The sequence below is a fragment of the Artemia franciscana genome, chromosome 18 (assembly GCF_032884065.1).
Source record: "Artemia franciscana chromosome 18, ASM3288406v1, whole genome shotgun sequence".
In the NCBI taxonomy this organism is placed as follows: domain Eukaryota; kingdom Metazoa; phylum Arthropoda; class Branchiopoda; order Anostraca; family Artemiidae; genus Artemia; species Artemia franciscana.
Genome location: NC_088880.1, coordinates 36,893,023 through 37,037,201, shown reverse-complemented (window position 1 = coordinate 37,037,201; position 144,179 = coordinate 36,893,023). Strand labels below are relative to the sequence as shown.

General features: G+C 34.3%; 1 protein-coding gene across 1 annotated transcript; it reads right to left on the bottom strand.

Moving 5' to 3' along the window:
* Window positions 1-65,332: 65,332 nt before the first annotated feature.
* Window positions 65,333-141,253, bottom strand: LOC136038968 (uncharacterized). The gene is made up of 7 exons (XM_065722487.1): window positions 140,653-141,253; window positions 104,158-104,314; window positions 92,231-92,427; window positions 84,866-85,170; window positions 78,327-78,944; window positions 72,942-73,091; window positions 65,333-65,571 (listed from the first exon to the last, which is right to left on the bottom strand). Exons 1-7 carry the CDS (start codon window positions 140,861-140,863, stop codon window positions 65,389-65,391), a joined length of 1,821 nt encoding a protein of 606 aa, XP_065578559.1. The 5' UTR covers window positions 140,864-141,253; the 3' UTR covers window positions 65,333-65,388.
* Between the last annotated feature and the right edge of the window lie 2,926 nt (window positions 141,254-144,179).

Sequence of the window (144,179 nt, the reverse complement as noted above, 5' to 3'; positions counted from 1 at the left end):
CATCTACAAACTTGTAACGATCGTCGTGATGGTTAAGCAGGGAATTAATTACAGCCAGGAAAATTATTCCAGCTAATTTCGTGCCTTGTGGGGCCCCGCAAGAAGTATCTGACCATGATGAATCTGAATCGTTTTCGTGGAGTGCAAAGACTTTTTGTTTTCGGCCAGTTAAGAAGTCAAGTACAAGGCCAAGGGTGCATCGTTTGGCCCCCATTTCCTGGAGACTCATGCCTGCAGTCCGGTGGCGGATTAGGTCAAAGGCCTTTCGGAAATCCACTGCGCAAATGTCGACGAAACAGCTACCTTTTTCAAGCCTTTGGAGGACGCAGTCAAACATCCGTACTAGGTAGATTGTAGTACTACACATTAGGAAAGAAGATTTAGACATTGGAGTGGAATACACGATTGAAGCAATGAAATATGTTACAATTGGAAATGGAAAGAAAAGTGTTATCATTATTGATTTTAGAGGGGAAATATTTGATCTATTTGCACCTAAGCGTTTTGACTCTAAAGTAACTGATCTTGAAAATAAAAATAAAAAAATATATAAAGATATGATTTTAAAGGTTATAGAAAGACAAAGGAAGTATTAGAAGGATTTAGATATTGATATCGAACTATCCACTAAATTTTAAATCATATGAAATTATTACATTTTACCAGCAATACAGGAAAAATGGAATGTAATTAAAGTCTGATTTCACTCTTAATTCATCAAATTCTTATTTCAACAAACCTGTTTTTAACTTTAGGCTAATCACGGGAAATTGTAAAAATGTTGGAAATTTTCGTTTAAAATGGTGTGAATTCAATTGGAAATGGGCTAGATTGATGGGGTGACCTAGGTGGGGTCCAAAACCCGTTGTAAAAAAGTATGAGAATGACATCAAACTGAGGTCTGTTTTAATTTTGAACGTCGAGATGGAAAAGGTTAAGAATGTTTAATATTTGATGTTAAAATGATATAAAATGGAGAAACAATTTTGTAAATTGATGGTGTCGTCTAGGTGATCCAGAATCGACAATTGCTATACTAGAAACATCAACAACATCACGTATATTGTAATGCTTCGGAATTATTGGCCTTTTCTTGTTTCTTTTTTTCGCGTCTTTTAGTATGATTTTGCTTTCTACTTTTAAAGCTTACACACTTTTCTTTTAGGTCAAAAGCATTGGGCTATCTCAAACACTAGTTATAACCAAGGAAATTACTCTCTACTTTAATTATTGTTTGTCGAGTTAAATTTGTTATATACTCTATTATATACGTTTTTTTTATAGTTTACGTATATTCTGTTTTAATATTATCTGTGAAGGGTGCTGGATATATATATATATTTATATTTATATATATATATATATATATATATATATATATATATATATATATATATATATATATATATATATATATATATATATATATATATATATATATATATATATATATATATATATATATATATATATATATATATATATATATATATATATATATATGATGAAAAGAGAAATCACCAATGCAACAGCACAAACACAAAAAAAAAAAAAAAAGAGACAGAAGGAGAAAAGGAAGACTTTTTTCCTAAATTAGTGGTTAATATAGACCAGCACTTGAATGAGGCCTTAACCCTACTCATCCATACAATCACATAGGTCAAACAGCATAGCCATACACAATCAACCATAAAGAATAATCCATGGACAGGCAGTCATGTCGTCAATAAGTATAAGTCGTCATTTACCAAACAATTGAAAAAACAATATAGACAAATAATTCAGAGGCAACACCCAACACAAGGGCTCATCAGGAGAATACACTGGCCTATATAGGGTTTCGCCACTTTAAATTCTCTACCCAGCACAGTGTTTTGGCTACCACAGAATATCCATGGCATCCCCGTGTCAGGTATCACCCCCAAAATGCATGCCTATGAAAGAAAAAAAACAGCAAATGTAAAACAACCAAGTAAAACCAAAACAAGCTTATCCTGTTAATATATCCCTCTTTTTAGCAACAATAGGTAAACTAAATATTATAAATATTACCAAATCGCAAATATGAACATATTGCAAAAAACCTGAATGAACTGAACAATTATAGAATTTATCTTTACCATGTGGAAAATTTCTTTAAGTATTTCTAAATAATTCTTTTGATATTTATTTAAAAGTTCGTTATAATGAAAACTAAATTTTTTAAATTGCCAAGTTAATTTATTTGCAGAAACACCTCTTGATATCAATTTTTGGCTTAAGATTTTACATCTATTTTTAAAATCAATATAATTACTACAAATCCTTGCATAACAAAGTAACTGTGAGAAAAACGCTGAATATGTGGTATTTGAGTCTATATTACTTTCAGGGAATGGGAAACTAATCACTTCAAAATCAAAATCATCCGTTTTATTATACATTTTAAAACTTAATTTATTATTATCACAAATATTAATATTTAATTCAAGAAATGATCTCCATGACTAGCGCCATGACTAGGCTCAAGAATAAGCTCTGATGGATATATATTTTTAGAAATATCAATGAAATCCTTACAATTTAAGACCAAAATATCATCTAAATATCTTTTATTATTTGACAAAGCATGTTTTAAATTAATTGGATTATTCTTATCCATCATATATTTATATTCTAGTTGACTTAAAAGCAAGTCAGCTATAAATGGGCTGGCATTCCCCCCCATGGGAATTCCCACAATTTGCTTGTACAAATCACCCCCAAATCTTATATAAGTATTGTATAAAACAAATTCCAATAACTCAAAAATCATATCCAAGCTGTAACATCTCAAGTTAACTGTAGTATTAAAGCAATTTGTCCATATAACTTTTTTATTATAAGTGTCTATTTTAGAACCTTTTACTAGATAAGAGGAAAGATTTCTTGATAACAGTTTTTAAATTATCTAACACTACATTAAGTGATAAATTAGTATACATTGTCGCAAAATCGAAAGACTTAATTCTTTTAGCTGAAACCATTGTTAAAGAATCTATCACCTGCAGTGAATTATTAACACTCCAATATGGATTAAAATTCGAAAATTTTTTAATACCAGAACAATAAGTTTTAAGTTTATTTACAATTTCCTTTAAAATTAAAGAGAGGTCAGTAGCAGCAACGGGTTGGACATTTAGCTGCTCCAGCAATAAACCGTGGTTTAGGGGGATTATTATGAAATTTTACAGTCCAATATAGGAAAGGGAACTTTTTATCATTGTCATTTATTTTAATATTAAAATTTTTAAAAAGTATTTCTTCAGTCTTTTCAATTAAATTCTCGTCCTCTATATTTACCTTTTCGTAAACATTAGTTGTGCATAACTCTCTTTTTAAGATATCACAATACAGCTTCTGACAAATTATGGCAAAATTATTATTAGCTTTATCCACTGGCACAATTACAAATTCATTCGTTAGATTAGCAATTGCTTGTTTAATCTTCGCATTATAAAATAATGATTTAGTGTTACTATAGTTAGAATATATTTTATTTCTTATTCTACTAATAATTAAGTTCTTCCAACATTGAAAACTCTCTTTATTTTTATTCTCTTTCTTACACCACTTATCAATAAATAAATCAAAATCATTTTCCAAACCATCAAGAACACTCGATGGTTTCAGATGATGAGAAAGACAGAAATTAGCCCCTTTATTCATTATAATTTGAAGATCATCTTGCTTTATTATTGACAAGTCCCCAGTTATAACATGTTTGTAAGTAGGATTTACAAATGGGCCAAGTTGCTTACAATTACAAACAGGTTTCCAATTTATATCACTATCTAGTCTTTTTAGTATTAAATTATAATTAAAAATAATTTGCCCAATAGTTTTTGAAAATTTATAAGTTAAAACTGGACTATCATTTTAATTCAAATTACTAGGAAGGGCCTGTTTCACATGCCGCTGATTTAAAATTTCTGGTAAATTAATATCTTCAATCTGCTTACAAGTAAAATTAATAGGTAAATATAATCTGTTATCCTTATTACTAATCTTATCGAACTTTTTTTTTTTGAAATAAATTTTGTTTTAGTTAGAATGCAAATTGTATCACATATTACTTTAAAATTATAATCAAGAGCTGTATTATTCTTAACAATCCAGAAAAGTTTGATTAAATTCCTCTTGGATAAATTATTCAGACATTTTATTACAGAAATCATACCCCTAGATTCAAGTAGCTGGCATAGATCTATAGAAAGCATATGCACATCTAATTTATTTTTTCTATTATTTTTCCTATGTCCTCTCGATCGTTTTTTACGTTTAGTAGGACAAGTAAAACAAGGATGGTCCATAAAACCATCAATACATTTAACAACAACATGAGACATGTCAGCATATTTTGCTACACGATCATTTAGCCCAAAAGGATAAGCTGTACCAAGAGTATGGATCCAGAAATCCTCCTTCTTACGTAGTCTATTATTCTTCTCTTCTTTATTTAAATTTTCTAATTCTAAATTTTCTAAAATTGTGACAGTTATATCTGATATGGAACATTTACCATTATTACAATGTTGAACTAGATAGTTATTAGTTTTTTCATTATTAACTGTTGTCTTATGTCCAGAAAATCTTTTATATATATTATTAGTTGTTTCCCCCACATATTGTAGGCAGCATTTATTACATTCTAATAGGTAAATTACATTGGTTGTTCTACAATTAACATTACCACGTAACTTGCATGCAAAATTTTTATTATACAATGTACTCTTAACAGAAGTCCGTGGGACAAAATGATCTTGGCAAAGAAAACAACGACTTTTACCCTTACTAACTTTCAAAAAATCGTTCCGAGTTCCGAGGCTAATATTTGTGTTTTGTTGCATAAAAAGTTATTGAAAATAAATCCAAAACAAACCAACATCCAAATCAAAATCCAACAATCAAAGTCCAAAAAACATGCCAAGGTCAATAGGTCAATAAATACATAAACACAAACACATTAAAAAAAAAAGGAGACAGACGGAGAAAAGGAAGACTGTTTTCCTAAATTAGTGATTAATATAGATCAGCACTTGAATGAGGTCTTAACCCTACCCATCCATACAATCACATAGGTCAAACAGCATAGCCATACACAACCAACCATAAAGAATAATCCATGGACAGGCAGTCATGTCCTCAATAGGTATAAGTCGTCATTTACCAAACAATAAAAACAGTAAAGACAAAAAATTCAGAGGCAACAACCCAACACAAGGGCTCATCAGGAGAATACACTTGCCTATTGGGTTTTGGCACATTAAATTCTCTACCAAGTCAAGTGTTGATACCCATTCATACATATATATATATAGATATATATATGTATATATATATATATATATATATATATATATATATATATATATATATATATATATATATATATATATATACCAAAAGCTCAATGTAGCACCAAGATAACACGTACATTCAAGGTTCCAATAGGCACATCTGCAATATCTAAGGAACGGCTAAGTTTATTGAGTTGAAACTTCCAGGGTATGTTGAGTGGATTTTCAACTAAATTAAAGGAATATCATAGAAATTATCTCTTGAAAATCTGAAGAAAAAACTTGCAAAATTAAATCTTGCAAAAATGGATAATAGCCTAGTTGTACCTCATATTCTCTCTCTTTGTACGGTTTGGCAGTTTTATTGTGAACCTCAGAAACTATCTGTTCGTAAAGTATATTTTTGTTACGCTAAATTCTTTCTCAGTTACCCTCCTTGGACTATAAATAGTTAATGAACAAAATCCGCCTAGTTTTGCCTAAATGTGTTATTGATAAAAGGCTATATGATTTTCGTTCTTCTATGTCGATAGTATCTCATTCTTGATCAGCATTATTTATTTGATTGTCTGTTGGTGTTAATTTGTATTTGTTTATAGTTTTTTTCTCTCATTATTCCATCTTAAGGGCATTTTACCCTCTTTTTGCAAAAGATGGGTTATAAGTAAATTAAATTGAATTAGTAGTAGTAGTAGTCGCAATTGCAAGTATTGACAGTCGTAAAAAGTCGTAGCCGTAGTCCCGACTAGTTGCAGTCGCAAGTCACAGTCAAAAGTAGTTGAAGTCACAAGTATTCACGGTCGCAGTAGCAAGTAGTCACCGTCACAAGTATACACAGTCGCAGTTACAAGGAGTCGCAGTCTTAGGTAGTTGCATTCGCAAGTATTTGCAGTCTTAGGTGCAAGAAGTCACAGTTGCAGAGTCGCAGTCATAAGTAGAATAAGTGCCAAATAGACTCGAGTTCTACTTGGAATTTTACGTGGCATAATTTTATTTCAAGGTACGGAGAGGTTCTTCATAGCAAGAATAAAAGGAATTTCTGGATGAGAAATTAATACATTTTGCAGACAGATTGGCAGACTTTTCTTGGTAAAGCCTTTCACACTGGGTTAGAGATTGATCTTATCTCTCCAGTCCATGTTCTTAATTTTTTGGATAGTTTGCTTAACGTAACGTAACTTTACAAATTAGCGTAACGCAGTGTGAAGGCCTCATAATTGCACAATTATCACTTATGTTGAAATACAGATAAAAATAAGAAGGATTCATGTTACCTATAACATAAAATGTTATAGAAAAATACTATTTATACAGTCACGAACCGCAGAAAATAGCAAACCAAAAAATTGCACAGGGAGCATAAACCTTATAAAATATGAACAATTCTTAGTTTTTACTAATTGGTGCAAATAAACAATTTAGAGAATAAACAAAATAAACTAAATGAAACAAATCACACAAGGAACACACAATAAACAAAACTTAAATAAACAAAATGGAACAAATCTTCAAGGATAGTTCACAGTAACAAGAAAATAGTCAAGACGTTTATATTACGTTTAGAGCTGTAGAATCGCAAATAAAGATATTTTTGTTTTAGTATCAGATTAAATTCCTCTCACAAAGATGTGTTTCCAATAAATATTGTATAGTAGCCTTTTAAACCTAGGCAACAACATCAGACTGGAAGATTTGAAAGCAGATATTACATTATTAGTCTCTTAGAAATCATTCAAATGTATGCAATCACTTTATTTTGAGGTGAAGTCTGAAATAAAGACACGAATCTGCGGGAGTTCTGATTCCTCTAAAACAGAGAAATTCATAGATGCTCTTTCAGCCAGAAAGCTTTCATAATTCAAAATCAATTTGAACTAATTTTGATTTATTTTCGGGCAAAAATCAATCTAAAGTATATAACATCCTTAGGTGGTACTTGGACACGTTTTGAGCAGGGCTCAGCAAAGTTTCATTCAAATATCAATTTTTGTATACACAGCAGAAGGTAGAAAAGATGAAGATATTAAAATTAATTTCAATTAAAAGGAACAAAAAATAAAAATTCAAGCATACTGAGCTTCCTACAAACTACGAAAATACAATCCTAAAAAGGGCTGATCCCAGACTCGCCTCCAACCCACCCAAACCATCTGTCCTGTCCCCTTGTACAACTAGCCATGGCTTGACGCCCGCAACTACTTGATTTTGATTGAATTGATTTTGAATCACATTAAGCAGTTGCAGGCATCAAGCCATGGCTAATTGTAGAAAAAGCCAAGAGAGACAGTCCGAGTGAGTGAGAGGCAAATCTTGGATAGGCCTCTGGATAGGATTGTGTAAAAATAATGTCATTTCCCATGAGGCCTTCCAATGAAGGTTTAGCTATCTTGAAAATTAACCGGTTAGCATTAGATATTTTTAAAAGAAAACTTTGTCCATGCAAAGATCTTTAATTTGGTTGACTGTAAGGCAAAAAATGGAACACCTGGGGACCTGCCAACTCTATCATCATTTTAACTCTATTCTTATGTTCACTTATGTGCTCATACTGCAACTTTTCGATTCATAATTGTTCAGGAGTTATTCAGGGAATAGTTTTTAATGATTTAACATTAATCGTTGAAAGTCGTTTAGAATGCAACTTGATAGTCCTAATTAAAAATATCCATATTGTTTTTTTTTATTTTGGAATAAGTTGGTATTCAAGGGTTCTTGAACTGTTGTATTATAAATCTGAGGCTAATATTACATATTAGACGTCCTATATTAAATAATATTTAGCAAATAGTGTTCGATGTCTCAAAAAATTGGGTTTAAGGATTTCTGATATACATATATATATATATATATATATATATATATATATATATATATATATATATATATATATATATATATATATATATATATATATATATATATATATATATATATATATATATATATATATATATATATATATATATATATATATATATATATATATACATATATATATATACATATATATATATATATATATATATTATATATATATATATATATATATATGCATATATATATATATATATATATATATATATATATATATATATATATATATATATATGTATATATATATATATATATATATATATATATATATATATATATATGTATATATATATATATATATATATATATATATATATATATATATATATATATATATACTCTTGGTTCTTAGAGTTTAGTACATGAGCCGTTGATTTGCTAGTACTAGGCTCTAACCCTGGCTCCGATCGTGTGGAGCTCGGGCCTTCGTCTCTGGTGAATGTCAACTTGCTTTACTCGCGACCAAAAATCTCCCTGTGCGGGCTTTTGTCTCCTTTGTCATGTGTGGTAGGTCGGGCTCTCTACAAAAGAATTTTTTCGGGGTGTATTAAATTTTCTGTACGCATCAAAAATTTGTTTTCTATTCAGTTTTTAAAATTTTTTACCAGTCGTACAAATATTTCAGGGGGGGGTCAAACGTTATAACTCTCCTGGATACGGCCTTCAGAATCAGCAACAAAAATATGAATTCCTGAAATTTTATAACGTAAATCCTTTTTGAAATGTAGGAAAAATTTTAAATTTAATAGGATTTACAGTTTAGTATAAAGCACTGCCAAACCTTTCCCAAAATGGGGATATTCTGGCAACCTTTAAAATCCTATTTTTATTTAAATTTGCACAAGAAAAGCTTATGTTGTGAAAGATGGAGTCTGAAAACCCCCTGGATATAGTCTTAAGACGTAAAGTTGTACCTGATTCACTAAAATGCAGTTACATCTGCATTCTATGGCATTTAACTTTTATCAAGTGACATATAGCAATCGCAGTTTCTGTCGGTGTGGCTGTCTGTTTTTCGGTCCTTGTTTTGCTAGTTTTGGCTTCCAGATAAGCTAGGACGATAAAATTTGGCACGCGTATCAGGTGCCAGACCAAGTTAAATTAGAAATAGTCGTTTCCCCGATTCGACCATATGGGGGGGGGTCTGAAAACGGTTATTTGGGAAAAATATACAAAATGAGGTATTTTGTATATTGTCTATGCATATATAGGTATTTTGTATATTGTATACAAAATGAGGTATTTTGTATGTCCCGGAACAGTTATTTGGGAAAAATATACAAAATGAGTTATTTTTAATTACGAAAGGAAGATCGGATCTCAATGAAATTTGATATTTCGAAAGATATCGTGTCTCAAAGCTCTTATTTTAAATCCTGACCGGATATGGTGATTTTGGGGGAGTTGGAGGGGTAAACCTGAAATCTTGGAATTCGCTTAGAGTAGAGAGAACGGGATGAAACATGGTGGGAAAAATAAGCGTGATTGGAATAACTGGGGTAGATCTGCTCTCTTTGGGGGAATTGGGGGGGGGGGGTTGTAATTCGGAAAAAAAGGAAAAAATGAGGTCTTTACACTTACGACCGAGTGATCGGATCTTAATGAAATTTGATATTTAGAAGTACCTCGTAACCAAGACCTCTTTTTTAAAATTCTGACAGGATTCAGTGTCATTGGGGGGAGTTTGAGGGTCGGAACGGGAAATCCTGGAAAACGCTTAGATAAGAGAGACCAGGATAAAACTTCGTGGAAAGAATAAGCACAAGTCATTGATACGTGATTGACATAACCAGACCGTATCAAATCTCTTTGGGGGACTGGGGGGACATAATTGAGTAATTCTGAAAATTAAAAAAAGTGAGGTATTTTTAAGTTACGAATAGGTAATTGGATCTTAATTAAATTTGATATTTAGAAGGAACTTGTGTCTTAGAGCTTTTAAACCCTGACAAGATCCGGTGACGTTGGGGGGAGCTGGAGGAGGAAACCGGAAATTTTGGAAAATGCTTAGAGTTTTGAGATGATGATGATACTTGGTGAAAAGAATAAGCAAAAGTTCTACATACCTGATTGAAATACCTAGACTGGACTTGCTCTCTTTGGGGTAGTTGGGGGGGGGGGTTAATTCGAAAAAATTAGAAAAATGAGGTATTTTCAACTTACGAACGGGTGGTTAGGTATTAATGAAGTGTGATGTTTAGAAAAATCTCACGCTTTAGAAATATTATTTTCAATCCCGACCAGATCTGGTGATATTGGGGGGAGATGGAGGGGAGACCCAGAGATATTGAATAACGCTTAGAGTGTAGAGATCGGGATGAAGCTTGGTGGGAAGAATAAACACATGTCCTAAATACTCTATTGAAATAAGTTTAATGGATATGCTCTGTTTTGGGGTGTTGGGTGGCGGCTAATTCGGAAAAACTAGAAAAAATGATGCATTTTTAACTTACGGACGGGTGATTTGATCTTAATGAAATTTGTTATTTAGTGGAATCTTGTGTGTCAGAGCTCATATTTTAAATCTCAACCAGGTCGGATAAGATTTGGGAGGGGATTCAGAGGGGGAATTGTAAATCTCTGAAAACGCTGAGAGTGGGGAGATCGGGATGAAACTAGGTGGGAAGAATATGAACAAGTCCTAGATACGTAATTGACACAACCGGACTGGATCCACTCTCTTTGGGGGATTTAGAAGGAGGAGATTGGTTAATTAGAAAAAATTAGAAAAAATGAGGTATTTTTCACTTACGGACTGGTCATCGGATCTTAATGAAATTTGTTAGTTAGAAGGACCTCTTGTCTTGGAGCTTTTATTATGAATCCCAACCGGATCCGCTCGCATCGGGGGGAGTTGAAGGGGGAAACTGGAAATCTTGGACAACGCTTATAGAGGAGAGATCGGGTTGAAACTTGGTGGGAATAATAAGCACAAGTCCTAGACACGTAATTGAAATAACTGTACCAGATCTGCTCTATTTGGGGGAGTTCTATTCTAGTACTTTGGCGACTTCGGTGAATCTGGACACGTTAGGACGATGAAAACTGCTAGGCTTGTCTGGGATCTGCCCATATTGGATTTATAACAGTTATTTCTCTGATTCTGAATATCTGGGGGAGTGTAGAGGGAGGGGAAATCATGAAAATGGAGGTATGTTTATCCTGAAAATGGGGGATCAGATCTTAATGAAATTTCATATATAGAAAGGGTTCATGTCTCAGATGCTTCATTTTCAATTCGGGACGGTAGGGGGGTGGAAAGGGGAAACTGAAATCATTAAAATCGAAGTCTTGGAAAACTCTTAGAGTGGAGAGATGGGGATGAAACTTGATGGGAAGAATAAGCACAAGTTCTTGAAACATGATTTACATAACTGGACCGGATTCGCTCTCTTTGGGGGAGTTGAGGGGATTTCTAGTACTTTGGCAAGTTCCAGAATAAGTACAAGCTATAGATTCGAGATTGATATAAGTAGACCGGATCCAATCTCTTTGGGGGAATTGGAGGGATTTCTAGGGCTATCGCGAGTTTGGTTCTTCTTGACGTGCTAGGGCGATGAAAGCAATAACTCCAGTACCTAGTCTAATTTTAGGCTTCAACCAAGTCACAAATGCCGTATGACCTCTTGGCTATTGTTTTATACTCCAAGCTACGGATGTATCATCGAATGATCAAAGACTAGTATTAGGATGACGAGCAAATATTAGATATGATGGTGGTATTTTATAGATTGGCCAAGTGACAGAATTTAAAATAAGTTTTTATATATATATATATATATATATATATATATATATATATATATATATATATATATATATATATATATATATATACATATATATTTATCTATATATATATGTATATTTATATATATATATATATATATATATATATATATATATATATATATATATATATATATATATATATACATTTATATTTATCTATATATATATATATATATATATGTATATTCAGACGTTTATTACGATCTCTTCTTAACACAATCGAAGCCAATGGCTACTAGTATTGCTATCGGCGCAGCTCCATTTAAAGAGAGGGCCATCAGCCCTCCCAAATGGCCTATTACAAGGGGCCCTTACTTCCATTTGAAGACGCCTGGGTTTTCAACCTTTATTTGGACTTAGGCCCTCCGCTGAAGAAATTTTGGAAGATTAATTTCGCCTTTCTCGGCTCTGTTTGCTTGCTACAGTGTGTGGGTCAGAAATTCGACTGTCGTTTGGCTTCGCTCAAACCTCCATATAAATATAAAAGTGTTCCGAAGCAACATTTAATGTACAGATCGCAATGAAAGCTTACTTCAAGAAAACAAAAATGTTAACCCTACACAAATTTTCTGGTTTTAAAAGTTGAAATCTTTTGTAAAGTTTTTATTTTGTTTTTGACATAATTTTCCGGGGTTATTTAGACATATTTTTAGTGGATTTATTTATTTTCTATTTTCAAAAAGTTTATTATATTCTGCAATATTACTTGGCATTGTACAAAATTTGCAGTACATTTTATTTGTGAATACTTTGCAATACAGTATAAACAATTTCTTATGAGATGAAGCTTTGAAGTTCAATTAATTATATGATGTAGCTTGAGAATAAAAAAAATGTTTTCAATGCTCGCTGCTAAATTTTCAAACTATAAAAATGCTAGTTTTACTATAAAGTATTCTCCTGTTATTCTCCTGTTTATTCTCCTGTTATTCTCCTGTTTATTCTCCTGTTGTTTCTGTATTAGTGCATTATTATGTGGTTACTTTATTCAATACGTTTTGTTGATGTAAAATAATGTATACTATATTTGGACAATATTTGTATGACACTATTTTTGCGATGACTCGCGCGATGTAAAACTTTGTTTAAGATACGTTTTCATGGGAAAGGGGGGTGTACTACTGAATATTAAGTCTAAATGTAAAAAATGAAGAGGGGGAGGGATTGATATACCACTAAATGTTATGTCTTACATTAATGTCAAAAAAGTAAAAAAATTTCTTTTTACTCTTTGTGGAACCCGGCAAAGTATGAGTTCTCAATCTACTACAAGTCATAACCCAGCCACTTTGTCTGGTATTGTGATTTTTTTTCTTAACTTTTCCTCAAAAGAATGCACAAATGGTCTTATTGGAATTCACTCCTCATTACTACTACTACTACTGAGGCCAACACAGCTACGCACGCTCCTCCTCCAACCTAATCTATTTAAAGCCTCCCTCTTTACACCCTCCCAAGAAGTTCCATTTTCTTTAAATCTTTATTTATGACGTCCTCCCAACCCAGACAAGGACGACCTGCTTTCCGTGTAGCCCAAGACGGCTGGCCAAAAAGGACAATTTTCGGTAATCTGACATCCTTCATCCGTAGAACGTGGCCTAGCCATCTCAACCTTTCTTTCATTATAGCCCTAGAAAGCGGGATTGAACCAAATTTTTCGTACAACCTACTGTTTGAAATACGGTCAGTCAGCCGGGTACCCAGAACAATCCGTAGGCAATTTCTCTGGAAAACATCTAGTAAATTTTCATCTGCTTTTCGGAGCGCCCATGCTTCAAAACCATATTTGACCACTGTCATCACTGTAGCTTCCAATATTCTATTCTTGGTTTGCAGACTTATCTTTCTATTCTTCCAAACTTTTTTTAACTGTGAAAAAACACCCTGAGCCTTAGCTATTCTACTTTTGACATCTTCACAGCACCCACCATCTTTACTAATAATACTACCAAGATAACTGAAGCTCCCAACCTGATCAATCTTTTCGTTACCTAATGTCACCTGTTCATCTTCACTTATTCCTAGCCTTAGTGACTTCGTCTTCTTAACATTAATTTTCAAGCCTATTTTAGCACCCTGAACTCGCAAAACCTCTAAAACTTTATTTATTCTGCTCACACTTTCATCTAATATGCTTAAATCATCAGCATAAGTCCAGGAGCGTTTTTTCTCCCCATTTAATTCCGCGGTGCCTTTCCTGTGCTCCTTAAGACGAAGTCCATCAAAATGATCCATATAAAAGGGGATAGAACACAACCCTGCTTAACTCCTGACTTAATACAAAACCAGTTGCTAACCTCATTTCCTACCTTAACTGCAGTAGTATTATTCTCGTACATAGAACAAATTACTTTTATGTATTTTTCTGGTATACCATATAACGACAAGACCTTTGTTAAAGCTCTTCTATCAACAGAATCGAAATTTGCTCATAATCGATAAAACTGAGGACCAAAGGTGTTTGACAATGAAGGGACTTCTCAATTATTAACCTAAGAGTGAAAACTTGGTCGACACATCCTCTACCTTTTCTAAAACCGCATTGTTCTTCCCTTAAAACTTTGTCTACAGCATCTCTCAGTCTAAAAAGTATCATATTACTCAGTGATTTGCTACCTGCAGAGACCAGACTAATGCCTCGACAATTACGACATTCACTCTTGTCACCTTTATTATACAGTGGTTTAATTATGGTTTTTCTAAAATAATTGGGTACTTCCCCTTTTTCAAAAATCATGTTCATAATCTTCAGTAGCTTATTCCTAACCTCAGAGCCACCATATTTAAGAAACTCATTAATCATACTATCAGCACCTGGAGCCTTATTATTTTTTAATTCCTTTAGTACTGTCGTTAATTCTTCCTCACTACACAAATCTTCCTTCACATCCAAGGTATCACAAATTTTTTCATTTTCATCTATATCTTTTCCTGCAAGTGTATCTCGGTTTAGCATATTCTCAAAATGTTCTTCATGCACTATTTCTTGTGCTTTATCTCCTTTGGATATTCAGGTCGAGCTTTCGAGATTTGGTGGTAAAAGAAGATAAGCTCCTTAGAAAAAAGCGAGTGGATGTACTAAGAGAAGACAGATGCCACATGAAACATAGTCTTTAATGTTGCAGTTAGTCTTTAACGGTGCTAGAGCCTGTCCTACTTGCCCTGTTCTGTATGCTCTGGGGTGATATTAAGTTTCAGTGGGGAGCCCCAGCGTAAGGCTTGAAGGTATATTCAGTGGCACGCTTTATACAGGATGTACTGAGAGGGCCGATTCAGATGGAAAATACTCCCCGCATTTTAACGCAGAAGCAATTAAATGGTTGAGTTGTGTGCTTTAAGAAAGATTAGATCATAAATGAATTCCCCGGAGTGAAGTTCTTCTACTCTCTTTACGGCTTTATTTGTAAAGATGAATTGGGTAAGATTCCTCTGGAGACACAATTGCCAGATACGTAACAATTGCCTAGAAGCTACGTAAGGAAATGGGTGGATATATAAATAAAATTGTCTTTAAATGACATGTTTTGTCTTCAAAAGATGTATATTGTCTTTTTTTAATATTAAATAAAAAAAAACTAATTTTTTTAGCTGAAAGTAAGGAGCGACATTAAAACTTAAAACGAACAGAAATTACTCCGTATATGAAATGGGTTGTCCCCTCCACAATCCCTCGCTCTTTACGCTAAAGCTTTTAATTGTTTTAAAAAGTAGAATTGTGGCAATAAGTCAAACTTTAGCGTAAAGAGCAAGGGATTGTGGAGGGGACAACCCATTTCATATACGGAGTAATTTCTGTTCGTTTTAAGTTTTAATGTCGCTCCTTACTTTCAGCTAAAAAAATTGGTTTTTTTTATTTAATTTCTGAACGTTTTTGAATTAATGCATGTTTGGTTTTGGCTCTCCGCACATAAATTATTAAAATGAAATTTGCATATTAATTCCTTTTTTGGCTAAATGGCTTTCTCTTAGTTTTGATCAGACGATTTTTAGAAATAAGGGGTGAGGAAGGAGGCCTAGTTGCCCTGTAATTTTTCGGTTACTTAAAAAGGCAACTAGAACTTTAAATTTTAACGAACGTTTTTATTAGTAAAAAATATGCGTAACTTAAGAATTAACTTACGTAACAAACTTTCATAACCTTATATTTTCATTATGTATACGAGGGGGTTTGTACCCTCGTTAATACCTCGCTCTTTACACTAAATCGTAAGTTTTGTCCCAATTCTTTAAGAATGACCCCTGAATCAGAAAGGCCGTAGAATAAATAGTTGAAATTACTAAAAATACTTTAGCATAAAGAGCAAGGTATTTATCTCCTCCTAAATACCTCGCTCTTTATGCTAAAGTATTTTTAGAACCCCTCATATGCGTAATAATCTCTCTTCGTTTTAAGTTTCAATGCTACTTCTTCCTTTCATTTGAAAAAACGTTTTCATGTTTATTTGTCATTGTTTTCTTATAGTAATGCTAGAGGATCCTGCGCCCTTTTCATTGAATTTTTCTTCCCCCATGACAGATTCCTCAAAGGAAAGATCCTCTAACATAGCCCCTCTCCTCAGCCCCACCCCCAAACAAAATAAAATCCCCCTGAAAACGTCTGTACACTTCCCAATAACCATTATTATATGTAAACACTGGTCAAAGTTTGTAACTTGCAGCCCCTCCCCCAGGGATTGTGGGGGAGTAAGTCATCCCCAAAGACATAGTTATTATGGTTTTCAACTATGCTGAACAAAATGGCTATCTCAAAATTTTGATCCGTTGACTTTGGAAAAAAATGAGCGTGGGAGGGGGCCTAGATGCCCTCCAATTTTTTTGGTCACTTAAAAAGGGCACTAGAACTTTTCATTTCCGTTAGAATGAGCCCTCTTGCGACATTCTAGGACCACTTGGTCGATACGATGACCCCTGGGAAAAAAAACAAACAAATAAACACGCACCCGTGATTTGTCTTCTGGCAAAAAATACAAAATTCCACATTTTTGTAGATAGGAGCTTGAAACTTCTACAGTAGGGTTCTCTGATACGCTGAATCTGATGATGTCATTTTCGTTAAGATCCTACGACTTTTAGGGGGTGTTTCCCCCTATTTTCCTAAATAAGGCAAATTTTCTCAGGCTCGTAACTTTTGATGGGTAAGACTAAACTTGATGAAACTTATATATTTTAAATCAGCATTAAAATGCGATTCTTTTAATGTAGCTATTGATATCAAAATTCATTTTTTTAGACTTTTGGTTACTATTGAGCCGGGTCGCTCCTTACTACAGTTCGTTACCACGAACTGTTTGAAATGTTTTATCAGCTAATTATAAAACTCTTTTTTTGTTTCTTCCTTGCTTTTCTCTTCATCTGGATTAATTTTTACTAGCCCAGTAGCTTCTTTTTCAACCTTTGTTTTTTCTTTAATGTTCTCATTTTTTTTTTTTTTTTTGGTTTGATATATTTCTTGCTGTGATAGATTTTCAATATATTTTTCCTCTTAATAGTTAGTTCTTATATAATAGATATTTCTAGGTTTTGTTTTATCTCGGCAGAAGATGTTTCCTCCATTATCACTGTGATATACCACTTGCTCTGGGTCTTTTGTCGTATCGTTGGTTATCATTTTTGTTGCAGTTACTAGGAATTGTTGTATATCCGCAGAGGAATTTTCTTCCGGCACCATTTTGATTTTTGGTTTGATGTCATCTTTTTTTTGGTTTTAGATATATGTTGCTCTGATAATTTTTTCAATATATTTTACTCATAAGGATTAGTTCTTCTATAGTAAGAAATTTTTTTTTGATTTTTTGTACCTCTGCTGAAGATATTTCCTCCGCTACAACTTTCTCTGGGGTGACTGTCGTATCAAATATTGATTCTTTTTCAATGCCTATCTTATTCAATACACTTTCTGCATTATAAACTTCTTACGAAAGTAAAACAGTTCAAAATAGGAATGATACCTTTTTATTGATAGTGAAATATAAAATTATTTAACTGGATATTTCGAACACATATACAGTGTTCATCATCAGCAGTAAAAAGTTTTACTGCTGATGATGAACACTGTATATGTGTTCGAAATATCCAGTTAAATAATTTTATATTTCACTGTCAATAAAAAGGTATCATTCCTATTTTGAACTGTTTTACTTTCGTCATGGAAAGGCAGTGTGGTCTTCGAAGTTATATAAACTTCTTGTTTAGTTTCTTAAAAACATGTTGATTGTTTCTTCTATAGTAGGTATTTCTAGGATTTGTTATGCCTCTGCAGAAGATATTTCTTTTTATACCTCATTGAAAACAATTTCAGCATCATAAGACTCATGTTTCGTTTCTTTTTTGCTTTTCTCTTCATCAAGATTATTGTTTACTAGCTCAATAGCTTCTTTTTTCAACCTTTGTTTTTTCTTTGATGTTCTTATTCTTTTTGGTTTGAGATATATCTTGCTTTGATAGCTTTTTCAATCTTTTTTTCCTCATAAAGATTAGTTCTATAGTAGGTATTTCTAAGATTTTGTTTTACCTCTGCAGAAGATGTTTTCCCCGCTACCTCTTTTTCTTGGATTTCTGTCGTAATAACTCTGGATTCTTCTTCAATGCCTACCTAATTCAATACAATTTCAGCATTATAAAATTCTTGTTTTGTTTCTTTCTTGCTTTTCTCTTCATCTGGATCAATTCTTACTAACCCAGCAGCTTCCTTATTAAGCTTTGTTATTTCTTTGATGTTTTCATTCTTTTTGGTTTTAGATCTATCTTGCTCTGATAGCTTTTTCAATCTATTTTTCCTCATGAGGATTAATTCTTGTATAGTAGGTATTTCTAGTATTCGCTGCACCTTTACAGAAGATATTTCCTCAATTACGACTTTTTCTGGAGGTTTCTGTCGTATCAACTCTAGATTCTATTTCAATATTTCAAAAATATTCTATTTCAACCTTATTCAATGCAATTTCAGCATTACAAAACTCATATTTCGTTTCTTTCTTGTTTTTCCCTTCATCTGGATTAATTTTTACCAGCCAAATATCTTAAGAACAAACTTCAGAAATCTTTCGAAAGAAAGGGTGCCATTCAATTTAGAAATGACGTGTCGAAGCATGATCGCGAAAAAATACAAAGATTGTATGAAGAACTGCATAAGAGAAGACTGAATGGGGCAGTCGTCATAGTAATCAGAGGAAATAAGATTGTGTCAAAAACTGCCAGACCTTTGCGACGCGTCAGCCACCGTCGCCGGAGAATGTCATGGAATCATAAATGTATCTCGTACCCCTTTAAGACTTTTAAATAGTTCTATAAGTAGTGTTTCCATTTTTTTATAGTACTAGTGAAGTTGGCTCTACGAATTATACAGAAACTGAATCGTGTGTTAGTCCTAGATCGGATATCAGAAATTATGAACCCATATCGGATACCATTTCTTTTAAATCATGTGATTCTGGATCAAGCGAAGCTAATGACGACAAAACTATTATTGAAAGACTTATGGTACTATATAGCAATGTAGACTGTATTACCACAAAGATGAATGAAATTATGTCGGTGATGTCAACGAGGCATGAAGTAAGTGTTTATGTCTTCACTGAGGTGAAACCTAAACATACTGCATTTGCTCTTACTGATACACAAATCCAAGTGCCGGGATTTGAGCTACTCACCAATTTGTCAAAGCCAAATGGCAGAGGGATAGCAGTGTACGTAAGATCTCCACTCCAGGTAAGAGCTCTTACAGTAAATTCAGATTACGAACCATGGGTTGAGCAAATATGGATAAAGATTCTGCAGTGAAGTCTCGCTGTAGTCATAGGCTGTTTTTATAGAAGTCCCAGCTCCCCTTGTCAGACAGGTTCCCTTCTACCAATTGCATATTCTATCAATAATGTCATGAAGCAATATTTTAAGAACGTTCTTATTGTTGGAGATTTTAATTTACCAGAACTACAGCAGATTGATGGGTTCGCTGTTGCAGAAGGGGTTGAAAATTCAATTGCCCACTTCTGGAGTGCCTTCATGAGCATTCGCTATACCAAGCAACTGATTTTCCAACCAGGTATAGAAGTGGGCAGAACCCAACACTAATAGACCTTTTGTTTAGTAATGACCATGAGACGCTCATTAGTGTCGACTCGGAACCACCATTTGGAGTGAGATACCTTGTTGCAATCACTTGTAGGCTTAGGTTATACCCACAAAAGGATAATTGGATTAAGCATGTGTGCACAAATTACAACCAGGTCAGACAAGAGTTGGCACACCAGGATTGGTCATTCATTGATGATAAGAATGGGGAGGAGCCCTGACTTGAAATGAAAAAACTTGTAATTAAAGCAACAGAAAAACATTCAGTAATTTCCTTGAAAAGAAGACCCAAAACCCTACCATTTATCACTCGTGATGTCAAGCAAGCTCTACGTAAAAAGAAGAAGTATTGGAGCAAATATAAAAGTAACCCCTCCCATGGAAACTATGAGAAATTTAAACAAACCCAGAATAAAGTTAGGTATCTCACGAGAAAGCTTACGACAGAATATGTAGAGGATCGGCAGTGGATTCAAAATATAATCCTAAGAGATTTTGGAGGTATGCTTCAGTTCGGAATCTGGGGAGACACTCAGTTACGGAACTACTTTTGAACGGCAATATAGTTAGTACCCCGAAAGATATAGCAGCTGAATTGAGTAGACAATTTAAGTCAGTGTTCACGCCTCCAGACGATGCCCTCTTACCAGAGGCACCTGAATATTCTATTAAGGAGCCGTTGCAAAAAATAACTGTGGTTGCCTCTGGTGTGGAGAGTCGTGTGAAGCTGCTTAATCCTAACAAATCAGTTAACCCTGATGAAGTTCACCCACGAGCATTGAAAGAAGCTCATGCGGAAATAGCTTTTCCCCTTACGAACATGTTTCAGAAGTCTCTTGATACTAAGCAGATTCCTCAAGACTGGCGGAATTCTAACGTTACACCTGTACACAAAGGGAGTAGCCGCAACAGTGTTTCCAATTATCGATCAATTAGTCTTACATCTGTCGCTGGTAAAACCTTAGAAGGAATCGTGAATACTCACATTGTCCAACACCTGACCACCAATGAGCTGCTCAATGATAGTCAGCATGGCTTTAGACATGGACGCTCGGTTGAAACTAATTTGATGGATGCGCATGATTATGTTACTGAGCATCTGAATCAAGCAATCCCTGCCAATTTGGTTCGATTGGATTTTACAAAAGCCTTCAATAAAGTATGTCACCGTTGACTAAGGACCAAGTATTTCCAATTGGAATACATAATGAAATCGTAGAGTGGGTGCTCCAGTTTCTTTCTGGGAGATAGCGGAGAGTGAAAATATTTGGAAAAAATGGACAGGTATTCTTTTCAGAAGAGGTGGAAGTATAAATTGGAGTGCCCCAGGGAACCTTTTTGGGAACAACTTTATTCAACATTTATATTAATGATGCACCAACCACAGTCAAAAATAAAGTATGTCTTTATGCTGATGACTCCAAACTCATTGGACCTGTCGATACACCCGATAAGAGAGCGTGTACGCAGAATGGCCTGTGGGTACATTCCCCTTGGGCAACTTTGTTGAGGCTTGAATTCAATCTAAATAAATGTCGAACAATCCACTTTGGGAAGAAACATGAGAAATGCACTTATCTTATGTTAGGGATGGATGGATCAAGACAGACTATTATCTCGTCTGAAGTGGAGAGAGACTTGGGGGTCATATTCGGTAAATAATTAAAATTCACTATACACACACAGACAGCTGTAGCCAAAGCACTCCAAACCCTTGGCATTATAAAAAGAACAAACACTAGTAGGTCACCTTTGGTGATGACTAAATTATATAAGCCTTAATTTGCCATGTAAATATAACAAGCCTAATTTGGAGTTTGGCATGTGTGTTGATAGCCCCCTCGACATAGGTGACCAGCAAAAGTTAGAAACAGTTCAGGGACGGGCTACGAAAGTAATTGAGGGATACAGATACTTAAACTACTCATCCCGTCTGAAGAAACTGAAACTCCCTCCTCTTGTCTATAAACGTAAGAGGGGTGATATTATTATGACGCATAAGCTCCTGAATTATAAATTTCCATTAAATAAGCTATTTCAACTTGACCAGTGTGCCAGAACTAGGGGGCATAGTGGGAAACTATATCAAGAGAGAGCTGCCACTAGACTATGCAATAACTTGTTCACTTTCAGAATAGTGATTTTGTGGAATTCTCTCACCGAAGAAGCGGTCACTACCCCAGGTACTGCTGCCTTTAAAAGAGCCGTTGATGGAGAATGGTAATCGAAGTCGTGGTGAACTGAGTGGGATGCCGTTGAGACGTCCAACCATCGTCATTGCTAACTAGTGATTCTGCAGGATTTAATTCTTAGTTCGCTGGACAGTGCGATTTAAGTTAATTTAAGGTAGTAGTTATTTCTAGGATTTATTGTACCTCTGCAGAGGATTTATCCTTCGCTTTCTCTTTCTCTGGGGTTTCTGTCGTATCAACTCTATATTTTTCTTCAATACCTACCTTATTTAATACAATTTCAGCATTATAAAACTCTTGTTTAGTTTCTTCTTTGCTTTTCTCTTCAGCTGGGCTATCCCAATAGCTTCTTTTTCAGCCTTTGTTTTTTCTTTTATGTCATCATTCCTTTTTATTTGAGATATAACTTACTCTGATAGCTTTTTCAATATATTTTTCCTGTTAATGAAAGTTCGTCTACAATAGATATTTCTAGGATTAGTTGTACCTTTCATCCACTACCACTTTCTTTGGGGTTTCTGTCGTGTCAACTTTAGATTTTTCTTCAATACCTACCTTATTCAAAACATATTTTAGCATTATTAAACTCCTTCCTTGCTTCCTTGCTTCTCTCTTACACTGGATTAATTTTTACTAACACAATAGCTTCTTTGTCAAACTTTTATTTTTTTCTGTTATTTTCTCATTCTTTTTGGTTTGAGATATATCTTGCTCTGACAGCTATTTCAATTTTTTTCATCTTAAGGATTATTTTTTCTGTAGTAGGTATTTCTAGGATTTGTTCTACCTCTGCAGAAGATGTTTTCTCCGCTATCACTGTTTCTAGGGTTCCTGTTGAATCAACTCCAGATTCTTTTTCAAATCCTACCTTATTCAATATAATTTAAGCATTATAAAACTCTAGTTAAGTTTCTTCGTTGCTTTGCTCTTCATCTGGATTAGTTTTTACTTTTCCAATAGCTTCTTTTTCAACCTTTGTTATTGCTTTGATGTTCTCATTCTTTTTAATTTGAGATACATCTTGCTTTGCTAGCCTTTTCAGTGTATTTTTCCACATATGGATTAGGGCTTCTATAGTAGGTATTTTTAGGATTTGTTGCACCTCTGCAGAAGATGATTCCTCCGCTATCACTTTCTTTGGGGTTTCTGCCTTATGAGTATAGGCAGATATATGAGGATAGTAGGATAAAAGATATATTTCCACTTATATCTTGCTCTAATGGCTTTTTCACTCTATTTTTCCTAACAATGATTAGTTCTTCTGTAGTTGGTATTTCTAGGATTTGTTTTACTTCTGTAGAAGATATTTCCTCTGCTACCACTTTCTCTGGAGTTTATGTCATATCAACTCTAGATTCTTCTTCAATATCTACCTCATTCAATACAATTTCAGCATTATAAACTTCTTGTTTAGTTTCTTCCCTGATTTTCTCTTTATCTGGATTTATTTTAATATCCTAGTAGCTTCTTTTTCAACCATTGTTGTTTTTTTTTCTTTGATGTTACCTTTTTTTTGGTTTGAGCTATATGTTGCTCTGATAGTTTTTTCAATATATTTTCTTCAAATAGCTTAGTTCTTCTATAAGATATTTTTTAACAATATCATTAGGACTGATATTGAAAGTTAAAAGATAAACCAAATAGAAATGAAATTTTTTTCTTTGCAATTTAATAATTTTACACAGTAGTTGCTTCCTTTTTCAATTGTATAGCACATCATTATAAGTTTTCAACACCATTGGAATGAAAATCTCGGCCACAGTGGCCGTAGAGCCAATTTCAGGTTCTTAGTATATCTTATTATTTTCATAATATCAAACATTGCTAAGTTATCAAATATAAGTTTAACTACATCTTCTAGGTTGAAATCAGTTGGTCTGCATTGATCACTGGATGTTGCATTACGCACCATAATTTAGGCCTTACTACGGCTTTTGCAAAATTAACGACTTTCCTTTGGAAGTTTTTCAAGATCAGTATGCAGTCTTAACCTAAATCCAACTACGCCAGCCCCTTCGAATGACACCCACACCCACCAAAACACATACAAAAACACCAGCCATCCACAGCCATTTCTTCTTTCTGTTTTGTTTTTTCGCTTCTGCTACCAATTTATCTGCGGTTTCTGTCGTATTAATTCTAGATTCATCTTCAATACCTACCTTATTCAATAGAATTTCAGCATTATAAAACTCTTGTTTTGTTTCTTCCTTGCTTTTCTTTTCATCTGGATTAATTTTTAGTAGCCCAATAGCTTCTTTTTCAACCTTTATTATTTCTTCGATTATCTCATAATTTTGGGTTCGAGATATATCGTTCTTTGAAAGCTTTTTCTATCTATTTTTACTCATAAGGATTGCTTCCTCTATAGTAGATATTTCTAGGATTTGTTTTACCTCTGCAGAAGATATTTCCTCCGCTATCATTGTCTCTAGGGTTCCTGTCGTATCAACTCTAAATTCTTCTTCAATACCTACCTTATTCAATACAATTTCAGCATTATAAAACTCTTGTTTTGTTTCTTCCTTGCTTTTCTTTTCATCAGGATTAATTTTTAGTTGCCCAATAGCTTCTTTTTCAACCTTTGTTATTTCTCCGATTATCTCATATTTTTGGTTTGAGATATATCGTGCTCTGATACCTTTTTCGATCTATTTTTACTCATAAGGATTTCTTCTTCTATATTAGGTATTTCTAGGATTTGTTTTACCTCTGCAGATGTTTCCTCCGCTATCACTGTCTCGAGGGATTCTGTCGTATCAACTCTAGATTCTTCTTCAATACCTACCTTATTCAATACAATTTCAGCATTATAAAACTCTTGTTTTGTTTCTTCCTTGCTTTTCTGTTCATTTGGATTAATTTTTAGAAGCTTAATAGCTTCTTTTTCAGCCTTTGTTTTTTCTTTGATGTTCTCTGTTATTTTGGTTTGAGATATATGATAGCTCTGATAGCCTTTTCACTATTAATTCCCTCATGAGGGCTAGTTCTTCTAAAATAGGTATATCAGCAATATCCTTCGAACTGATGTTGATACTTAAAAAGTAATTAAAAGAGACTCGGAAACTACTTTCTTTGTAATTTAGTATCATTACAAAAGAAGTATTTCCATGTTCAAATAAATAGGATATGAGCATCATAATTTTGAACATCTTAGGAAGTAAAGGAGCGAGAAAAGAATTATTTCGTTCTACACAAATTATAAAATTCATTTTGCAAACTATCTTTTCAACTCGATATCTTATTATTCTCAGAACATCCCACAGTGCTAAGTTATCAAATGTGAGTTTAGCAATCTCTGCCAAGTTAGCATCGGCTGTCCTGCATCGATCGCTAGATGTTGCATAAGGCATGAACAAATATTGCATGACCAAAATTTCAACCTTACTACGGCCTTTTGCAATATTAAAGACTTCTCTTTTGAATTCTTCCAAGCTCATTATGCAGTGAGAGTGTATGACGAAGTTAACGAACTCTTACTACTTACAAATACAACGTAGAGACAATAGGGATTTTTTTTTTCAAGACAGTGGAAATTTCCACTGTCTTGGAAAAAAAAAATTTCCGTATTGTCTCTACGTTGTATTTGTTTGTTATGGAAAGGCAGTGTGGTCTTCGTCGCTATTTTCTTACTACTTGTCGTAATAATTGAAGTATATGACGAAATAAGCGAAACTATGTTTAAAATTTTAAGGTATTTTTCTAGTTTTAAATACAAAAATATTTCAATTATTGCTCAGAGATCATAAAATGTTTTTGCAGTTTACAGAATAATTTAAGCGATCCTGAACGGAGAACTATAATAAAGTCAAAGCATCTTGTTGAAAGATAAACGTGTATAAATATCGCATTTACTTATTACGTAATATAAAAGTACATCCGACAATTATGACATCATCATTAATCAAGCTTTTACATGAAAATACAGAGAATTATTCTTTTTTTCTTGCATTTTCATTTCGTGTTTGTAAAAAAAGAATCAAGTTCCTCCAGAGACAGGATGGCACATAGGGTGCCGCGTCGAAATTTCAGTTATTTTGTCCTTTTTTACAGAGACAAGTTGCAGAGCTGCTTTCCAAGGTGGGGAGGCAGCGAGAATTGAGCCTCGAATTGCGAAGCCTAGCAGCAATCCAATACGGTGCCATCTCTGGTTCTTATGAATATTTGGGGAAAAGATAAATATACAACCGAAAATAATAGAAAACCATAACATGAAAGATGTAACCATGGCTGATGCGTTGGGTCAACATTTCTGATTCTTTTATTTTCGGAGACCCATAAAATAGGTATAGCAAGATAAAGTCAGTTTCTTCATGACCCCTTGAAGATCAAATAATTTCAGTCTAATCTTTTTTTTATTTCAAGGTTAATTATATATTTGTGTCCATTTTACAATACAGCAAAAGAGCTGATAAATACAGAGTAAACAAAGAAAAAGAAAATACCCATAAGCACAAAAACAAGAATATAACAATGCAACTAGAAATGAACATTACAAACTGTGTAAACACTGCCATAGACTTAAGGTTCATGTTTCCTCTGTGAATTTTTGGTATATTATTTTATCCGGTTCTGACTGGTGTATTGTCATCTCCAGCGAAAACCTCGTGTTGTTTCGACGTAGCCGATGCATAGTAACCGATATATGACGGTATCAATATACAGCTGAGATAAAACTTATCCAACTTTCTAATTTCATGTTTTTACATTTGCCTCGTATTTTTTTCTAAGATTCAGTACTATGAAAATTATTAAAAAATAGTGCAACCATGGGAAGCTTTTATAAGATTTTAAGCATGATTTTAAGATTTTAAGAAACTCCATCTAGTTGAAGAACTGGTAAAGTCCATATATTCAATGTGTCGAAGTTTTTAGTCAGCAGATACGAAATAACGTCTTCAAACTTTTTACTTGTGGGTTATTAACATGAATTATGGTATTGTGTGCTATGTACTTAGTGTATCTAATCAGCTTAGGTTTTTTTTTAATCTTATTTCCTTGCATTAGCTCCTCAAGCGGCACACGGGTGTCAGTGTGTGAGTAGCCTGTATTAAGTGGGCCACTGAGTAGATGTCCTTCCAAACTGGTATGAGTCTCGTCTTAAGGACTCTTTTGTCACGTTCGTAAATTTATATAATATGTTTCAGTACTGAACCAGTTTTCAAGGTTACAACATATAAACTAATCGGATTATCTTTTCACATTGTTCATGATCTGAGCTAGCTACTGCTTTGAATTAAATGTGCTGTTACGAAGTAACTTGCAATTACTGAAATAAGTTTTGCAAATTGGGACTGAAATTTTTTGGAGGATTATTTACAAATTGTGGGCCCTCTTTGGAAAGTGCACTGCTCACTGATACGAAGGAAAGTCTTTTAGGCCGACTTTATACAGGTTGGATTTGAATCCACTTGGATGCAATAGGGAGGCTCGGCCCTCACATAAAGATAAGTCTTTTTGCTCTGTTTATCGATTTCTAAAAATAAGATACTGTTAAAGATGCAGCGTTTCAAGCAGTTTGATGTTGCGCTAGCTAAATTCAAGAACTACCCCCTATGGCCTGTGAGAATTTTGCAAATAGGAAAGGATTCGTACGGAAAGCCCACTTATCTGGTCTTTTGTTACGGTAGTCATGATGAATTTAGGCTAATAGAAGCGAATCTTCAAGAATATAACCCTAAAACGATAGATTCATCCACACCTGCTGTCAAAAAAGCAATTGTGGAACTTGATAATACCCCCGAAGCTTATAAAACTCTTTCTAAGACTTTTTTAGCCCTGAAAGCAAGTGATAAATTAGGGTCTAACTCAATTTCTTCAAGTATTGCCCCAATTTATGACTTATTAGTTGCAACTGAAGCCCAACTAGAGAAGACAAGAAGTGATCTGCTGGATAATATAACAAAGAAAGTGACTGAAAAGTTTAAAGACCCAAGGTCACTGAAAGAGGCTACTGAACTGATAGTCAGCCAGGTTTTTGACTCAGTAACACTCGAGTTTAATCCAAAGTTTGTAAAAATTGAGCAGACTCTAAGTAGTCTGAGAAATCAAATTGAAAATTTGGAGCAGAGGATTAGTAGAATAGAAAACAAGCTTGATGATTATGATCAAGAATCCTTACTCGATAGTCTTGTTTTTCATGGGGTAAAGCAGTTACCTGGTGTAGACACTCGTACGACAATATCTCGCATTATAAATAGCAAAATGTCTGTGACAGACCTCTCCTCTTCTGATTTGATTAATGTATACCGTCTCCGATTGAATAATCCGACTACACAGCATGAAGAAAGGTCTATTAGAGTTGTTCCGATCGTTGTTAAATTTTCTCGCAAAGATGTGGCCCGTAGAGTGTTTAAAGCAAAAGCTAAACTTGCTTCAACTGGTGTTTTTGTATCGGAGTCTCTAACTAATCGTCGCCGGGACATTTTGAACGCAGCAAAAGACAAGTATGGTCAATGAAATGTTTGGTCAGATCAGGGTCAAATTTTGGCAAAGCCTAGTGCAGGGTCAACAGTCATGAAAAGCCGTTCTATTACTGACTGTATTTAGTTACTTAGTTTCATATGTTATGATTAGTGTTTTTTTACATTTGTTTATTTTGTTGTAAGGTTTTTGCTTATATTTTCTTTTTTTCCGTTTAATGTGTATTTTTTCTTTCTTGCTTTTTTTCCATTTAGAAAGATTTGTTTTGGTATGAGATTTCATTTACTCTCGCTGCGTCTATACTGGATGATTTAATGAGCCGACCTTTTCTCCTTGAACAGGTTTTGTCGGCACAAATACCAAATGATATTGAACCTTGTATGAAACAAGTTAAATTTAAACAGTTGAGAAACAGTGTTTATGTTCAATGTTCGCAGTTAAACCCCGTGGAATCTGATTTACTGAGTTTATGTGCCTGGAATTGCCACCTAACAACGTGTTATGAGGATGTGTTGCAATTTCTCTCGGATTCTCAAGGTAAAGTTAGTTTTATTGGTATTTGCGAAAGTTTTTTGAGTCAGGAACACTCTGTCTCATTGTATTCTTTTCCAGATTATAATTTGGAGATTAAAAACTGGACGACACTTTATAGAGGGGGAATTGCGTGTTTGATTTCTAAGTCGTTGACATACCATGTTAGAAATGATATTGATGTTTGGATAGAGGGTAAATTCGAACGTTTTAGCCTGGAATTAGATATGGGAGGTAGTAAATTTTTGATTAGTGTTGTGTATAAGTCACCAAGTGCTAGCTGGGAAGAATATGAACGTGGGTTTGATCAGCTTGCTTGTGAGGTGTCTCGGACAGGTTTAGATTTTATTTGTATGGGTGATTTCAACTTTGATCTGCTTACATTGAATGGAGTGAATTTTGATTTTCTTCATTTGATGGTTGCTCATGATCTTTTCCCCCTAGTAAATATTCCAACACCTGTTACGAGTCATTCAGCCACTCTTATTGATAATATTTTTGTTGGTTCTAAGTATCTGGACCGTAGTTATGTCGATGTGGTTCTATACCCTTGTTCGGACCATTTCCCAGTTGTTGGAGCGGTACCTTGTGGTCGAATAAAAAGAAATAAAATAAAAAAAGTAATGACTAAGTCATTGAAAAAGGTGAATTTACAGAGGTTTGGTGAAGAGTTGAGTACCATTGATTTTAGTGAGATTATGGATATGAAAGATAACGCTTCTGGTGCATTTGATCGTATGATGGGGGTCGTACAGCCAATTTATGATAAGGCTTGCCCAGTGAAATTCTTGAGACCCCGTAAGCCTGAACCCAGGAAGCCCTGAATAACTATTGAAATTCTTAAAGTGTCAGATTTGAGAAATCAAGCGTATGTGGAATATTTAAATAGTGGATTTTCCATTAAACTGGAAAAATTCAAAATAATACGCAACAAAGTAAACTCGATGAGAAGAAAGGCTAAAAAAGAATACTTTGCCAACCAATTGAGTTTAAATAAGGATAATACTAAAAGAATTTGGAAAGTTATTAATGACCTATTGGGAGGGGAGAAAGAAGCTCCACCTAATTCGCTACTGATTCAAGGTGAATTTGTTAATGATGAAATAAGCATCACGACTATATTTGCTGAGTTTTTTTCAAGTGTTGGGCAAAACATACAGGCGCAAGGGTTGGTGAACTTTAATAATGATTTAATGAAAGATGAATTTGTGGATGATAGAGGAATCGGAAATGAAATTGAATTTCAGCCTTGTACTGGAGATGAAATTCTGAAGGTTGTGAAAACAATCAAATCGAATTCAGCAGGGACAGATGGCATTAATCTGAAAAATTTTAAGTCAGTGATGTGGTTATTTAATGCCATGTCTAGTCCATATCATCAATCTTTCCCTCCAAACCAGTATATTCCCTGATGCACTAAAAAGGGCAAAAGTAATCCCCCTTCACAAAGGTGGCTCTAAGCTAGAAATTGAAAATTATAGACCCATATCAATCCTACCCTTGTTTTCGAAAATATTTGAAAAAATTGTGCATAAAAGGCTTTATGATCACCTTATGAAAACGGGGATGTTAAGTGAAAACCAGTTTGGCTTTAGAAAAGGTCACTCGACGTCGGATGCCGTGCATTTCCTTTGTGATACTGTAAATAAATGCTTTGAACGTGGTGAAATCCCTTTGACCGTTTTCATCGATTTTAGAAAAGCATTCGATACAGTGGATTTTAATATACTACTCAAACTTCTACAATCACTTGGAGTTCGTGGTAACTATTTAAAGTGGTTTAATAGTTTTTTAAGTGGTAGATCTATTCAAGTTGTATAAAATGATGTGTTTTCTTCTCCTTTTCAAGTGAGGTGTGGTGTACCCCAGGGGTCTGTTTTGGGACCACTTCTATACCTTGTGTATATTCATTCAATGAGTTTCTACTTGCCTGAGTGTTGTATTACGACTTTTGCGGATGATACAGCTTTAACTATGTCTAGTCAATCTGTCGATGATTTTTTGTTGAAAGTTAATAGGGTATTAAAGGCATTTTTTGTATTTACAAATTTGAGCCTTTTGTCAGTAGACGTTAATAAAACTAATTTTATGATTTATAGGAGAGTTGGTAAGCCTCCATGTGTTGATAAAAAGATATTTTTAACGGCAGGCCTCTGTCACAAGTGCATGAAGTGCGTTATTTGGGGTTCCAGCTTGATTGTAATCTATCTTGGAAGAACCATAGTGATCTTGTTGCAGCTAAAGTTGCTAGAGGTTTGGGAATTTTGCGTCGATTAAAGCATGTTTTACCATTACCAGTTCTTTTATTATTATACCACACCATTGTTGCGCCTTATATTTCTTATGGTTGTGTCCTTTGGTCTAGTAATTTCTATGCAAATTTTAAAAGAGTGCAGATCCTACAAAATAAAACAGTACGTCTTCCTGGTAATTATGTAGAAAATATGAATGATACCGCGTCATGTTTTAAAAAATTACGATTGCTTATCATTGGCCAGATTCGAGATTATCAAGCTGCTGTTTTTGCGTCTCGATGTTGCAATGATGTATGTCCTCCAGTTTTTACCAATTTTTTTCGAGTAAATCGTTCACTCCATGGGTATAAGACTAGAGAGGCAGATAATTTTATTGTTGAGTACCGAGACACCACACGTGCAGCTTTCGGAATTAGGTACTTAGCTCCGGCTATTTGGAATGATATCCCAGCTGGCATTAGGGAGGCGGAACATTAAAAAAAGTAAATTAAAAAAAAAATTTATTGGGAGTGGGGAGATAATTCTTTTTTTTTTTTTTTTCTTCTTTTTTTTAATTATTGTTAGCCTTTATTTATGTATATTCTGGTATTAAGGAGTAATTGAGTGAGAGTGTTTTGTCCTTCTTTAGTTTCCGTTTTTTTAGTTTCTGTTTTTTTTTTTTTTTCTTATTAAATTAGGTTGAGAATCAGAGGATTGCAGCCGTCCAACATCAGGCTCTTTGAGCCTTCCCCAGGGCGGTTGTGTGTATTTATAGTTTTTGTAATTTAGTAGTTAATAAAGAGAGTTCACATTTATTATGCGAAACAATATAGAGTAACTACTTATAGAATATGTTTAAAGTCATAGATTGTGTTACTGTGAAGTCTGAAGAGCAAATAGTTGTTGCCATAAGATATACAGTCAGAGGCAGTCACATTATCAACCACAAGTAGTCACAATTGTAAGCAATAGTTGTGGTATCGCATTATAAGTATTTAGAGCAATGTCCCCCAAATATCAAAGTAAATATATTTACCTGCTCGTAAATATAATGGATAGGTCTTTTTGATATTTTAAGCGCACACAATATCCTTATATTGAGTTAAATATCCCCATAGACGTTCCAAAATGAAAATAAAACATGAAAAAATGATACTACAAGCTACGAGGTAACAATTGTTTTCTTAATAAATTTCCTTCTCAACAGCCCCAATTCAAAGCTTAATCCTTCATTTAGGTTAATTTAAATAATTGAGAAACTTGCCTTTCTATAAATAGTTTCTTTCTATGTCCCTTGTTGCCACGATCACTACATCTTTCTAAGTGTTATAAATTTGAAGATTAGAAGTAACTATGTGTCTTAGACATCAAGGCACAATTTTAGTAGTGTGTCATTAGCCCTTTCCTGCACGACTTATGAAATCTTAAGAAAATTCCACTTTTTTGCGGTTCCTATGTCTTTGGGCTTAGAAACTGATAAATACTGAACTCAAAATAAATATTCCATCTATGGAATTAGGTATAAGATGGTCTCTGGTAGAGACCATATTCTTTTTTCTTCACTTTCAATTTTGACTCGTTGGAATTGTCGCTGTCGCACGTGTTTATCTTTGTTCTTTACTTTATTTTATCATTACTTCAGAAATTTTCAGATTTCAGAAAATTTCAGAAATTTCGTCAACACCCTTTGTCTTTGCTGGTCGAATTTGTTTTGCAACATTTGTAGATCTAGACTATTAATTTGTCCTCTAGGCATTACTAAACTGCGTAAAACACTTTTATAAATAGAATCATTCTACTTGGTAAATTACATTTAGCTAAGCTCCTTTTTTAATGTTGCCAACGTCATATATACTAGAAAGGCTAGGATCACTTTTTTCGGGTGGAGGGGGGGGGATGGATGAAGTAATTTATTCTCTTGAAACTTGTTCATACATAGGACGTCACTCATTCTATCTTTTTTCCAAAATTCAAAATCTTGATGAATTTTCACCGAATTTTCCTCAGAGAATAGATCCCTAGCTTAAAGTTATAAACAGGTATATGCAACGTTTTCCAGTTTGAAATCGTTGTACCACCCAGTGGTGTATTTGGTCCTGAAAAGTTATATAGTCAGGTATAAATAATTAAATTAGATGTTCATGTTAGCGTTTGATTTAAAGAAGTTGATTCGCTTTATTTTTCATGATATTACGATACTTAATGCACACATACCCATCAATTAATATAAATGAGGTGTGCTAAGTCATTGTGTTTTGGGAAGAAGAACAGATGCCTAAAAGAATAAATTTTAGTATTCAAGTATTGAAACTTTCTTTGATCCTTCACACTACTATAGAAAGGTGTATAAGAGGGGGTGGGGAAGGAATTTCCCCTCATTTAGACTAAGCCATAATGTGGATTGATATTTATCTTCTTATTCCTGAAAAGGGTCCTTGAAATATATTTTAAACTGCATTTGCTTCATCCTTTGTAAAATTATATACAACGATGTTTAAGTTTACATCAACTATTATGGTTATTTTGAAGTTTTTCTGGCGGGGGAGGGAGAGTGAAAAAACAATTCTAAGAGTCCCAATTTTTGTCTAGCACATAAAAACGCAATAAAAATGCAATGCCTTGTTGCTATCTAATAGAAGAAAAACTTATTTTAAATTTCTGCTCCAAAGGGCTCAACTTTCAAACTCATACTAACAAAATAGAACCAAAGTTTTAAATTCAGAATATGACACTGGTTTTTCTTTTCTAATCAGCTGAAACAGTAATGACTTCGTCAAGTTGGGCTATTAAAAAAAAGAAAATAAATAGTTTCAAACAGTTCGTGGTAACGAACTGTAGTAAGGGGCGATGTAAACGAAACTCTAAAAAACGGAATTTCGATACTAAAAGATATATCAAAAGAATCGAATTTTTATGCTGATTTTAAATATATAAGTTTCATCAAATTTAGTCTTTGTCATCAAAAGTTACGAGCCTGAGAAAATTTGCCTTATTTTGGAAAATAGGGGGTAACTCCCTCTAAAAGTCACAGGATCTTAACGAAAATCATACCAGCGCATTCAGCGTATCAGAGAACCCTATAGAAAAAATTTCAAGGTCCAATCTACAAAAATGTGGAATTTCGTATTTTTTGCCAGAAGACAAATCACGGGTGAGTGTTTATTCGTTTTTTTTTTCCCAGGGGTCATCGTATCGACCAAGTGGTCCTAGAGTGTTGCAATAGGGCTCATTCTAAAGTTCTAGTGCCCTTTTTAAGTGACCAAAAAAATTGGAGGGCACCTAGGCCCCCTCCCACGCTCATTTTTTCCCAAAGTCAACGGATCAAAATTTTGAGATTACCATTTTGTTCCACATAGTCGAAAACCATAATAACTATGTCTTTGGGGATGACTTACCCCCCACAGTCCCTGGGGGAGGGGCTGCAAGTTACAAACTTTGACCAATGTTTACATACAGTAATGGTTACTGGGAAGTGTACCGACGTTATGAGGGGGATTGTTTTGGTTTGGGTGTGGGGTTCAGGGAAGAGGGCTATATGGGAGGATCTTTGAATATTTCATGGGGGAAGAGAAATTCAATGAAAAGGGCTCAGGATTTTTTAGCATCACTATTTAAAAAAAAACAATAAAAATATAAACATGAAAAAGTTTTTCAATTGAAAGTAAGGAGAAGCATTAAAACTTAAAACGAACAGAGATTATTACGCATATGAGGGGTTCTAAAAATACTTTAGCATAAAGAGCGAGGTATTTAGGAGGAGATAAACACTTCGCTCTTTATGATAAAAAAAATTTAAGTAATTTCAACTATTTGTTCTACGGCCTTTCTGATTCAGGGATCATTCTTAAAGAATTGGGACAAAACAAGTTTAGTGTGAAGAGCGAGGTATTAACGAGGGGACCAACCCCCTCATATATATAATCAAAAATATAAGAATATAAAAGTTTGTTACGTAAGTTAATTCTGAAGTTACGTATATTTTTTACTAATAAAAACGTTCGTTAAAAATTAAGAGATCTAGTTGCCTTTTTAAGTAACCGAAAAATTGGAGGGCAACTAGGCCTCCTTCCCCACCCCTTATTTCTCAAAATCGTCTGGTCAAAACTAAGACAAAGCCATTTAGCCAAAAAAGAACTAATATGCAAATTTCATTCTAATAATTTATGTACGGAGAGCCAAAATCAGACGTGCATTAATTCAAAAACTTTCAGAAATTAAATACAAAAACAAGTTTTTTGAAATGAAAGTAAGGAGTGACATTAAAACTTAAAACGAACAGAAATTACTCCGTATATGAAAGGGGCTTTTCCTCCTCGACACCCCGCTCCTTGCGCTAAAGTTTGATTCTTTCTCGCAACTCTACTTTTTAAAACAATAAAAAACTTTAGCGTAAAGAGGTGGGTGTCGAGGAGGAAAAGCCTCTTTCATATACGGAGTAATTTCTGCTCGTTTTAAGTTTTAATGTCGCTCCTTACTTTCATTTCAAAAAACTTGTTTTTTTTTTTATTTAATTCAGGTTAGATCGTGATCTAAAAGCGTTGATCATTAACAGCTGTATCCAGGAGTTTTATGAGTGGTAGGTTTTTCAGGAGAGGGGGGTTGAAAAATACCATTAATAAACGTGTTAACACGTGGCCTTATGCATGTTTTTATACTTTTAAGATTAGACAATAATTTTGGGAGGAGGAGAAGCATCAAATCCCCTAATTTCTCCCCTGAATAAGGTCTCAACCATGATTCCATATTTCAGACAAGAATCCAACTCTTAGTGGATCTGATTCTACTTTTGTTCTCAAATAATATTTTAAAGAACTAAGATCGATCTTGATGCATATTAAATAAAAAAAAAATTATTTCAACTGAACGCAAGGAGAAGCCTTGTAACTTAAGATGAACAGAAATTACTGTGTAAATTAAGAGAGTTGTTCCCTCCTCATCACATCACTTTTTCGCTAAAGTTTATTGGTATTTAATTCTTACATCACCAGGTCGCCTTTTCTATGATGAAATAAATAAGAGTTCCAAATAGGGACAGGTCCTTTTACTAGAAAATGAAACGAAAATATAAAGAAAGGCTCTTAATATATCGATTACTCAGTCAGTCATCATCATCAGTAGTGTTACTAATGTATCAAAATTAAAACAAACTTTATTGATACTAAACAAAATAATCAGTGTTAACAAAATACTTAGAATATCTGTTTTATATTTTTGTTTTTCTGTCTAATAAAAGGACATGTCCTTATGTGGAAATCTTTTTTTGTTTCGTCGAAGTTTTTTAGTTTTTTTTCAAAAATGCTTCTTATTGTTCCAAATAAGCGACCCTTTTGTTTCAGGATTCGCTCTTAAGGAATGGGGTAAATTCAAACTTTATCGTAAAGAGAAAGGTTGTGAGGAGGAGGATACCCACTTTATATACGTAATAGTTTCTGTTTAAGTTTGAATTTCGCTCATTGCTTTCAGTTAAAAAACTTGTTTATTTAAATTTGATTTCTGATCGTTTTTTAAACAATGCCAGGAATTCTGACCCCAGCTCCACTGAGAAATCCCCCTTTCCATGAAAATACCCTCTAGACCATACAATTTTGATGAAGATTTACCCCAGACAATTACCCTTAACAGCTCTACGCGTAAAATAAAGACGAAACAGAAAAAGTAAGACTTGAAAAGTAATTCTATATAGGAATTTAGGCAAATTCCACAGTTAAAAATCTATTCCAACAGGTTCACCATCTGGAAACCTCTCTCCAACAGATAAATTCTCCCGTGGATACCCCTTCAGCATAAAATTCATCCTTCCACCCAAAACTGTATTCATTCTTCTTAATGACAAATACTATGCGCAAAAAAGGGCTTGTTTTATAACTTAAAGACGTTTCCCTGGGGCTGTGGGGGTCATGTTATATCCAAAGACATAGTTATTGGGCCTCTAAACTGTGATGAACTAAATGACTATGTAAAATTTTCATCGGACGACTCTTAGTAAAATTGGGAGGGGAAGGGGACCTAGTTATCCTCCAATCTTCATAGTTACAAAAATGGGGAAATAGAAATCTTGTTTTCTGTTCGAATAAACCCTCTTCGTATTCCTGGACCACTGGGTCGATAAGATCCCCTTATGGGGAAGACAAAGAAACAAACAGATTAACACGCACCTGTGATCTTTCTACCGGCAAAAATTATAAAATTCAACAGGGGTTAAAACCTCCCAAATAAGGTTCTCTGATTGGCTGAATTTGATGGTGTGACTTTCGTTAAGATTTTTTTAATTTTAAGGGGGTGTTCCCACTTTTTTGGAAATTTTGCAAATTTTCTTGGGCAAGTAGCCTTTGATGTCTGACACTAAACCTTAATGAAAATTATATATTTCAAATCAGCTTTATGAGTCAATTATTTTTATATATCAATCAGTACCAAAATTCCACTTTTAAAGTTTCGGTTGCTGCTGAGCCGTGTTGCTCCTTACTTACAGCTCTTTACCACAAGGTGTTTGATTAAATAGATACATTTTTAACTTAACGTCAGTAGCGACATTAAAATTTAAAAAAAGACAAATAGTTCCGTTTATAAAAAAAAGTCATTTCGTTCTTCAACACTCAACTCTTAATGCTAAAGTTTTCTATTACTTTGACAAGTAAAACTTTGACAAAGAATCAAACTCTAGCGCAAGGAGGGGGTTGTTGAGATGGGGCGAGCAGCCTTCATATACAGAATAGCATCTGGTTCTTTTACATAGACAAAACTGTTTGTATAAGTTTTCGATAAAAATTTTAATTACTTTTTGTTCAAATTCAATGTCATAGCTCTTCATTTTCTTCTGACTAAAATTAAGGGATTACTATGTTTGAACCAGTTATCTTTTGATCTCCAGTACATTTCAACAACAAATACTATGCGTAAAAAGTAGAAGAGTGAGTCGTCTGGATACAGCCGTGGCTATAGCAACTACTTTTTTCTTCCTCGCTAGTTTAATATTATGAAGAAGGTTTAACGGTGATTCCCAAAGAGAATGAGTAGCTCTTTACAGTGTACTATGGTTTACCTTGCAGCTATAGCCACTACTCTTTTCTTCCTTACTGGTTTAATGAGATAATGAGATATGAGATAAACATTTATTAAAAAAGAAATTAAACACTATTTGCCATCGCCTGCCAAGAAAGGCAATAAGCTTGGAAGGACAAGCGAGTTTATCACCCTCAGCTAATTGAAACTACATTCATTTCACGCTAATAAACACAAAAGAATGATCAGAGCCTCACATAGTCTCTGAATGGAAGTATATTAAGAATATTTTATTTTGCAATGGATACCCCATAAAATTACTTGAAACCGGTGCTGTCGCTTGAAGTACTTTTACTTGAAGTACTACTTAAGTAAAATTTTCCTTTACTTGTACTTGTACTTAAGTAAAAACTCTAGGGTGTACTTATTACTTGATACTTAAGTAAGATTACGAAATACTTATTACTTAAGATACTTTTAATGTACTTGTTTTTCAAATACTTTACCTTTGACACGAAAATTTTGTGTGTGTATGCTTTGGCAATGTACAAGAAATCATCACCTTTAGATTCAGAGCAAACTCAGACATAGCTTTTGTGTCTCTGTGCTTTGGCAATGTACAAGAAAATATCACCCTTTAGATTTAGAGTAAACTCAGATGTACCTCCATGCCCTATTTTTGAATATGAAATAAGGTATTTTTTTTACGAAAAAAAATTATAGTTTGATTAACACTTGGTTTAATTTTTGTTTAAAAGTTATATAACAAAGAAAATTGAAATTATTTCACGGTTCACTAGCCAACAGTGAGCTAAAATCCCTTGTTTTATGATAAATGTTGCATACTGTAGTCCATTTGGGCTTATCTTTCTGACATTAGTGTTTACGTTTAGTCATCTCGTCAACTGAACCAGATTTCTGACGTTTCATCATCTTCAGGACCATATTATTGGTAAAACTACTGAAGCTATGAATCTTTGCCCATTTAAATGTTGTCTGCAATAAAAAAGTCAAGGGAATTCTAACTGGATCCAATGCAGTGGTATTCTGTCAAATTCGTTCCAGAAAATTCAGGTACTCAGACGAACCTGACTTCAGATTTGTCACGCCATTCATAAGTTATAGGCCCTACTAAGCTAAAGGAAAACTCAACTTTCTTAAGACTTGAAATCCTCTCCCCCTCGCCCTATTTGAGATAGGGTTTGTGATACAAGAACTTGATATGAGCCCTAATCTTAGGCATCTTTGGTCTATTTTTCATTTGGATCCATTATTCCATTTGCAAGTTATACTAAATTAAACAGAAAACTTAAGTTTTTCAGGAATTAGAACCTACTCCCCCTTGTTAAATGAGAGATTGGGTCTTTATCTCAAAACTTGATATGTGTCATGGTCTTAGGGCTCTTTGGCTCAATTTTCATTCAGATCCATTACTCCAGTCGCGAGTTACTCTGAATTAAACGAAAAACTGTTTTAGCAGGTAAAGCCCTCTCCCCCTGTTTTATTTTAGCTACGGTTTTCATCTTTCAACTTGATGTGTCTCATGATCCTTGGCACCAAATCCGGCCATTAGAATTTTCATCCAAATCCAACCAGCGTTTCTCCCCCTATACGTGATTACACAGACGGACGGACAGACAGAAAGACGGACGGACGGATTTTGCAACATCTTAGGTAGCAATGTTGGCTAATTGGATCCAAAAAAGGAAAACAATGGCATATCATCATCCAGGTATTATCACCTATTTGGATACTGGAAAATATCCATCAAGATAGGTTTTTGAGATCTGTCTGTCGGTCTGCCCGTCTGTACAATCGAGTATAGCAGGAGAACCGCCAGTCAGATTTGTATTGAAATTGAACTATTTGGATTAAAGTTGAGCTTAATTAGGGCGATGGGGCTTTAAGTGTTAAAACAAATTTGAGTTTTTCATTTAATTCACTGTAACTTGCATATGGAGATGAATTTCGAAAAAAATTGAATAAAAATCCCTAAGAGTATGGTATACATTTAGTTCTGGGATGAAGACCCAAGCTTAATTAAAAGTTGAGTTTTTTTTTTAATTCAGTGTAGCTTGCGAGGGATTGATGGATATCATTGAAGCTTTTGGTTTAATTTAGTATAACTTGCGAATGGAGCAACGGATCCAAATGAAAGCTAGACTAAAGATGTCTAGGATCAGGGCTCATATCGAGCTCTGATATCACAAGTCCTATCTAAAATAGGGCGAGAGGAGGGGGTTTCAAGTTTTAAAAAGTCGAGTTTTCCTTCAGTTTACTAGGGCATATAACTAATTCCACCCATGGCTTGCCCAAAGCCTGGAAATTACCCTTTTCCAAAATAAGTCATACTGAAGCCAACCTTCAACCAAATATTCCATTCCCAGAGAAAATTTACTTTGTATGGCACTTGATATTTACCAAGTGACATACAGTGATAGCAAATTCTATAGGTCTGTCGATCTGTCAGTCCCGGTCTTGCTAGTTTAGGCACTTCCAGATAAGCTAGGACGATGAAATTTGGCAGGCGTATCAGGGACCACACCAAATTAAATTTGAAATAGTTTTTCCCCGATTCGACCATCTGAGGAGAGAGTGGGAGGACCGTTAATTTTGAAAAATTAGTTCGGGTCTTAATTAAATTTGATATTTAGAAGGATATCATGTCTCAGAGCTCTTACTTTAAACCCCAATCACCTCTGGTGACATTGGGGGAGAGTAGGAGGGGCAAACCGGAAATCTTGGTAAAACCCTTAAAGTGGAGAGATTGGGATGAAACTTGGTGGGTAGAATAAGCAAATGTCGTAGATATGTGATTGACGAAACCGGACTGGATCCACTCTCTTTGGGATAGTTAGGGGGGTTCAGTGCTTTGGCGAGTTCGGTACTTCTGGACGTGCTAGGACAATGAAAATTGGAAGGCGTGTCAGGGACATGCACAAATTGACTAGATAAAGTTGATTTCCCCGATTCAACCATCTGGGGGAGACTGAAGGGAGAGGAAAAATGAGGTATTTTTAACTTGTGAGTGGTGATCGGATCTTAATGAATTTTGATATTTAATTTTTGATATTTTAGCTCTTATTTGGAATTCTGACCAGCATTAAGCCTCTGATTTTTCTTTCAAATTAATCTATTGGTTCTTATGATTTTGCTAGAGCTCATGCCATGTGAGCTCTTAGCTTTTGTTTTATTCTTTTTTTCTCAGAGGATTTTTGTCTTAGTCTCATGGTTTTTGCCGCTTCATGGTGTGAAAACTGCTGCTAGAAATAGATGGGTTGCAAATTCTGCCGTATTGTCTCCTAGTATATTTAAATGTGTGCTTGCATTGTGCCTGCGCCCCCTCAAAAGTTCTGTTTCTTACGGTAATATTGGTTTTCTTCTGTTGCATATGGAGACGACGGTCTTCTTGTTGCCCGGACTCGCCGTGGATTGCTTTCCTATTTTACTATATTAACCAATGAACTATCTAAGACTGGACTGACAGTTAATGCGTCTAAATACGAGTTTATTTGTTTAAATAGCCCTTATTCGGTCGTTCTATTCGTTGCAAGGACTGCAATTCTGCTATGTTCTTCTTTAGTTAGTTGGCTTGGTCTGTGTTTCGGTCCAACACTTTCCACTACCTTTTCATCCCTAGTGAATCAAGCCGTTTTGTAAGAAAAATCCCCATACTCTACGCGCGGCTTATTTCAGATATTGCAAATTCCTCCTCCGGCTTCCTAGATGGCACCAAAACAGAAAAATAATTCCTCGATTTGGTTTAATAGATATGCCTTCTCTGATTCGGTCTTCCAGTGATGATTTATGTAAAAAGACTATCTACTTTATTCACGTTTACGACCCTCTGCAGCCTTTTTTCCATGTGGATACCGGTTAATTAGGCCATGTTGTCTTTTGTTAGTTTGAATTTTTTTCTTGCTGTTTATCGTTATTGTTTTTGTTTATTTATAATACTCCGTACTTTGTGTTTTTTTATACTTTTACGGATAATAAAGTTCATTCATTGATTCATTCATTCATTCTGCAGTTTGACCAGCAGTATGGAATGCGTCTGAATCAGCGGGCTTGCTGCAGGCCTGTGATTTTATAATATATGTTTGTAGGTAGTTTTACCGACCAAAGGATATGGATGCCATACATTTTCATAGCGTGTCTGAAATTTAACTTGAAAACTTGAGGCAGTTTCCTTGTAAAGGTGTCAAGGACGAGACATGTCACCAATTGATTTTTGAGCTTTGATTTCTCTTGTTAAAAAAGTCTGCAACTGACTCACTTGGCTCCTTACTTTTAGATTCGAGTTTTTTGTTGCTAAGGTTTTTACTTATTGAATCAGAGAATGAACTACTTTATTACCTTTTATCTGTTTTAAAGCCAATCCAAAGTTTATTTTTCTATTTTCAATATTTTTTCCACCATTCCGACATATTTCAGAGTAACCCTGTATTTTTTCAAACGTGCCAGATTTGACTGAACACTAATCAACAGAAGTTCAATTCTATGTGCACTGTATTAATCCTGTCATGTGATCTGTCTGATCCAATCAGAAATTTTTTGACTGCACTTAATTGTTTTGATAGCCTTTTTCTTTCAAGCCGTTGTGATGAAAATTGGTTAAGATTATTTTCTTGGACTTCATAGGGTGTGTACCAGCCAAACAAGGGAAACGATTAAAAACGATAAAACGGAATTCTGGTTCTTGGTTAAGATTTCCAGGAGAGGAATGACAAGGGACATTTTATAGGTAAGGGAAGGGGCTAAGAAGCCTTCAGAATGGCTTTAAAAAAAGGTAGCATGCGCTTTATATCAGATATATATATATATATATATATATATATATATATATATATATATATATATATATACATATATATATATATATATATATATATATATATATATATATATATATATATATATATATATATATATATATATATATATATATATTTCTGATATAAAGCCCATGCTACCTTTTCATATCAAGTACTTGCCAAAATTGTACTTAAGTATTACTTCAAGTACTACTTCAAGTATTTATTCTATTTAAATATATATATATATATATATATATATATATATATATATATATATATATATATATATATATATATATATATATATATATATATGGCAAAATTGTACTTAAGTATTACTTCAAGTAATACTTCAAGTATTTATGTAAATATATATATATATAAATATATATATATATATATATATATTTACATAGAATAAATACTTGAAGTAGTACTTGAAGTAATACTTAAGTACAATTTTGGCAAGTACTTGATATTTGATACTTAAGTAAGAATTTGGAAAGTACTTATTACTTGATATTTAAGTAGAAAAACAATGAGTACTTAATACTTGATACTTAAGTAAGAATTTGGAGTACTTGTTGCAGCACTGCTTGAAACCACTATAGACTAAAGACGAAAAAAGTAAAAAAGAATGCATCAACTCCGCAAATCCCATCATATATCATCCTATTGATGGATGAAAAGAAACTTTTCACTGTTCTACTTTAATTTCAAAAATTGAGTGACAAACTGAAAAAAAAATCCTTAGAAAACATAAACTTAATGTCCCCTTTAAATATTCACATGCAATACAGAGCTGTTTCAAAAATGGAAAAGATAAAACTTCCCGCATTCTGGGTAGTGGTATTTATAGAATTCCCTGTTCTTTTGGCCGTTTTTATATTAGAATAACCAAGCAGCAATTATAGGAGAGGCTATTAGAACATAGGTCCTAAATAGACAAGGCCATGGGGCTATGTCAAAGGCCTGAGATTATTGACTCAGCATGGGCTCAACATTTGTACGACAATCCACAACATTTAATTTTATTTGACAACATATCCATTATTGCCCCCGCTAAAGGTTTCATTCAAATTTTCAGGAAGGCATTTGAGATTAAACAAAAAAGCACAAACACCAAATGGTAGCTCTCAATATAGACACTGGAGAAATATCTCTAAGTCCTATTTATGATGAAATTATTGATTCTGATCGTTTTCGCATGCATCCAAAAAATTTTATTGTGCAGTCAAATTGAATCTCTGATAACAATCTACCTGGAAAGAAATTACCCTTTAAGAGCGTTTAACGTTAGATGAAATTGTTAAATGTGATTTAGACTTGTGTTTTTATTCAGTTACCCTTTCACCGTTCCTAAAAAAGCCTATGCAAGGCAATTATGTGCTGGCTCCGTGCTATGCAAGGCAAGTATGTGTTTGCCCTGACCGAGTTCAAACTAAGCAAATCCATGGTTCTCTTTCAACTACTGTATTAACTGAAAATGCAGGGCAAGTAGGAAACAAGCAATAACACGTTTGAGAACGCCTAACAAAACCTAAAACAGATAAACCACACTTACTTAAGACTTATGCTATATCCTTTTTTCGCAGTATAGATACAAATAGTTAGAAGACAAAAGGCTTAAGACCGAAAGAGCCAAAAGAGCGAAAGGGCAGAAAATTTAACTTTTTGCACCTTTCCGAAAAACTAAATTATTCTAGCCAGCTACCTTTTCTGTAGTTAATTGACGTGCGCCAAACTGGCTAAAACGTGATAAGGATTTTAGAATGGCAATTAATTGGATATTTGAAAAAGAATATTTTTAAGATCTAATCAATAATAGTTTATATTCATTTAGTTGCACTTATTACAATACTCCCCCCCCCCATACGGAAAAGACGTCCCCGTCTTTTTACTCTAAGTATCTGTATTATTATACATTTTTTTCTTTCCATGGTTAGTCGTTCTTTTCAGTCCCTTGATCACATGGGTTAATAAATCTCTTAGGTTGTAAATACCTCGCAGAGAATTTGGTTTTTTTGGTTTGATTAGAGATTGCTGAAATGATTAGCAGTTAACCCACAAGTTCATACTATGGATTTATTAGCACCAGTGTCTGCCCAACACTATTTGATTTGTTCTGCGCGTATTGGTCTTATGAAATTCGCATGCTCCTCCGATCGAAATGTCTTTATGGGACACCACCGATGGCGTTTGGTTTTATTTAAATAGCCCTTACAAGACAAATCCACACTTACTGTCGTCTGTGGAAAAAAAAAATCTCAATTTTCAATGTCTAGTGTAAAATGCAGGGTATCCTAAACGATCTTAGTACGAAAGAACGAATTCCCAAGAAATTATAAAGAAGGAAATTTCAACTTTATTAAAACAAAATTTAAGTGATTTTAGTCTCTTATTCCGATTTACATCTTTTTTTTCTAATTTTCATCAATATGAGACACCACAGGAATATAGAGGGCATCCTGAATTTAGGAATGAACAAGAAAAAGTTATTACAGTAAGGAGGTTTCTTAAATTTTACATTAACATTTAAAGAAATAGATTGTTACATTTGTCCTTTTTTTTAATAACACCGACTTTACTACTAGAAAATACTGAGGAAGATCAAATAAGGAGTGCGTGACCCATATTGCCTTTTTCCCGCAATTTAAGAGAATGGGAATGCCCCGCAGGTACCAATATGGCTCCACTGAATACGTTCACGCTCTTTTCTGCGATTAAAAAAAAACAAGTTTTTTTTAACTGAAAGTAAGGAGCGACATTAAAACTTAAAACGAACAGAAATTACTCCTTACATGAAAGGGGCTGTTCCCTCCTCAACACCCCACTATTTACAATAAAGTTCCCCCCTGCCAAGGAAATTCTCTTCCCCCCTGCCAAGTTCCCCCAAATAATCTTCTTCCCTCAGTCCTCTCATCCCCCTGAAAACGTGTATACACTTTCCAATAACCGTTACTATATTTATACACTGGTCAAAGTTTGTAACTTGCAGCCCTTCCCATAGGGACTGAAGGGGGAATAAGTCGTCCCCAAATAGATAGCTAATAGGTTTTTAGCTATGCTGAATAAAATGGTTGTCTCAGAATTTTGATTCGGTGACTTTGGGAAAAATTGAGCGTAGGAGGGGGCCTAGTTGCCCTCCAATTTTTTGATCATTTAAGAAGGACACTAGGACGTTTAATTTTTGTTAGGATGAGTCCGTTCGTGACATTCTAGGGCCACTGGGTCGATACAATCATCCCTGGGGAAAAAAACAGCAAATAAACATGCATCCGTGATCTGTCTTGTGGCTTGAAACTTCTAATGTAGGGTTCTCTAATACACTGAATCTGATCATGGGATTTTCGTTAAGATTCTATTACTTTTAAGGGGTGTTTCCTCTTGTTTTCTAAAATAAAGCAAATTTTCTCAGGCTCATAACTTTTGATGGGTAGAACTAAACTTGATGAAACATATATATTTAAAATCAGCATTAAAATGCAATACTTTTGATGTAACTATAGGTATCAAAATTCCGTTTTTTGAAGTTCCGGTTACTATTGCTCCTTCCTACAGTTCGTTACCCCGAACTGTTTGATGCATTACCTTGGTTAATCTAGCTCTTCTAGTGTATGTTGATAGCTTAGCTTAATATTCTTTGTTTCCTTTTTCGTCAATATTGCTGTCCTTTTTCAATTATCCTTCCTTGGAGCATGCCAGATTGTAGCGATGCTGCATCCCTCTTATGCATTTGTACAGCTTTGATAAGTAAGCGTCTTACATTTCTACGATATGAAAAATAGCATGGTTTATACATGATAAAAAGAACTAAAAATTAATAGGTTTATACATATAGCTTTCAGAAATCAATATACCGTACTCTTACGTATACAGTCCTATATAACACATCACATGAAGCAATAGCCATAAGATAAAGATTATTCGATACATTAAACTTTATTGGATATATTAAAACATTATTTTACTTTAGCTTTTATAACATATTTTAGCTTTTATTTTACATATAAACTTTTACATATTATTTATGGTATCATCAACCAACCTATCCAATTCCACACTATCTTTAGTTTCTGATTCACCCATTTCATTTTGATGTATATTTTTGATAAACGACTCCCCTCCAAATGTTTTTTCCATACCCGCTCCATAATCATTTCTTCAACAATTCTATCTAGTTACAGGTAACTTTCTTTATTGCTTTTTCCTTCTATTCTACTAAAATTGCAACAACAGTTACACTTCAAATGGTGGTTAGCTGTATCTCTCCTTTCTTTATTTGTTATTCCTAGTGATCTAAACTGATCATGCTTAGCGTTAACAGATGCTCTAGTTGTCCCTAGGTCTAGCCAAATGCTCATTTTTTGTAAGAGCCTCTGGGTCCATGTTACAGTACTCGCAAAGCCTTTCAATCAAATTCTTTTTACTTGGACTCGAAACTAAAATTTCATACTATATTGCTTTTCTATACAATATATACATTTTCCTTTAGTAACTGAAATGCTCTGTCACTTAAACGAAGTGCCAACGCCATTGTGGCTGCTGCCTGTATCCATTTAAATATAAATTCTTGCACTAAAAATATTTCTTCCACTAATTGCTCATACGTTGGTAATAAGATTCTAAGATATTTCGTTATTTACTCAGTAATTTTACTGAGGTATAAAAATATACCTCAGTAATTTTTGAACTAGTACTACTGTTTTTCTTAAGAAAAAAATGTTTTTCTTACATTGAAATCATACTTTATTTAGCGGTTTCATGTGTTTTTTGTCACGTGTTTCTCGTCTCTCTTTTTTAAGAACACAAAAAAAGATCTATGCATCACATGTGCGAAAGGTGAACGGTTCTTTGTGCATTAAATAAAAAAAGCAACAATTTTTTCCAACTGAAAGTAAGGAGCGACATTAAAACTTGAAACAAACAGAAATCTATTCCGTATATGAAAGGGGTTGTCCCCTCCTCAACGTCTCGCTCTTTACGCAAAAGTTTGAATCTTTCTCAAAACTCTACTGTTAAAAACAATAAAAACTTTAGCTTAAAGAGCGAGGCGTTGAGGAGGGGACAACCCCTTTCATATACAAAATAATTTCTGTTCTTTATAAATTTTAATGTAGTTCCTTACTTTCAGCTGTAAAAAATTTTGTTATTTTATTCAATTTCTGAACGTTTTGAATTAATACATGTTTTATTGGTAACACACCACACATGAATAATTAAAATAAAATTTGCATGTTATTTTTTTTGGTTAAACAGCTTTCTCATAGTTCTGATTGAACTATTTTGATAAAAAAAAGTGGAGGAGGAGGCCTAGTTGCCCTCCACTTTTTGGTTGCTTAAAAAGTCCATTAGAACTTTTTATTTTTTACGAACATTTTTACTATTCGAGTTAACTTTCATAACGAACTTCCATATTTGTATGTTTTTTACGTATATGAGGGGATTTGCCCCCTTGTAAATGCGTTGGTCTTTAAACCAAAGCTTGAATTTTATCCCAATTCTTTAAGAATAACCCTGAATCACGAATGCCGTAGAATAAATAGTTAAAGTTATTAAAAACACTTTGGCGTAAAGAGCAAATACTGCGGAGGAGACGAACAACCTTTTACACTTAATAATTTCTGTTCATTTTAGTTTTAATGCTGCTCCTTACTTCCAGGTGATTTTGTTTTATTTATTTATTTTCTTATTGTTTTTTTAATAATGCTAGAAAATCCTAGAGAGTTCATGGGAACTCTCTTCCCTCATGACAAATTCTTCCATTGAACTATTCTCCCGCGTAAGCCCCTTCCCCAAACCAGGTCCTCCCTCCCCTAAACGAGGAACGTTCCCCCTGAAAACGCCTGTTCACTTCCCAAAAACCTTTTCTATATATAAGCAATAGTCAAAGTTTTAACTTGCAGCCCAATCCCCGGGGACGTTGGGGGATTAAGTCGTCCCAAATGACACAATTATTAGGTTTTTTTCACTAGTTCGTGGTAACAAACTGTAGTAAGGAACGACCCGGCTCAATAGTAACCAAAGCTCTAAAAAAAGTAATTTTGATACCAATAGTTACATCAAAAGAATTGCATTTTTATTCTGATTTTACATATATACGCACCAGCAAATTTAGTCTTACCCATTAAAAGTTACAAGCCTGAGAAAATTTGCCTTATTTTAGAAAATAGGGTGAAACACCCTCTAAAATTTATTGAATCATATTATCAGATTCAGCATATCAGAAAGCCCTACTGTAGAAGTTTCAAGCTTCTATCTATAAAATATGGAATTTTGTAATTTTTTTTTCCAGAAGACAGAACACGGATGCGTGTTTATTTTTACTTTATTTTTTTCCAGGGGTGATCGTATCGACCCAGCAGTCCTAAAATGTCGCATGAGGCCTCATTCTGACGAAAATTGAAATTTCTATGGCTCTTTTTAAGTGAGAAAAATTTGAGGGCATCTAGGCACCCTCCGACGCTCATTTTCCCATAGTCACCGGATCAAAATTTTGAAATAGCCATTTCATTCAACATAGTCAATGCGTCATTTATGTCCCATTTCCTGATTTCAATCTGTGGCAAACAGCCAGAAATAAACTCACTGATTTCCTCAAGTGATCCCCTAGGTGGGTTTAGGGGTTTAAAGTTATGAAAAATCAGGTTCTACTGTTTTGCTTCTTTTTCTAACCACTCTGCGCCTCTCTGCGATTCGTCTCTCTTTTCTCTTATTTTCTGGATGTCCTCCGTGTTTTCGATTACGACGCCTCATTTTGCTTTATTTGGGAGGATATAATTTGCAGTTCTTCCACTATCGACGTGAACTTAGAAAGACCCCCAAGCTGGTTTTATATATTTTACAGACACTTTAAAATATCCAGATTTGTTTCCTGTTGAATAGGCATTTTCGCTATTTAAACTTACTCGAAATTTACTTTTCTCAGATAGGGACAGGTCAACGCAAGCAGTGGCAATCACTTATGGTCAGTGGCCCGATGGGACTTCCCTGGCTTATTTCCCACCGTGCTCCGGCATTCAACAAATCTGGTCTAGAATTTCACAATCATTCGCAAACAGAAAAAGTCGCTCTGCAATTTTCAAGCCTTCCTTATTGCGTATAAATTTCACTTATTGCGAAACTTCTATAATCGCTGACACTTACTGTATTCCAAATGTAATTTATTCCAAAGTTAAATCCTACTTAAAAATTATATCGATGCTCACAGGTGAAATACCAAACAGTAACTATGTTAAAGAAACTTGTTTAACGGTTGTGAATCCCGACACAAACAGTAATTTCTAATTTAATTTTATAGCTTCTGAGTATGACCTGAAAACAAAACGTACTATCATTCACTAAAGATTCGATCTATCCTCTTTGACAACCTGGATGCTATTACGTCATTTTATTTATTGAAATTGTAAGAGCAAAAGTAGTAATAGTAGTATCCTCATAAGTTTCCGCTTAATACCCCCAATTGTTCTTCAAATATTTCTGAAGAATCTTATTGGTAACCATATACACTATGTCTTTTGACTTATTTCAAAACAACGGTTAGTTTTAAAGCTTAATGGGTGAATTGCATAATTGTGGGGGATTTTGTGCATAATTGTAGGAATTTTTGCATAATATTGGGACCATTCTACTATGCTGAACAAAATAGCTCTCTCGATGTTCTGACTGGACGCATTTGGGAAATGAATGGGCTTCAGAGAACGGCTGCTTGCCCTCCAATCGCTTGTTACTCTTAAAAAGGGCATCAAAACATTTAATTATGGATTGAATTAGCTCCTTCAAAATTTTATGCAATGATATTTCTAGCTTGTATATAGTGGTGCTGCCTATTTATTTAATTGTTTTATTCGACGCAAGAGAAATCCATAAGGTTTTTCGCTATAATATTACTTTTATGCCCTTCCGAAAACCTGCATGCATACAGTTTTTTCCTTTAATTGAAACTCCTAAACATTCTCTAAGGGTTCCATCTTGATAACTTTAGCGTCATTAGTTAGATTAACTGTAGTAGTAGCATTGAAAGTATGCATATAGCGCCTTCTGGCTACTTCAAACTCCCCCACAACTTTCACTTAAAGGTCTAAATTAATAATGTAAGTTGATAATGTTGGGAGGTTGACATCCCCAAAGATATAATTACTGAACCTTTTAGTAATACTGAACAGAATAGTTCCCTTAAAATTTAGATCGGATCTATTTTGAGGAATGAACGGATTTTGGGGAGAGGCTAGTTGTCCTCTCACTTTTGACTCTTAGACTCACTTTTGACTATGTCTTCCGACATCCAATCGAATGAGCCCCAGCCGATCCAAAGTTTATATGACCATCCGTTCGACAAGAACCTTATAAGCCCGGGGAAAAACTTACAACCCTTGCACATGGGCTCTGGGAGATTGTGTCCACCTCGAAGCCATTGTTATATTTTGAACAAAATGGCTATCTCACAATTTTGATTGGATATGTTTGGAGAAAGCATGTTGTCATGGAGGGGGGGCTAGTTGCCCTATACCAATTTTGACTCAAAAGAGAACTAGAACTATACATTTCCAATCTAATGAGCTTCCTCTAAAGTTCGAAAAACCCCACCTTCCTTAAAAAGCTAATATGTCCCTGGGGCATAACTTAGTGAACCACAAAGGTCCTGCCATATTATCTTTGAGCTGCCTTTGAACAAATGGCTATCTAAAAATTTCATCTAAAAATAGGAATTATGGTTGAAAATTCCAGCTTTGTATTGTATGAAATGATTGTACAAAAACTCCCTACATTAGGAATTGCACTGAAGAGGAATGTAAGGTTGAGCGGCCCAATTTTTCCTCCAAATTGTAAAAAAAGAAATTTTTTAAGGGATTTAGTCTTTAAACAATTTAGTCTTTAGTCTTCAATCCGCGTAGAACTTTGCCTGCGATGAGCAAAATATTTCCATAATTCGGGGTAGTGCCACTACCAATTACTCAGATTTATTGACCATTTTGAATGAAATTCTGAGAGAACTAAGGAGTGTCCAGGGGTGGAAAACAAAGATATGAAATAAAGACAAATTAGAATCTAATTACGCTTCAGCATTGAAAAAAGCCTTATATATTTAATTGTGTATGACCAATTCCATATATTACCGATTCTTTTTTAAATTAAATAAAAAAACAAGTTTTTTAAACTGAAAGTAAGGAGTGACATTAAAATTTAAAACGAATAGAAATTACTCCATATATGAAAGGGGCTGTTCCCTCCTCAACGTCTCACTCTTTCCGCTAAAGTTTGACTTTTTTTTCTCAACTCTACTTTTTAAACAGTAAAAAATTTTAGCGTGAAGTTTTTACGATTCTTTTGATGTAACTACTGGTATCCATTTTTTTAGAGTTTCGGTTACTATTGAGCCGGGTCGCTCCTCATTACAGTTCGTTACAACGAACTGTTTGATATAATGAAGTCAAAGGGAATATCTAAAGTAAAAATGGGATATACGTTACTGCTCAACAAAACGACACAAAGACAGATTACTATTTAACCAAATATTTAAGCACACTCAGTATCACTTCCAAAATAATTTGGCTTTAACAGATGCCGTTGCTTCGACTTGCAGCTACTTATTCTGAAGAGTAAAAACTCTTCCGTCTTTCAGATGTTTTTCGCCCAAAAGCCCAAATGCTGAATAAAAAGTCGTTTGCCTTGTTAAAAAAAAAGACTATCACTTATACTGAAGTCAAAATGACAAAAAAAAAACCATTGAGCCATAAAACCAGATCTTGCGACACAAGCAAAAACCTTCTAGGTTGTTTCACAATCGAAGGGGTAGTGACAAGAAATTAGGTCTTCAAAGATCTTCAAAACCCTAAACACCACCTCCACCTAACCCATACAAATACAGCATTTTACCTCTTCAATGCTCATATACATATAGCATTTCACAAATTTATTCGCAGTCAGATATAACCTTGAAAAACGATTAATGGATTAACGATAAAAAAATCAGTGGGAGGGGGGATGAAAATAACTTTAATATTTATGATCAAAACTCACTCCTTTGTCTGCTTAATTTTCATATTCCTGGATTTAAAATATAATTTCTTAGTTAAAACGCCATTTATTTCTAGGAGAGAGCTAAAAGAAAAAGGAAAGGGGAAAACACTTGACTGTTTATCTCTATAATTTAGTTTTCACACTAGCCTGGAATCCCCATCGTCTTTTGCGCAAGTACTTTCATTTATTTGTTTGCTTTAATTTTTTGCTTTTGGTGCTTTGTTGTTAGAAATACTTTAAAGGCCATGACGCTCTAAAATTAATTCGAACATGATGAAAATTAATTCACAAATTGTCAAATAAGCTAGCAACATTTATTTAAGGTTGACTCATAACTTTGACTCATTAATTCAAAAGGAAATATGAAAAGTATCTGAGAGATGAATCCAATAATTATAATTTAACTGATTTTGACTTCTCATGTCTTCTATATTTGACAAAAAAAGATGGCGTAGATCTTTATTCTGTTTGTTTCTTTCAAGTATAGTATTTTAAACTCGGGTGAATCAACAGGTTATTTTTACATGAAGATTTGCATAATTATTAAATATCATACGGGTATTCTTCATCATTTATCTAAGAGGAAGTTAGAGAAAATAGTTCGTCTTTTTCCAGTCTTCAATCAGTCACTGACAAAGTTCAAAGCTAAATAATCTGGATAACATAAGACAGGTAAATGAAGCCTGCAGGAATAAGATCCGAGCTTAAAATATCCCCTTGGAAGCTGAATTTAAGTTCATGTCTCCACTCCTTCAATAGCCTAATCACAAGCTTAAAAAATTGCGGAGATAATTTCTCACATTTTTCAGTTTTGGGAAACAATAAACCTTTCCGTAAATTCGGTTTAAGTGTGATTTTCTTTTACTTTAGGTTTTGGACGTAATGGATAATAAACAAGCGATAATGATCAATTATAGTACAGATTAAAGGGATTGTTCCTTTTAATTTAAAATTCTATATTTTCACAAGCAAGTGAAACTTGAGGTGTTATCGAAATTCAACCGAATAGAGGTTACAGCTTTTACAGAAGTATAGTCCCGCGACCATGGATCTTTAAATTTGATATAAAAAAAATCTCTCAGTTTATTCCATTCTGTCAGTCAGGTAACATCCTTCGAAAAAAAGTGGTGGTGATCGATTTTTTTACTAAGAGTGATCTTTATCAGAAAATTATCGTAGTCCCTTGTCTATCTTAGTATGATGAAATCCATTCCCTTAGTATCCGGCTGAGAGGTTTCCCAAGTATTTTTAATAGTATTGCAATTTTTTTGTCTATTATTTTCTAGTATTCAGAAAGCCAAAATGGAAACAAAAATGTAGATTCATCCAGCATTTGCAATCTAGTACTAAATGGTTAGTACAAAACGGCAACGCTGGACATTTTAGTTATTGATGCCAATTATCATAAGAAGGATTCAATTTGCTTAATGTTATTAGAATATTTTGCTAACCAGCAACCAGGGGAAAAACCTCTTCTGATGTTATTCTTAATAAAAAATATTTAATGTTGTTTCACTCCCTTTGTCTCCCTCTTCAAACTTTTAAGTATTATTTTTCAATAGCGTATGGGTTTTATTCTGGCTATACTGCATTTATATCTCATGGCTGAATGCCGAAGACCGGTCCGACATTTTCAATTTACAAAATGTTGGTGCAAAAATCCCTGTTTTCCATAAAAAGCTAAATGATTATCATAATTCCAAGAAAAAAAAAATCAAAAAGTGCTCCAGTGATAAAGACATTAATCGATTCGAAAAATTACTAATTAGGAAGAAATCAAAGTTTTTCAGGAAATGATTAATAGAAAACTAAAAAACTTATATTCTGTGAGTAAAAAGTTGCGTAGTAAGACACCAGACCAACTTAATTTCCATTTACCTGAACCACCCGAAGTTTTTGCCAATAACCTTTACAGAATCCTGGCTTCCATTGTAGAAAGCCATCCGTTATTACAACGCAGCCACAGGTTAAATGGGTAAAAAATAGTAAGTTCAGGGACTATTTTTTTAAGAGAAATAGGGACCCTTAGGAACCTTCTTGACACGAAAGCGAGATCTATAGGGACACGATCCAGCTGTTGTTTACCGTATGAACGACAAAATCAATACCATTCTTGATATTTAAACCGATCTTTTCAAATTATGAAACTAGGACATCAACAATTGCCTGCAACGTCATCATCTTCTGGAAAAATACGGATAATATTCAGGTAGTATCCCATTGCTTAGCTTTCCATGTGGATCTTCTCATACTTCTTTTTCTTTATTCTTGATGTTTGATTTGGCTTTGTTTCTTGTAGACTTCATCGGAAGTGCAGTTTCAAACAGTTCGTAATATACATCAAAAGAATTAGATTTTCATGCTGATTTTAAATATATAAGTTTCATCAAATTTAGTCTTTGTCATCGAAAGTTACGAGCCTGAAAATATTTGCCTTATTTTAGAAAATAAGGGAAAACACCCCCTAAAAGTTACAGAATCTTAACAAAAATCACACCATCACATTCGACGTATCAGAGAACCCTATAGCAATATTTTCAAGCTCCTATCTACAAAAATGTGAAATTTCGTATTTTTTGCCAGAAGACAAATCACCGGTGCGTGTTTATTTGTTTGTTTGTTTGTTTTTTGTTTTGTTTTTTCCCAGGGGTCATCGTAACGACCTAGAGGTCCTAAAATGTCGCAAGAGGGCTCATTCTAACGGAAATGAAAAGTTCTAATTCCCTTTTTAATTGACCAAAAAAATTGGAGGGAACCTAGGCCCCCTCCCACGCTCATTTTTTATCCAAAGTCAAGAGATCAAAATTTCGAGATAGCCATTTTGTTCCGCATAGTCAAAAACCATAACACTATGTCTTTGGGAATGACTTACTCCCCCTCAGTCCCTGGGGGAGGGGCTGCAAGTTACAAACTTCGACCAGTGTTTTTCTCATCATCTGAAACCATCGAGTGTTCTTGATGGCTTGGAAAATGATTTTGATTTATTTATTGATAAGTGGTGTAAGAAAGAGAATAAAAATAAAGAGAGTTTTCAAAGTTGGAAGAATTTAATTATTAGTAGAGTAAGAAATAAAATATATTCTAACTTAAAAAATAGTAACACTAAATCATTATTTTATAATGCGAAGATTAAACAAGCAATTGCTAATCTAAAGAATGAATTTGTAATTGTGCCAGTGGATAAAGCTAATAATAATTTTGCCATAATTTGTCAGAAGCTGTATTGTGATATCTTAAAAAGGGAGTTATGCACAACTAATGTTTATGAAAAGGTAAATATAGAGGATGAGAATTTAATTGAAAAGACTGAAGAAATACTTTTTAAAAATTTTAATATTAAAATAAATGACAATGATAAAAAGTTCCCTTTCCTATATTGGACTGTAAAATTTCATAAGAATCCCCCTAAACCACGGTTTATTGCTGGAGCAGCTAAATGTCCAACCCGCATTGCTGCTACTGACCTCTCTTTAATTTTAAAGGAAATTGTAAATAAACTTAAAACCTATTGTTCTGGTATTAAAAAATTTTCGAATTTTAATCCATATTGGAGTGTTAATAATTCACTGCAGGTGATAGATTCTTTAACAATGGTTTCAGCTAAAAGAATTGAGTCTTTCGATTTTGCGACAATGTATACTAATTTATCACTTAATTTAGTGTTTGATAATTTAAAAACTGTTATAAAGAAATCTTTCCTCTTATCTAGTAAAAGGTTCTTAAAAATAGACAGTTATAATAAAAAAGCCATATGGACAAACTGCTTTAATACTACAGTTAACTTGAGATGTTACAGCTTGGATAAGATTTTTGAGTTATTGGAATTTGTTTTATACAATACTTGTATAAGATTTGGGGGTGATTTGTACAAGCAAATTATGGGAATTCCCATGGGGGGGAATGCCAGCCCATTTATAGCTGACTTGTTTTTAAGTCAACTAGAATATAAATATATGATGGATGGGAATAATCCAATTAATTTAAAACATGCTTTGTCAAATAATAGAAGATATTTAGATGATATTTTGGTCTTAAATTGTAAGGATTTCATTGATATTTCTAAAAATATATATCCATCAGAGCTTATTCTTGAGCCTAGTCATGGCGCTGGTCATGAAGATCATTTCTTAGATTTAAATATTAATATTTGTGATAATAATAAATTAAGTTTTAAAATGTATAATAAAACGGATGATTTTGATTTTGAAGTGATTAGTTTCCCATTCCCTGAAAGTAATATACACTCAAATATCACATATTCAGCGTTTTTCTCACAGTTACTTCGTTATGCAAGGATTTGTAGTAATTATATTGATTTTAAAAATAGATGTAAAATCTTAAGCCAAAAATTGATATCAAGAGGTTTTTCTGCAAATAAATTAACTTGGCAATTTAAAAAATTTAGTTTTCATTATAACGAACTTTTAAATAAATATCAAAAGAATTATCTAGAAATACTTAAAGAAATTTTTAACTAATTTCGGAGGTTCGAGAAATGTTGTCACAGCGCTATTTATTTTGAATTGTGTTCTAATTGAGTGGATTTTTTTTTAAAATTAGCCACATGGTAAAGATGAATTCTATAATTGTTTAGTTCATTCAGTTTTTTTCCAATGTGTTAATATTTGTGATTTGGTAAAATTTATAATATTTAGTTTACCTATTGTTGCTAAAGGGAGGGATATGTTAACAAGATAAGCTTGTTTTGGTTTTACTTGGTTGTTTTACATTTGCTGTTTTTTTTTTCTCATAGGCATGTATTTTGGGGGTGATACCTGACGCGGGGATGCCATGGATATTCTGTGGTAGCCACAACACTGTGCTGGGTAGAGAATTTAGAGTGGCGAAACCCTATATAGGCCAGTGTATTCTCCTGATGAGCCCTTATGTTGGGTGTTGCCTCTGAATTATTTGTCTATATTATTTTTTCTATTGTTCGGTAAATGACGACTTATACTTATTGACGACATGACTGCCTGTCCATGGATTATTCTTTATGGTTGATTGTGTGTGGCTATACTGTTTGACCTATGTGATTGTATGGATGAGTAGGGTTAAGGCCTCATTCAAGTGCTGGTCTATATTAATCACTAATTTAGGAAAACAGTCTTCCTTTTCTCCTTCTGTCTCTTTTTTTTTTTTTTTTTTTTTTTTTTTTTTTTTTTTTTTTTTTTTTTTTTTGTGTTTGTGCTGTAGCATTGGTGATTTCTCTTTTCATGATATAATAATGGTTATTGAGAAGTGTACAGTCGTTTTCAGGGGATTTATTTTTTTGGTTTTGGGGGTGGGGTTGAGGGGAGGGGGCTATGTGGGAGGAGTTTTCCTTGGAGAAATATGTCATGGCTTTGGGGCAGAAATTCAATGAAAAGGGCGCAGGATTTTCAACAATTACTATAGAAAAAATAATGAAAAAATAAACATGGAAAAGTTTTTTCAATTGAAAGTAAAGAGTAGCATTGAAACTTAAAACGAACAGAGATTATTACGCATATGAGGGGTTCTAAAAATACTTTAGTATAAAGAGCGAGTTATTTAGGAGGAGATATATACCTCGCTCTTAATGCTATAGTATTTTTAGTAATTTCAACTATTTATTCTACGGCCTTTCTGATTCAGGGGTCATTCTTAAAGAATTGGGACAAAACTTACGATTTAGTGTAAAGAATCCGAGGTATTAACGAGGTTACAAACCCCCTCATATACATAATGAAAATTAAAGAATATAAAAGTTTGTTACGTAAGTTAATTCTTAATTTACGTATATTTTTTACTAATAAAAAAATTCGTTAAAAATTAAAATTTATAGTTGCCTTTTTATGTTACCGAAAAATTGCATGGCAACTAGGCCTCCCTCCCCATCCCTTAGTTCTCAAAATCGTCTGATCAAAACTAAGAGAAAGCCATTTAGCCAAAAAAAGAATTAATATGCAAATTTCATTCTAATAATTTATGTTTGGAGAGCCAAAATCAAATATGTATTAATTCAAAAACGTTCAGAAATTACATAAGAAATACTAGTTTTTTAACTGAAAGTAAGGAGCGACATTAAAACTTAAAACAAACAGAAATTACTCCGTATATGAAATGGGTTCTCCCCTCTGCAATCCCTCGCTCTTTACGCTAAAGTTTGACTCTTTGCCACAATTCTGCTTTTTAAAACAATTAAAAGCTTTAGCGTAAAGAGCGAGGGATTGCGGAGGGGACAACCCATTTCATATACGGAGTAATTTCTGTTCGTTTTAAGTTTTAATGTTGCTCCTTACTTTCAGTTAAAAAAACTAGTTTTTTTATGTAATTTATATATATATGCCATACTAAATATCATATTTTTCGCAGAGGATGAACAGCTTTCCATTTTTTTATGGTGGGGTTGTTTCTATAACTTACTGTTTTTTATATCAATAATTTTACATCATTTTAATTTCAACAGATGTATTAGAACATCAACCCTCAGCAGATTTTAGATTAAATTTACGACCATTTCCACAACCTACTTACAGCGTATAATCATCGAGTTTCCCTTTAAATTGCTAGGAAATCTTGGTTTGGACGTTTATCGGAGTAAAATATTTTGAGCCCCCCCCCCCGATAGAAAGAATCCGGGATCCGCCCCTGTCTCACGGGTACCAACTGGGGATCAAATACTGGTTGATACAATTTTTTGCTATTATTTCCCTATTAGAGATTGAAAGTATAATCGGGAAGCTAGTAATTCATTATTTCCTATTTCCTCCCTGTTCCAAATGAGTACCCCGAAGGCACTCTCCGATATCTTTTCTTCTTTACAGCTACAATAAACAGTCTCGATAAAGAGTTTCCCAAGATCATATATTTTTTTTAGTATTTTTACGGTATTTCAAACCTTCCACAGAAACTTAATGATGCCTTGGAATAAGACACAAAACTAAACCTTTTTAAACCTACAATTGTGCCAATATATTTCCCTAAATTCTCATCTATTTTTCTTATAATCAGATTTTTGGTTCCTCACTAAAACTGCTTGATGTCACAATATTTGCTCATTTAAAATAAGATATCCATACTGACAATATTATCCACAGGGCCAAGTACCTATCTCCATCCTTAAGCTCCCGAATAAGCTTTTGTGTCTCCCCTCGAGATTCTTTAAGGATTTATACTTCCTGTGTCCGTCCGCATCTTCAATATTCTTCTCTGGTTTGGCACCATTTCATTTCAAAGGAATCTGATAAATTACATCTATTCAAAGAGGAGCCTTACGGATAATTTTCAAATAAGATAAAGTTCCATTCTTTTCTTTAAATCACATTTAACGTAGGAAGAGTAAAAAGCATTGGAGTTAATTTGTGCCTCTGATAAAAAAAAATACAATGCAAAACTTTTGCACAGATAACAATTCCCTCAAAAAAGCCTCCTTATCCAAAATTGACCCACCCTAGACCTTCTCTCAGCCTGTTCTTAGCTTATCTCTCATTCACCGCTTTACTTCAGGATAGGAAAAAATCCGGTTATATCAAACAGCATATTAACAAAACATCCAAACAATTTACTGCTTGGAATTCATAAATACTCGCTTTTTACTTCCTTTTTTCGATTTAATTGAGCATTTTTAAATTTAGTAGTATTATGTTGTTTAAATTGTCATCACAGGCTATAGGCTGTAAATGTATACCTAAGTTTTTTAAACTTTTTATTAAACTTTTTTTTACAGCTTTGCTAAAACAACGTCCTTTAGCATTTTTATATGTGTAATTATCTTCAAACGTTTTGATGTTATTCTATCTTTTGATTTCAGGCCAAAATACAAATTCGGGCTAGCTTGGCGTGTGATAGTCAATTAAAAAAATGATAATCTTATTTTCATTGTTCATCCCGCTTTCTGTTCTTTTTCAGATAAAATTCCTGTTTCCATAATTACATTTGCTTAGATTTGCCTATAATATATTTTTAAATAACAAGTTACAGTCTCGTTGCTAAGCTAGATTCTTTTACTATAAGTGGGCTTTCAAGTTAAATTATATTTTTGTCTTCCTGATCCGGGTCATTGAAAGATAATATCATACGAAAAAGTCAATGAATATGAAGTCTAATCTATTGGATTGGTTCGTGCCATTCTGAGGTCCACCCCAACAGAAGTTTTCCTTTTATGAAAAATAGTGACTTTGGAGTTAGTTCATTTATATACTTAAAACTCTATGTTTGTCTGTTAATATCGCGAGTTTTATCGGATTTGAGATTGAAAAATATAAGTTTGTTATTTTCTACAACTGTGTGAGATTTTTCCCCGAACTCTGACAAGGTAGGAAAAGTTTTCGATAAGTACCGTCATTACAATTTCGACAGGGGTGGGGGGTCCGTTTACCCTCCAAAGGGATAGCTAGAGATATTTCGGTGACCCAGGTTGTTTCACTCGTTTCCGAGAGTCGCCGTTTGACAGTTCGATCACATTACTATAACCTGGAAAAGCGTATATCGTAACATGGTATTGACCTACTTTATATTGGCTTATATTCGGCCAATATTTATATTGGCCACGAGGCTCTCCATTACTATATTTGGCACGAAAGCGGCTTTCCACGCCAATAAGTGCTGTAGCATCATCTCCGCGCCTATATCTGGTGGCAGCCATGGTTTCCATTACAATACTTGTCTAGATGACATTTGAATTTATTAAAAATTTCTTTGTTTACAATAAAAAATTTCCGTATTTGAAAGTTAGAACTGCAACTTCAGTTACAGTATTATGCTTCCACTTAATGATTACCTATAAATGCGCAAAGTCAATCTTGGGTCTTAACAAAATTACTTATTTCTTTTAGCAAAAAAAATTATTTCTGCAAGTATATTATTTTCCTGACTGAGACAAAAGGCAAATATGCACCTAATATTATACTAGTAATTTTTAATTTATTTTTAATGGATTATTTTGTGATTTCCATCCATCAGACATGGAGGCATTTAAATAAAATAATATTACTTAACTCAAGGATAAAAGGTACAAAATCCTTTGGGACTTCCTCGTTATTTCCTCCTCGTCCACACTTTCTCTATGTAAGCTCTTGGATGCGTTTACTTTTAATTCAAGCCGTAATTGCAACAAAATTTTTCCAAGTATTTTTAAAATAATCTGTCCTCTGCTAACGTTTCTCTTAAATAAAACCCCTCCTAGATTGAGGTTGATTCCCAAAGTTACAAGTAGGTATACCTGTCACAACAATGCTAGTAACCTCTCAATAGTGCGTGGCCCAAAGTGCTAATGCTTTAGAAATAACATAACACGGTTAGGTTAGGTTACGTTAAGATACCTAACACGGCATCAGCTGAAGCTCTTTTTAATAAAGTAAGGGAAAAAAGATGTAACTACCAGCCGAGTATGTCTAATTCAATTTCAGCTTTCAATCAAGTTACCAAAAAATTGAAACCCCTGTTTAGACCTAAGACACCCAATACGCCCCAAATTATCCAAAAAGTATAAAATGTTTTCCCAATTATGACACCTACCTTATATTCTAGATCATAATGAACTAATGGTATCACATTGGGTGTCAGTGAGTCTCTTCTTCTCTACTTACAACATGCTCCCATCATCACTGCTCTCCGTTTCTATCTTTTTCAATAGACGCTGTTCAACTTGTTTGGAATTTGAACTCTTTTCAAAATCAAATAAAAAAAACTAATTTTTTTAGCTGAAAGTAAGGAGCGACATTAAAACTTAAAACGAACAGAAATTACTCCGTATATAATATGGGTTGTCCCCTCCGCAATCCCTCGCTCTTTACGCTAAAGCTTTTAATTGTTTTAAAAAGTAGAATTGTGGCAAAGAGTCAAACTTTAGCGTAAAGAGCCCTATTCTCTTAAATAAGGCAAATTTTTTCAGGCTCGTAACTTTCGATGGGTTAGACTAAACTTGATGAAACTTATATATTCAAAATCAGCATTAAAATGCGATTCGTTTGATGTAGCTATTGATATCAAAATTCAATTTTTTAGAGTTTTGGTTACTATTGAGCCGGGTCGCTCCTTACTACAGTTCGTTACCACGAACTGTTTCATACAATGAGATTCTTTTCCACGACTGAATAAACACAAAATTAATGTCAAGTGAACAGTCCAGTTTTACTGGTACACTAAATATATATCCAAGGGCACTTACAGATCAATGAGTTCTCCACTAAGCAACAGGTATAGTACATGTGGTCTTACTAAACTGATTTCCTCTCTCGGGGATCGCCTTAAGTGTTTTATATTTCATCGCACTTAGATTCAGTGTCTAATTAAATAAAAAATAAGTTTTTTTCAACAGAAAGGAGTAACATTAAATCTAAAACAATCAAAGGCTCTTCGGGCTAATGTTTTTTGCACTTTTAAAAAAGCTGCCTATTCTAATAAAATCGCCCTTGTATTTCAGGAGTCATTCCTAAAAAATTGACACAGACATTCAAACTTTAGAATACAGATCAAGGTATAGACGAGGGAGATAGCTCTTTAATATACGGAACGATTTCTATTCGTTTCAGATTTTAATGTTGCTCATTATTTTCATTAAAAGATGTTTTTTGATTTAAAATCTGAGGGTTTTTCAAATATTGCCAGTAAACCTGGCTCACCCTCTACTAAAAATCCTTCCCCTTACGGGAATTCCTCGGTGGAAAGTTCCTCCATTTTAAATTACCCCCACCCTGCAATATTCCTTCTGGATGATTACATCCACACAGAAAACTCCCCCCACCCACCATATAATTTCTTGCAGAAGATTCAGTCTGAAAAATTTTCCTTAACCTGCTTTTGAAGACATTATTTTCTGGAAATCCAAACACGCTGAAAATTTTTCCCAAGCTATTCCCCAATGACAGCTCCACCTATAAAATTGATTAAGCAATAAGAAAGTAAGACAAATAGGTGGAAAGTTTCTTTATTTCCGGTTTTCTTTATTCCACCTTTTTCTTTATTTCCTGACTCTTGCTGTAGTTCGTTTGTTTGTTCTTATATTTTATTTTATTTTCGTTTGAGATAGATGAAACAACACACAAACTATTAGGTCTTTCATGCTCAGTGGAGTCATTTTGGACGTTAAGATGGGGCAGCAGGTTAATAATAATTATTCACTAGAAATTTAGAAGTGTCTACAAACAGGGATACCTATACTGATCTTAGTGCTCTATAAATATGGTAATATGGTAGTATAATTTGGTAATGAATGTACTAATATGGTAACGTAAGTGAAATAGGCGAAATCCATTACTCTATAAGGATAGAAGTCAATAATAGCCTATACCAAAGAAAAAAGTGAGATAATTCTTAAATACTGACGAAGACCACACCGCACAAAAATAACAAGTAGAGCAACAGAGAATTTTCTTCTTAAGAAGTGAAAATCCAGGCTTTAAGTGAATATTTCGACTTTTTGTCCAAGAGAACAAATGAAAATATAAATGAAACTTGCATTAGAATACGACCATTAAAACTAAAAAACATTAAAGCAGTCCTAGCATCCTGAAAACAACCCTTGGATATAGGGTCGAAACATTCACTTAAAGTTTAGATTTCTACTGTGTTAAGGAATAGAATAGTTCTACTTTATTGACATGCTGATTATCACGACATAAGTTCCCTATTGTTCCGCTTGTTAGTTGTTATTTAAGAGACAGATCTCTATAGTAAACTGTTACTCCGACTTTTCTGTGTATTTGAATCCAAAAATTGCCGAGCTTCTACTTTGAGGTTATGATCCACTGAAGGACCATCCCGGGGACTGAAGGCTATTTTTCGAAGCACTCTATAAAATACCTTCATTAGGCTACTCGACTATGTAAGATTTACTAATATTAAAAATTATTAAGTTATTTGTCAGTTATTTAGTAAGTTAACAAATTAAATTCTAATTTTGAAATTAATTAATGAGTTGGCTGTTTTACAAGCAGTTTTTAGTTTATTGTAATTCGAATCTATAATTTAATTTATCATTCTCTCATTTATTAATTAAAAAACGTGCCGATAGTTGCTTGATTTATTAGATTATAATTATTTGTCCATATTATATGTTAATTTAGTTTGCTTAATTTTAAAGTCAAAACAATACGTGGCAAAGGAAAATTTGTATTGAAAAAAATACATCTCCTAGTCTTATAAATATTGCTTAAAGCTCTGTTGCAGGCATGCCAATAATATATTGGAATAAATCTGATTGTTGCTCTTTGCGAAGTCTCGGGGATGTTCCCAAAATAGATGCTATAGTGGTTTGACAGTATGTCAATATGGTACCAGTGAGTTGGCCAACAGTCCACCCTTTTGATGACACAGCTTCAATGACGGATTTTAACTGCAAAAAGAAAACAAAAATAGCATCAAAAGATAAGCTACGTAAAGAAAGATGTTAGATCTACAAGAAAATGTGAAACAAAATTTTGACTAGTCTGAAAAAAGAGGGAGGAAGCATCTAAGAAACAGGGAGGTTAAATCAAACACAAAACGTTTGTTGACGTCCTTTTTCGGTTTTCTCCAAGAGAAAACCGAAAAAGGTTTTGGTATTTATCTACGATTAGATAAAAATATCTATAGTTTTGTGTTGTTTTTCTGTAAATAGTAATATTGAGTTCATCTAAGTTACAAATAACTAGCACATCTAGGAATAAGATTTTATTTACAATTTCAATTTTTAAGGTAAACTGTAAATTCCTATCATATGTATTAAGGTGATCTAAAAAACCCTAAGTTCATTTTCCCCATAATTCCAGAGTGAAATTACGTCATCCATGTAACGTCCCCAAAAGATATGTTTCAAAAAATGCGAATTTAATGCCCAGTTTTCGACATATTCTACATAAATATTCGCAAGTAGCCCGGAGAGAGGCACACCCATGGGTAAGCCATTTATTTGTTGGTAGAAAGAATTACGGAATTGGAAATACATTGAGTACTTGTTACAAAGTTTAACCAAGGTCATTAAAACGTCGTAATCAAATCCTGTTGCTGAAACTTCTATTAAGTCATAATTTTCATTTATTTTATTTTCTAATAATTTCTCGGATTCTTCTACATGAATAGTTGTACATAGACGCAATGTCAAAGTTAAATCAAACAAAAAACTTTTGTTGACGTCCTTTTTCAGTTTTCTCCAAGAGATGAGGTACTCTTGACAAATTTTGCGAGTGGGGAGACTCTTCTCGTTTCCTCCCATGCGAAAGCCAATAGTCTGGATGATGACACCTAGAGTGTCAGACAGTATCAAGATATCACACATTGGTCTGAAAGATTTAGGTAGTCAAGAGGGAATGGAACACACTCGTAGGCTCAGCTTATATAGATAATTTTAGTCATTAAAGAAAAAGCATTCTAAAAAATTCCAAAAATGGATTTAGAGCTACAGTTAAGGCCTACTAAAGCCCTACTCAATAACAGACTGCTCAATATATAGACATTTTTTAAATAGTTTAAAATAATAAGCGCTCTTAATCTTGTTTCACGGTTCCTCAAAATTCCCTGAAAAATAAAACTTACCCTATTCTTTTCCTAAGACAGTGTATTTTTGGTATTTTGACAAACTGGATGGACTTTTACCCTTTTGATTCAGTTTAATAGAAAAGCAGAAGCTGTTATAGTATTGGCATCAAAGTTTCATTACCCTCAGTTTTTCCTGCAATATTTCTATGGTATATTATTGACAACGAGCATAACATATCAAGCTTTTTGATTTAGTTTAAAAAAAACATAAACATTCTGTGAAAGCTTCTACTTTACACCCATTTCTAGCCCTAAGATATCCACTTAGATTGAAAACCTAGTCCATTTAGAAATCCTGGAATCACTTAAACTACCTTCTTTTAGTTAAACATTATCAATAATTATCATTATCATTATCAATAAATATCAATTAATAAACATTATCAATTATCAATAATTATCATTATCTTTTAGTTAAACATTATCAATAGCAGTAGTAGAAGCAGTTGCAGAAGTAGTATGAATATTAGTAACCTTTGGAGAGTCAGCTTAATACCTTTAGCCGCTGCTTGTATATTGCTAATGTACTTCTTTGAGATCCTACATGAATATAATGTGTATTGATTAAGTTCATCACCACCCTCACTATTCCCTGAAATTTTAAATAATACCCTTAACATTGAAAATAGTAATCATAGTAAGAGAAATAACTGTCGGAACAAAAGTAATAGTAATAGTGATAGCAGTAATGATACTAGTAGTTAGCAGTGATAGTATTCATGTTGTAATTTTTTGGTCTAATTCAACATCCCCTTTTCATGGCCTGAAAGTATAAACCTAATATGTTTAGCCGTTTCTGAGATATTGCTAATGTGTTCTTTTGATACCTTGCATGCAGTAATATGTTTTGATTTATCTTTAGCATTTGTTTTGATTTGATTTAGCAAACATCCCCGTCAATACGATAGTGGTAAGCACCAGATAGTGCCTTTTGGCTAATTCGGTATCTCTCACAACAAATCCTGGAAGTTTCATATCATACTCCAAGTCATTCCTGAGATACTGCTATACGCCCTTTTGACAAACTAAATAGACACAGTTTGGTTAGATTCAGTTCAATATTCCTTGTAAAATTTCAGCTTCTTAACCTTAGCCTTAGCTGTAGTAGTAATCACAGCAATAGCATTAGGATGAATGAATAAATGTTTTTTACTACCCATCTATAAACGAAAACAAGAAAATGGAGTACAATAAGAGGAAGGAAGACTAAACGAGCATGTAATATGGATATACACAAATTACTAATAATGCCAAATTTAAAATAGTACGCCCTTCCACGGTGAGAGGACTGTTTACTTAGTTACTGAAAAGGTTCATCCCCGACCCGTACCGGTCGCATCACACCAAAACGGTTAACGATGTACGTATTCTTGAACCAGCGAGGGGCCTGAAGCAAAAACTTCGCATAAGGGAAAATGTCCCAAAATAGGGTCCAATATATAATATGCAAGAGAACCACACTATTATAAATTCAAAAAAGGGCTTTTCGTTCCAGATTAAACTGCGATGTAACCACACTAGCATAAGCAATTCTAAGTTTTCGTTCAGCATTTCGAAGCAAAAGCTTTCGTGTATTCTTAATTGAAGACTTAATCGGGAGACCTAAATATGTTAGTACCGTGGTGGGTTTCACCTCACTATCACCAAGACAGACACTACCGGGCACATAACTACCATGTAAATTAAAGAAAAGGACTTGGGACTTTGCAACGTTCATACTTAGTCCTATTTGTATATATCCGTCAGATAGGTTATAAAAACTTGGTTGAAGACTAGCTATTGACCGGCATAGATTTAACCGATCAGCCACAAAAAAAAAGCAGTGATGTATCCATCCCCTTTGAAATGTGACTAATAGGTAGAGCAATCTACACAGGAAGAGACGCGTTGTTGTAGATAATCGGCGATGTGATGGCTCCTTGCTTTATTCCGAGGAATACAGAGAGCTCACTATCCGAAAGTACATTTCCCGACTTCAAACGAACTTAAGGGTCTTGAAGTTTCAATTTAATACCATGAGCTGTTTCTATAATAATGCCATAATGTCTTTTTGATCACCTGATTTACTTCAGCTTCCCCCTCAACACTTTTTAAGATTTTCCCCTTAATATTCTTAATATAAGTATTAGCTGCAGTAAAAGTAGTAGTTAGAGTAGTAGCAGTAGTAGTAGTAGCAGCAGTGGTGGTATTGGCAGTTGTCTGCACATATTGGCTTTTTGTCAATTGATCTTCCCCTTATGTATTCCCTGAAAGTTTCACCTTAATATCCCAAGCCATTCCTGAAACACACCATTTTGACAACTTGTAAACAAATAGTGTGTTTTGATTTTGTCCAGCTTTCTCCTTAATGTTCTCGATTTTCACTTTCATAGCCTTAGCCTTAATAATATCAATATTATAATCGTGCTTGTAGTATTTTAGTTATGCATTAGTAGTAGTAGTAACAGCAGTAGTAGTATGAGTAGCAGTATTATCAGTTGTAGCAGTAGTACTATTAGCAGTAGTAGTATGCACACATTTCCTTTTTGTCAGTTGAGCATTCCCTTCATCATACCCTGAAAGTTTCAGCTTGATACACTAAGCCGGTCTGTAGATACTGCTGATACGCTCTTTTAACAAGCTTTTTGGAAATTGTTGTTTTGATTTAATTCAACTTTCGCCTTAATATTTCTCCAGATTTTCACCTCAGGATCCTCAGGCCTATTAATAGCTGCTAAAAAGCAGTAGTTGTAATAGCAGTAGTATTGGTTGTAGCAGTAGTATTGGCATTAGTTGTAGCAGCTGTAGCAGTATAAGTGGAAGTAGTAGTAACATTAGTAATAGTAAGCACTCCGTGTAGACTTGAAAAAATGTGTTCGTTCCTATTCCACACTGGTTGTAGGATCATTGCTTTCCCTGAAGAAAAAATAATTTTAATGTTTTAAAGAATATAAAATTGTAACTTCGAATGTTCCAACGTTAAAAACAACTTTCGTATTGGCTTGAGTGTTAAAAGTAGACCCTCTAGTAGTGTCTAGGGTGAATTTAAAACTGTAAGTTAGGAAGGATGACTACATTCCAAGAAATTTTGACGTTGGTAGACTCCAGGAACAGGATTTGAAAGGGAGTATCCAAGAAAAAATGAATACTAGATAAAAGAGCTTAAAATTTGACGATGTAGAAGATAAAAGAAGACGAAAAGCTTTATTCAAAACAATACAATACAAAATACATTGCAAAATGGAAATACAATACACTTATTCCCCCTCGAAAGGCTCCATGGCCAAATGATAGATGGAATAATGTTAGGAAAAATAGTTTGTGATGTTATTAATTGCGTCCTCTCTTTCATAGAGTAGAAGATTGGCTTATACAAGAATTCGCTGAATGATAAATCATGTGAAAACAAGAGGAATCTAAAGAAAATAGAGAAAACATAAAATACGACTTAATGAGGTTCGATATGCAGAATATATATAAAACTATCGAAGGTCTAGAAGACTCAGCAAAACAGTATAATAGAAAAAGTGTTGTGCTGGTATATTGATAAATTGAAAGGGAACAGTCAGTCTGGACTTGTCTTAATTAAGGATAGGAATGGAGACACAATTAGTGATAAGGAGGGAGAGAAAGAAAAATAAGTATAACAGTGTGAAAATGTGCTACACTTTGATGTATTGACAGGAAAAGATGTAAAAAGAGAACAATTTTGTGAATCTCTATGAGAGAATGAAAGACTGAAAAAGTACGAATGAAGATTGAGTTTGTGAGGAAAAATTATTTACGGCAATAAAAGGATCAAAAAATAGCAAGAACCCAGGTGTTGAAACCATCCAGGTATGAGTCTTTTTTTATACGGTGTTTATGATGTTAGAAATAAGTAGATTATGAATATATGTATATGCTTAGAATATTGACTGTGACAGTGATTACAATGGTCAGGTATGACTCTGAAGTGCTCCAGAAAATGAAGGAGGATTTGCTAGATGTTTTCCCGAGATCTCGCCCGCAGATTGTGTTCAAGGAGGCACACTCGTGCCTCTATAAATAGGCACGAGTGCCTCTATTTTCTTTTTTTCCTAGACGCCTACAGGTCACATCCGACATCGGATCTGGGTATACGAAGACTCATTCGATGTGGAATTCTCCGAGTAAGTGCCCTTGAAAGTTTCGTAGGAAAATCTTAACCCCCCGAAAGTTTCGACCCCCTAACCCCACCCCCCCTTTTAACGTTGTCCGATCGGGCTGAAATTCACAAGTTAAGGTCCCCTACGGCCCAGGAGCTTATCCGCGAAATTTCAGTTCGATCCGATAACTCCTTCCCTGTTTTCCAGAAACCACGCATTAGCTACTTAATTAACGTCTCCATAAGAGCCCATGTTAATTTGAAATTTTTAAAATTTATTGAGAAGTTATATTTACACACATGCAAGTGATTAGCTCAGTCGGTAGAGCGTGGGACTTTTAATCCTCTGGTCAAGGGTTCAAGTCCCTTACGGGCGGTTTTTTTTTCACAACATCAAAAAAATTTTGATAACACCTGGACAGCTTATCATTTGAGAAATAACAGAATATTAGCTTCTTATGAGCAAAAGAAACATTTCGGTCATTCTATCTATTTTTTTTTCTATTTTATACAATGATTTAAAAGCGGGGGGGTTGAGGGGCGGCAGCCACCCAACTTCCTCTCCTAATTCCTCTACGAGGAGTACAGGAATTATTAAATTACATCCATCATGGATTGTAGAAAAACGTACAGAAATAATATGAAAAAAACTTCGTTTTCTTAAAGAGTTAAAGAGGCTGCGTCCCAAAGTCGAACCTTAAAACGTACAGGAATTAGAAGAGGCAGTTGGGGGGCTGCCGCCCCCCAAACCCCCCGCTTTTAAAGACCCTTTAGTACAGGTTTTTTGTTTTTTTGCTAACCCCCCGCTCTTGGCTTCGGAAAGGCCCTCTTTTAATTAACAAAAAATTGAAATGAATGAATAATGGAATAACTTCGAAAAATGTTAAACACAAGAGGACAGGAGAACCATTGCGCCGAAACTAGTAATTAGTAACAATGAAGTCCCCCCACAAAAAAAAACCTGTACAAAAGAGTCTTTAAAAGCGGGGGGTTTGGGGGGCGGCAGCCCCCCAACTGCCTCTTCTAATTCCTGTACGTTTTAAGGTTCGACTTTGGGACGCAGCCTCTTTAACTCTTTAAGAAAACGAAGTTTTTTTCATATTATCGTTAAAATAGGTCGTCCCAAAATGAGGTGGGAGGATGTCGCAAGGAAAGATTTTAGAGAAATAATAAAACTTCCTGGTAGGATGTAAGGAGAGAGGCTTCATATAGACTTGGACGGGGGAGGAGAGTGCATAACTTGCTGCTGCAGAGAGTTGTTGGTACAGTCGAAGTACCTATTATGAGTCAAGGAGAATACATTATCACAAGCTATGGATTTAGCCAAACTTACCAGGGACTATACAAAAAGTAGATCATGACCAAATGGCTCGAGAAGAGCTAATAAGAAAGACGTCACGGTAATCAAAAATTCAATGGAAAGATTGAAGAGTGGAGCTTTCAATAATTTGAAGTGGCGAAACTCTACGACGGGTAATGATTAATTGTTAAATATTTTTCAGAGGATTTGTCGAATTATAAATCTATATACTTGTATGTCTGATAAAATTATCAGTTTTATAAGAAAATTTATCTGATGACACTTCCTTGACTCTTACTAAAATGAATAGAACTAAGAATTAAAATAAAGAATACTGTCTAAATCATTAAAAATACGCTCATTGGATAGGGTAAATATTGGATAGGGTAAATGTCAACACACTCACCGTCTGTCACGCATAAAATAATTTATATTTTTATATTTCTTTTTTTGAAAGTGAGAGTCCCATGGTAAAGGGGAAATATTAAATTCAAATATTTTGAATGAGAAGCACCAAAAAAACTTGGAATAATTGAGGATTTCATAGGGATAAGTACCAAGGCCTCTCCCCTGTATAAGTGTCCCGCTACTGAACATCATACATGCTCATTGAATGCCAAATAAACACTAAATGTAGAGCAACTAACTAAATCTCACTAGGTTGCTTTGATGGCTATAGAACCACTGCGGAGCTTTCAAAAGTATAAGATTTTCAAGGAAGAAAATGAACTGACCGTCTCATTTCGTTTCATACTTGAGAATAAATCATGGATGTGCTATTTACCTGTTTTAAAGAGGGATCTCTCTTGGTAAAGTAAATAAGGTACGGAGCACCAGCTTTGGATGAAGCTACCCATTGAACAAGTGCCTTTAATTGAGGATCACCTTTTTGACTAGCTCCACAGCCCCAATTTCCAGTCGCAATTGGCTTCATCTTAAAAGAAAAAATGTTAGATATTCTAACTTGAATAACTCCGAATGTCTTGAGATAGCATACAAATCTATCCGACTAGATTTTGTCTTGAATAGACGTACACTAAAATTAAACATTTCATGTATCATTCATAAACTGGATTCAAATTTTTGATATTAATTTATTTTAATACATAATGGTTATACAGAAAAGATGGTTTTTGAAATTCGACGGTTCTTTCAATTGCAAATCATATAAGGGATAATTTGATAGCATTAATAGTTTGGGGGCACTCAGCTGTTCTTTAAATGCCTTTATAGCCTTGGCCTGACTTTATTTTAAATCAACCCACATTTAACGCGACCCCATTCAATACAGCCCCTGTTTAACTCCAACCTCAAACCTGTTTAACTCATGCAGCTAAGCCCTATTTAAGCTCTAACCCATGCAACTCAGTTTCGTTCAGTTTTACCCCACTTTAACTCAAACTTGGACCTGGTTCCATCAGTGTACCCAATACTTTTTGCTGACGATAGCAACTTTTTCATCATCAGTCCTAATTTACCGTCCGTCGTCGCCTCTACTCAACCCTTCTGAATAGAGTACAGGAGTTATGTCTAGTTAAATGCATGACCATTATCATCAAGAAAAGTCAGGTTGTATTATTTCAAACCCCTTACAAAAAAATGAAGCTGAGCAAGCACTTGGCCTAAAATATTCTACCAATCTCCTCCCACAGGTCGAAGTTGCCAAGTTTCTTGGTGTCCACATAGACTCCTCCCTATCATTTTCAACACATGTGTCCTACATCAGAGCCATAATTTTGCGACAGGTATGAGTATATTGATTAATCATGCGAATTATTTTCTTCCTCCCGATATCCTTGTCACCCTTTATTACTCTTTTATTTACCCATAAATCTCATACTGTGGATCTGTTTGGGGCAACACTTTTCCATCAGTTACCAATAAATTAAAATCTGCCCAAAACCGTGCCATCAAAGCAGTTTTTCGGCTGCCCCGACTATATCCCACCCAGGACTTGTACTCCGATTTTGGTATTATCCCTTTTGAACAAATCATCAAAAAATTAAACCTATACCTTGCATACTCCGCTTACCATAAAAATCTTCCTCCTCAATTATTATCTTATTTTAATATTAATAATTCTGAAGGCCTCTGTCTCCGTTCATCCAACCGTTCCTTCATTGTCCCCAAGTGTGTCTCTAGTTCAGCCCAGCGATCCCCCATTTATAATTCTATACTTCAATGGAATATAATACCCTCCAGTGTCGAGCTATCCACAAGTTTTTGCACGCTGTATAACAATGTACTAAAATTTTGATATTATAACTCTCTAAATTCTTATTCAATTTGCTTTAATTACCCATGTTTTCTCTTTTCTTTTTTTTTCTCTTATTCATTTTCAATTTTTTGTGGTTATGGTCCTCAACAAGTTCGCTTCCAGGATCCTTATTGTTATTGGTGTTATATTTTTTTTTTTTTTGAATAATAAATTGAATAACCGAATAGAATAATTGTTTTTGCACAGACATATTGTTTTAGGTAAGTCAATAAACTAATAATTTGAAGTTTTTAAACTAGAATTATTATAGTTGATGTTTAAACAATGTTAGATTTAGATTTGAATTTTATCAATTAAAATATACATAAATTTCTTTTCAGTTCTGATTTGGTAAAAAGAATGTAGGTTTGTATTCTTTATAGTTTAATCATCCAATAATTATTTTCTTATCATGTTTAGTGCCTTTGTCTTTTGCTAGTGCAATAGGGATCATTACACTTTCTAAGAAGGCTTAAGAAGAATTGGTTTCAAACAGTTCGTGGCAACGAACTGTAGTAAGGAGCGACCCGGCTCAATAGTAACCAAAACTCTAAAAAATGGAATTTTGATACCAATACCTACATCAAAAGAATCGCATTTTAATGCTGATTTTGAATATATAAGTTTCATCAAGATTAGTCTTACCTATCAAATGCTACGAGCCTGAGAAAATTTGCGTTATTTTAGAAAATAGGGGGAAACGCCCCCTAGAAGTCATAGAATCTTGACGAAAATCACACCATCAGATTCAGCGTATCAGAGAACCCTACTGTAGAAGTTTCAAGCTCCTATCTACAAAAATGTGGAATTTTGTATTTTTTGCCAGAAGGCAGATCACGGATGCGTGTTTATTTGTTTTTTTTGTTTTCTTGTTTTTTTGTGTTTTTTTTTCCAGGGGTGATCGCATCGACCCAGTTGTCCTATAATGTTGCAAGAGGGCTCATTCTAACGGAAATGAAAAGTTCTAGTGCCCTTATTAAGTGACCGAAAAAATTGGAGGGCACCTAGGCCCCCTCCCACGCTAATTATTTTCCCAAAGTCAACGGATCAAAATTCTGAGATAGCCATTTCATTCAGCGTAGTCGAAGAACCTTATAACTATGTCTTTGGGGACGACTTACTCACCCACAGTCCCCGTGGGAGGGGCCACAAGTTACAAACTTTGACCAGTGCTTACATATAGCAATGGTTATTGGGAAGTGTACAGGCGTTTTCAGGAGGATTTTTTTGGTTGGGGGAGGGGTTGAGAAGAGGAGGATATGCTGGGGGAACTTTCCATCGATAATTTGTCATGGGGGAAGAAAATCTCCATGAAGGGAGCGCAGGATTTACTAGCATTATTTAAAAAAAAAAAAAACAATGAAAAAATTAATATGAAAAAGTTCTTTCAGCTGGAAGTAAGGAGCAGCATTAAAACTTAAAACAAACAGAAATTATTACCCATTTGAGGGGCTCACCTCCTCCTAATACCTCGCTCTTTACGCTAAAGTATTTTTAGTAATTTCAACTATTTATTCTACGGCTTTTGTGTTTCTGGGGTCATTCTTAATGAATTGGGACAAAATTTAAGCTTTAGTGTAAAGAGCGAGGATCTGACAAGGGGGCGAGCCCCCTCATATATGTAATAAAAATATGAGAATACAAAAGTTCTTTACGTAAGCTAATTTATAAGTTACGTAAATCTTTTACTAATAAAAATATTCGTAAAAAATAAAAAATTCTAGTTGCCTTTTTAATTAACCAAAAAATCGGAGGGCAACTAGGCTTCCTCCCCCGCTCTTTTTTTCTCAAAATCATTTGATCAAAATTATGAGAAAGCCATTTAGCCAAAAAAAAAATGCAAATTTTGTTTTAATTATTCCTCTGCGGAGAGCCAAAATCAAAACATGCATTGATTCAAAAACGTTCAGAAATTAAATGAAAAAAAACAAGTTTTTTTAACTGAAAGTAAGGAGCGACATTAAAACTTAAAACGACCAGAAATTACTTCGTATATGAAAGAGGCTGCTTCTTCATCAACGCCCCGCTCTTTACGCTAAAGTTTTTTACTGTTGTAAAAAGAAGAATTGAGAGAAAGAGTCAAACTTTAGCGTAAAGAGCGGGGCGTTGATGAGGAAGCAGCCTCTTTCATATACGAAGTAATTTCTGGTCGTTTTAAGTTTTAATGTCGCTCCTTGCTTTCAGTTAAAAAAAACTTTTTTTTATTTAATTTTACTAAGAATTACTAAGAATTGGCCAATTTCAGCCTGATTTTGGCCAAAAATATGAGGTCCCAGCTTCTTTATAAACGTTGTATACATGTAACCAGGACGTTCGATATTCGTGAATGTCGTAATTCACCTGTAAATGTCCGAAATACCTTTTTTCCCTTTGGATTTAGTCAAAAATTCCCAGTCACCTTTTTCAATTTAGTGCAAGGTTTGATGATACACAGGCTAGGTTACGTTTTGTTAAATTAGCTGAGATTTTTAACCCAACCGGATTTAACCTAATCTAAATTAACAAAATCTGACTTAACCTAAATTTAACTTTTACCTTCACAGCTTGCATAAGACTGAAAAAGTTGACTCGCACTTCAACTAAAACCAAGCATAGAAAAAGGAATTTTGGACATTCACCAATGAATGTCAATATTAACCAGATTTCTGACATTCACGGTGACATATATCTTTTATACACAAAATTAAGGTTGCACATACACAAATGACCCATCAATAACTACTTTATAATTATTTTACAACGCAGAAAGTCAGTCCTAGCAGATTTGTTGTTCGAAATGATTATCTATGAGGTAATCCCCAGCAAAACCGTTAAAGTTGGTATCTCTATAGGATGATAGTTCGATTACTAGTCTTCAGATTGGATTAATCAAGTTACTATTGCCCATGGATGAATATAAATAAAAAAATACAATTGGGAAAATAATTAAAGTCTTAGACTATATAGAATCTCAACATAAATAGTTCAGAAAGGGCAATATGGCCTTTTAGCTAGGTTCTAACTAAGAAAGAAACAAAAAAGACTAGAAACTAAGACAGAGATTAAAAAAGATTAAAAGAGATTATTAAAGATTAAAAAACTAAGACAGAAGCAAAAAAGACTGAGACGAAATTAATGTTCCTCTATAAAATAGAAATTTAGAATTTTAAAATTTCTAGCCAGTTTTTGCCTTAGTCTGGTCTTCGTGTGGAATTTCAGTTAGAAAATTAGTGTGTAGAGGTCAAATATATTGAGACAAAATAAAGAGGATGCATAGTTGTAATTAAGTATTAAAAAAATTGCATGTTGTGGTCTTAATTTAGTCTTGAGGCTGAGTCTCAATGAAGACAAGACAATAAAATTGAAAAAGAACAAGATAAATTTGAAGTTTTTTCGACAATTGACAAGTAAGTATTTAAAGGTAATTTAGGCCTTGCGACCTCTGAACTGAGTCACAGTAAAAAAGAAATACTATTTAGGATCTAACAAGATTGTATACAAAACAAGGCTTTTTGAAAGACAGTAAATATGGACCTGAAAAATCCTACCCGTTTCGGGCGGTAAAAAAAATTTACCAGCCCTAAAAAAAAAACAAAAAAAACAGCAGCATCTATGCCCAAGGTTGCCACTTGTAGCGCGAAAGTGCTATTTTGGCATTATTTTTTTGTGTGAAGCCCTGTGGCACATGCTCAGGGTTGAAAAAATGGGCTAAGCTGACACGAGAGTGCTCTAATTATCACCGTCTTAGCACTATTATGTCAAAGTTAGACTATATCACCAAAAATCACTGTGTAGCACACAAATTTGGACAATTGTAACACTTTAGGAACTGATTGTGGTGGCAACCCTGTTTATGTCCCTGTTTATTGTTAGTATTCAGGTAAGAAAAGTGTCATAGTTCATAGCAACATACAGTTAGACCTATGGACTTGCCTTTTGGTGGTCATCAGTAAGAAGGGGTAGTGATAAATATCGGCACAAGTGGTTGTTATTATTTGAGTTGTCCTCTTCATCAGCTGAATATTCTGATATCGAGCTTGTTGGACTACGACTTATCGAGTCATTAGATGAGCCATTCTTTAATATACCTTTTCGCTGCCCTGTTGTTGGAATGCTTAAGCTATTTGTAGAGCTTCTGAGAGATTCCGGGTTCCGCAGAATTCCTTCAATCAGATTTTCTGCAAAAGTAAAGCTGAAGCCTTCAACTACGTCTGCTGATAGAGACGGACATTTTTCGTTTTCAAAGTTCTTGTTTATGTCAAAGCCCGTGTCTTTTAAAGTATTTTCTTGAGAGATTATAATACGGGGGACTCGTTTTGTCGTGTTCAAGCTCTTCAAAACTTTGGAATTAAGACGCAGAATCTGTGTGGCTTCTAATGCAACTGGTACGCTATTTGACCGGTCTCTTTGCTTTGGCCTTGATCCACTTCGCTGCTTTGCCCTCTTAACGGAAACTGAGCCCCGTCTCATACGAGGAGGAGTGACAACTTTGGGAGAGCGTGGAGAAAACACCACTCCTTCAGGAGCTATGAAATCATCTGTGCCACCAATCTAAGGGGTAATTAAAATCGTGCAATTTAATCAATACTATTAACTAATCAATACTGTTAACTTCAAACATGCATAGTATACTACAAAAAAAAATAACAAAACCATAAAATTATTAAAGGCCTGACTCAGTGGAAGAGAAATCCCTTCCAAGCTGTGGATTAATCCTGCAGAAATCAGAAAGGTTGGGATAGTTTGCCTTGATTGAGCCAGAGTCAATACAGTTCTTAATATGTAGACTACAGAACTAAATATGTTGGCTAGAGAGCTAGAATATGTAGGCTAGAGAACTAAAGTTGGCCAGAGACCACCCCCATACCCATGAGCCTCAATTCCAACTTCTTAGCAAGAAGAATACTACATCTCACTTAGACCAGAATCACATACATATATTTCTGATTTAATGGCCCAAATGATCCTTTGTTCAATATAAGGAGTGTATTGAATCGTACAAATCGTGCAATTCGTCCCTACGAATATACTTCAAACATACTAAACATACCTTAAAAGTTTCTGTTAAAATAACCCCTGAATAGTATATTGATCATAACAAAAACATGTGGAATAACATTATGCAAAACCCTTATGTTTTTTTTTTATGTTTTTTAGCTAAATGATAAATAAAAGGAGAAATGAAAGAGTCTAGCAAAAATTAAATTTGTGGTGTGCTTACAAGCCTACTTTCTTTTTCATTTTCTCTTATAAAATAGTGAACACAAGCTTATAGAACAGGCGTAAAAGTACAATTTCTAAGGAAAGAAATAACTAAACTGAAAAAGAAATAGACAAAAGAAAGGGAAAGAAAAGACAGAGAAAGGGGTAATTAAAACATGGGTATTAAACTCCCATAAGCAAATTATTTTTTCATATTAATTCAATAGGGGAAAAAGTAAAACAAAAAAAAGATAGAAATATGTGGACAAAAGATGTTGCATATTTTGAATTATGTAATATTTTAAAAAGTGGAATCTCATCAGGATTAGGTGACTGTTAGCGTGATCTAATATATCCAACTCGACAAAAATTAAAACCTTATTAAATCTGAAGATACAATGCAACATAAGTTAGAAGCAGCTATACGAGACTGGACATCCAATTTATTGGTAGTCAAAAGAAAACTGTTCATCAATGGATGTTTTATTTTTAGGTTCCTTATGGTATATCTTTATGAGTGATTTTGGTCTAAGTTTAATAAAACTAATTTTTACTAAATGAATATTAAGATGATAGTTGCCTCCCAAGCTAAGCAAGATTTCAGCAAGGTTGTAACATGGTATTATAAAAACTGCATAAAAACTTTCTTAAACTCGAAAAGACGCGTTCCATAGCTGCATTTGACTAGTGTCGTCATTATAGCTTCTAATATTCTAATCTTGGTTTGCTAACTTATCTTCCTGTTCCTCCACACAAGTATTAGTCAACATATCCTTGAAGTGTTGACTAAATTCCTATAATTGTTCCTGAGACAATCTAAGATATATTTTTGTGAAAACCTTGGACGGACATAGTGTCTTTTGATTTAGCCCAGTATGCCCCCCCCCCATATACCCTAAAAGTTTAAACTTGATACCCTTAGCCATTCCTGAAATATTGAAGATAAGCTCTTTTGACAATCTGTATACATTTGGTTACGTTGGATGAAGTTTTGCAGACCCTTCAATCTTCCCGAGAAGCTTCAAATTAACACTTGGTTCTCTAGCAATATATTACAGTAGTAATAGAAGAAGTAGTAGAATCCACAATCAGAAAAAATTCCATTAGTATTCAAATGTTTTGCAGTCGCAAGTAAGGACAGTTGCAGATAGTCGCATTTCGAAGTAGTCACAGTCACAACTTTTTCAGCCTCAGGTATTTGTTGTTGCAAGTAGAAGCAGCTCCTGTACCATATAGTTACAGCCACAGGTAGTAGTAGTTTCCACAAGTTTTCTTTAATAGAAGTAACAAAAGTTTTGGCATTCTTTATCACAAATATTTTCAGTTGCAAGTGCTCACAGTTACAAGTAGTCAGAATCGTAACTAGTCGTAGCGGCAGCAGTGGCGAAAGCAGGAATCAGTGGTAGTAGTAGAAGTCGCAATAGCAGCAGTCGTGGTAGTAGTAACCATTTAAAGGGGCACTAGTAATAGTTGATATAGTAGTAGTATTAGTAGTGATAGAAACTATAGTAGTATAAGTCGAACTAGAAGTAGCTGTAAGTGTAAAATTAGTCGTAGACGTATTAAAAATGATTGTAGCAGGAGAGGTCGTAGTAGTAGTAGTAGTAGTAGTAACAGTAGTAGAAGTAGTCGTTGAAGGATTTTCTAGTAGTAGTGGTTTTTTTAGTAGTAGTTTTAGCAGTAATAATAGTAGTCGTAGTGGTTGCAGTCTTAGCAGTAGTAGTTGTAGTAGTAACAGTTGTACTAGCCATAGTCGTATGATCATTAGTTACAGTAGTCGTAGCCGTTGCATCAGTCATCGCAATAGCTCTAGTAGCAGTACTAGTGCTCATGGTGCAAGTACTTTTGGTCGAAGCACTAGCAATCAGAGTAGTCGGAATATTGATAGTCGAAGCATTCGTAGTCATACTAGCAATAGCCATAGTAATTGTGGCAGTAGTAGCCGTATTAATAGTAGTAGTAGAAGCCGTAAAAGTAGTATCAATTGTTGGAATATTAGTGGTAGTAGTAGTCGTAGTTGTCTTAGTGATATTAGTCGTGCTAGTAGTAGCAGTCGTTGTAATTATAGTAGTTATCATGGCTGCATAAGTCCTAGTAGCGGTAGTTATAGCCAAAGAAGTAGTAGTCTGCATGTAGTATCTTTTGGTGATTCTAACATCCATCTCAACATTGCAAGTTTCAACTTTTTCAAACATATAAGCTAAAACAAAAGTTCGAACATTAAAGTACCCTATACCGTCTTTAAGACTAACTGCATGCACATAATGCACTGTATGCACAAAACAACTACCTGCATGCACATGTTGCTTTTTGATCTAGTTCAATATCACCAGAAACTTTCACCCTAAACCCCTTTGCATGTTGGAGATAATAATCAAACTTCCCTTTTTTCCCCATAAGAAAATTTAAATGCAAAAGACGAGTAATTTTCATAACTTAATGCTTTTTTTCCAAGCGCTGCGAGGGAAAGAGGGTCCATGTTATCCGTGCGGGCATAGTTTTTGGACCTTTCAACTATCTATATATATAAAAATAAGTTGTCTGTCTGTGTGTCTGTCTGTGGATCAGGTGACGTCATGTGCCTGTGTTGACTGACATCATGAAATTAGTTGTCGTCATTTTTGCTTTGACGGTGACGTCATTCAAGATATTTAAGACATATATGTTCACGTAGAAATCTATTAATGTTTAAGTTTAAAATGACTGATGAACTTACAATGGCAAAAGCCGATGAAGATGCTCAAAGAGTCTATGCCAAAAAACTTGCTGCTGATAGAGAAAGTCAGAAAAGAAAGCGTGCCGAGGAATCAAAAGAACAGCAAGGAAACAGGCTTGAGGCTAAAGAACGCAAAACCGCGCAGTTAGGTGAAGATCCACCTGGACAGCGAGAGTCAAAACATATCAAAACTGAAAATGATAGCGATGATGATTGGGTTCGGGATTTCGACTTGGATAAGGTCATCAATGCCTACCAGATTTTAGTTAAAAAACAAAGGTTCGGCGATATGTATTTCATAGTGAAGCTGAAAAATAAAGAAGAAAAAGAAAACTGAAAAAAGAAAAAATGTAAAAAACTAAAAAATACTAAAAAGAAAAAAACACTCAAAGAGAAATTACAGACCGGGACACAAATGACGACCGGGACAGAGGGAATATAAATAACGACCGGGACACTCAAAGAGAAATTACAGACTGGGATACCGGGACACAAATAATGACCGGGACACAGGGAATATAAATGACGACCAGGACACAGGTATTTAAGAATATCGTTCAAAGACAAATTTTTAATTGTAAGAAGACCGTTGAAAGAGAAATTTCCAATTGTAAAATGACTGAAGAACCTACAATGGCAACACCCGAGGAAGCTGCTCAAAACGAATGTATTCAAGCCGAAGTAGCTGAGCTGGTAAAGCATTATGTTTCAGGTTCTAGGTCCGAGAGGCTCCAGGTTTGAACCTTGGCTTTAGCATTAATACAAAAGAAGAATAAAAATAAAAAAGGTAAAAACTACAAAAAAACTAAAAAGAAAATATATATATATATATATTTATATATCTATCTATATATATAAAAATAAGTTGTCTGTCTGTGGATCTGTCAGGTGACGTCATGTTTCTGTGTCGACTGACGTCATGTTTTCGACTGATGAAATTACAGACCGGGACATCGGGACACAAATGACGACCGGGACACCAACACATAGGGAATATAAATGACGACCGGGACACAAGGAATGTTCGATTAGCGATCACCATCAACAAAGCACCGGGATACAAATGACGACTGGGACACAGGGAGTATAAATGACGACCAGGACATAAGTAAAAAAAATTAAAAACTAAAAAAAAGGTAAAAACTACAAAAAACTAAAAATAAAAAAAAACTAAAAACTAATAAAAAACTAAAAAAGCTAAAAAGCTAAAAAAACTAAAAAAGAAAATAAAATGAAAAAGAAAAAAAAAGAAAAATAAAGGAGAAAAACAAAACTAAAAAAAAGAAAAAAAAACTAAAAAAGGTAAAAAACTAAAACCTAAAAAAAGACCAATTCAAAAACGAATGTATATACAGACCGGGACACAAATGACGACCGGGACACCGGGACATGACGACCGGGACACAGGGACACAACTACAACAGGGACGCCGGGGGGCTCAGGGGGATATATAAATGACGATGGCGACACAGGGAATCGTCGATTAGCAATCACCATCAACAAAGCTCAAGGGCAATCATTAGAATCATAAGGTATAGATCTGAATACGGATTGTTTTCCCATGGACCATTATATGTTGCATGTTCAAGAGTCGTTAAACCTGACATTCTATTTATATGCACAGACAATGGGACAGCAAAGAATGTTGTACATTCGCAAGTTTTACGTAGTTAAAAACATATATATATATATATATATATATATATATATATATATATATATATATATATATATATATATATATATATATATATATATATATATATATATATATATATATATATATATAGCTGTGTCCTAGCTGGTGGGGGCGAAGCGCCCCCACCCCAACAGCTAGTTTTGAATAAAATGGATATCTCAAAAATTTGTCGGGTATCTTCGTGGAGATGGCTATGTAAAAGGGGAGTGACAGGGGGGCTGGTAGCCATCCAATCATTTTAACTATTTTAAAGGTGACCAGAACTCCCAATCAAATGAGCCCATCCGGAGTTTTGGCGGTAGCTCCTTCCATGCAAAGTGGCATAGCGGAAAAAGATTAATACATTGAAGATACATTGAAGCTTCATCACTCTTTACCTAGGTGTTGCTGTTGCGCTACCTATTGTAAATCCTATGTGTTAAAAATAGGCAGATTGTATGACTTACATCCCTTTTCCCAAGGGGGTTAAACAAACCAAGGGGAAAAGGCTTGGGGGTTGTGGGTGACTAGGACTATGTTGAATAAAATGGTGATTTCAAATTTTTGATTAGATGTCTTTGGTTGGAGCGCCAATCATTTTTGACTCTTGCAATGGGACTGCAGTTTTCAATCTTTGACTTTACCAGGGCCCTCCGAAGTTTAAAACGATAATTCCTACCAAACTAAGTGGGGTAGTAAAAAAAAAAATATATATTGAAGCCATATCGCTGCTTACTTAGACACGGCTATTTTGCTATCTATAATCCTCAAAATCAATGTAACTTACATTGTATGATCATTCAGTGACAATTGACTGAATGATCAGTATTCACTGATGAATACTGAATAATATTGATCAAAGTAATAGTATCTTACTTGAATTAAATCATCAGTATCCTTGTGGCAATCAATAACATAAGTATTGTCACACAAAGCTTCTTCGTCCAAGCTGTGGCACTTCGGTAGACTTTTGAAGTCTGATTCACTTTTCATACATATATCTTTCTGGTGAGGTTTTTCAGGAATAGATCCGAGTTCATCTGCCACCCTTAAATAACTATCACTAAAAGTCCTCTTTAACAGTCTGTTTGCAAATTGTGCAACAATATCGCTCCGTATTGGATCTTTTTCTGAGGATTCGTCAAACAAGTCAGGGCCATTGTCATATTTTTCTTCCAAATCTAAAATAGATTTAGTTTAGTTATGAGTTTTAAGAATTACTTAAGTTTAATTAAGTTAGCACTTAATTCTAACTAAACTAACTAATTGAATTAATAAATTTATAATAAATAGATTAAACTAATTGAAGTTGTATCAAAATGAAATTAAATTTAAAATGTATCAAGTTTTAGTTTCATACTCATCATAGAAAAGAACAAAAATTTGATCTTAGAGTGAATTATCTTGTTCCGGTAAAAATAAGTTCTTGAAACTTTCTGCAATTCAGTACAATTTTTCCCACTCTTTTGAAAAGTATATGTAGAGACCCTGTGCAGTCCCAAGCTACTGATCCTGGTTCACGCCCCCCCCCATTAGTTCCTAACACTAATTGTCAGTATACCCTCATTTGACAACAAAACTAACAAGTTTTACATACCCTTTCACCTGCGCCTTTGAACTTACCATGACAATTGTTAATCAGAAGAACTATAACTGCCACTTAAGTTCTATATTAAATGCCTAGTTTGTAGATATAAATTGTAAATAAGTTCTTTAGACCCTAACTCTGATTGTAACGTAATCTGCAATGGGTGTGTTTATCAAATCACTACTGTCGAACTATTACTTTTAAAAGGAACAGTTTTCTTAAATGAAGAGGCTGTTCTCAAACAGTACAATTGGGTTGGAGAAGATTGTAGCTTAATTACCTTTCTTATTTTTGAAAGTAAAATTTTTCAGTCAATGTCGAATAAAATTAGGCCCCACAGCTTTCCAGGACCATTTTGTTCCTTACAAAGAAGCCGAAGAAAAAAGTTTTGAGCATTTGTTTCTTCGCTGGGGTCAATTAATCCGAGGACTTGAGAAGTTTCAAGCTGATGGAGGAAAAGTTCTTTTACCCCCAAGGGTAGTCCGTAACCAGGAATATTCAGTCCTCTGCACCAAACTCCGCGTGGGCCAAAGACATAAGTTCTTAAGTTTCAAACCGGTCCAAAAAAAATAGACTCCCCCAAATGTTTCTTAGCAAAAGAAAACTTATTTATTTTAGACAGCGAAAGGATAACATGTTCTACACGAAAAATGATCATATCCAATTCAATTATTTTTCACTAGGAATGAAGCTGTCACTAGACACTAGTACATCTAGTGTCACTAGTATCACTAGTACAGTATCACTAGTATCACTAGTACACTAAGCTTGAAGTTGTCAATTTCTCTCGATGTCAATTACCCCTCATCTGTTTTAACATCTGAAGGAAAATACTATGTTTGTAACTTAGTTTCATTGTAATCTAAGTTCCTTCTAATAAATGCAGCAATGACGAGAAGTTAGGAACACCTCCTCCTATAAATGCCAGATAATTTGCTGTTAAAAATCCAAAATACGATAATTAGTTCTCACTTATGATGAGCTTTTGGTGAAATTTCACATATTCAAGTTGATAGTATAATTAAAAGCAGTCAAGTCTTCTTCTGCCATTCCCAAAAAAAGGTGAGAACGTGTCTGGATCCTAGCTTATTTCAAGTGTGGTTAATAGCTCTTTGTTTCCAGTAATATCGATTGAACTCTGATCCCTCGCTGTGATAGATGAAGCGACAACTAGCCACTTCTTACTGTCTTCCATGGATATTTGGCCATTCTAACACCCTAAAAGGGTACAAATGTACTTCCTCTTACTTCCAGTTCAGTTTTTTAATGTCTGTAGACCCGCTATTGAAAGAACTTGGTGTGATGAATCTATGGATCTTGGTACTTATTCATACTATAGATTGATTCGGTTCAGACCTCCAAAAATCATTACTAGAGCCTTGTCTATTCTTGAATAATTGACTGAACTACATAATCATAAACAATAGTGTTTTTGAAGAGTTGATCAGATAACACACAAGTGCACTAAAAGTAATCTAAGATTCCGTGCCTACACACACCTCAGCGATGACACTTTGAACCTTATTTTTATTTAATTTTCTCATTCAAAAGAGATTTCAATTGAAAATTAAGGTTTATAAAAGCCCCTACAATAGTGGAAACTAAATCTAATCCCCTAATGGAAAGTTGCGCTACCGTATGTATCCAAGAATATTAACTTGTTACGTCCCACTCTCCTATTTATTGGGGGAGCTGGCATTTTATCCCCAGAAAATTCCCCCAGGGAAAATCCTCCACTAGTGAAAAATTACCCTCCCCCAAAAAAGATATTCCCCCGCAAAACTTCCACCCAAAGATTCTCCCCAGTGAAAAATTATCACTCTGCATAATTCCCCCCATGGAAAATTCCCTTACACGGAAAAATGAGCAGCTACATAGAAAGTGCAAAATGGATGCTTCATAATTCAGTCAGATGTCTTAAGATGCTAAAAGGATCCGATATTGAAAACTGTTTTAGGACAGGGGCTGGTTGGTTTTCAACCACTTTCCACTGATAAAAAATAGACTGAAATTCTCAATTTTCGATCGAATGAACATCCTCCAATATTACTTCGACCGTGAGGGGGAGGTTGGGATGAGGGAATTTATATTAGTCTTTATCCTTATTTAACTTTATTTTTATTAGACTAATTTATAGTTTATCTTTATTTAACTAATTTTCATGCTTGAAATAATTTGATTCATAATACAGTGTGGCATTATAAAGGAGGGGGTAGGTCTGTGTGCAGGAGGGAGGGGGAGAAGATGTCTAGAGTAGTACGTTTTAATGGCCTGATTTTCTAAGCCTCATTGAGCCTTCAGAAGAAAAATGAATGAGTTTTTGGACCTCTTGACTAATCCATATTGGTTCCCACTTATATTTTTGGTCTACGCTTCTATTATTGATAATGGGGGGAAGGGGTGTCAGCTTCCTAATAGTGACCAAGTTGATTCAGGTTATATCTCATGAAATTGGGTAGATTGAGGCATAATTTTGCATTTGCTATTATGAAGGAGTGAGGGTGGGACTTTTCTGAGTGGGAAGGGGTGGGTACCTAAAACTACCATGGAGGAATTTTTTTTCTATTATTCTTCAAAATTAATTTCTGTTCGTTTTTGATTGTCAAACTTTTTTACTGCTGAAATAATGACTATTTCTCCCGTTTTTTGTGTTTCTGTTACAAGAAATAAAATATTATACTACAAATTGAAAGTTTCAACCTAATACCATCATCCATTTGTTATATATTGCTGATATTCCCTTTTCACAACAATTAAGGACAAAGTGTGCTTTGATTTTGCTTGACATCCCTCACATCATATCCTTAAAGCTTCATCTTAATGCTCTAAGCGTTTTTGGAGATTCAAATATACCCTCTTTTCTTAGTAAAAAAAACTTATACGTTAATAATTAGCAGCTTGCATAGCTTAGAGCCCTTGCTTCGTCAACTTGTGAAGGGGGTTGCCAGCCCTAGAGGCATAATTATTTGACTTTTGGACAATTTTCCATAAAATAGGTATCTCAAAATTTTTATTGGATGTATTTTGGGGAAAAGTTGCCTGGGGGAGGGTTTCCTCCGATCATTTTTGAATCTCAGAGAGGACACTGGGACTTTCAATTTTCGATTGAATGAGCCCCTTCCAAAGGTTATACAACCATCCTTCCCATAAGAACCTTATATCTTAACAGTGGGCAACCTCCAACAGGCACACTATTGGGTCACCCTCTAGGTGAGTGTCGGGTTACCCTCCAGTCACTTTTCATTATTAGGAAGTGCAGTAGAACTTTTAATTTGAAATTAAATAAGCCCCTTCATAGCTTACATGACCATCCCTTCCATATGAAGTGGATATGAGAAGAAATAACAAAATAAATAAATAATAACAAATTGAAGCCTTATGCTTGCATACCGTGGGCAACGCTGTAGCATTGCCCCTGACATAAGCAGGTGGGCAAAATTTTCGATTTCCCCTTCTAATGAACATCTAAAAGTGTTCGTGTGGGATGTGGGAGACATTATCCGAGGAGATGTCCCATGGGGTAGTTTTTTGGAAGGGGGAAGACGCCTAGCACCATTTGAAGGACAGCTGGTTTTAAATTTTTGCATGGCTAAATTTATACGGAAAATCCTTTTCTTTTGCTGGTAAAGGCTTCAGCGATGACCAAACAATATAGATTATTTTTTCCAAGTCAATTGATCAATCATAGTCAGACCAGTGAAGCCACTAAGGTAATAATTAACTAAACAGTAGTTTTCAAAATCCGGTAAAAAAATTTTAGTTACTTCCCCCCCATACACTGGTGAGATTGACAGCAATTAGACAAATTTTTATTTGGCTATATTCCTAGATAACAAAATACCCGTCAAGTAAATACAAAACCGTACGGTTTTTTAAGTTGGTGACATATTTATATGACTGTGGATCCTAAGGGTTGCTTTTTGTCGTGAAACTTCAAAGGTCGGGTTTTTAGTACTATTTTCACTTGATTTTTTTTTAATCTAGTTATATCCTCCGGTTGATTGTTTGTTTTGACGACTTCGTGAAAATTTTGTCCCTACTTTTCAGGTTTCATTCATATTTCACTGTCCAAGTTTTTTCCGAGTGTCCACTTATGTGTTTAAGTATACTTGTGACATCCAAGCGAAAGTTCTTGTTAGACATTTTGTTTTTCTTGTTTTGTCTTATTATTAATCCGTTTCCCCTTTTTTTTGAATGACAAAGTAAAAAAAATAATAATATATATTCTTTATAATCCTTTAGCATCAGGCTATCAGAGCCAGGTAAAAAAAAAATGTTTAACTCTTTCATTACATTTTTCTTCGTTTCCATTATTTCAGATTATGAAGATAAAAAACCCCTTGCATTTTAATTGACGAAGCTCTAGACCTCCTAGAAGATGAAGAATTTGCATGTGAAGATATTCAGGCTACTGTCCTGTCTCCCGATTACAATCAAGCACATAGTGAAGATGAAATAAAGGACGATTGTAAATGACGTCCTGGGAACTGTTGAAGTAAATTTCAGACCAGGTTCCCTGGAATAAGAACAATTTGAAGACATTGAAAGCATAATCCACTTAGAAGAAGAGGGTGCGTCAACTTCGAGAGTCGATCCACAGAAGAGGCAGTTCAAAGCCATGAACCCAAAACAGAGGAACCAAAGGGAACCTTTCTTGGCAAAACTTTGGTGAGGGAGCAGGTCAGGGGCTAGAGAAAGTACCATGGTTCTTGCTTTCCTTCGAGACGATAAGCTCTTTAACCTCATTTCTTGTGAAATGGTCAAATATGTGACGTTTAAGGGAAACATTGACTTCACTGCATCAACTAAGAAAATCTGTGACGTGGAAAAACTGATTTTTTCAGGCTTCCCAAAGACCGTATTGGTTTTGTATTTCCACAGATGTTATTGGTCAGTCGATGAAGATCTTGGAAGTAACCTGGTCAAGCAAGCAAAATCCAGAAATTAATTCAAGAAGATAAAAGAAAACATCCACTACTTGGACAACAATGCGGTTCGTCAATTCAGAGATCAGTAGGATTTCAAAGTGAGGCCCCTCTTCGACAAAATCAACACAGGCCTTAATGTACTTTGGAATTTTCGCTCAGTATCTGTCCATCAACGAAATCATTGTGTGGCATAACGGGAAATATTGCCTGATGTGGTTTATCCAAAGAAAGCCCATTTGATTCGGATATAGACTACGGGCTGTTTGTACTTAGAATGGCCATTGCCTTCAGGTTCATCTTTAGTCGAGGGAAAATTCTAGTACTCCATCTCAGGCTGCTAAATGAGGCCTAGGGTTTCGAGTCGTAAAATAACTTCTGGAGGTTTTTGAAGATGGCAACAGCCATGTGCTATATTTTGATCATTTCTCTAGGAGTCACAAGCTTTTGTTCGATTTGAAAGGAGCTAGATTTTGAGTGATTGGGATGGCTAGAGAAAACTGAGAGGCAAGGCGCCACTTTCTTCCAGCAAGGATTTTGAGACTGAAAAACTAGGAGCGTATGATTTTCGGTTTGCTGCAGCCAACGATATATTGGTCGTAAACCTGCAGGATAACAACGTTGACTCTATTGCATCCAACCATCTCAGCCTAATTCCACTAGGATCGGTTGAACAAAACGTGAAGAGACAGATAGGAAATATTGCAGTACAGCAACCACATCCCCTCTGGAAATACAAATGCTATATGGGGGAGTTTATTAACATGATTATGTTACTTTTCGGCAAGTATTAACATAACATACTGAATTTTCGGCAAGTATGCTGTGTCTATTAGAGGAAAGAACTAATATTGGGCTCTGTTCGTGTGCCTGTTAGACGTGGCTGTTGTCTATGCTTGCACACTATTCAACATGGTGGTTGAGAATGAAAAGAAAAAGAGTTATGTAGATTTCAGACAGGAGATCATATGATACCATCTAAAAACCAATTACGAAAGAGCGGAACCAAGGCATTCAGGGTTAGAAGGAAGACCAGTTTCTGCGTTATCCTTCAACACCCGAAATCATAGAATAGGACCCTTCCTAATGAAGAAGAAAAGCAGCGACAATACCAAGGTAAAAACTGTATGAAAAACCCTGAACTACAGTGATAAATTTGACGTCACCCTATTCACTGGCTGTTTTGCGTTTTACCTAACTATGTTTTGATTGGTTTGGATTTTGAATTACATTGAATTGAATCTTTTTCATTAAAAACCTATTTTATGAGATCGAGTTTACTTGATATCACAAGAGCCCACTGTCCTATAAATAGGACAGCCCGTATCTTGGAAACCAAAAACAGGAAATATCCACAATTGTATTTTTCGCTTACTTATGTGATAAAAAAAACTGGTAAAAAGGACAAATAGAATCTCCGAAATTTGTCCTCGGACCATGAAGCGTTACGGAAAGATAGAAATACCATTTTTAGTGGATATTTAGCAGATAATTGCGGGCTAAAAATAAAAACAAAAAATCTGAAAAAGGGAAAAAGCAGAAAAAGTGCGTAACTAAGTTCAGGGGGTGATAAAAGCTTTGATTTTTATGTCATTTGCATTTTCAAAACACCTCTGCTATGGCTCTCTCAACTTTAGGATCTTGTTCAGGTTTTAATAAAGATTTATTCTAAGTATTGATCCAATAAATAAATTTTAAAAAAAGAATGAAAATTAACCAAAATTTCACCTGAAGTAAAGTCTGAGCTAAAGCTATATCTGGAGGCATTATCTTTGTCAAGCGATGATCCTGCTCTTGAATTCCAGCTTTTTTCTCGAAAATTTTTCAGCCATTTCCTCTCCCTCTCCAGACCTTCGTCAGAAAAGAAATCATGGTCATTTTCCTCACTCTTTAAGACAAATCCTCTTGAGGATTCTCGGACAAGCCTTAAATTAAAAAGCTAAATACAAACTTGACTATCTAAATATTATCACAGCTACTACTAGCAACATTACTACTGCTCGTGATATTAGCATTACTACCATAAGACTTAAGATATTAAGCTGAAACTTTCAAGGAATATTAGGGAGGATGTTCAACTAAATAATAAACACTATGAGAATACATCTAGTTAAAAGGTCATATTAACAATATCTCAAGAACGGTTTGGAGTGTTAAGTTGAAACATGTTGATTAAGTTGATGCATGTTGTTGATACATGTTTTGATGCATGTTGTTAAGTTGCTAAATGTTGAGGCGGATGTTGAATCAACCAATGGACATTATGTACATGCTACTACAACTACAACCGCCTTTAGTCTACTAATAAAACTATGAGTATTATAACGATAATTTTCAGGAAACATTGTAGGGGCGGTTAAACTAAATCAAACACACTCAATGCATGCAGGTGGTCAAAAGGGCTTGCCATTAATATCTCAGGATGGGCTTGCAGCAAAAATTTCAAACTTTCAGGGAATGTTGCAGAGAATACTGAGCCAGGGTCGGATCCAAAATTTTTTTTGTACTACTACTACTGTAATTAGTACTACTGCTACTAAGGGTAGGGTTACTAAGGTTAAAATCTTAGGGATGTTCGAGGGATATGTTGAATTGACTCAAAACACACTTTGTGCATAAAGGTTGTCATATGGGGATATCGACAATACTCAAGGAACGGCTTGGGATATTACGTTTTTGGGGTATATTGAGGGGGATGCTAAACTAGCCAAAAGGGAATATTGCATGTTACTTCTACTACTAATACTAAATCTTAAAACTATCCTCTATTGTGTTGTAGCTACCGCTGCAACCATTGGCATTTTGAGGAGATTAGTAAGAGCTAAGGGTATGGAATCGATTACTTAGTGAAATAAGAAGGGGGTATTGAACGAATCAAAAAGTCACTATATGCATGTAGCTTATCAAATGGTCGTATCAAAAAGGTCTTACAACCTTTATAGGGTATTAAGTTGGAAATATCGGGGCATGCTTAGGGGAACATTGGACTAGTCAAAAGGCAATGTATGAATACTGCTATTTATACTGCTATTAATACTACTAATACTATGACTAAGACTAATAATACTACTATCATTACTACTTTCAAGACTCCTACTGATAAATCTGCTATTATGACTCCTACTATTGATAGCTTTCAGGGAATGGGGGAGCCGTATTGTAATTAAACCAAATACACTATGTGCAAGCTGGTTGTCAAAATGGTGTATCAGTAATATTTTGGAAACGGCTTAGAGTATTATGTTGAAAGTTTCAGAGCTTTTTTGAGGTGGATATTAAACAAATTCAAAACACATTAGATAAATACGGGTTGAAAGAAAGGTGAATTCGGGATTTTCCAGCATCGCTTCTCAAAACTGTTCAAAAGCTCTCAGGTTGCCAAAACGGCCTGCCCCTCGGGGTGATTGTCCCCTTGGATACGGCTCTGCCTCTGCATTACCCAAGAGATCAAAACAATACCCATTGTTGTTCCTGATATATTGCTTATGCTCTTTTTTGACTAGTTGTATAAAAGAGTGACCTTTGATTCAGTTCAACATCCCCCCTACCAATCCCTGAAAAATACAGCTTAATACCTTTCCTTACTCCTGAACTATTGCAAATAAGCCGTTATGACAACCTGTGTGCATCTAATTCCCTTGAACTAAATAACTTGAGCAATTCTTTAGATATTGCACATATTACAATCATCCCGGACAATCATCCAAGTTTGTAATCATGTTATGACGTGTAAACAAATAAGTGCGACTCGTTTTTTTTCCTTAGTAAAATGTATAAAATAGTATCCATGTTAATGATGTAGTGAGGAAAAGATATCAGTTTACATTCGTGTTTTTGCTGTTGTTTTTTCTCAGGGGGAGGGGTTGCTTTATCTTAATATATTGTTATTTGAGCTATTGAATACTGTATTATGTAGTCTTGTCCAGCTTATAATAAATCTATCTACCTATTCCCTCTTGACAGCCTAGCTGCGAATAGAGCGTTTTGATTTAGTTCAACTTCTCCCCAGAATGCCCTTAAAGATACAACTTATTACCTTTGCCTATTTCCGAGGTATTTCATATAAGCCTTTATAATATATCCCTTTATTAATACACCTCTCCTCCCTGGACATATCTCAGAAACGTGTGAGGCTATTACGCAAAATCTTTTGGGGTGTGTTCAAGGGGTGGTAAACTAATTAAATGATGCTATATGCATCCAGATTGTCAAAGAGGGGCATCTGCAGGTATTGAATTTAAAGTTTTGGGGCTTGTTGAGTAGCATGCCCAGATTATTAAAAGGGCATTTCTGCATTATCTTAAGAATAGCTTAGGGTATAGGGTTGACATTTTCAGGGAACACTGGAGGGGCTATTCAACGAAATCAAAGAAACTATAGGCATCTCTATTTTCAAAACGACGTGTCTGCAATATCGCTGACACAGCTAAGGATACTAACTAGAAAATTTCAGCTATATTGAAATAAATCAAAGAACCATGTGTGCATCCAGGTTGGCAGTAGGGCATACTTGCAACATCTTGTGAAATACTAAAGGTGTTAAATTGAAACTTAGAGAATTATGTAGGGGCGTAGAGCATCATCAAAAGACACCATACCCTTCCAGACTGTTAAAAGAGCATGTCTGCAACATTCCATGAACGGATGAGGTCCTTAAGCTGATATTACGTGGAATCAGCTCCTTTAAAATATCTGGTGTGCAAAAGCACAGGATATCTGGCCCCCAACCCCCCATTACACTTCCTGGCTTAAGGGCCAAGAAACGAAGATCAGCACCGCCGGTAGGGTCTGTAAAGTATAATACCGTGTTCTTTACCTTTACCTTAGAATATCAATGATATTACTGGCTATGATAGAGCAGCACTGCCTAAGATGTTTCTTATATGCCCTTTTAATGGTTGCATGCCTATAGTTCTTTCGTTGAATTGAAACTCCTCCTAAATGTTTCACCTTAATGCTCTTAAGTGTCTGCAGTCACAGCAACCGCAGAAGTAGTATCAAAAGTTTACACATAGTGTCTTCTGGCTAAGTCAAAATCTGTCACAACTTACCCTGAAAGGTCTAACTTAATAATATAAGCCGTTATTCATCCTATTGGCAATCTACATGATCATGGTTCATTTCGATTTAGTTCTGCATCCACCTAAATATTCCTTGAAAGCTTCAGCTTAATACTCTTAGCTTGTGTAGTAGCAATCATTGTAGTAGCAGCAGTGGCATTAGTAGCATTGTGCACATAGCACCTTTTTTCAACATCCCCTTCCATACACGATGCAATTTTTAACTCAACACCATCAACCGGTCTTGAAGAATTGCTGATACATCCTCCAGACAACCTATGTGAGCATAGTGTGGTTAATTTATTTCTATAGAGTTAAGATATTGCCCCAAAATTTTCGCCTTAATACCTTTAGATTTATTACTAGTATTCTTTAGTAGCAGTAGTAGTAGTAGCAACAATACTAACAGTAGAAGGAGTAGTAGTTGTAGGATTAGAAGTATTAGTACTATGATGCAAATATTGTCTTTTGGTTAGTTCAACATCCCCCACAACAAGCTTTGTAAATTTTAATTTCACATATGAAACTGTTCCTAAGATATTGCTGATATGCCCTTTTGACAACCTGCATAAGGATGGAGGGTTGCCATCCGTACACCAGAAATTTTCAAAAATATTCTCTGAATATTTCACCTTCATACCCTTAGGCATAGTCGTAATAGTAGTCACAGTAGTAGTATAAGTACTCAACTTAAAACAATTAACCATTGCTATGATATTATGGATTTGCTCTTTTTCAACCTGTATAGTCGTATACCTTATGAAATTTTCATCTTAATGCCCTTAACCTTGCAAGTAGTTGTGACAGAAGTAGTAATTGGTGCAACAGTTTTAGTAGTAAGTAGAACTAGTAAATATTGCAGTATCAGTAGTATTAGTAGTAACGTACACATATTGCCTTTTAGTCAATTGATCATCACCTTTAAGTATTCTCTGAGAGTTCAGACTTTATAGACAAACCAATCCTTAAGATACGGTATTTTGATAATCCAAATGCACATAGTCTCTTTTGTTAGTTCGAATTGGCCATCAATATCCTCTCAAATTTTACCTTCATAGACTTAGCCTTAATAGAACTATTATAACAGCAGTTTCGGTGGTAGTAAAATTAGTTACAGTGGAAGTGTTGTATTAGCAGTAGTAGTAGCAGTGGTAGCAGTAGCACTATTAGCGGTAGTAGCATGTGCATATTGCCTTTTGGGTAGTCGAAAATCGCTTTCATGATGACCCGCAAGTTTTACCTTGACACGTTAATCCGTTCCAAAAACATTCGTCTGGCTTTTCACACCCTTTTGACGTCCTTTTCACCTTAATACTCTGAAATTTACAAGTTATTGAAATTGAAGTAGTAATTGAGCAGTTTAGCAGCAGTAGTAGCACAAGGAGAAGTAGCAGTAGTAAAAGTATTAGTGGTGAAAAGCATATATTACCCTTTTGTCAATTGATCTTCCCCTTTGAGTATTCTCTGAAAGACTCAACTTAATACCCAACCAATTCTTGAAATATGCCCTTTTGACAATCTACATGCACATAGTGTGTTTTGATTTAGTTCAAATTCCCCCTCAATATTCTGTCAAATGTTCACCTTCATACGCGTAGCCTTAATTGTAATAGTATCATAGTAGTACTGGCAGTAGTAGGAACAATATTAGCAGTAATAGTGTATAATTATTAGTAGAAACACTACTAGCATTAGTATTGGTACTAGTAGTAAACAGTCACATTTTGCCCTTTGGTCGACTGAACATCTCACTCATGATGTTCCTGAAGTTTCCTCTTCGTATGATAAGCTGTTCCAAAAATATTGCTGATACACCCGTATCAGCAATCTGTATATACATGGTATGTTTCGATTTATTTCAAATTTCCCCTCAACGTTTCTTCAGATATTGTTTTCAATATCCTGTGCCTTAGTAGTACTCGCTATAGAAGTATTAGTTTTAGTGATATTATTGGTATTAGTAATGGTGCTTTTGGTAGCAGTCGAAGAAGCAGTAGTTGTAGTAGTAGTAGCGTGCAAATATTGCCTTTTTGGTCAATTGATCATCTCCTTTAATATTTCCTGAAAATTCCAAATTAATATACTCAGTCACTGCTGAGAGACACCCTTTCGACAATCCATATACACATCAAATTTTATGATGTAGTTCAAAGTCCCCTCAAAATTCCCTGAAAGACTCATCTAATGCCCTTCGTATTTTGGGAAAGTTAAAATCAAACATGCATACCTTGTCTCAATGACATATACTACATGTAAACAACGAACAAATTGCACGTCTTGCAGCCCTTGCCCTGTGGCTTCGGGGAGAAGGGGTGACATCCCCAAACACGTAATTACTGAGCTTTTCAACAATTTTGATCCAACTAATGTCTCAAAACTTTGTCTGGATGTTTGCTATGGAATATGATGGGAGGGGGAAGGGGCTTTTCTCTCAAATCACTTATATTCTTAAAACGGATACTATAACTTTCAGTTTAAAATCAAATGAGATCCATCTGAATTTAATACAAACACTCATTCCATAAGAACCTTATATAGCCCTAGGGCATAACTTAAAGCTCTTGCCCCAGGGCTATGGGGGGATGTTTCAACTTTGGATGTGGAAATTCTCTCAAATCACTTTGACCTTAAAAAGGACACTATAAAACTTCTTATTTAAAATCAAATGATATCAATCTAAATTTAATACGGCCACCCATTCCATAAGAACCTTATATAACCCAGGGCATAATTTAAATCGCTTGCCCTAGGGCTCTGGCGGGATGTTTCAACCTTGGAGGCATTGTTATATCTTCTTGGATCCTTTTAAACAAAATTGTCATTGCACAATTTCAATAATATACATTTGGTGAAAAGAGAGGTTGTTGGGGGAGGGATTATATGCCTTATATTATTATTATTATACCTATTATTATACCTTTTATGCCCCCGGGGCATAACTTACAACCCTTACACTAAGAGCTGTAGGGGCGGGACTGTCTTCCTCAAAGACATAATTACCGAACCCTTCGACTACAATGAACAAATTTAGTATCTCCAAATTTTAATTGGAAGTTTTTGGGTAAATGATGAGTGTGGGTGGGGGCTGGTTGCTCCATACTTTTGCCTCAAAAAAGGGAACTAGAACTTCCCATTTTCAACCAAATGGCCGCCGTTTAAAGTTTATACCACCATTCCTTCAATAAATACCTTAAATTCCCCCAAGTTATAACTAACAACATATGCCCCAAGGCTCTGGGGTTTGTTTCAACCCCAAAAGCCTTGTTGTATGATGTTTGGACTATTTTGAATAAAATGGTTATCTAACATTTTCTATTAGATGCATTTCGGGACAATACTACGTCTTCATGGGAGGGGGTAGCTGCCCTTGGATCACTTTGACCTTTAAAGATGGCAATAGAGCTACCAATTACCGATTCAATGAGCCCTTTTTGAAGTTTATATGACCACACCTTCTATAAATATCTATATGCCCCCAGGGCATAACTTACACCCTTGCCCTGAGAGATTTATCATCCTCAAACACATAGTCTCCGCAACTTTCAACCATATTGAACAAAACAGCTATCTTAAAGTTATGATTGGAAGTGTTTTAGGAAATAATGGGTGTGGTGGGGGGGATTTGTCCTCCGATCACTTTCGACTGATAGCAAAGGCACTAGTCTTCTCAATTTCCAGTCGATGGAGCCCTTTTTGAAGTTTCTACGACATCGCTTTCTATAATAGCCTTATATGTCCCCAGGACATAACTTACAACCTTCGCCCTGAGGGCTTTGGGGGGTTGTCATCCTCAAATGCATAATCTCTCGACAACTAAACTACTTTGAACAAAATGGCTATCTCAAAATTTCGATTGGATGTGTTTGGGAAAGGGCTGGTGCAGGAGGGAAGTTAGTTTCCATTCAATTACTTTTGACTATTAAAAAGGATACTAGCCATTTTAATTTCCAATCGAACGAGCCCTTTTTGAAGTTTCTACGACAAAGCTTTCTATAAAAACCATATATGTCCCCAGGGAATAGCTTACAACCCTTGCCCTGAGGGCTGGGGTTGATTTGTAATCCTCAAAGACATAATTCAATTTCAATCAAATGAACCCTTTTTGAAGTTTCTACAGCAATTCCTTTGATACGAAGTGCCTTGGTCTAAGAGTAAATAAGAATAATACATTATTTCAACACCGTTCTTTACTTAGGCAGTGCTATTGCACTGCCTATGAAAAGGATAAAATATCCCAAGGGAACAAATTATCTTGATGAGAATTACACCTTCAAATTCAGCACACCAGAGAACCCTGTAGAGGTTTCAAGCTCTTATCAACAGAAATGTAAAATTTTCCTTCTCAAACAGTTCGTGGTAACGAACTATAGTAAGGAGCAACCCGGCTCAATAGTTAACGAAACTCTAAAAAACTGAATTTTGATACCAATAGATACATCAAAAGAATCGGATTCTTATGCTAATTTTAAATGTATAAGCTTAATTAAATTTAATCTTACTCATCAAAAGTTACGAGCCTGAGAAAATTTGCCTTGTTTCGGAAAATAGGGGAAAACACCCCCCTAAAAGTCATACGATCTTAACGAAAATCAAATCATCGCAAACCAACTGTAGAAGTTTCAAGCTCTTATCTACAAAAATGTGGAACTTGGTATTTTTTGCCAGAAGACCGATCACGGGTGCGTGTTTATTTGTTTGTTTGTTGTTTTTTTTTCCCAGGGGTGATCGTATCGACCAAGTGGTCCTAGAATATCATGATAGGGCTCATTCTAGTGCTCTAGAATGGTGCTCTAAAATGCTTAGTGCTCTAAAAAGTTCTAGTGCTCTTTTTAAGTGACTAAAAAAATGGAGGGCACCTAGGCCCCCTCCCACGCTCATTTTTTCCCAAAGTCAACGGATCAAAATTTTTAGATAGCCATTTTGTTCATCATAGTCGAAAAACATAATAACTATGTCTATGGGGCTGACTTACTCCCCACAGTCCCCAGGGGAGGGGCTGCAAGTTACAAACTTTGACCAGCGTTTACATACAGTAATGATTGTTTGGAAGTGTACAGACCTTTTCAGGATGATTTTTTGGTTGGGGGGAGTTGAGGGGAAGGGGCTAAATGGGAGGATCTTCCCTTGGAGGAGTTTGTCATGGGAGAAGAGAAATTCCATGAAGGGGGCGCAGGATTTTCTAGCATTATTTAAAAAAAACAATGAAAAAAATAAATATGAAAAAGTTTTTTCAACTGAAAGTAAGGACCAGCATTAAAACTTAAAACGAACAGAGATTATTACGCATATGGGGGAGTCCATATCTTCCTAAATAGCTCGCTCTTTACGCTAAAGTATTTTTAGTAATTTCAACTATTTATTCTACAGCCTTTGTGATTCAAGGGTCAATCTTAAAGAATCTGGACAAAATTAAAGCTTTAACATAAAGAGTGAGGTACTAACGAGGGGGAAAACCCCTTCATATACATAATAAAAAAGTACGAATATAGAAGTTCGTTACGTAAGTTAATTTGTAAGTTATGTATATTTTTTACTAATAAATACGTTCATTAAAAATTAAAAATTCTTGTTGCCTTTTTAAGTAACCGAAAAATTGGAGGGGAACTAGGCTTCCTCTCCCACCCTTTTCCTCAAAATCGTCTGATCAAAACTAAGAGAAAGCCATTTAGCAAAAAAAAATTAATACGCAAATTTCGTTTAGTTATTCATTTGCGGAGAGCCAAAATATAAAATGTATTAATTCAAAAACGTTCAGAAATTAAATAAAAAACAATTTTTTTTTAACTGAAAGTAAGGAGCAACATTAAAACTTAAAACGAACGTCCCGCTCTTTACGCTAAAGTTATTTACTGTTTAATAAAGTAGAATTGAGAGAAAGAGTAAAACTTTAGCGTAAAGAGCGGGACATTGAGGGAGGAGCAGCCCCTTTCATACACGGAGTAATTTCTGTTCGTTTTAAGTTTTAGTGTCGCTCCTTATTTTCAGTTTAAAAAAAACTTGTTTTTTTTAATTTAATTTTTTCAAAAAGATCACAGATCCGTGTTTATACTGTCGTTTTTTCTAAAATTATTGTATCGAACCTAGGGTCCTAAAAAATCGAGAGATAACTCATTGAAAAAAAGAAATTGAAATTTTTAGCGCCTTTTTTAAGAAGCGCCGAACATCATTCTGCAGAAAAATGGTTTTTCCGGTTATTTCGTGGCACCAAACTACAATTTCGAGGCAAAAAGGGCAAAGTCCCTACCGACCAAAAATTTTAGAAAGTCAATCAATTTAAATTATTGAGAAATATATATTGAGCTCCCCCGGATTGAGAGGTAGTAATTTCGCTGTGTACTTATTTCTGGAAATTCACTCTGTTTGTAGAAGATCCATAATTAATTCAAGCATTTGTAACCCCCCGAAAACATCCAAGATATCCCCGATATCCCTTAAAGTAAGCTGATTTACTGGATTTTTGACAAATGGATGGAATATTATACATATAATTTCGTAACAGCTATTATGGAGGATGGCCGGTAGTTTACTGCGTAGCTGGGGGCCTGATGCCTCAAAAAGTACGTTTCCATATCCATTTTTTTAATTTTTGCGAAGATTCAGGTAAATATAGAATGGGGTTTGTAGGGGATGGGTGATGAATAAATTATACTTTTAACTCCCTTCATTTCGACTAAAACTTAATATAGATGACGCGGGATGATCCAATCCTAATGAAATATACCTAAGTATGATGAAATATAATACTTTAGAAACAAATTTGGGCTATATATTTGCACACTAGGGGGGGGGTAAAGGATATCGGGTCTGCATGCCTCTTGTGTTATGGACAATTATTTTGTATATTATGAAATAAGAATTGTTTTCTAACGGTTCGAATGCTTTACCCCAACGCTAATCTGAGAGAAACTAATGAAAAAACCGGTTCTATAATGCATCAATGAATGAACAACTTGAGGGATAGGGGCTATATCATGCAAGTACCGTTTTTCCAAGATAAAAGATTAGATTCTTTGCTTACCGGTACAAAAGCTGGAGAGATGCAGGGGTATCTTTAATGTTGTCAGGGGGTTTTCCCAGACGTGCCGAGTCAAGTATTACCAGAAAATTTTCTTATTGACGTTTAATTGGAAATATTGGGTTTTATTTCTATTTTTTATACATAAAACAGTTGTGTACCAGCAGACTATAAGTAAGGTGCGACTGGTGCGTACGGTTTGAAATTTTTGAAATTTTGAAAAAAAATTTGAAAAGTTTGAATTTTTTTATAGAGATGTATGTTAAAAGGAATTGAGTATTATGGCAATTTTAAAAACTTAAAATTCGTCGTTTCAAGTCACTCAGCACAAGTTACAAGCTCGAGAAATCTTATTCCATTAACGAAAAAAGGGGCTAGACTTCGCTACCTATGAATTTTCTTTCATTCGTGCATTGACCTTGGTTTCAAATTAATTCTAGCTAATCTTGTACCACTGAATTTTTTTCATTAATTTGATCGCTTTAGGTATTTGTTGTTACATAAAAGAAATTAAGTGCCAGAGAAATTTTCTATTCCGAGGCTGTCTACAACGCTACCTATGAATATACAGGCACTTATATATACAGTTTATCGTAGGCATTGACGTTATTTGAAAACAACCAGCAAAAAGGAGTTTTTTAAAATAAAGTAAAGGACGACATTCAAAGAGAAATTGAACAAAAATGGTTTTGTATATAAGGTGTAATACCACCTCCTAAACGCCTATTCTTCCCGCTAAAATCTGTAATGATTTTAAAATACTTCTTGCTCCAATTCAACGACCTTTGTACTAATTAGTCGTTTTTAAAGAAGCTAGACAAAGGTCAAATGTTAGGGCAAAGAGTAGAGGTTTTTATGAGGGGGTGTGCCCCCTTATATACGAAGTATTCACTCTTTGTTTTTATGTCGTTCACTAATTTCATTTTTTAAAAAGTTTTTCTCATTTAAACCATCTTGAATCGTCTCAATGATGTTAAATCTATATTACATACAACTAAGCTTTTTTTGAGAATTGTGAAATCAATAAATTTATTTTAAATCTTTATGCGATTTCTCGTGGTCATGATATGATGCTCCTGAACTTCAGTTAAAATCCAGTTGGTAACCACTTTTATACTTTTATAGGGTTTTTTTTTACCAGAAGTTCGATGATCGCAGGCTAAAGCACTATTTAAGAGTAATTGTTTTGCTTTGGGTATTAGGGCCTATTTGAAGTGTAACATTCCAACGGAAATTCTTCATTAACAAAATGAAAGAATCCTGCCCTCCCCCTTAAACACCCACATTTTCCCGGACACTCCATGTCGCACCTGCAATACCCTGAACTACTTTCAATTTTTCCTCTCTAAAGGTGACCTGACAAAAACGGCAATGCTGCATCCGAAGCCCAAAGCCTATGTTAGGCCTATAACTTGTATGTGCTTGTTTGTTTTGTTTTTATTTTTTGTGCTGCATCTGTTTTTTCATTGATGGGCATTAAATACATTTGTTTAATAGAGACGGACGACATATCTGCTCCCTCTTCGCTCTCAGTGCCCCTGAATGTAGAAACCGTCTTCGACTTGCTTAAACTGATTTACCTTTGTTGAATATCATCATTGCCATCAGGACTATCCAAGACCAGGTCAACCGCATAGCCAGACTCAGTTTCAGAATGTGTACGTTCTTTCCGCAGAACTTTACTCAAACGATCAAAAAATAATTGACGTGAGATATCGTTTGAGGTATCCAAAACATCTGAAAACGAGATAGTGGATATAAGACAAAACAACAACGGTAGCAAATAAAGTTACCTACACATTATGTAGTTTACTCTAATAAAAAGAAAGGTAAAGAAAGTAAAGGTAAAGAAAGAAAAAGAAAGGCTTATTGGCATCAGATTTATACATATATATTTATATATATATATATATACATATATATATATATATATATATATATATATATATATATATATATATATATATATATATATATACATATATATATATATATATATATATATATATATATATATATATATATATATATATATATATATATATATATATATTTATATATATATGGGGTCTCTGCTCCGTCATAAGCTCCATTCTCCGTCCCTACTCCTGACAGGGAAATCCTTGCTTGCGTGGCCTAATAGTGGCATCAGGGTGGACCTCTCACTAGTCTTCCTAGCCAAAATTATTATCACCAACACTACAGCAGGGTGACCTTGAGGAGTGACACCCCTCGAGGAAATCATAAACTAATAAGCAACATAGCATTTCCACTGGATTATGATCAATGGACTATTCTCCTGGTTTTTGGCTGTTTTGGTGAGATTTTTTGGCTCAAAATCCTTTTCCTTGCTAAGTTATCTATTACGGGTTGTCTCATCGTAGTAGCATAATATTTGTAGGTATGAATATATAATGAGCTGAAGAGAATAGGCTTGAAAATGTCTGTACAGGATTTCAACTCTTGTTGATAAAGGAGCATCGACAAATGTTGAAAACTATGTTTTCCCCAAGATTGGCCCAGGATTACACAAGGCCTCCATTCAACTGGAAGTCCTTCTTGCAGTCTCGTTTAAAGTGAGCTTAAGTGTTTCGTGTAGACTTGAGAAGATGTGTTAGTCCCCGTCCTGCACTGATTCTGGGACCACTGCTTTTCCTGAGGCCAAAATAATTTCAATAGCTTAAAGAATATGAAAATTGCAATTTGGAATGTTACAACGCTAAAAAAAAAAACTATCGTATCGACATTTGGACTGACGAATTTAGACACTTCTAACTGGACTTGGTAGGAGTTTCAGAAACTCATATCCCAGGGGACAGAAAACATAAGAAATTAGGTGATATAGAATGTATTTACTCAGGCAGGAAGGGTGGTTTGAATAAACATGGTGGGGTATCAGTCATAATAGTATATGACCTTTTATAGTATGTAGAAATATGACTTTTTTATTAGGAGATTTAATGCCCAGATCGGCAGAAATAGAGATAGATGGTATCTCAGCGTAAGTTAATTTTGCTGTTGGAAAAGAAAACAATAATGTCTACAGATTGCTGCAGTTTATAGGTATAAAAATCTAGTTATAACCCATACAGTATTTGGTCATAAAAAAGCCCATAAGTTAATATGACATTCAAATACTGGTGGAACAGCCAACCTTTTTGATTATTTTGCTGTAAACTGAATACCAACAGGATAGGATCGATACAATAAACTAGGTTTTATAGGGCTTCTTTGAAAGGTCCGCGTTCTTGTTTTATCCTCAGTAAGTTGACGGATTTTTGCTGTATTTTCCATTAGGATTAGGATGATTGGTTGGATAGTCAAATTTAGCTAACCAAAAATCCAGTGAAAGTGTAGGATTTTGTGCTGGATTTTTAAAAGAAAAGAAATAATTTGAAAAACTTGTGACTTATAGTTTAATTTTATATTAAAATACTGCAGGAAAGTACTTGAAAATTACCAGTTACATCGTTTTCAAATCTTAGATGATTTTAATGAAAAATCAAAAAAATTTGAAAAGAGAGAAAGAATTTTTGAAAGGAAAAATCCATCAATTTGGCAAAGTAAATAACAGTTATCTATTTATTACTCATACAAAGTGTACTTAATGCCCTATTCTGACTTACACACAAAAACAAATTTTTTACTTCATTAAATACAGATAGCTTGTGTTTAATTTAATATCAGAAAAGCTTACAGTCTATCTTTTTCTCCCTCTTCTTATGTCTGTAGTCTATAGCCAAAAATTCGGTAGGTCTGTGGGTTTCGGGCACTTTGCAATTGGTTCTCAATAACAGTTGGCACTTAAAGACAACTAATAACAAAACTAGCATTAAGGAAGAGCCTTGACGCAATCAAGTGGATAAATTTACAATTTATTTACTACTTGGCCAGGTTAAACATGAAAACACTACTTAATATGGGTTTTAACGTTAATTCCAATTATGCGAATCGGTATGTTTGCCATTATTTGCAGAAGAAGCAGCAAATTCTGGCGAAATAGCTTTCAGAGAGCTCCCACGTAGCTCAGTCATCATTAAATCAACCACCATTATTCGACCACCAAACAGATCAACCACCCTAAAGTCAACTACCACATATCTCCACTACCATAAATTAAACCACCAACCACCAAAACGAACCACCCAGATCTGAACTACCAATTTATTCAACTACCTCAAATTCAACAACCCTATAGTTCAAACACCACACAACTCAACCCAGTAATAAACAGCCATGTAATTCTGATCCGTTTCAATTTTTTGTCTCGTGAAAAAAATTTTAATATATTATCTAAAAAAAGGAGTAGAAAACAAAACATTGGAATTGGTGCCATTATTGAAGAGCGGGACGCAGCTTAAAAAGAGAAAGACTCGACTTTAGAGGGCAAAATGTGATTGGGCAGTTCGTATTTATTTTTCTGCAAGTTTTTCATAAGATCCTTCACAAAAGTAAATATTTTTTTGGTCCAAATTTATTTAATCTTTGACCCGTATACAAGCAGCGGGAGACGCAAAGACACTGCTAGAAAAGGTTGATAAGGTTCCTAAAGTTGAAAATATTCTTCTTGTTGGGGAATTTGAAAAAGTTAATGAAAAATATGTCTTTGCGGATATTTTTAGATCCAAAACTTCTTTTTACCCTTTCATATGCACAGTAACTTTAAAGTACATGTACTTTTCTGTTTTCTTCCTGAGGGTGCTTATGAAGGTGTCTTGGGAGCCATTGAGGAAGTAAACTATTTTTAAGGTTTTCTGATCATGCTGTTGAGCAATCTGTGATACCAACAAACACTGAACAGCAATGTCACTCTTTGGTCTATCAAAGAGCCTCCAAGTACCAGGATGAGCGAAGATGAACCTACCATTAAGGACATTGTAGAAACCCTCCAGTGCATTCGTTGTTTTTACCACATAACTCAATGTGCTTTCAATGTGGTTCCAGAAGACTGGCACAAACCTTGGCAATGGAAACCCCCCGGCCTGGCTATGGAATGCCACGTACAGAGGTATTACTGAAGAAACTTAAGTGAGAATAGTATTTATTTCGTACTTGATCGAGAGGATTGGGTAAATTTATAACAAACCATATAACTGGCTTTCGTATGAAGTGAACATACATTTGATGCCTTTTTTTATGTTCTTTACGAATATAATATTGGCTTTTACTACAAATTCAAATTTAAGCACTTTTTAAGCTCTTAAAAAGGAGGAATTTTCAATTAAAGTACGAGTTATTCGTCGTTTCCGACAAAATAATACTAAGTTTTCTCCGCGCCGTTTTCGACAAAATTAAATATAAAAAAACTAATTTTTTTAGCTGAAAGTAAGGAGCGACATTAAAACTTAAAACGAACAGAAATTACTCCGTATATGAAATGGGTTGTCCTCTCCGCATTCCCTCGCTCTTTACGTTAAAGTTTTTAATTGTTTTAAAAAGTAGAATTGTGGCAAAGAGTCAAACTTTAGCGTAAAGAGCGAGGGATTGCGGAGGGGACAACCCATTTCATATACGGAGTAATTTCTGTTCGTTTTAAGTTTTAATGTCGCTCCTTACTTTCAGCTAAAAAAATTAGTTTTTTTATTTAATTTCTGAACGTTTTTGAATTAATGCATGTTTGGTTTTGGCTCTCCGTACATACATTATTAAAATGAAATTTGTGTATTAATTCTTTTTTTGGCTAAATGGCTTTCTCTTGGTTTTGATCAGACGATTTTGAGAAATAAGGGGTGGAGAAGGAGGCCTAGTTGCCCTCCAATTTTTCGGTTACTTAAAAAGGCAACTAGAGCTTTTAATTTTTAACGAACGTTTTTATTAGTAAAAAATATACGTAACTTAAGAATTAACTTACGTAACAAACTTTCATAATCTTATATTTTTATTATGTATACGAGGGGGTTTGTACCCTCGTTAATATCTCGCTTTTTACACTAAATCGTAAGTTTTGTCCCAATTCTTTAAGAATGACCCCTGAATCAGAAAGGCCGTCGAATAAATAGTTGAAATTACTAAAAATACTTTAGCATAAAGAGCGAGGTATATATCTCCTCCTAAATACCTCGCTCTTTATGCTAAAGTATTTTTAGAATCCTTCATATGCGTATTAATCTCTGTTCGTTTTAAGTTTAAATGCTACTCCTTCCTTTCATTTGAAAAAACGGTTTCATGTTTATTTTTCATTGTTTTCTTATAGTAATGCTAGAAAATCCTGCGCACTTTTCATTGAATTTTTCTTCCCCCATGACAGATTCATCCAAGGAAAGATCCTCCAACATTTCCCCCTCCCCTCAGCCCCACCCCCAAACAAAATAAAATCCCCCTGAAAACGTCTGTAGACTTCCCAATAACCATTACTATATGTAAGCACTGGTGAAAGTTTGTAACTTGCAGCCCCTTCCCCAGGAATTGTGGGGGAGTAAGTCATCCCCAAAGACATAGTTATTATGGTTTTCGACTATGTTGAACAAAATGGCTATCTAAAAATTTTGATCCGTTCACTTTGGGAAAAAATGAGCGTGGGAGGGGGCCTAGATGCCCTCCATTTTTTTTGGTCACTTAAAAAGGACACTAGAAGTTTTCATTTCCGTTAGAATGAGCCCTCTTGCGACATTCTAGGACCACTTGGTCGATACGATGACCCCTGGAAAAAAAAAAATAAATAAATAAACACGCACCCGTGATTTGTCTTCTGGCAAAAAATATAAAATTCCACATTTTGGTAGATAGGAGCTTGAAACTTCTACAGTAGGGTTCTCTAACACGCTGAATCTGATGGTGTCATTTTCCTTAAGATTCTACGACTTTTAGGGGGTGTTTCCCCCTATTTTCTCAAATAATACAAATTTTCTCAGGCTCGTAACTTTTGATGGGTAAGATTAAACTTGATGAAACTGATATATTTAAAATCAGCATTAAAACGCGATTCTTTTGATGTAGCTATTGATATCAAAAACTAATTTTTTAGAGTTTTGGTTACTATTGAGCCGGGTCGCTCCTTACTACAGTTCGTTACCATGAACTGTTTGATAATCCTACATTTTCCCAGACTAAAATTATTTATAATAAGGTTATTTTAGGCTAGGTTAGGTTAAAAAGTACTTAAATCTGAATTTAAGGTAGAAGCGGTTATTATATTCGTAAAAAGCATAAAAATCGAGTGGTATATTCACTTTATACGAAAGCCAGTTATATGATTTGTTATAAATTTACCGAGAGTTGTACTTAAATTAAAATCTAGTTGTGATGAATTAAAATCTACTGTGATGAAAATATTGAGAGTCATCGCTAACTGGAGAAAAAGCCCAGACAGGTTGTCTCAGTGAGAGCCAAAGCTGGCACAATTTTTTTCAGAATCCTATAAAAATGAGGTCATTTCACTTGCTGATAGATAGTCTATCATCCAATCTAGGGCAGAACAAAGGTAGGTAGGTAGACAGGATTCACTGTTTTTGTAACTTAATTCAATATACTTTCAGTGTGGTTCCATAAAAATGGTAAAAGTCTTAGCAATTCAAATCCCCCAGCTTGGCAATGAAATGCCACACATGTAAGTATCATTTAAGCACCTCAAGAAAAAATTGTAATTATCACCTTGAGGGAAACGACCACATAGTATATTAAACAATTTTTCTATATCTTGTAATGGAACTTTTGAGATAGATACTTTTGATGAGGATCCATTAAAAATGGGGTCAGACCTTATTCTTTGAGGTCAAGGGATTGAACTTTTCTTCAATCACTTTTTTTCAGACAAACTGTGAAACAAGCAGGCAACATCCGATGACGTAGAACTTAAAAACTCGACAAAAAAATCATTTATAGTAGCTTTTTCAAAATCTGTCAGAAATCTAGTGTAATTGGCTGTTGGCCCAAGTCTTTAAACTTCTAGACGGGATCTTGAAACCTTTACAATAGGGTTGTCTGATGTACTGAATTTGATGGTTCAATTTTCATTCGAGATCACATGTCTTCTTGGTTGTGGTTTGTCCCTTTACCAAAATCAAGTAAATTTTTTCAGGTTTGTAGTTACTGATAGTTAATTTTTAACTTAGCAAGTTTTATATATATAGAATCATCGTAAAAAGTTGATTGTTGTATATATCATAAGCAGCACAATAGCCTAAGCAAAGAACGATGTTGGCACAACGTATTATTTTTTTTTTGGGGGGGGAGTGTTTTAGATCACGTCACTTGGTATAGAAGGAGTTGTCGCAGAAACTTTGAAAATGGCTCATTTATTTTTAAATATAAAAGACTGGTGCCCTTTTCAATAGTTAAAAGTGATTGGAGGGCAACCAACCCCCTCCACCGAACATCATTTTCCCCAAACACATCCAATCAAAATTTTGAGATAGACATTTGGTTCAACCTAGTAAAAAGTACCAGAAATTATGTCTTTGAGGAATACCACCACCGCCTCAGCCCTCAGGGCTAGGGTTGTAAGTTCCTCCCTGGGGACAAATAAAGTTTTTGTAGAAAGGGTCGTTGAATAAGCTTTGAATAGAGCTCATTAGATTGTTAATCAGGAGTTGTAGTGCCCTGTTAAAGACCCCCCGCCCAAGCCGAAACACACGTATACGTCGTATTTTGCTGTAATACATCCAATTGAGATTTTCAAATAGCCATTCTATTAAAAATAGTCCAAAATCACATAACTAGGCCTTCAAAGTTGAAAGGAACCCCCAGAGCCTATGGGTAAGGGTTGTAAGTTTCACATCTGGGGGAACATTTAAGGTTTCTACGGAAGGTAGGTTATATAAACTTTAGAAGAGTTTCATTTGGTTGAAAATTAGAAGATCTAGTTCCCATTTAAGAGCCAAAAGTGATGGAGGGCAACTAGCCCCCCCCCCAACTATGCTTCATTTGACCAAAGGCACCTAATTGAAACTGTGACATAGATATTTTGTTCGAATAATAGAGAAAAAGGCCTCTAGAGTTGGTATCATCCCTCAGAGCCCTTGAGCGAGGGTTGTAAATTATACCCTGGGGATTATAGGTTTTTATGGCATGGCTGGCCGTATTAATTTCAAATGAGGCTCATTTGATCTTAAATTGGAAGTTATAGTGGCCTTTTAAAGAGTCAAAAGTGAAAAGTTTGAGGGGCGACCAGCCTCCCCCTCCACGCCCATCATTTCCGCGAACACGTCCAGTCAAAATTTTGAGATAGGAATTTTGTTCAGCTTCATTGAAAGATTCAGAAATTATATCTTTGTGGATGACAATCACCTCACAGTCCTCAAGGCAGAGGTTGTAAGTTATGGCCTGGGGGTATATAAGTTTTTATAGAAAGGGTGGTCGCATATACTTCTGAGGGGTCTCATTGGATTGGTAATAGGAAGCTTGAGTGCTCTTTTTAAGAGTCAAAGTGACCGGACAGCTGCTATCCCCCTTCCCCCAAACGTCATGTTTTCCCGAAATGCATCCAATAAAAATTTAGAAATAGCTATTTCATTCAGAATAGTACAAAGATCATATAACAGGGCTTTTGTGGTTACTATAAACCACCAGAGCATAGGGCAATGTTTGCAAGTTACACCCCAGGGCATTTGAGGTTTTTATGGAAAGGATGGTTGTTTAAACCTTAGATGAGGCTCATTTGCTTGAAAATTGGAAGCTCTAGTTCAATTTTAAGTCAAAAGTTATGGAGGACAACTAGTCCCCCCCCCTAACTACCCTCTTTTCATAAAATACATCTGATTGAAATTGTGAAATATCTGTTTTAAAACAAAATAGTCCAAAGAACGTATAATAATGCCTCCAGGTTTGTCAAAACCTCCCCAAAGCCCTGGGGAAAGGGCTGTAAGTTATGCCCTAGGGGCATATAAGGTTTTTATGGAATGAGTTGTCGAATAAACTTCAGATGGGCCTCACTTGATTTGAAGCTTGAAGTTATATTACCCTTTATAAAAGTCAGAACTGATTTGAGAGCAACCAGCCCCCTCCCTACCCTCCACGCTCATCATTTCCAAAAAAACAAATATCCAAACAAAGTTTTTAGACATCTATTATTAAAGCATTTTGAAATTTTCAGTAATTATGTGTTAGAGATGTCAACCACCCTCCCCATAAAGGCCTCAGGGCAAAGGCTGTAGGCTAGACAATTTGATCGCATTTTATATGCCTTTATAAATTAAATGTATATTTAATATATATGAAATGTTACTGAGAAAAGGTATGCATGTTTGACAACTACTTTCCCGAAATATGAAGGGCATTAAGGTAAGTCTTTCAACGAATTGTTGAAGGGAGCGTTGACCAAAATCAAAGCATTGTATGTTTATATGGGTTGCCAAAAGGGCGGAACTCAGGAATGACTGAGTATATTAATTTTGTCATGTCAGTAAATGATGAGTCAGATCATCAACTGATCGAAACTGCAATATTTGCAAGCCACTACTGCTATTAATACCACCACTATCATTAAAACTACTGCTCCTGTGGTGGGTTTTACTAAGGTTAGGGATATTGAAATAAACATCTAAAGAAACGCTGAGGGTAAAGTTGAACTAAGTCAAAGCATTTTATTTGCATATAGATTGCTGATATGCGTGTATCAGGAATATTTTCGGAAAGGCTTTCCGTGTCAAGAGGAAACTCCAGGGGTATCATGAGTGGTATATTCAGTTGACCAGATGGCAAAAAGTACCTGCTACTATTGCTACTATTACTAATAATAATACGCTATTACTGTTACTACTGTTCCTACCACTACTACTTCTACCATGACACGAGTGCAATTAAGGCTAAGTGCATGAAGGTGAAAATTTGAAAAAATATTGAGAGGGAAATTTGAACTAAATCAAAACACACTATGTGTATGCAGATTGTCAAAAGGCCGTATCTCAAGAATGGATTTGGGAATTAAATTTCAGAGAACTTTCAGAGAATACTTAACGTAGATAACTTCGAAGACCACACTGCCTTTCCATGACAAAAGTAATACAGTTCAAAATAGGGATGATACCTTTTTAGTGACAGTGAATAGATATAAAATTATTTAACTGGATATTTCAAACACATATACAGTGTTCATCATCAGCAGTAAAACAGATGATGAACACTGTTTATGTGTTCGAAATATCCAGTTAAATAATTTTATATCTATTCACTGTCACTAAAAAGGTATCATCCCTATTCTGAACTGTTTTACTTTAGAATACTTAAGGGGGAAGTTCGCAAGATGAAAAGATAAAATATGCATGTCACTAATAATACTACTACCATTGCTACTTTTACTAATATACTCCAACTACAACTTTAATTGCAACAACTTGTAGAGTATAGAGTATTAACATGAAAACAGCGTCAAAAGGAGGTCAAAAGCGCGCATTAGCAGAATTTTTGGAACGGCTTACCGTGCCAGGTGAAACTTCCAAGGTATCATGATATGGATGTTCAACATATGAAAAGGCAAGACGTACATTCTATTACCGCTGTTAGTACTAATACTACTACAGTAACTAGTTCTAATAATACAACACTATTCCTCCGACTACTTCAACTACTACCACTGCAACTACTGTTGTATTAAGACTTAAGTCTATGAAGGTAAAATTTGAAAGAATACTCATGTCAAATTTGAAGTAACTATGTGCATTTAAATTATCAAAAGGTGTATCTTAAAAATTTATTTATGTATTAATTTTAAAATTGTGCGTCGAAGGGAATGTAAGAAAAAAACCAAAAGTGATGTGTGCATACCGCTACTAATATCACTACTGCTGCTACAACTATTACTACTACACAAGCTAAGAGTATTAAGATGAAGCTTTCAATGAATAATTAGGCACATATTGAACTAAATCAAAACAAACTATGATGATGGAGACTATCAAAAGACTGACAAAACAATATCAAGGTAAGGGATTATATTATCTTATATTATTAATATTATGTTATACGTTTAGCCATAGACAGAGACATTTTTTATTTTTATCCAAAGCGTATAAATTAAACAAAGAATTTACCATTAACGGCCACTCTTAAGACAGAAGAGTCCTGACTGTGGCCGCAATTCTAACCACCATGATCTGCTAAATCATTTCCTCAAATGATTTTGAAGAAAAAAATCCTTGTGGGGGGGGGGGGGGGGTAAAAAAACAAAATAATTAATATTAAGTACTAAATAAATAAATACTCTTTCCTCTTATCACACTTCTCTCCTTTTTAAAAAATGGAATTTAACCATTCTCTGGAATGATGTCAGACTTACTGCCGCTCTGACCAATTCTGGAAGGTCATTCCAGACGCTGACACCTATGTTCCTGAGAACAAATCCTGCTCTTGTTGTATTTCTTCTCTCGTGAGTCAAATCCTCCGAATTTCGGGTAAAATAAGGGTGATAAAACGAGTTAGTTTTAAAAAAATCATGAAAGTACTCAGGGCTTACCTTATTTACACTTTGAAAAACAAAAATCACTAGCTGGTAATCGCGTAGCTCACCTATGTTCAAAATATCGTTCTTTTTAAAACACTCCGCAGTATTCTGACAGTTTTGAAATTCTCCTATCAGACGCAGTGCTTTGTTTTGTATTATTTGAGTTCTTTTATAATTCATCACGAAATTGCTTGCCCAAACAGAACAACCGTACGTGATGTAAGGGTGCACAATAGCACTGTATAACAATTTGACAACTGCTAATAATATTTATTATAATGTTATATATTATATAATAATATTGTATAAAAAAATAATGATATTATACAATATTATATTATATTATTATAATTTTTTTGTTATATTAGCTTATATTATTAAGTTACACCTTTCAGGGTAAGTTTTGGCGTATTTTGAACTAGCCAAAAGACACTATGTATATACTTTCAATACTACTTCTACGGCTACTATAATTTATGACAATAAGGCCAATCAGTTGAAAGTTGTAGAGGATGCTTAGGGTGAGTTTTAAAGAAACGAAAAATTATATGTATAACTATTAAGAGGGCATATAAAAAATATCATAGGCAGTGCTGCTCTATCATATCTAGTAATACAAGTAGTATACAATATTTTACAGAAGCTAACTTGATTAGCAATCAAAAGTTCTAGTGTCCATTTTAAGAGTCAAAAGCTATTGGATGGCAATCAGCCTTCGAATTCTTTTTCCCTGAAAAAGACTATGTAAATATGAAACGAGTAGAAATTAATTTTTAAAAAAAAATCAAAAAATAAGTTTTTCAAAGAAAGTAAAGAGCTCCTTAAATCAAAAATGGGCGAAAATGGAACCAAATAATCTACCAAACTTAAAACTACTACAGTCATCATCAATAAATTGATGAAAAGCAAAACGAAAAGAAATTACAATAAATAACAGAGGTCAAACCGAAAACGAGCAGAAATTCACATGATTAGGGCTCACAACACATATGCTTTCTCAAAGCCAGAACATAATTTACACTTAACTGAATTTTATATGTTTTCCTTTTTTAACTTAAATAAATCAAAATTATGAAAATTCTAAATAATGAATATGAGCATATGCATATTAAACTGACAATGCACATTCATTTGTATCTTTTTTAGTTGGCTTTGAGAAGGAATAGGGGTTGTGAGCCCTAATCATGTTAATTTTTGCTCATTTCATAATTCACTCTGTCATTTATTATAATTTCTGTTCATTTTGGGTTTCATTTACTTATTGAGGCTGATTTGTTGTGTTTCAACACTTTGTAGATTATTTCATTCTATTTTTACCCATTTTTGGTTTAATGGGGCTCTTCACTTTTCTTTCAAAAACTTATTCTGCGGACAAACTAGTTTTTAATTAATTCTTATAAATTTTTTTTAGAGTTTTGGTTGATAGTTTATAAGGTATCTTCTTATTAAAAAAATTCGTTACTACGAAACACTTGACATATAGTCAATGACCTATGTATAGAAACTTGATTATTTCATGGGGAACAGTGGAGTAGCCTGCTTGAGGCGACCAAAAGTGTTCATAGGCCAAAATATAAACTTTCCAACCGAGTTACTTCCGGTAAATTAGATGAACTATCATACAAATGTGGGGTGTATTTTTAGAGTATTTAGTTTACCAATTCTTTCTTCTTTTTTAAATGAAGTATTCAAATAAATCTACTTGAAATAAAATAAAAAACTAGCTTCACTTCACTGTTAAAATCACATTTTGAATATGATATGCATGTATTTTGTATAAGATAGCACATAATAACATAATCTTCAGATGCCAAAATAACAGCTAAAGTTTTACTAGCTCATCCATTCCTTTTTCCTATTTTTATTCAAAAATCACTTTAATTCTAATCATGCAAATAAAACTTATCGTTCTCGTTAATAATATATATTCTAATAGAGTATTGGCTACATGTATTATACATTGCTTGGTGTATAATAATGTACTTTCAAAATGGCAAAATAATAGTTAAAAATTTGGCTACTTTATGAATTCCTTTTTTGAATCTAAAATTCGAATAAAATTGCCAGACTGATTTATTGTTTGAGCTACACACCCTCTCACATAAAAAAACAGATCTCCAAACAAGGCTCTTGAGTATTCTGCTAACTTTCGAAAAGGCTTGTAATATATTCTATAGTTTGTTGCATATTTTAAGAATTGACCTTTACAAAGAAAAAAATATGATGTTTTTCTTGCTTTTCTTATTCGATCATATCTTTGCTCAAAAGATGTGAAGCAATAATTGACAAAATGAAAAAAGTGATTTTACCAGTTGTTTTTGCGTCTAAGATAAGTTTAAGGTTTGTATCGAATTAATACAAAAAAAACAAGTTGAATAAACATGCGTAGATTATTGTTCTTTTGATTTCGTAATACATTTCTAAGAGGCCACTTAGAACAAACTGAATCATTTGTTTCAATATCTGTTCATTTCTGAAGACTAGCACTTGGCTGGAAACACATCAACCGCCCAAAAAAAAAAAAATAAATAAAAAAAAACACAAAACATTATGTTCCCTTGGGAGCAAAAACCGATTAACCTGCGCAAAAGAAATATTAATTTATAAGTTTTTGAGTCAAAGATCATTACCTTAATAACTTTAAACTATAACTAATAAACTCAAGTTATTAGTTGATTATAACTAACCAACTAATAAATAATAACTAATAAACTCAAGTAAGCATAGTCTTTAATAAAGTGCTATATATTCAATGGTATTGGAAAATATCAGGAGTAAGTTTCCTTTAGCTAATCTCTTAAACATATCTTGAGCAATTGACGAAATAATAATTTTTGTTTTTCAATTTCAGTATTCATTTCCATAAAAAGAGCTTTGTTTTATTTCGTTTTGCTTGTTGTTTTTTTTTAATTGAACCTTAAACGTTACAGACAGATCTTTGTTTACCTTGCCCGTTGAAACTAAAGAGGTCAGTATGATTTTCTATAAGGACATTATGTATAGCTTTTTGTTATTAAAGTGTTCTAGTGTTATCGATAAGTCCCTTTTTATCGATAAGTCCCTTTATATCGATAAGTACCTTTTTTCCAATGTGAAATTTTTAGGTTTCCCTTACTAAGGGGATGAGAGGGAATATACAAGAGGGAAATTTTTAAAACTTCTTTTAAGCATGTCCGACCATAGAGATTACTCCAGGAATAACACCATAAGTGCAGATTACACAGGCGTTGCAAAGATATATTTATTCGAGGCCGAAATTTTGAACTAAGCCATTAAACACCTCTCTGCGATCTTGTGGTAACCCAAAAATCTGTTGCAGCCCAAAAAGCTGTGGTAGTCCAAAAACTTAAAAATCTAGTCCTAGTAGAACAAAATTCCAACCTAACTAACTATCTAGTGCTCATAATTTGGCCAAAGATATATAAGCTTCAGGACACTCAAAAGAACAAACTGAATGGTTCTATGATTAGAGGAAGCTATGAGAGATGTATGGAAAAGGAAAGACATCTAGAAATGAGTGACGTTATAACAATTTTATGACACTACAGATACATAGATACATAAACTCAAAAGAACAAACTGAATGGTTCTATGATTAGAGGAAGCTATGAGAGATGTATGGAAAAGGAAAGACATCTAGAAATGAGTGACGTTATAACAATTTTATGACACTACAGATACATAGATACATAAACTCAAAAGAACAAACTGAATGGTTCTATGATTAGAGGAAGCTATGAGAGATGTATGGAAAAGGAAAGACATCTAGAAATGAGTGACGTTATAACAATTTTATGACACTACAGATACATAGATACATAAACTCAAAAGAACAAACTGAATGGTTCTATGATTAGAGGAAGCTATGAGTGGTGTATGGAAAAGGAAAGACATATAGAAATGAGTGACCGTATAACAATTTTATGACACTATAGATACATAGATACATAAATTATGTGACACTATAGAGATAAAGAACCGAGAGACTCTATGATACTTTTTCATCCTGATTTCAATTATTTTCGCTTTCATTATCATGGGTTTTAGATCAATCATATGACAAATATTTGTCTTGTCGATACATTATAGCAACCAGTCTGGATTCCATGTACTCATTTAGGCATGCAAAAAGCATACGCAACTTTTTTTGGCTATTTTAGATCACTATTGGACTGCCGAAAAAGAATCTCCATGTGCGTACGATTGACATTTCAAAGGCGTTCAATTCCTTTGCGGCTGCCAGCTTAGTACTCTATAATTCCTTAACCATACGAGTTGACAGCTAAGAAATCCATAGCCATACGGCTTGCCAGCTAAGTACTCTTAGTTACTCTTTTAAAGAGTAATCTTCTAATCTTCTAAGTACTCGCTAAGTTACTCTTTTAACTCTTCGGAAAGATATGAAACAAAACTACGTGTTTAGCCATCGGAATTATTAATGGCCAATTTCACAAGATAACCCTGGGCAAACTTTACAAAACTTTTTCGCCTCATGTTTTTTCTTGTTTTTTCTGTGGAATTTTTCCCCATTATCTAAGTGGAAGAAAATTCAATCTCTATTCTTCCGTTTTTGCAAATATATTCTGCAGTTGCTGCTTTGGGCTCACAACCGGTACATTTCGAGTAGATATGACGTTTTCGATATTTATTCAGAAATGGACCAGCTTGAGAATAGGTTTTATACGCATCACAAGAAAATACTTTCAACTTTCCTCTTAACTGTATAGCTTAATTGTATTGTCTAATTAGCTCAGATGTTATTTTTCTTATGAATTTCTTTTTGTTAGTGTTTTCGCTTTATTTTGTTTTTCCATATTCTTAAACTCCTCTAAGGGCATTTACTGCTTGTAAAAAGTGTTGAAATAAATTATTCTTCGTTATAACTTTGTGATTTCCTATCTGATAAAATATTTGCATATATGGGAAGCACATGTATGTGAAGTAGACCTCTGGCAGTACATTGCTTTATAAACAATTCAACATTTTTCTCTAACGTCAAGCAGCATTCTGACAACATATTTCGACTCCATTTACTATAGAATAGCCTTTCCATTTCCACAATATATAACAGGAAAGTTTCCCGTGTTCAGGGCTCACAGCCCCAATGTTTTCAGGGAAGAAATTGTGACAGAAGCATTCAAAATATAGCTACTTGTTGCATATTTAATTGGTTTTCAAAAATATGTATCTTCCATCAGTTTCTCCATTTGAGGTCCAAAAAAAATATTCCTTTCGTTTTAGTTTTCCTCGATCTTGGTACCTTATTCTTAAATAAATTTACTGTCATGAAGACTATTCGCTTTCATAGAAATTCTAAGAAAGACGAGTATGACATGTGATGCAGGAAATAAAACTTTTCCAGAACTTAGAAGGGGTTTCCGAAGATCATTTTTCGTACTGGTTTAAGTGACTGGTTAAGTTGGTTAAGTACCCTATTCTTCCTGTTTTTTATATTATAATTACTATCTATACTACTCTTCTTGCACCAGTAACAAAATGGAAGAGAAAAATTGTGACCCAAGAAAAATAGCTGTTTTTTTTTTTGGCTATATTTTTAGCTGTTACTTTCTGGCTAAAAATAGCCAAAAACAAACGTATATGGTCATGGATGGTAAGAACTTCTTATTCTCACAGTTAACTTTTGTAAAACTGTGTACACACCAAAAACAAGAAGAAAAATAGGGAATTTTTTAAGAAAGTGGGAAACAAATTAGAATCAATATTTCGGCCCTATGTCCAAGGGCCGTCCTCAGCAATATAAATAAGAAAAAACAACTTACAAGAGGATAAAATCAATAAAACTAAAATGAACAGTTTTTCAAAACAGTCCCAGCAACCTTATCTCAGCGATGTTCAACCAGGACTGATAAATAAATTGTTATGAAGCGAGGCAATTCATTGAAATGAAAGAAAATGCTTTAAAAACAGGTTTTTAATGCCAGCCTAGCTTTTTTCGCTGCTGATCTTATAAGTCTATTTGTGACAGGTTCTGTGTTAATATCTATTGGTTTTTTATAATATTTCGTAAGGTGGGAATTGACGAGCACTCAAAGAAAACGTATCATTTTTAATTAAATTTCTGTATAAAGTATTCAGTGAATATTGTCCTAAATACCTATTTAAGGAAATATTGTTATTAATCTTAAGTCTGATTTCAATTGCTTCTCGAACTACTTGATTTATGCTTAGATCATTGCTAATAATGGCGAATTCTTCAAAAAAAATGTTTTGGCTAGGTGGTTTGATTCAAAATGTAAATATCTATTGTTTTGTGTCATTTTTCTGTAAATAGTAAAATTGAGTTCATCTAAGTTACGAATAATCAGAACATCTAGGAATGAGATTTTATTTGCAATTTCTAAGGTAAACTGTAAATTCCTATCATATGAATTAAGGTGATCTAAAAAACCCCCAAGTTGATTTTCCCCATAGTTTCAAAGATAAATTAGGCTACGTCACCCATGTAACGTTCCCAAAAGATATGTTTCAAATATGAATTTAATGCCCAATTTTCAATATGCTCTACATAAATATTCGCCAGTAACCCGGATAGAGGCACAACCATGGGTAAGCCATTTATTTGTTGGTAGAAAGAATTACGGAATTCGAAATACATTAAAGACTTGTTACAAAGTTTAACCAAGGTCAATAAAACGTCGCAATCTAATCCTGTTGCTGAAACTTCTATTAAGTCATAATTTTCATTTATTTTATTTTCTAATAATTTCTCGGATTCTGCTACATTAATATGTGTATGCATAGACACAACGCCAAAGCTACTGATAATTGTATTTTCTGAAATATTTACGTTTTTGAGTTTTTCAACTAAATCTACTGAATTACATGTATAAGATTTTTGAGAAAAAAGCAAAGGTTTGAAGGCTGTGCATAACCATTTTCCAATGTTGGAGGTGGGGGCTTTCGTACAAGCTACAATTGGCCTTAAAGGAATGCCTTGCTTATGTAATTTTGGTAGACCGTGAAATTTTGGACAAAAGCTGCCTCGGAGGAAAAGTTTATTATATACTTATGGAGTAATTTTACCATTTTGTTTTAGATCTTTTAATTCCTTTATAATTTTGTTAGCAAACTGATCAGTATGATCGTGGGTTATAGTTTTATATGTAGTTTTGTCATTTAGATGTGCATAAATTTTCGTGTCGTAACCTTTCGCACCCATGACAACCAAAGAATTGCTTTTATCTGCTTTAGTTATAATAATGGACGGACCTTTGCGGAGATTGGATAGAATTCTTAGGTCACGCAAATTATCTGGTTTTATATTGGCGGGAGGATTATTCATTTTTTTTATTATTGTTAAGTGTATCAATAAGACAAGCACTGCATGGACGTTACATGGATGACGTAATTTCACTTTGGAACTATGGGGAAACTGAACTTAGGGTTTTTTAGATCACCTTAATACATATGAAAGGAATTTATAGTTTACCTTAGAGATTGAATTTGCAAATAAAATCTCATTCCTAGATGTTATAATTATTCGTAACTTAGATGAACTCAGTTTTACTATTTACAGAAAAGTAACACAACACAATAGATATTTACATTTTGAATCAAACCACCTAGCCACAAAATATTTTTTGAAGAATTCGCCATTATTAGCAATGATCTAAGCATAGTTCTGGTTCCTAGATCACAGCTGAACTAGACTTCATCAAGGACAGACTTTTTGGAAATGGGTATCCTCTTTTATTTATTAATAATACAATTAACCGTAGAGTGAAAAGACACTCCCATAAAATCAACAATAATTTACCATGTGAAAATCCCGATAAGCCCCAAAACATAATTTACCTCCCATATATCCAGAAAATCACTAGAAATCTTAAAAAAGTGTGCACACAAAATAATCTGTATGTTGTATTTATCAATAATTTGAAAATCATAAATCTACTAAATTCTGGTAAAGATAAGACTCCAGTTACTCGCCAAAGAGGTGTCTATCAAATACCATGCGACTGTAGCAAATTCTATGTAGGGAGAACCCAAAAGAATTTCGAGAAACTTCTACAACAACATAAAGATGATATCACCAAAGCTCTGAATTCTAATAATATTACTTCTGTTTCTTTTGATTCTGCTTTAAGTAGCCATGTTTTCGAAAATCCTAGCCACAAAATACTTTTTGAAGAATTCGCCATTATTAGCAATGATCTAGGCATAAAGCAAGTAGTTCGAGAAGCAATTGAAATCAGACTTAAGATTAATAATAATATTTCTTTAAATAGGGATTTAGGAGAATATTCACTGAATGCTTTATACAGAAATTTAATTAAAAATAACCTTACGAAATTGTATAAAAAACCAATAGATATTAACACAGAACCTGTCACAAATAGACCTATAAGATCAGCAGCGAAAAAAGCTAGGCTGGCATTAAAAACCTGTCTTTAAATCATTTTCTTTCATTTCAATGAATTGCCTCGTTTCATAACAATTTATTTATCAGTCCTGGTTGAACTTCGCTGAGGTAAGGATGCTGGGACTGTTTTGAAAACTGTTCATTTTAGTTTTATTGATTTTATCCTCTTGTAAGTAGTTTTTCTTATTTGTATTGCTGAGGACGGCCCTTGGACATAGGTCCGAAATATTCATTCTAATTTGTTTCCCATTGTCTTACAAAATTCCCTCTTATTCTTCTTGTTTTTGTTGTTTATGCAGTTCAATGAAAGTAAACTGTGAGAATAAGAAGTTCTTACTATCCATGATCATATACTTTTGTTTTTGGCTATATTTAGCCAGAAAGTAACAGCTAAAAATATAGCCAAAAAAGTAACAGCTATTTTTCTTGGGTCACAATTTTTCTCTTCCAAATTTTGTTACTTGTGCAAGAAGAGTATGATGTTGTAGTACGATCTACGCGTCGGAGCGCGGGCTTGGAGGAGGTTCCAAGTTCAGAGCTCTGTACCAAAAGTTTGTCATGGGTAAGATAGGAGTTTTCATAACTGTATTGGTATCTAAGCTGTGTTTTCTACATTACTGCAGGAGTGTAGTTCGCTTTCCTTTGCAAATAAATGCCCAAATTCTTTTCTGGCGTTAGCTGAATACTCTTACTCTGGAGTCTCCTTGAAGCAGCTTCCAGCTTTTCAAATCTGAGGTGAGTAATCCTCCCTTGCTCTTACTTAAACCAAGATGCAGAACCAAATACTCTAAACCTTCCTCAGTTAGACGGGGGAAAAATCAGAATTTATAGAAAAAATGCTAACTAATAGAAAATTTTTTGAATAAGCAGATGAAAATATTTACAAAAAACCTGAAGCTATTCATTTAGTGAAATCACTGTTCGTTAAGTTTTGTTTTCCACTCACAGTGAATTACCAGGATTTCTTAGTCAGTCTCTTTGTTAGTCTTTGTTAATATCTAAATCCAAGAAAAACTGCTCATAGGCAAGCCTTCTCGAACTCTGTCCAGGCATGATCAAGGCTTTCAACGTCCTACTAGTATTAACAACTCACTGCAGCACCAGCTGCTTGAGCCCAGCAGAACTACGCAAGCTCCACCTCCATCCAAACATCCAGGGTCCTCTAATTTCAAATTTATGATAACAGGCTACAGTGCAAAACAATGAACATATTTCCCCATTTTTCAAGACAGGGGGCAAAAACCTGTTTAGGGTTTAAGACCATGAAAGTTCAATTAGCCTTTTTAGAATATGCATTTCCTGGCACCAGGAACCTCTTTAGGAGAAAGTTAAGATTTTTTGGGGCCAAAAATGATAAACCACACTATTTTCCTGAGGTTTTTCAAGATTATTTGGCTCAAAATAGGGTTTTCTAATGCCACTCTTCTGTGGTTTGTCACCATAAGGGACTCAAAGCCTCCGGCTTAGGTTTTTGTACCGTGAAAATTTGATTAGTTTTCTTAGAACTTCGATGCTCTGATATTTTGACTGGCAAAATTTTTTTGTACAACATGGCAGAATTCCTCTCTAAACATTTTATGATTACTGATTTGAAGTAATCCCCCTGGAGGAAACAATAAGTGCTTCCCGTGGAAAAAAGTAATTTTCCTTGTGGTTCAAGGTGAAAAACCGTACACCGTCTGAATTACGACTTCGACCATAATGACTTCAATGGTGCTATTTTAACTTCAATCCAAAGTCATTTTGAGGGGCCTATGCTCTTTTTTGAAATGACCTTAAATTTGTTTTAGCAATAAAATTTTACTATAAAGGTTAATCATAATTCCCGGATCACCACCAAATGGTCATTCTTTCACTAGACAGTTTTCTTTTTTTAACGGGTGGTTAAACTTTTGGTCACTATGGGTTTTTTGGTTCGCTCTTTACTAGGTTGCAGCTATCGCTACAACCATGATATTGAATGGGTCTAAGAGTTATTTGTTTCTGAAGCACCTAAACGGTTTAGAGCCGTAAGCTAATATAGGACTTAGAACATATTCATGGTTAGGTAGAGACCTTAACCAATTCAATTAATAAAAATTGAAATCAATATAATCAATTAGAATCAATTTTTGAAAATAGATTTTCATTTAAGATTTGCTAAATTCTAAAACGCAAAAATTTAAAAGGTCAAAAGACTGACCATAATTATGTCAGTCAATAAACTGTGCGCAAGGTTTGGTTTTGTTATTTCTAGGGCAATTATAAAATAAGCCGTGGGATGGCTGGGCTACATATTACGCTTGGAGGATAAAAAATTTTCCAAAGAGTGCGCTTTTGGGCCATATATCTCTGACCAAACAAAATGCTAACCGTCCCCGAATGGGCAGAGAAAAGGTCATAAGAAAGAATTTAAATGAACTGGAGCCTGATTACATGGAGAGATAAATGAAGCTTTGAATAAGTTGGTATAGAGAAGGAGCATGAGCCGTTGCGTAGGCCCAGGGTGGCTTAGTGCTACAGTTATTTTTAGTATTAGTAGTTGTGAAAATGTCCTCGCGTTACACTGATGCTCCCTCCTGGGCAATTTCTCCCCCTAGATAATTTCCGAGACCACACCAGTTAATCATGGCAAAACGATAAAAACCGTAAAAAAGAGAGAAACGAAAAAGCGCAGATTTAATGCAAATATTTCGGTCAAGACATTCGTTTGACCGTCTTCAGTGCAGGATAATAAAAAAAGGGTTTTGGTTTCTCATAAACGGCTTGGTTTTCTATATTGTCTTTGGAAATATTTTATTTGTATTTTTATTATTCTGCACTGAGGACGGTCAGGTGGAGGTCTTGACTGAAATATTTGCATTGTAATCTGTGTGTTTTTTCACAAGCTGTTTTTATCCTCGTTTTTCTCTTCTGTACGGTTTTTTATCGTTCTGTTATTTCTCCCCCTGGCCTGCTCGTGGTCAAGTTTGAGCTCATGTAAAATTTAAAGACAGCTATCATTATAAAAAAGATAGGAATATATACATACTGGGCCTATTACCTATCCCCAAGCTATGAAGAATTTCTAATTCGTATAGAAGGATTCGTGTGTAAATAACCGAGGAACAGTATATTTAGAAAAATGTAGGGCGAAAGGCCTTTTTGTATTTTTTCACGAAGATATGAAAAAAAAATTTTCAAAATCTAATCTGGGACGGAAATAAGAATTATTGGATACTATCTTTAGAAAAGCGTTCAGTAAATAACACACTTACAATCACCGATCGGGTATATTCATTGCATTCAAAAAGCCTTTAACTAAGCACTAGAGACACCTTTATGAAAAAAGGGAGAAGTTGAGGGACACAATCCTCCCTTTTATGCAGCATAATTTCCGTTTTGACCTTCATGCTGTTATATAATTTGATTTGACATTTTCTTTTTAGTTCAAATTTTTAGTCTATTTTAGTCTTTTTAGTTTTTGTTTTTTTTTCAAAAAAAATTTGACGATTTGACATCGTCATTGCAAGGATACTTCATCGTTTCTTTCTAGTTCCAGACCCTCAGGGGATTCCAAACAAACCGCTCTATATATAAATATATGTATAAAAATTCTCTATATATAAAAATTCCTGTCACTTTCCAAATTATGAAGCTTTTTATGGCAGTGCTGTGTTTTTTCACTGTTGCCACGTTGAACCACAATAGTGGAGAAGCAAAATATTTAGTCAAATTTTACAGCGCTTGTCATGCGTAAAAATTAAAAAATTGACAGTATGTTAGTTCCCCAAAACAGCTACAGTTTCAAAGGGAAGTTGCACCTTTATAAGCTGTCTAGTGCCGTGTTTTTTCAGTGAATATCCTACTAATTTTTCAGTGATGTTTCTCTGTTTTTGATTTGGCACCTATTACGTCTACATACGTATGTATGTACGTATGTCTTACGTATGTAAGGGACTACATACGTCTTTTTCAACACAAAGACAATTCTCAATTTTCATGAATTTCAAGTTTTTTTTCAAAGTTTTTTCTAGTTTTAGTTTTTTTTTCAAAAAAAATTTGACGATTTGACATCGTCATTGCACAGATACTTCATCGTTTCTTTCTACTTCCAGACCCTCAGGGGATTCCAAACAAACAGCTCTATATATTTAAATTACAAAGATATATTAAATTACTATATTAAATTACTTTTTTGTAATATTATCTATATTTTTTGTAATATTAATTTTGTAATATAATCTATATATTAAATTACTTTTTTGTCAGTGTGCTTAAATAGGTTCCAAAAAGGAGAAAGAGAGAGAACAGACTCTAGTTTTTTTAGTCTTTTTTTTGAATTTTCAGTCTTTTTAGTTTCAAATTTTCTTTTTAGTCCAACAGAACAAAGATAAAGAGGTTTTTCGATCAATGGGCATGAAATCTACATCAATAATTCTTGAGATGCAACTTCTTACTTAGAGCTTACTTAAGAGTTATTACACGAACGGTTTCAAGAGCAAAAGTGAGGTATATTGTCCTCTGTTTGATTTATTTACGATGGAGCTTCCTACCAGAGAATCTTGAATCATAAGCTTTTGTGCTTAAGAAAGTTCTCAAACAACAGTCAAGTTGGTCTACCCAATAGATGATGTAGTGACTAATTGTATTTGCAATGAGACCATGCTCCTTCCTCTGCTCATTTTTTATCCCGCCGAACGGGTACATACATATCTAGATGACGGGCATGTCTTCTTAGTATAAAAGAAGTTCTGAAGGCTTAAGTTTTACTGTACATACCATAATGTTTTTATTGACATTTGATTGGAAATCTCGAGCATTAAGGGACGAAAGCAGTGCAATTCACTCACAATGCTTGGTTGTTCAGTTTTGAGAGCTAAATAATTTTAGAATTGGAACTGACATTTGAATTAGAAAAAAAAATGATTTTAAATGCGATAACGTCATATAGAATAGATAATGACATAACTGACAGTCAATACTGACATAATCAATTAGCATTTAAATTAAAGGCAATATTTGTTACCAAATTGACTAATGTAACCTATTTTGACACAATAGACAACCGATTTTGATCTAATTAATTAGCAATTAAATTAGACCCAAAAGGAATCAATTTCCATTTTGATATATCTAATTAATATTGACACTGTCGACGATATTTATTGACATGATTCATTATCGAAAAATTATAACCAATACTGACAGAATTTATTGCTAGTTAAACTAAAATAGCTAATTAATACCGATGTTCAGATGGACTAAATATAGGTATCAAATCAACATTTCAAAAAGATGCATCAAGATTCGTACAAGAAAGAAACTTAATAACTTTCTCGAGAAGCTAAAAGTACATTTTTAAACACAAAACCAAATACTCCTTTATGTATCGTATATAGATATTTTTGGTATTTACATTAGAAACCTGAACTCACACTATCTTGGAAAGAACCTTTTTTAGATTCAGTGAAAAATAGAAAAAAAAATCGTACTCTACCCTTGTGCAACAAAATTGTTTTTTGATGGTTTTTTTTTTTTACTGGGATCGACAATAAAAATAAACATAGGCCATAATTTGAATATGAAATGCCATGATATTAACTGAAAATGAGCAGAAATAAAAAAAAATAATATTTTTTTCCAAAAACATTCAACAAGCATGTCCAACAAAAAACATTTAAATAAAAAAAATTATAAATACTCGATATATTTTAAAATTAGATATGTCTATTGTCTCATTTAATCCAATGAACTATTTATTACAAAGTTAAGGATGTGTACCAGAATAGGAGTAACATAAGAAGGTTTAAGCAACCTATAACACTAGGCACAAGTTAAGCGAAACTATAGTAGGGGGCTACAACATTATGAATCCCTCATTACTTTTCTCATTCGTACATAAATTTGCATAGAGAAAATACATCATGAATTTCCCCAAGAGTCTGACCATAAATATTCGAGAGATAAAGGAACATTCCCGGAATTCTATAGTCTACACTCATTTTCTAGTTTTCCCTAAGCCTTTAGGGGGGTCGGGATAACGAAAAATAAAGACTATAATAAAAACTAATAATACAATTTAATAATATCATAATAAAATCTAGTATCGAAAGCTCATTGCCCCAATTCAGCCCCAAAATTTTTTAACAGTTAAAATTGGCACAAAGATTTCTAAATTTCTGAAAAAGCGTTTTCCATGAATTTTAAAATAGAATCTAAAAAAGTATATTTTTGAAATTCAATAACTGAATTTCAATTTTTATGTAGTAACTAGAATTTATCATGGGGCAATCTCAGAAGGCTCTTAAAGTAGGGGCTTTCTTGTAAAACTAGAGAAAAGGCGAGGAGACACAATAAGGCTGCTCTAGGTATAGGGTCGTATCCAGAGGGGTTGGGGGGTTTGAACCCCATCCCCCCAAAAACAAATTGTAACAAAATCAACACAAATAGTCTTTGATGCGTTTTTGTAAGATTTCTTTTGTAAGAGCACCCCGAAAGACTTTTTTGTAGCCCCCCCCCCCAAAAAAAAAGAAAAAAAATCTTATATACGGTCCTGCCAAGGTTTAATACCATTTTCCGGATTTTTAAGATGTGAGGATAAAATCTCCCCCATTCAAAGTTTTTTGTCATAGTAATTTTAATTACAAAGTGCCTTTTCCGATTCAAGACCATTCTAAGGGATATCAAGCTCTTTTTGAAATGCCAAATATTTTGCTGACGAAATTACTTTTGCTGCTAAATGCAGCCTGGAACGAAGTTCTGCCACATTTTTAATTAGAAAAAATGTAGGACATGAAGATAAATTCTAATGTTGTTGAAAGTCAAAAAGTTTAAGCTTTCAATTCATTTCTCAATCGTAAAGTCTTATATCAAGCTTCGAAGCGAGAAAGACTGTGGTATGTTCCATGTACATGGAATAAACTTCGATGATACCAAACATAGTCCATCTCTTGTAAGAGGGGAGTAAGAAAGAGGACAAATCAGTGCTCTCCAAGAAGAAATACAGTTTTCATGAATTTTCAACATGAAACGATGAAAACGCCCTGGTCAAGATTTTTTTTAGTATAGTACTTTCAATGTTAAACTATTCGTTTCGACTATTGACTAAACTGTATGACTATTGACTAAACTATGATTATTCGACTATTGACTAAACTATATGACTATTGCGTAAACTATGACTATTTGACAATTGACTAATCTATATGACTAAACTATTCGTTTCCTTGAGACTTGCCTAGATTTTAGAGGTTTTAAGTTCTTCTCAAAGTTCTCGGCATTATTTTTACTGTTAAGTGTAACCTGGAAAATAGCCACCACTCCTAAATCTGATTTACATAGAAACTCTTTTAAAATTTCTTTTGAAATAAACTTTTCAATTTTCAGTTATAATAGGCCATCATTAACTCTTACCAGGTTGCAGTTAGCCAACCATATAACCCTGATATTCAGTTACATTTTCCATGTTAAAAACCGATAAATATCTGTTACATAGTATTTCTGACGTGCGTCTCACGAATGAAGAAATAATTAACTATAATAGCGTGACGAGAATGACGATGCTGTATCGCTGAAAGTTGTTGAGATGAGAAAATTGCACAATCACAATGTTATTATACAATCATACTACTTAGGCACAGGGAAATTAAAGCAAGAATTTGCATAAAAAATTAATTTACTTACTGCAATGGAAGCATTGCCCAGGCAGAGGGGGGTAAGAGGTAAGATAAGAAAATAACAAGAAAAAGAAGAAAAGGAGTTTTAACATACTAAGGACACTGACAATGAAATCAGGTTGAACTTGCTCAGTGAAAGCTTGCCACAACTATATCCTTGAAATTCAGGAAAATTGAGAATTGTGTTATGCGTTGAAAAAGACGTATGTAGTCTCTTACATACGTAAGACATACGTACATACATACGTATGTAGACGTAATAGGTGCCAATCAAAAACAGAGAAACATCACTGAAAAATTAGTAGGATATTCACTGAAAAAACACGGCACTAGACAGCTTATAAAGGTGCAACTTTCCTTTGAAATTGTAGCTGTTTTGGGGAACTAACATACTGTCAATTTTTTAATTTTTACGCATGACAAGCGCTGAAAAATTTGACTAAATATTTTGCTTCTCCACTATTGTGGTTCAATGTGGCAACAGTGAAAAAACACAGCACTGCCATAAAAAGCTTCATAATTTGGAAAACGACAGAAATTTTTTTCTGTCGTTTTTCTTTAAGCAATGGATTAATTCAAAATAAAGACAATTAATAGTCAAAGAGGGATTACTGTCCATTGAATCCAAACTATCAGGAATAAAAACTTTATCATTTTAAGTCCCGACTCTTTCTTCGTAAAGCGGTTTAAAATTTGGATTCCAATCAACCCGATCGAGAAATTTAGGAAGCTTATTACCAGAAGAATGAACTGGGGAAGAACGAGAAGGCAAAGGGGGTAAAAGGAACTGAAGCGGCATGTGGTCACTAACGGGGAAATCTTCGATTACAATAACCACAAGCAAAGGATCACTTGGGTTAGAAGAAAAAAACATGATCGATATTATTTGCACTACCACTTCAATGAATATAAGTAAAATCCTGGGACTTCAGTAAAACAGAACAATTAGGAAGACAAGATGATAAAATTGTACGCCTTTCATTTGCTATGTTTGGATCACAGTTAAAATCACCTAAAATATAAGTACACAAATTTGACTGTAAACTAAAGACTAAACGACTAAGATTCAAACAGCATTGAGTAACCCCATCAAAAGAAATATCATCATGGTAATCAGTTGGAAAATAACAATTAATTAAAACTACGATTGAAAAACTACAAGCAAAAAAATTTGTATCAACTGCTAGAATAGTTGCATTAAGAGACTTAAGTAAAATAGTAGCTAAACCACCAGAGGGACGCCCACCAGTCGGTGTAGCGGGAACAGCAAACCTAAAGCTGTAAACAGAACGATCATTCGAGCCATAACTGGCGCATTTAACTGGTGCTTGACATGGGGAGTCTTTAGTCGAAATGTGATTACCGCTACATCGGGCACATTTGAAACATTCAGATTTACATTGATTTTGAACAGGGTTAAAACTTTGACATTTAAAACAACGCCTAGGCTGAATACGATCACGCTCCACTCGGAAAAAGCTCATAACCGAATTTGATGCCATGTGTGATGTAAAAATGCAGGTATTCTTCTGTTTGAAAAACAACTCTTACAGTTTACAATTTTCCTAGCCGATTAAACTCGATTATACCCGGAGAGTCCAATGCTTAGGCACTAACATCAAAATCAATGTCCACACTCCCGATAATTCCAAAAATCGCCAAGGCTTGGAAGTTATTATGCTTTCAGGAAAATTAACCTTTAGATCACAACTGAGCTTCGATGCATCTTGACATGGTACCGACCCCATAACACTATCCTTAGTCGCTTTAACATAACGAATATTTGCACACCCTGTCTTATCAAATTCTTTCTTGCGGCAGACAGGATCCTTCAGTAGGAGAACGGGTGGGTTTTTTATTACTATGGTCTCTAATGGGACAGTCTTTAGTGGGAGAGGTGGCCATTCATGATGGGGCACAGTGGGGGGGATTGAAATCAGGATCATTGCCAGGCGTTATTTTTTTCTCCAAATTAGATTCGATACGCTCAATAGAAGACAGTGTTTACAAGTTTATCAAGCCGGATGCTTATGTCAGGCTTTAATACTGAACATTCATTAAAGCTCCGTGGGACGATTACAGGCCTAATCAGCTGTTTCGAATCAAGTTCTATGATAACAAGCATTATGTCCCAGGCAGTAGTCTTTTCAGCTGTTTTTTTTTCTCCTTTCTTGCAATCTACCAGCTTTACGACACAGACATGCGAGCACCGTTTTGCTACATTCAACTCCTCAAAACGATAGAATCCTGCCATTGCGTTAGATATTTCACCAACACTTATTCCGCCTTTGAACGAACCAAGAGTGAAGAATAATACCGAATTACCCATGACATGTGAAATTCCTGTCTCTGACACTAAAGTCTTCAGCTACAAAATCGGTATTAGCAGGAATGGATTTTTGACTGCTGGTTATCAGGAATGAACAAAGATTATTATTAGAGATGCAAGATTCATGAACTTCATCGTTATTTGAACAGATTCAGCAAATCTGATTCGGTTTTTCTTTACGCTCAGTTGGGGAAATGCCTGCACACTGTGGTGAAACATCTCGAGACATTTGTGAATTGTAGGGTGATCTCCTTGCCACAAGATCGACCAAAACCAGGACAAATAAATATTGAAAATTTCTCACTACTTAGGTCTGGGGTTAAATAAGTAAGGCAAAAAAATCGCCTTTAGCGCTCCATTAAGCTTATAATGCAATAAAATCCTTCAGGTTAAAATTGCAGCACATTACGTCTATGCGGTACGGACAATCAGATCTTCAAAGCCAAAAGAGGGGTGTGTGACTCTCCCCCGTTAACAGAATTTAGTCGAGCGAAAAATGAATTTATTCAATTCAGATCAAATACACTAATACGCTCATATAGTTATATAAATTTAGTCACACTAAAGTAGACCGGTTTTACTCACAGTTCATAAATATCCAATTCAAACCAAATCCTTTTATTTTGAACTCTGAATCAATATAGTCGAGTTATTTAAGATGTTCTCACTTTGAAAGCTAGTTCAGTACTGAACTAATAACTTCTTGAGCGGCTAGTAGCTCCAATAGTTTACCAGGATAAGGCTGCACTTAAAAATGTTGAGGGAATACTAATGGTATAGTTTAAGAATATAGCTAAAAAAGATTAATGGAGCAAAAAAAACTCTTCTATACGAATCTTTTTACTTAGCAGAAAAGCAAGCCTACAGCCTCTTGTAGCTGTGAATTTGGCAAACATGTAGAGTTTATAAATACATTAATAGCTAGATCAGCCAAAGACATGGCTAGATTTGGCTGTGCACCAAACAGATTTTCGGACTTGGGCCAAATAAGGTTAACCTGGTGGTAAATTTATAGCAAACTATGTAACTGGCTTTCGTGTAAAGTGAGTATACCACCCGATGCCTTTTTTATGCTCTTTACGAATATAATAATCACTTCTACTTTAAATTCAAATTTGAGCACTTTTTAACCTAACCTAAACTAACCTTATTATAAATAATTTTAGCACTAAGAAAATGTAGTATTATTTTGTCGAAAACGGTACGGAGAAAATGTAATATTATTTTGTCAGAGAAGACGGATAACTCGTACTTTAACTAAAATTGGTCATTTTTAAGAGCTTAAAAAGTGCTTAAATTTGAATTTGTGGTATAAGCAATTATTATATTCCTAAATTACATAAAAAAGGCATGAAGTGCTATGTTCGTTCTATTGGTAAATCAGTTATATGAACTGTCATAATTTTTTGAAAACTCGTCATTTTTAAGAGCTAAAAAAGTGCTTAAATCTGAATTTAAGGTGGAAGCGATTATTATATTCGTCAAGAGCATAAAAAAAGGCAGTGGTACATCGAGTGGTACATTCACTTTATACAAAAGCCAGTTAAATGGTTTGCTATAAATTTACCAGCCTGCTGAGCTACCTAACTTGCAAGTTAAGCCACGAATACATAAGGGGCTCTTCTGGGACATATACTCCCTTCATTCAAATGTCATTTTTAAATGTTGTATTTCATCTTTCATAAAATTTACCAATTTTTGGTGCAATTTCAAAGTGGTGAAACTACCATAAAACCTATGGTAATTTTTGCAAAAAATAATTTGTTCAATATACCTTTCAGACATTTTTGCAATTTTGACTGACTGCTGTTTCGTTGGAGTAGAGCTGATATTCATTTCTCGTCTATTCTTTTATGGCGATATTTGCTCAAAATCTAGTAATTGCACCTCACAAGGATATTCAAAATAGGGAAGGGTATGTCTCTTACATAGTTTATGAAATAATATAAAAACTCAAAAAAAGATCATTTATACATTTTGGAAAATAAATTCACCTTGCTTTGTGGAGGGGGGGGGGGAATACCCTGACAAATTACAAGTCCTGATAGTCATAGACAATCATAAGAAAATAACTCCAAAAATGTAGATAGAGTAAAACAAATTTCTGCTGGGACGTCTTCGTACTAGGTAACAGGGGGTGGTTACACCATCTGAGTTAGAAATGTGTTAACACATCTAGTAGACATCAGGACTATTAGAGGTCTCATAGCTCAATAAAATAAAAGCAATTTCTGTTTCATTAACACTCACCTTGAATTCGTGAATAGGTAGATATTACAATTATACAATATCGTAGTGATACATAATTGTAACTATGTAATATATTTTAAGTATATTCTATTATATGTAATATATTATGTAATCTTGATAACTAAGTGTCAAGGGCTTAAAAAAAGAGAGTTTTTGTTTTTTGAAGACTTTTGTTGCGTTATTTAGAAATTAAAAGTTCTTAGGGCAACAATCTTTTCGATGTTTCTACGCTGAGCAGTGAAAGTAAATAATCAAAGCTATATGATTAAACTTGAGAACGCTTTTTATTTGTAGAAACTTAATCATTAAGAAGTTTCTATCTCCTAAGGACTTCTACACTTTCTTCAAAAAAGCTATAACTTTTTAAGCTGTTTGAAACCATGTTTTTTCAGCAGATTTTTCACCAAGGTTTCTTCCATGGTTTCTGGCGTGCAATACAACCAAGTCTGCATTTTTTTTTTAAATTGAATGTCTAATATTTACTATTTAAATATTATATTACAATTAAATTAATATTTACAATATATATGGTTGTTTCTTTTTCAACTTAAACAATTAGGGCAATTGGATATTATTTTCATTGTCCTTATTATTATAATGATCATAATGATCCTCACGCTCTTTGTTTAGACAAAAAATTAATAAACTGATGATGTTATATACACCACTACATTATGTTGGGCGAGACTGGTACATTCTATTTGGGATTTGGATCAAACTACAATAAGAATAAAACCTGATTTTATTGAAATTTGTTCATTTAATTCATAATTATTCATTTGTATTTAAACTTGTTTAACTCAATTCGCTCATATTTATATTTATCTTTATTTAGATTACATATATAATTATATTTACATTTGAGAAGCGAGGCTGATTTCTAAAAATTTAGGGTGATGGGGAAGGAATTTATTTGACTTTATTAATGAGGATGAAAAAAAGTTTCAGTTTCGAGGTCACGGGTGTGAGAAATCTTCTATTTTACAAGTGAAACTGCTAATTAAAAGAGTTTTCATTTAAGGGTGGGGAGTTTTGATCATCTCAATTTTTTAACGAATGTACAAAAAAGGTTAATTTTTAAATCTAGAGGTGGTATTTTTGTTTTACTTTTTTTAGATGAAAATACCAAAAAAGGTACTTTTACGAAATCTATGGGGGGAATTTTAATAATTCCTAATTTTTAATTGAAAATATCGATTAAATTTTATTTCCAAAATTTATGAAGAGAGGTCTCTTTTTCAAACAGTTCGTGGTAACGAACTGTAGTAAGGAGCGACCCGGCTCAATAGTAATCAAAACTCTAAAAAATGAAATTTTGGTACCAATAGCTACATCAAAAGAATTTTAATGCTGATTTTAAATATATAAGTTTCATCAAGTTTAGTCTTACCCATCAAAAGTTACGAGCCTGAGAAACTTTGCATTATTTTAGAAAACAGGGGGAAACACCCCCTAAAAGTCATAGAATCTTAACGAAAATGACACCATCAGATTCAGCGTATCAGAAAACCCTGCTGTAGAAGTTTCAAGCTCCTAACTACAAAATGTGGAATTTTAAATTTTTTGCCAGAAGGCAGATCACGGATGCGTGTTTATTTGTTTTTTTTTTGTTTTTTTTGTTTTTTTTCCCAGGGGTGATCGTATCGACCCAGTTGTTCTAAAATGTTATGAGGGGGCTCATTCTAACGGAAATGAAAAGTTCTAGTGCCCTTTTTAAGTGACCGAAAAATTCGAGGGTACCTAGGCCCCCTCCCACGCTGATTATTTTCCCAAAGTCAACAGATCAAAATTCTAAGACAGCCATTTTTCAGCATAGTCGAAAAACCTTATAACTATGTCTTTGGGGAAGACTTACTCCCCCACAGTCCCCGAGGGAGGGGTTACAAGTTCAAAACTTTGACCAGTGCTTACATATATTAATGGTTATTGGGAAGTGTACAGGCGTTTTCAGGAGGATTTTTTGGCTGGAGGCAGGGGTTGAGAAGAGCGGGATATGCCTGGGGAACTTTCCATCGAGGAACTTGTCATGGGGGAAGAAAATTTCCATGAAGGGAGCGCAGAATTTACTAGCATTACTTAGAAAAAAACAATGAAAAAATAAATACGAAGATGTTTTTTTCAGCTGGAAGTTAGCAGTGGCATTAAAAATTAAAACGAACATAAATTATTACCCATATGAGGGGCTCACCTCCTCCTAATACCTTCGCTCTTTACGCTAAATATTTTTAGTAATTTCAACTATTTATTCTGCGGCTTTTGTGATTCAGGGGTCATTCTTAATGAATTGGGACAAAATTTAAACTTTAGTATAAAGAACGAGGTACTGACGAGGGGGCGAACCTCCTCATATATGTAATAAAAACATGAAAATACAAAAGTTCTTTACGTAAACTAATTTATAAGTTACGTATATCTTTTACTTATAAAAAGATTCGTTAAAAATTAAAAGTTCTAGTTGCCTTTTAATTAACCGAAAATCGGAGGGCAACTAGGCTTCCTCCCCCGCTCTTTTTTTCTCACAATCATTCGATCAAAATTAAGAAAAAGCCATTTAGCCAAAAAAAAAATAAATATACAAATTTCGTTTTAATTATTCCTCTGCTGAGAGCCAAAATCAAAACATACATTGATTCAAAAACGTTCAGCAATCAAATAAAAAAAAAACAAGTTTTTTTAAATGAAAGTAAGGAGTGACATTAAAACTTAAAACGAACAGAAATTACTCCGTATATGAAAGAGGCTTTTCTTTTTCAACGCCCCGCTCTTTACGCTAAAGTTTTTTTACCGTTTTAAAATGTAAAGTTAAGAAAAAGAGTCAAACTTTAGCGTAAAGAGCGGGGCGTTGAGAAGGAAAAGCCCCTTTCATATACGGAGTAATTTCTGTTCGTTTTAAGTTTTAATGTCGCTCCTTACTTTCATTTAAAAAAATTTGTTTTTCTTTTATTTAATCGTGCTCTGGACTCTCCCTATTGTAACCTTAAGTAACTTTAGTAGCTCTTATTAAAAGTAGCAGCGTCAAAACTTACAGAAAGAAGTGACTACAAACAATCAAATTACGGAATTTAATGAATTTCAGGTGTGCATTTGTGAAATAGATAGGATGTAAAGCAAATACCTTAGAGTTTATAAGTAAAAAAACAAACTATTATCCAAAAAATAATTGCGAGATATTCGATTAAGGATTTCCAGTGCTCATTTTGCTGATGATTCAGGTGAACAGAGTAGAGAATTCAGACGCTTGGTTTGAGTAGAAAGATGCATTTTAAATCGTATTACCTCCTTCTCTCCACTACAGAGGCTTTTTTAAAAATTATTTTTAGTTTTAGATAGACACGTAAAGAAATATTGACTTCATAACTATTACTATGCCTTAAAAAAGTAGCTATTCTTGGAGGTGATCCGAATGACACAAACTCCTAAAAAACCTAAAGATGTTTGCTATGCTGCTTGTTAAATTATTCATAACACCCTCAAGCTCTGAACGACCCGGCTCAATAGCAACCAAAGCTAAAAAAATGAAATTTTGATACCAATAATCACATCAAAAGAATTGCATCTTTACACTGATTCTAAATATATTAAATAAAAAAACAAGTTTTTGAAATGAAAGCAAGGAGCATCATTAATACTTATAACGAACAGAAAACAGAACTCTATATATGGAAGGGGCTTTTCCTTCTCAACGCCTCGCTCTTTACGCCAAAGTTTGACTAATTTCTCTTAACTCTATATTTAAAACAGCAAGAAACTTTAGCGTAAAGAGCGGGGCGTTGCGGAGGAAAAGCCCCTTTCATATACAGAGTAATTTCTGTTCGTTTTAAGTATTCATGTTGCTCCTTACTTTCATTAAAAAAAAAACTTGTTTTTTTTATTTAATTTCTGGACGTTTTTGAATTAATGCATGATTTGATCTTGGCTCTCCACCCATAAATAATTAAAGCGAAATTTGCATATTAATTAATTGCAATTAATCGGAAGATTTTGAGAAAAATGGAGCGAGGGAGGAGGCCTAGTTGCCCTCCAATTAAAAAAAAAAACAACTAGAATTTTTAATTTTTTACAAAAGTTTTCATTGGTAAAAAATATACGTAACTTACGAATTAGTTTACGGAACGAACTTCTATATTCGTATGTTTTTATTGCGTATATGAAGGGGTTCAACCCTCGGCGATACATCGCTCTTTACACTAAAGCTTAAATTTTGTCTCAATTCCTTAAGAATGACCTCTGATCACAAAGGCCGAGAAATAAATAGTTGAAACTACTAAAAATACTTTAGCGTAAAGAGTGAGGTATAACGAGGATGTAAACCCCTCATATGCGTAATAATTTTTGTTCGTTTTAAGTTTTAATGCTGCTCCTTACTTTCAGTAGAAAAAACTTTTCATATTTATTTTTTCATTGTTTTTTCAAACAATACTAAAAAATCCTGCGCCATTGAAATTCTCTTTGCCCATGATAAGTTTCTCCATGGAAATATCCTCCCATATAACCCCTCCCCCTCCTCAACTCTCCCCCTAAACCAAAAAAATCTCCCTGAAAACGTCTGTACACTTCCCAGTAGCCATTAATATGTGTAAACACAGGTCAAAGTTTGTAACCTGCAGCCCCTCCCAAAAAACAAAAAAAAATAAATAAATAAACACGCATCTGTGATCTGTCTTGTGGCCAAAAATGCGAAATTCCACATTTTTGTAGATAGGAGCTTGAAACTTCTGCAGTAAGGTTCTCTAATACGCTGAATCTGATGATGTGATCGTTAAGATTGTATGACTTTTAGCGGGTGTTTCCCCTATTTTCTAAAATGAGGCAAATTGTTTTCAGGCTTGTAACTTTTGATGGGTATAACTGATCCTTATATATTTAAAATCAGCATTAAAATGCGATTCTTTTGGAGTTACTACTGGTATCGAAATTCCATTTTTTAGAGTTTTGGCTACTATTGAGACAGGTCGCTCCTTACTGGGTATTAGTTATACCCATCAAAAGTTACAAGCCAGAGTAAATTTGCCGTTTTTTTAGGGATTCGAACGCCTACCCTTATGGAGACAGAGTTGTGAGTCTTACGGGCCCTGGTTCGTTCTGCATAAAAAAACATACCTTCAACATCTAAACTAGAATTGGCGCTTTTGAAGTCATCAAGTTCTGAATTGCACGTCTTGTAGATGGACTTGTGAGTATCAGAAAGTTCTACTAGAGAAGGCCTTCTTCTGCAAGTAACATCATCCACATTACTTCTTGACATTTCTCCCTCTGAAGAATTAACACAAAATTCCACATTTTCATTAGATGTCAGGTCATTAGATGTCATATAAGGCCATAATTCTTTTCTAACTTCATTTGAATTCCACTGTCTTTAGCTGCACATTTCTTTGTTGTTTCCTTTGAGGCCACAGATTTCTTCGGAATCATTGCGATGACAACCGGACATGAATTTTTGGTTGGCAAACCCGCCTTTACAGTTTCTGTAAAATATTGTTTCTTATCTGATTTTTCGGGAGCTACTTCATCCTTTATAGGTTTAAGTTGACTTCTTCTAATGAGTAGCTGCGAATTTTCAGGATTTTGAAGGGGTTTATACACATCGCAATAGCCAAGATACGATTTGTTAAGTTCCCTTAGAATGTTATCTTCTTCATATTGTTTCAAAGGACAATCGCTGTAATCTTCTGCGTCTATACAAATGGTGACGATATTGTGGTGTCCCTAAAAATACAATTTTTGTGAATGCGAATTATATATGTATATATATATATATATATATATATATATATATATATATATATATATATATATATATATATATATATATATATATATATAAACACCAAAAACAAGAAGAACAATAGCGAATTTTTTAAGACAGTGGGAAAACAAATTATAATGAATGCTTCGGCGCTATGTTCAAGGGCCCGTCCTCAGTAATACAAATAAGAAAAAACAACTTACAAGAGGATAGAATCAATAAGACTAAAATGAACAGTTTTTCAAAACAGTCCCAGCATCCTTACCTCAGCGAAGTTCAACAAGGGGCTGATAAATGAATTGTTTTGAAACGAGGCAATTCATTGAAATGAAAGAAAATGATTTAAAAACACGTTTTTAATGCCAGCCTAGCTTTTTCGCTGCTGTTCTTATAGGTCTATCTGTGACAGGTTCTGTTTTAATATCTATTGGTTTTTTATAATATTGCGCAAGGTCATTTTAATTAGATTTGTGTATAGAGCATTCAGTGAATATTCTCCTAAATTCCTATTTAAGGAAATATTGTAAAATTTCATTTGAATAGGAAATATTCCTATTCAAATGAAATTTTGAATGATTAATATATTAATGATTAATATTAATATATATAAAATTATATATAAAACGAAGAAATTTCAAATTTACTGTAGAAATCTTCAAATTCCTTTGGTAAAGCCCTCTTGGCAACAGTGTCTGCAACTTTCCCACTAATCTAGGTGCTTTTTGTGATAAGACTTGGATTTGCCACCATACTTCTGTCCATCTTCTTTTCTCTCTTGGGCCATTGAACGTTTTCCCGTATGGTTGAAGCGGATTATAATCAATTGAACGATTCCAGCTCAGAAAGGTAACATAGGTATATCTTTTCACTAACGAAGTTGGGTGGTTGGGACGAGGATATAATTTGGCAGATAAAAGACTTAGTATGGCCTTACAACTAGATCCTGCGATTAGACCTTCAGGATGGTTTTACGATAAGACAGATTGAAAGCCTTCGTACGATTTCAAATAGGAAAGGTTAAACACTGCTATTTTTATGCTAAAAATTTTAAATTGGATGGCATTCATGGTACTTTTCAAACAATTCACGGTAAGGAATTGTGAGCAAAGAGTGGCCACGCTCAAAAGTAACCGAAACTTAAAAACGTAATTTTGATACCAACAGATATATGAAAAAATAGAATTTTTACGTTGATTTCAAATACATAAGTATAATTAAGTTTAGTCTTATCGCTCAAAGATTAAAAGCCTGAGTAGATTTGCCTTGTTTTCCAAAAAAGAAGGAAACACCCCGTAAAAGTTATAGAATCGTAATGAAAATCGCACATCAAAGAACCCTACTGTAGAGGTTTAAGCTCCTATCTGGTTAAATGTGGAATTTTTGTATTTTTTGCCAAAAGGGAGATCACAGATGCGTGTTTATTTGTTGTTGTTTTTTTCCAGGTGTAATCGTGTCGACCCAGTGGTGCTAGAATGTCCGAAGAGGGCTCTTTTAAGTGACCGAGAAAATCTGAGGACAACTAGACCTCTTCTCCTGCCCTTTTTATCAAAATCGTCCGATCAAAATTTTGAGATTGCCATTTTGTTGGACATAGTTGAAGGCCAAATAACTATTCCTTTGGAGAAATCATGACCCCCCACAGCCCCTGGAGAAAGTTCTTTAATTTACACAATTTTCCCATTGTTTACATGAAGTATGTTTTATTGGATAATATACAGACGTCTTTCGGGTGGGGGGGGGGCGAACTTTCTGCTGGTGGTATTTTCAACAGGGATCATTTTCCATAGGAAGGGAATTTTCCAGGGAGTGAATTTCCTAGGGGAATATTTTACAGGGAGACTTTAAAAAATTTCTAGTCAAAATCATTTTTTAATTGTCTCACATTCTCTTTGTCAACTCAATTTTGCATGTGGAGATGTTCGACGGAAATTATCGGGAGGTTATTTTCCGTGTGTTTTGTTTTCAACTAAGAAATTCAACGGAAAGGGAGTCTCCAGAGATATTGAGAAACTGATTAGAAATTAAAGTCTTTTTACAAATGAAAGAATACTAAGTAGAATTTTTCTTGCTGAATCATCTGCAAGACATTTTGTGCGGGAGGGGGTGGATTTTCAAAGAGGATGGAACTGTCTCGAAGAAATTTGCCGAAAGGTGGTACTATGCGTTGAATAACATTTCCAGAGAGGAGTTTCCTGTGCAGGGAGAGGGAATATATTCTATGGATAATGAGGCATATTTAACGGTATCAGACAGTTCGTAGTAACGAACTGTAAGTAAGGAGCGATGTGGCTAAATAGTAATAGAGTCTAGATAACAAGAGATACATCAATAGGATCAAATCTTGATGCTTATTCAAAATATGTAAAACTTACAAAATATAATGAGACTCATCAAAACTTATGAGCTTGAGAATATTCGCTAAATTTTTGAAAAATGGGAGGACATAATCCCAAAAAACAAGCAATCTCAATGAAAATCGCACCATCAGATTCTGCATGCAAGAGAACCTTGTTGTAAAGTTTTCAAGCTCCTGTGTACAAAAATGTAGAATTTTTCTCCAGAAGAAAGATCACAGATGTGTTTATTTGTTTGTTTTTTCCCATGGGTGATCGTACTGAACCAGTAATCGTAGAAGGTCAGGAGAGAGCTGATTCAATTGTGAATCAAAAGTTCTAGTGTCCTTTTTAAGTTACCAAAATATTAGAGAGAAGTTAGTCCCCCTTCCATGCATGATGGCCATTTTTTTCAACATAGTCGTAAAGTCTAATGACTATGTATATGAGGATGACTTCACCCCCCACATTCCCGGGGGGAAGGGCTGCAAGGTATGAACTTTGCCCTCTGCATTAGTATTGGTTATTCGAAGACGTTATCAGAACGG

Coding starts and splice junctions, on each gene's coding strand:
- LOC136038968 (XM_065722487.1), bottom strand. CDS start 140,863: ATGACATCTAATGACCTGACATCTAATGAAAATGTGGAATTTTGTGTT. Junction 78,945..84,865: donor ATACTGATGATTTAATTCAA/GTAAGATACTAT, acceptor ATTACCCCTTAG/ATTGGTGGCACAGATGATTT. Junction 65,572..72,941: donor GAGATCCCTCTTTAAAACAG/GTAAATAGCACA, acceptor TTCTTTTTGCAG/TTAAAATCCGTCATTGAAGC.